General features: G+C 45.6%; 1 protein-coding gene across 2 annotated transcripts; it reads left to right on the plus strand.

Annotated features, from left to right (window-relative positions):
* Positions 1-21014: 21014 nt before the first annotated feature.
* MFAP3L (microfibril associated protein 3 like) lies at positions 21015-98085 on the plus strand. Of its 2 annotated transcripts, XM_075347207.1 has the most exons (4): positions 21015-21092; positions 79424-79521; positions 79875-80203; positions 94412-98085. In XM_075347207.1, the coding sequence occupies exons 3-4, from the start codon at positions 79888-79890 to the stop codon at positions 95242-95244; spliced, it is 1149 nt and encodes a 382-aa protein (XP_075203322.1). In that variant the 5' UTR covers positions 21015-21092; positions 79424-79521; positions 79875-79887; the 3' UTR covers positions 95245-98085. The 2 variants fall into 2 exon arrangements, with proteins under 2 accessions (XP_075203322.1, XP_075203321.1); XM_075347206.1 differs by lacking the exon at positions 79424-79521.
* Positions 98086-144179: the final 46094 nt, after the last annotated feature.

Below are 144179 nucleotides of genomic sequence, written 5' to 3' on the forward strand. Positions count from 1 at the left end.
CCTCCATAGTCGAATCAGTGCCCAGAAGCCAGCACTGAACAAAAGGCAATTAAAAAGCCGTGTTGCATTTGCCAAGTCCCACAGCCTGCTAAACAGATGGATGCTGGAAAAGTGGCAGAAGGTGGATTTCTCTAATGAATCTTCAGTTGAATTACACCACAGCCGCCGCAAATACTGCAGGAGCCCTACTGGAACCCGTATGGATCCAGAAAACAGTTAAGTTTGGTGGTGGAAAGATCATGGTCTGGGGTTACATTCAATATGGGGGTGTGCGAAACATTTGCAAGGTGGAAAGCAATATCAATAGCCTAAAATATCAAGAAGTATTAGCTACCGCTTACTTTCCCAATCATAAAAGGGGTCAAATTCTGCAGCAGGATGGTGCTCCATCTCATACATCCATCTCTACAACAAAGTTCCTCCTGACAAAGAAGATCAAGGTGCTCAAGGACTGGCCAGCCCAGTCACCAGACATGAACATCATTGAGCATGTTTGGGGTAGGATGAAAGAGGAAGCTTGGAAGACAAAACCAAAGAATCTAGATGAACTCTAAGAGGCATGTAAGACTGCATTCTTTGCTATTCCTGATGACTTTATCAATAAATTGTATGAATCATTGTTGAACCGCATGGAAGCAGTTCTTCAAGCTCATGGAAGTCACACAAAATATTAAATATGGCTCTAATAGCACCACAACTTCATTCACCAATGTTATGCAACATATCTTTGTATTAGAAGTTAATTATTTGTTTGAATTTCACATTACTTTCTGCGGGCGACAAAACTTTTGTCTTGCCAAAATATGACCTTTCTGTGTTCATTAAATGATCAATATTTCAGCTTTGCAGCAACTTTATTTTCATAAGCTAAACCAAATTTGGGAGGGTTTCAGCTTTCAAAAGAGTAATTTATGAAACCAATGGATGAATTTAAAGTTGGGTTATAAGCTTTTATTTCCATAACATGGATAAGCGACAGAACTTCTGTCAGGGACTGTAGAGTCATTAAGAAACAAACAGAATGATCTTTTACATGTGTTAATTTTTGTTATTGTTGTTGATTATGACTTACAGCCAATGAAAACCCAAGAGTCATTATCTCAGAAAATTTAAATAATTAACATAAAACGCCTGCAAAGGCTTCTTAAGCATTTAAAATGGTCTCTTAGTCTGGTTCAGTAGGCTACACAATCATGGAGAAGACTGCTGACTTGACAGATGTCCAAGAAGGCAGTCATTGACACACTCCATAAGGAGGGTAAGCCACAAAAGGTCATTGTTACAGAGTGCTGTATCCAAGTATATTAATGGAAAGTTGAGTGGAAGGACAAAGTGTGGTAGAAAAAGGAGCATCAGCAACCGGGATAACCACAGCCTTGATAGGATTGTTATGAAAAGGCCATTCAAAAATTTGGGGCAGATTCACAAAGATTGGACTGCTGCTGGAGTCAGTGCTTCAAGAGCCACCACACACAGACGTATCCAGGACATGGGCAACAACTGTCACATTTCTTGTGTCAAGCCACTCATGACAAATAGACAACACCAGAAGTGTCTTAGCTGGGCCAAGTCGAAAAAGAACTGGACTGTTGCTCAATGGTCCAAGGTGTTGTTTTCAGATGAAAGTAAATTTTGCATTTCATTTGGAAATCAAGGTCCCAGAGTCTGGAGGAAGAGTGGAGAGGCCACAATCCAAGCTGCTTGAGCTGTAGTGTGACGTTTCCACAATCAGTGATGGTTTGGGGAGCCATGTCATCTTCTGGTGTAGGTCCACTGTGTTTTATCAAGACTAAAGTCAGCGCTGCTGTCTACCAGGAGACTTTAGAGCACTTCATGCTTCCCTCTGCCGAAAGGCTTTTTGGAGATGGAAATTTCATTTTCCAGTAGGACTTGCCACCTGTCCACACTGCCAAAAGTACCAATACCTGGTTTAATAACCACAGTATTGTGGGGCCCCGAGGCTCGGTGTCGGTGCAGCGGTGCATTACCTTCAGGGACTCCACTCGGCTGGATCTCGTCACAGGTAGGAAATCCTCTATTTTGATTGTCGTGACGCCACTCTCAGAATTGCGGTCAGTGGGGACCGCCACTGCAGGTTAGGGGTGCCTGGGGCTGATGGTAGGTGCAGTCAGTTGTAATAGCCTCCTGAGAGTGAGGCATGCCCCAGGGTCCCGTGTAGGTGTGTGGAACTACAAGTCGCAGAATGACTCACACGCACAAGCAGGATGTCTTTCAGGGATTTTACTCACTGATGGTGGCAGGGTAAGTAACCCGGGCGTAGCTGGGATGAACCAGGCTGGAACCAGGTGTCCTTCAGGCTGACTTATGAGGGTGGCTACCAACTCGCCTTCCTTAGCCCGTTGTGTTTTGGGGTAACCCCTGCTTGAAGCCCTGCTGGGGTCGCCCAGGGAAGTTGCTGGTGCCTCTCTCCCCTTCTTTTTGGCCCGTTTGCTTGTAGCCTGGACCAGGTCACTCCGGCTGCTTGCCTCCTGTGAGCTATGGGCCCTAACTTTGGCTACGTGGCTGCGGACTCTGTGGTGTTGTCTTGGGGGTGTAAAGTGCCCCCTCATGCAGGTTTGGCAAAGGAAAGGTGAATCTATCCCTGCACTGGGACCTGCTACCCGTTTGGGCCTGGTTCTCCCTGACAGTCTCCTTACTTTCCACTCCGTTGCTCTCTCTTTAGCTGTGTGTGGATTTCGGGCAGCACTCCCAGGTGACCGTTCTCCCCCGTCGGTAGTCACTGCGCGGACGCTGTTAGACTGCAACAGCTCCAGGGTCTGCTCCTCACGTCTGCTTTCCCTGAGCTGCACACTAAACTGGCTCACTGCTCCTCCTCTCCTATTCTTGCCTACGTCACCTAGCAACCAGGCTCTCTACCACACCCCTTGAGTGGAGATGGAGGCTTCGCCCCCTCCACCCCTCGGGTGGAGGTGGAGGCTTCGCCCCCTCCTGGGATCCCCAGGGGTCCTCTCAAAGGTAAATGTGTGAGACCTGATCACTATGCGCCTGTGTAGTCACACCTCGGTCAGCCTTCTGGATTACCTGTTTTGTACTGTCCCCAGCAGGGGTGCAGTACTCAGTGGTGCCTGACCAGGTCAGGGGCGCCACAGTATCACTGTGCCTGATTGGCCAGCAAACTCGCCTGATTTAAACCCCATAGAGAATCTATGGGGTATTGTCAAGAGGAAGATAGGAGACACCAGACCCAACAATGCAGGCGAGCTGAAGGCTGCTATCAAAGCAACCTGGGCTTCCATAACAGCTCAGCAGTGCCACAGGCTGATCACCTCCATGTCATGCCGCATTCAAGCAGTAATTCATGCAGAAGGAGCCCCGACCAAGTATTGAGGCATTTACTGTACAAACTTTTCAGTAGGCCAGCCTTTGGGTGTAAAATAATTTTTTCAGTTGGTCTTATATAATAATCTGATTTTCTGAGATAATGACTTTTGGGTTTTCATTGGCTGTAAGCCATAATCATCAACATTAAGGCTATGTGCGCACGTAGCGTAATTTCATGCATTTACGCTGCATTTAGCACTGCAGCGTAAATGCATGCGTCCTGCATCCCCTGCACAATCTATGAAGATTGTGCATAATCCGTGCGCATGATGCTTTTTTGAACGCAGCGTTTTGAGCGTCAAAAATTTGACAAAATCACTGCGTTTAAAAATGCAGCATGTCACTTCTTATGTGCGCTTTGGATGCTGCTCCCACTCTGTCTATGGGAAGAGGCAGCATCCCGAGCGCATGAAATCGGCATCTATTCTGCAAATACACTGCATCCATTACGCAGTGTTTCTGCAGCGATTTGCAGCACACATGTGCTGCCAAATTGCTGCATAAATTTCAGCATGTATGTGCTCACATAGCCTAACAGAAATAAACACTTGAAATAGATCACTCTGTTTGTAATGACTCTATGTAATATATGTGTTTCCCTTTTTGTATTGAATTACTGAAATAAATTAACTCTTTGATGATATTCTAATTTACTAAGATGCACTTGTATATATACAGTATATATTATATATATATATATATATATATATATATATATATAGAGAGAATTGAATATGAGCAACATGTATTTTATCTGGTAGAAATATTGCCAAATCCCATGTGGAACATTTACAGAATTAGCCACAGCTAGAGATTTCTTTGTAGCAATACTAGGAAGGTTTCCAGGAAACGTACATCGTCAGCAGTGCATAGACGTTCCTATTATCACTATGCTTTAATGAATTGCAGCCCTGTCTTGCTCACTTCTGAACTGTTTTCTCTGGGATGAAAACATCAGCTACCACTGCTACATTTGATCACTGGGATCCAGGACTTCAATCTGCATGCTTTCTTCTTGGTATTCCAATCTACACCTGCTAGGTTTGTGCAGTCAGTAAGCTAAACTTATGCCCACGACTTCTCTATTTTTTACACTCTAACTTCAACTCTGACGCCATACTAAAAATTTAGAAATGTTACTCACAGACATTTTTAATTAAAGACCTTGGTTAAACATAAAGATACCTGGCATCCATTTTCACAGTATTGTGACAGTATATGGGAACACCACAAAGTGGATCTCCCACCAGGTTTGTTTCTCAAATAGCATCTCTTTACGGAAAACATTAACCCATGCATATACTTTCTGGGGTATTCATGAAAGTGAGCACTCGAACCTACGTAGGTACAGTTGAAACCAGAAATTTATATACGATATCTAAAAAGACACATATGCATGTTTTTCTCACTATCTGACATAAAATCAGAATGTTTTAAGGCATTTTTATTCCTTTCTGCAAAGTCAGAAGTTTACATACACTAAAAGTACAATGCCTTTAAACAATATGGGACTGCCCATATGATGATGTTATGTCTTTGGAAGCTTCTGATAGGTTTATTGGCAACATCTGAGTTAATTAGAGACTCAACTGTGAATGTATTTTAATGTACACCTGAAATATACTGCTTCTTTGTGTAGCATCATGGGAAAGTCAAAAGAAATCAGACAAGATCTCAAGAAGATAATAGTGGACTTGCATAAGTCTAGGTCACCCTTGGGTGCAATTTCCAGATACCTGAAGGTGCCTCCTTCATCTGTACAAACAATTATACACAAGTACAAACAAGATGGAAATGTCCAGCTTTCATACCGATAAGGATTTAAGGTTAGTGTACCACAGATGAATGTGCTTTGGTCAGACATGTGCATATCAACAGAAGAACAAAGGCAAAAGACCTTGTGAAGATGCTGGTGGAAGCTGGTAAGATTGTGTCGAGAACTATATCAACATGGACTGAAAGGCCACTCTGCCAGGAAGAAGCCATTACTCCAAAAGAAACATAAAAAGACAGAATAATATTTGTAAATGCACACAGGAACAAAGACCTTAATGGAATCTGTCAGCAGGTTTTTGCTATGTAATCTGACAGCAGCATGAGGTAGGGACAGAGACACTGATCCCAGTTTACTGGGTGCAGCAATTATGATTGAATCACAGTTTTTGCTGCTGCAGATCTAGCAAACTTCTGAATTCTGAGACCTGTACTTTTTCCCACTCTGTTGTGAATGTCAGTTATGCTTTTGCTGCTGTGAGGCTCCCTCTTGGGGCCAGGAATGGTTTGGAAAGAGACCAGGTGTGCTGGAGCAATGGGCGTTTCCATTGCTAACTCTCTGCCTATTTAAACCTTGGCCTCCTGGCAGTCTGACCCGGTTATCATTGTCCTGTAGCTCACCAGCCTTTTCATCTTGCTTCTGACAACATCAACCCCAGATAAGTGCTTGGTTCTTTCTTATGTTGTTTTTGTTCTTTTGTTCTTATCTGGGTTGTCAATGAACCTCTGGAGTGAGTTTGCTGCACTGAAAGTAAAGCTGGGTTTACACACTGAGACTTTCTAGCGATCCAACCTGCGATCTCAACCTAGCCGGGATCGCTACAAAGTCTCTGGTGAGCTGTCAAACAGGCAGACCTGGCCAACGACCTAACAGCGATCCAGACCTGCAGAGCGACTAGCTGGTCGTTGGGGACGTGTCAAAAAAGCAGGTGAACTTCACCCGACTTCATTTAATGCCGCGCGGCTCTGTCTGTGTGCCGTGTAAATAAATAAATAATTAAAAAATCCGGCGTGCGGTCCCCCCCTATTTTAATACCAGCCAGATAAAGCCATACGGCTGCAGGCTGGTATTCTCAGGATGGGGAGCCCCACGTTATGGGGAGCCCCCCAGCCTAACAATATCAGCCAGCAGACGCCCAGAATTGCCGCATACATTAGATGCGACAGATCTGGGACTGTACCCGGCTCTTCCCGATTTGCCCTGGTGCGTTGGCAAATCGGGGTAATAAGGAGTTATTGGCAGCCCATAGCTGCCAATAAGTCCTAGATTAATCATGTCAGGCGTCTCCCCGAGACACCCTCCATGATTAATCTGTAAATTACAGTTAAAAAACACACACCCGAAAAATCCTTTATTAGAAATAAAAAACACAAACACATTCCCTCATTACCAATTTATTACCCACAACAAAGCCCTCCATGTCCGGCGTAATCCACGGTCCTCCAGCGTCGCATCCAGCTCTGCTGCATGCAGGTGACAGGAGCAGCAGAAGACACAGCCGCTCCTGTCACCTCCACGCAGCTAATGAAGACAGCCGTGTGATCGGCTGAGCTGTCACTGAGGTTACCTGGATCCAGCGGTGGATCCAGCGGTGGCCGCGGGTAACCTCAGTGACAGCTCAGCTGATCGCGCTACTCACCGCCGCTCCGGTCAGCTCCACAACGAGGTGAGTAGCGCGATCAGCTGAGCTGTAACTGAGGTTAATCGCGGCCACCGCTGCATCCACCGCTGGATCCAGTGGCGGCCACCGGGTAACCTCAGTGACAGCTCAGCTGATCGCGTTACTCACCTCATTTGCTGGTGATTTCCCCCCATCTCTCATACTCACCGGTCCCCGATCACCGGCGCTGCACGGCGTTCACACTGCTCCGGCGACTTTTCCTTTTTTGAAAAAGCCGGCCGCTCATTAAACAATCTCGTATTCCCTGCTTTCCCCGCCCACCGGCAAATGTGATTGGTTGCAGTGAGACACGCCCACACGCTGAGTGACAGCTGTGTCACTGCACCCAATCACAGCAGCCGGTGGGCGTGTCTATACTGTGCAGTAAAATAAATAAATAAATAATTAAAAAATCCAGCGTGCGGTCCCCCCTATTTTAATACCTGCCAGATAAAGCCATACGGCTGCAGGCTGGTATTTTCAGGATGGGGAGCCCCACGTTATGGGGAACCCCCCAGCCTAACAATATCAGTCAGCAGCCGCCCAGAATTGCTGCATACATTAGATGCGACAGTTCTGGGACTGTACCCGGCTCTTCCCGATTTGCCCTGGTGCGTTGGCAAATCGGGGTAATAAGGAGTTATTGGCAGCCCATAGCTGCCAATAAGTCCTAGATTAATCATGTCAGGCGTCTGTGAGACACCCTCCATGATTAATCTGTAAGTGACAGTAAATAAACACACACACATGAAAAAATCCTTTATTAGAAATAAAAAACACAAACACATTCCCTCATCACCAATTTATTACCCACAACAAAGCCCTCCATGTCCGGCGTAATCCAGGATGCTCCAGCGTCGCGTCCAGCTCTGCTGCATGCAGGTGACAGGAGCAGCAGAAGACACAGCCGCTCCGGTCACCTCCACGCAGCTAATGAAGGCAATAGCGCGATCAGCTGAGCTGTCACTGAGGTTACCTGGATCCAGCGGTGGCCGCGGGTAACCTCAGTGACAGCTCAGCTGATCGCGCTACTCACCTCATTGTGGAGCTGACCGGAGCAACGGTGAGTAGCGCGATCAGCTGAGATGTCACTGAGGTTACCCGCGGCCACCGCTGCATCCACCGCTGGATCCAGGTAACCTCAGTGACAGCTCAGCTGATCGCGCTATTGCCTTCATTAGCTGCGTGTAGGTGACCGGAGCGGCTGTGTCTTCTGCTGCTCCTGTCACCTGCATGCAGCAGAGCTGGACGCGACGCTGGAGCAATAAATTGGTGATGAGGGAATGTGTTTGTTTTTTATTTCTAATAAACGATTTTTTCATGTGTGTGTGTTTATTTACTGTCACTTACAGATTAATCATGGAGGGTGTCTCATAGACGCCTGACATGATTAATCTAGGACTTATTGACAGCTATGGGCTGCCAATAACTCCTTATTACCCCGATTTGCCAACGCACCAGGGCAAATCGGGAAGAGCCGGGTACAGTCCCAGAACTGTCGCATCTAATGTATGCGGCAATTCTGGGCGGCTGCTGACTGATATTGTTAGGCTGGGGGGCTCCCCATAACGTGGGGCTCCCCATCCTGAGAATACCAGCCTGCAGCCGTATGGCTTTATCTGGCTGGTTTTAAAATTGGGGGGGACCGCACTCCGTTTGTTTTAATTATTTAATTATTTATTTCAATGCACTGTATAGACACGCCCACCGGCTGCTGTGATTGGGTGCAGTGTGACACCTGTCACTCAGCGTGGGGGCGTGTCTCACTGTAACCAATCATAGGCGCCGGTGGGCGGGGAAAGCAGGGAATATGAGATTGTTTAATGGGCGGCCGGCTTTTTCAAAAAAGGAAAAGCCGCTGGAGCAGTGTGAACGCCGTGCAGCGCCGGTGATCGGGGATCGGTGAGTATGAGAGAGGGGGGGACACTTCAGTCACTCGGGGGATTAGCGGTCACCAGTGAATCCTTCACAGGTGACCACTAATCAGGACGCTACACAGACAGAGCCGCTGAGTCGCTGTAAAGTCCCCTTTACACACTGAAACTTTGTAGCGATGCATGCTGCACAGCGGGAAACAAAGGACCTAGGAATGGTCCTGAACGATTTGTAGCGATTACAACTTCACAGCAGGGGCCAGGTCGCTGATAGGTTTCACACACTGCAATGTCGCTGGGGAGGTCGCTGTAACGTCACAAAACCGGTGACGTTACAGCGATGTCGTTTGCGATGTTGCAGTGTGTAAACCCAGCTTAAAGGGGCCGAAAAATATTGCACACCCCACTTTTCAGTTTATTATTTTTTACAAAAGTTTAAAATAAGGAATCAATTTCATTCAACTTCACAATTGTGTCCGACTTGTTGATTCTTCATCATAACATTGAAATTTTATCTTTATGTTTGAAGCCAGAAATGTGGGAAAAGGTTGAAAAATTCAAATGGGACGAATACTTTTGCAAGGCACTGTATATAATAAACCGTGCCTAGGAAGAGAATGTACATACTAGGAGGGGCCAGGATGGGACATATATACCAGGATGCGGACAAATAAATCAGGATGGGCACATATATACCAGGAGAGACCCAGGATGGGGACATATATACCAAAAGGAGGACATATATGCTAGGAAGGGGACAAATAAGCCAGGAAGGGGACATATATACTAGGATGGCCCCAGGAGGGGGACATATATAAAAGGAGGGGGACATACTGTATATATGAGGATTTTATACAGAGGGGCAGTGTGTGTGTGTGTGTGTGTGTGTGTCTGTGTGTGTATGTGTGTGTGTGTGTAGGGATAGTATACAGAGTGGTAGTGTGTGGGGGGCGATATACAGAGAGGCAGTGTGTGGGGGGCAATATACAGAGGGACAGTGTGTGGGAGGATATATATAGAGAAGGGCAGCTTGTGTGGAGGAATAGTATGCAGAGGGGCAGATTATGTGAGGACATATTATACAGAGGTGCAGGCCCTTGCAAAATGGGTGCAGAGCCTGTCCCTTAATCTGGCAGACCTGCGTTCTAGGGTTTTGCAACCACAACAGCGGGTCACAGTCTACTATACTATTCCCAAACCCAAGGTGGAGCTCCTGGATAATTTTTGAGACAGAGGGATAGGTTTTCTATTTTTCGTCAAGCCTGCAAACTTCATTAAGATTCACCCACACTCTTAAAAGAAGTGAGGAACAACGGGTGGAGATTGTGATCTCTCTCCTCCAGGAGACCCTCAATCCTGGGTGTTTTCTCTTCGACCAACTCTGTCATTCCGGTCGATTGATGAGTTTCGTCTGGCCCTATGCCTCACCTATCATGATCCTGACCATGCCTCCGCTGCTGAGTCTGAGCTACGCAAGCTCTAGCAGAAAGACCGTCTGGCAAAGGATTTTGTCCTGAATTGCAGAGATGGGCCACTGACACTAGGTGCAATGACCTGACCCTTAGGAGTCATTTTTGCCATAGTCTGTCAGGAAGGCTCAAGGACGCATTGGTGTTATATGAACCCCTAAGACTTTAGAGGCAACTAAGGCTCTGGCCATATGTATCTACAGCCGTCTCAGAGATAGACCTGTAAGGACTCCACCCCCTGTAGTGCTTCCTAAGGCTGAAGTACTTCCCGTACTTTCTGATGACCCCATGCATGCTTACGGGTTCCACCCTCAGTTCTATGCTTTCAGTGGGAACAGGTCTTCTAGGGTTCCTGGGAAGGAAGGATCTTCCTCGTCACTCTCCTCTATATGGCATGGAGTTCTGAACAACCTGAGGGTTATGGGAGACAGGTATAAACTCATGGCTGACAAAAGATGTTTGTCAGGTCCGGACCTATGTGTGAATGATTACATATGGTTGTCCACTAAAAATATCAAGTTGAAGGCTCCGTCTTGGAAACTGGATCCTAGGTTCATCGGTCCATATAAAGTGATTGCCGTCATTAACCCTGTGGCCTTTTGGCTACCCCCAGCAATTAAGATACATAACGTTACTCAAAAAACTTGTCACATCTCTGGAGCCGACAATATTATGGTCACCTCCAGTTATTGTTGACGTCAATCTTGAGTTTCAAGTGGCAACAATCAATTGTCCTTTTGTTCACAATTATCTCCAATAATTGGTACACTGGAGAGGTTTTTCACCTAGAGGAAAGAACATGGGCACCGGCATCAAAAGTGAATGCCTGTAGATTGCTGCATTAATTTCATGCATCTCAACCAGACAAACCGGTCCTGAGGCCCTTTGTAGAAAAGAAGAGGGGTTGCTGTCATGGATGTGCCCCGCCCTGGGGAGACCTTTGGTGAGTTGGAACCAGAAGGTTGCAAAGCCTTATTATGCGCAGGTCTGTAGCTTGTGTTTAAATGTATCTGCTTTCTTTTAGGGCTGTAGTGGTTAAGGACTCTTTCCTATTTGGTTGTCCTTTGGAGCGTAAGGGGCACTTTGCACGCTGCGACATCGCAGGCCGATGCTGCGATGCCGAGCGCGATAGTGCCCGCCCCCGTCGCAACTGCGATATCCTTGTGATAGCTGCCGTAGCGAACATTATCGCTACGGCAGCTTCACATGGACTCACCTGTCCTGCGACCGTCGCTCTGGCCGGCGACCAGCCTCCTTATTAAGGGGGCGGGTCGTGCGGCGTCACAGGGACATCACACGGCAGGCGGCCAATAGGAGCGGAGGGGCGGAGATGAGCGGGATGTAAACATCCCGCCCACCTCCTTCCTTCCGTATATCCTACGGAAGCCGCAGTGACGCCGGTAGGAGATGTTCCTCGCTCCTGCGGCTTCACACACAGCAATGTGTGCTGCCGCAGGAGCGAGGAACTACATCGGACTGTCGCGTCAGCGTAATCATGGATTACGCCGACGCTGCACCGATGATACGATTACGACGCTTTTGCGCTCGTTAATCGTATCATCAAGCCTTTACACACTACGATGTCGCATTCGATGCCGGAAGTGCGTCATTTTCAATTTGACCCCACCGACATCGCACCTGCGATGTCGTAGTGTGCAAAGCCCGCCTTAGGCGGGCTTTGCACGTTGCGACATCGCAAGCCGATGCTGCGATGTCGCACGCGATAGTCCCCGCCCGCGTCGCAGGTACGATATCTTGTGATAGCTGGCGTAGCGAAAATTATCGCTACGCCAGCTTCACATGCACTCACCTGCCCTGCGACCGTCGCTCTGGCTTGCGACCCGCCTCTTTCCTAAGGGGGTGGGTCGTGCGGCGTCATAGCGACGTCACACGGCAGGCGGCCAATAGCGGCGGAGGGGCGGAGATGAGCAGGATGTAAACATCCCGCCCACCTCCTTCCTTCCGTAGAGCCGCCGGCGGCAGGTAAGGAGATGTTCCTCGCGCCTGCGGCTTTACACACAGCAATGTGTGCTGCCGCAGGAACTAAGAACAGCATCGTACCTGTCGCGGCAGCGTAATTATGAAAAAGTCAGAGCCTGCAACGATGATACGATAACGACGCTTTTGCGCTCATTAATCGTATCATCTAGGATTTACACACAACGATGTCGAAAGTGACGCCGGATGTGCGTCACTTTCGATTTGACCCCACCGACATCGCATGTGCGATGTTGCAACGTGCAAAGCCGCCCTTAAACTCAGGTTCAGCTCTTTTATGACCACTCTCCTCATTCTTATGCTGACCACTTTGGAAGGAGCCAGTTTCTGGAAGAAGCCGAGGTGTTGTGACAATTGCAGTAGTGGTGTTTAGCAGCACTGGAGGAGCTTGGAGTGTTTTCCTTTTGTGTCTATTTTCCCCCTGTCTGTCTCCCTTCCCTTGTGTTGTATTATTGTAGTGGTGAGACTAGCGCTCTCGCCGGCCTACTCACTAGCCAGGGTGAGTTCAGGGCAAGCGATGGTCTAGACACGATAGGTAACAGGGGGGAAGGACTTGAATAGGGGTGATAGGGAGTGCAGGGATCAGCCTCAGGCAAGTGGCAGGAGATGACCCCACTCTCCTCTCCCTAGAGCCAGGGCTTAGCCTTGTATCATGTTCCCTGTGTACCCTTGTGTGTTCTGGCGCTCACTGGGTATTTCCTTATACCTGGCGAAACCCTGGTAGTCACTGTGCGACATTGGGGCTGACCTATGGGGCAGCACTGGAGGTAGGGTCTTCAGATCTGCCATAGCCCCTCCGCTGCCTCTGGTGTCTTGATCGTCTTCCTAGTTTAAATTTTGTACTGGTGGCTGTCCTAGTTGCAGGCATCGTTTGCGCTCATTGATCTCCAGGCAGTCTTCAGTAAAATGGTGCCGGTGGCAAAACGTCTGCAGATTGATCTCCCAGTGGTCTTCAGTAAAATAGCGCTGGTGGCGACGCTTGTGAAAATAGACCACCTGGTGGTATTCAGTAAAATGTTGCTGGTGGCAAAGCTTCTGAAGATTGACCTCCCAGTGGTCTTCAGTAAAATCGCACCGGAGATGACGCATGTGCAGAATTAGAGCTTGGCTCAATGACTCACCAAGATCTCAATCTGTGCACAAGTTCTCAATCTGGACTTTACCCACAGTACTGCCCCATAGGCCCGCCCTGATGTTTAAACGTAGAAACGAAGAAAACGTCAATCTCTCGTTACACAAAATCTACACACAATTTCTTCACTGCAGGTATCATTTTATCAGTGTAACAGCGCGAATATGGCCCGGTCTGTACTTTAGTTAGCAAAATTCTGATGACAGGTTCTCCTTAAAGGGAATCTGTCACCAGGTATTTGATACCTCATCTAAAAGCAGCATAATGTAGGCAGGGCTGTATTTTGCCTTCATGCTGCCCTAGGCACTTTAAGTGGTCGCGCCCCTTAGTGACAACGCACACGACATCTGTTTAAGGCAGATCTACTCTGTAAAACACTTGAAAAAGTATCAATTAGAAATGAAGGCCACTAACCCCCCCAATGGGGATCACCACAGGCCCATCAAAACATAGCATGAGTATAAAATATTCCCACCACACTGTCCCCACTTATATACTGTGACTGTCACACTGCCTCTAATAAACTAAAACACCATACTGTCCTCCCTTATAAATTATACCCACCACACCTTCCTCGATTATGAAATATGATCTGCACACTGTCCTCACATCATGCTGCCCCCTCCTCACAATGTCCCATGCATGCTGCCCCCTCCTCACAATGTCCCATGCATGCTGCTCCCTCCTCACAGAGTCCCATGCATGCTGCCCCCTCCTCACAATGTCCCATGCATGCTGCCCCCTCCTCACAGAGTCCCATGCATGCTGCCCCCTCCTCACAATGTCCCATGCATACTGCCTCCTCCTCACAATGTCCCATGCATGATGCCCCCTCCTCACAGTGTCCCATGCATGCTGCTCCCTCCTCACAATGTCCCATGCATGCTGCCCCCTTCTCACAATGTCCCATGCATGCTGCCCCCTCCTCACAATGTTCCATGCATGCTGCCCTCTCCTCACAATGTCCCATGCATGCTGCCCCCTTCTCACAATGTCCCATGTATGATGCCCCCTCCTCACAATGTTCCATGCATGCTGCCCCCTCCTCACAATGTTCCATGCATGCTGCCCCCTCCTCACAATGTCCCATGCATGCTGCCCCCTCCTCACAATGTCCCATGCATGCTGCTCCCTCCTCACAATGTTCCATGCATGCTGCCCCCTCCTCACAATGTCCCATGCATGCTGCCCCCTCCTCACAATGTCCCATGCATGCTGCTCCCTCCTCACAGTGTCCCATGCATGCTGCCCCCTCCTCAGTGTCCCATGCATGCTGCCCTCTCCTCACAGTGTCCCATACATGCTGCCCCCTTCTCACAATGTCCCATGTATGATGCCCCCTCCTCACAATGTTCCATGCATGCTGCCCCCTCCTCACAATGTCCTATGCATGCTGCCCCCTCCTCACAATGTGCCATGTATGCTGCCCCCGCCTCACAATGTCCCATGCATGCTGCCCCCTCCTCACAATGTTCCATGCATGCTGCCCCCTCCTCACAATGTCCCATGCATGCTGCCCCCTCCTCACAATGTCCCATGCATGCTGCTCCCTCCTCAGTGTCCCAGGCATGCTGCCCTCTCCTCACAGTGTCCCATACATGCTGCCCCCTCCTCACAGTGTCCCATGCATGCTGCCCCCTCCTCACAATTTCCCATGTATGCTGCCCCCTCCTCACAATGTCCCATGCATGCTGCCCCCTCCTCACAATGTCCCATGCATGCTGCCCCTCCTCACAGTGTCCTATGCATGCTGTCCCCTCCTCACAGTGTCCCATGCATGCTGCCCCCTCCTCACAGTGTCCCATGCATGCTGCCCCCTCCTCACAGTGTCCCATGCATGCTGCCCCTTCCTCACAGTGTCCCATGCATGCTGCCGCCTCCTCACAGTGTCCCATGCATGCTGCTCCCTCCTCACAGTGTGCCATGCATGCTGCCCCCTCCTCACAGTGTCCCATGCATGCTGCCCCTCCTCACAATGTCCCTAGCATGCTGCCCCCTCCTCACAATGTCCCATGCATGCTGCCCCTCCTCACAATGTCCCATGCATGCTGCCCCCTCCTCACAATGTCCCATGCATGCTGCCCCCTCCTCACAATGTCCCATGCATGCTGCCCCTCTCCATGAGCTCCTAATGCTGCCTTCCTCTTTTCCATAATGACACCTCCATGCTGCCCCACTCATCATACTAAGACCACCACACTAGCGCTTATGCTGAGACAACCTCCCCCACACACACACTACCCCACTCTTGATATTGACTCCCCTACATTACTCCACTGCATACTGAGCCCACACATGCTGCCCCTTCTCCATAATGAGCTCCCAATGATGCCCCCTCTCATTCTTCCTTACACGCCCCCCCATCGATTTTGTCATTGCACTATCCCTTAACCCTTGTCCTCTGTCTGTAGTATTGGCCCCTGTCTCCCATTCCCCCAGCAGCAGCCTCTCCCCCAGCATCAGCCTCTCTCCCCCAGCATCAGTCTCTCTCCCCTCAGCCCCCCCAGCATTAGCCTCTCTCCCCCCAGCCTCCGCCTCTCTCCCCCCAGCCTCCCCGAGCATCAGCCTCTCTCCCCCAGCATCAGCCTCTCTCCCCCAGCTTCCCCCAGCATCAGCCTCTCTCCCCCAGCTTCCCCCAGCATCAGCTTCTCTTCCCCCAGCTTCGTCCAGCATCAGCCTCTCTGCCCCCAGCTTCCCCCCCATCAGCCTCTCTCCTCCCAGCATCAGCCTCTCTGCCCCCAACATCAGCCTCTCTGCCCCCAGCATCAGCCTCTCTCCTTCCAGCCTCCCCCAGCATCAGCCTCCCTTCTCCCAGCCTCCCCCAGCATCAGCCTCCCTCCTCCCAGCCTCCCCCAGCATCAGCCTCCCTCCTCCCAGCCTCCCCCAGCATCAGCCTCCCTCCTCCCAGCCTCCCCCAGCATCAGCCTTCCTCCTCCCAGCCTCCCCCAGCATCAGCCTTCCTCCTCCCAGCCTCCCCCAGCATCAGCCTCCCTCCTCCCAGCCTCCCCCAGCATCAGCCTCCCCAAGCATCAGCCTCCCCCCTCCCAGCCTTGCCCAGCATCAGCCTCCCCCAGCATCAGCCTCCCCCCTCCCAGCCTACCCCAACATCAGCCTCCCCCAGCATCAGCCTCCTCCTCCCAGCCTCCCCCAGCATCAGCCTCCCTCCTCCCCCAGCATCAGCCTCCCTCCTCCCAGCCTCCCCCAGCATCAGCCTCCCCCCTCCTAGCCTCCCCCAGCATCAGCCTCCCCAAGAATCAGCCTCCCCCCTCCCAGCCTTGCCCAGCATCAGCCTCCCCAGCATCAGCCTCCACCCTCCCAGCCTACCCCAACATCAGCCTCTCTTCCCCCAAGCCTCCCCCAGTATCAGTCTTTCTACCCCCAAGTCTCCCCCAGTATCAGCCTCTCTTCCCCCAAGTCTCCCCCAGTATCAGAGTCTCTTCCCTTAAGTCTCCCCCAGTATCAGCCTCTCTTCCTTCAAGTCTCCCCCACTATCAGCCTCTCTTCCCCCAAGTCTCCCCCAGTATCAGCCTCTCTTCCCCCAAGTCTCCCCCACTATCAGCCTCTCTCCCCCCAGCGCATGCGCATCTCTCCGGTCTGCAGTAGAGACAACCAAACACTCCTTTTGAATCTTCAGCTCTGCGAGGACTTACCTGCTCCAGTGCCCGCCGTCACCTTCCTGGCTCACGTGAGTATCCTCTTCTGACACCGCCTTCCATCGTGGCGTCCTCCGCGGCGTCCTGCTGTGAGCTCTGCATGTGATGTCCACACAGCATTGGACACAGCACAGAGGAAGGAGCTGATTGACGCACGCCTGTGACCCCGGAAGTGCAGGCGCTGGCAGTTCCACCCATCCGACCGTTGTGCACCAGAGCGACCTTCTAGGTGAGTATTATAAAGTGTTTTTTAAGTTATGCCCACTGACCTGGGCTCTTATATACAGCATGTTAGAATGCTGTATATAAGAGCCCAGTAGTGGTGGCCGCAGCGTATAGGGCAAAAAACTGGTGACAGGTTCCCTTTAAAAAGCTTCCCCCCACCCACACCAGGCTTTCAGTGTACATTTCTATAGATAGAAGCTGTTAATCACATGGCGGGGGGAAAGAGTCGGACTTGAGCTGACAGGCTCCTCAGTTCGATTAACGATAAACCTACTGGAGATTAAACTTACATTGCAGGTAAAAAAAAAATACAAAACTACACTTTGTGATAAAAGACACATAGATGAGCTCTCTATGTTAGGCTATGTGCGCACGTGTGCGCTCTGCACCGCACCTAAAAGGTGCGCTTCAGAGCGCAGCTGAAAAGCTCCGTTCTGAAGCGCATGGTGCTTGCAGAGAACGTGCGCTCTGCATGCAGCTACTGCCATAGACAGAGCAGGGGCTGCCGGCAAAGCGCATGGAAGAAGTGACATGTCACTTCTTAGAACGCGCGCTTCGGGCAGCAGCCGAAGCGCTGCGCTCTAAGATGCCACGTGCGCACGGCCCCTGCACAATCTCCATAGATTATGCAGGGGACGCAGGACGCATGCAGTTACGCTGCGCTACAAAGCGCAGCGTAACTGCATGTAATTACGCAACGTGCGAACATACCCTTAATCTTTACAGCATGTAGTCTTCAGATTACATAGCAAAATCCTTAGGATAGGTCCCTAACTAATGGTGTTGCCAAAACCAGCTAATCAAAATTCTAGGAACACTCTGCACCACACCCACCAGACACACCAGTGGACGGCCTGAGTGGAATAGGGTCGCCCACTTGGGGGGTTGGTTAAGGGGAGGTCAGGAGTCAGTATGAGAAGAGGAAAGTGTTGTGTTGGAGGTGAGAGAGGAGGTCAGGAGCTGGGCTCCTTGGAAGTACTAGGTAGCAGATGCTGGTCAGCGCCTGGTAGGAGCTGGACCCCCGGTCACAGGGGATCGTGACAAGGGGCACAGCATTGTCGTGGAGGACAGCCGGCGGTATTGTACCATCACCGGGCTGGGACCAGGGCACGATGGGGTACGTGGACCCTAGGTCAGGGAGTAGCTTCAGGCAACCTGACAATTCACCCGACGAGAACGGAGCCTTTAAGATCCGCTCTCCACCCGCTCCAAAATCGGGGTACTAGCGCAATGAGGGGGATAGGACTTTCCACACATACGGTCCAGAAAATCCCAAGCGTGAACCCTGAGAGCAAGCTCCCACAGTTAGCCATACTAGGGAGCAGGGCCCGATTAGTTTCAGGCTATAGGGACCAACCAGAAGAGAACAAAGTGCCAAGGGAAAGGTCACAGATCAACAGGCAACACCAGCAGAAACAGGACCCAAAGAGCTCCCCTCAGCGGCAGCGGTGTCCAGAACTTTGGTTTACTAAAGTTGTCGGTGTCAGCGTTATTGGACTGAGTGAGTACGCAAGTGACCCTGACCTCCCCAACGGCACATCCCTGTCACCATCACTGAGTCCTGGGGCATTCCCCCTACCCGTGGAGGGGTTAACATCTGGCTGCCCATTCCATCGCCACCGGGTACTCCCAGCTGCAGCGGTAGTACTCCACCTTACCACACACCACGGGTGGCGTCACAAACTCTCAAATACACCGTCCCCTGTAAATACCCCCTTGATTGGAGTGGCCGCACGACCCCCAGGTCCGAACGCCCCTCGAGCCAACGCGGATCCGGATCCGAGCAGCTTGGCTGCTGACGCGGGGGCGGCACAATTGCCTATAGCACTTGTAGGGAGATAACTGTCAGTCACTGTCAGCAGTGGGAGAAGCCACCGGGCAGCCGCTTGTCAGACCAGTCACCGTGCCCCACATGCTGCAGCTGACAGCGCACTGCCTATGGCGCTTGTAGGGAGATACCTGTCAGTCACTGTCAGCAGGGGGACAAGCTGCCGGGCAGCCACTTATGAGACCGGTCACACATCCCTCACCTGCTGCCCCTGACAGCGCACTGCACTGCATGTTTCCTACTGAACACTGATGAGGGGCAAATACCCCGAAACAGCTGTCTGTGGATGGATACCATGTTTGGCATAGGTAGTCTCCTTGACTGGAGACTGCCCTTCCCGTGGTTGTTCCTTCCCGGTGAAAGACCTGGCTCGTTTCCTGCCAGCGTTGAGAAACATGTGATGGTGTCTCCGCGGCTTTATTGTTTTGAATATTTCCTAGGGGGCATTGCTCTAGAATCACTGCGTTGAGAAACACGTGATGGTGTCTCCGCGGTGTTGGATATTGATCTCCCTAAGGTCAACCATCCTTGCTTATGTAGTCTTCTACTAGGCATTGCTCCCACTAGCCAGTTTCCTACTCTACACTGATGAGGGGCAAATACCCCGAAACAGCTGTCTGTGGATGGATACCATGTTTGGCAAAGGTGGTCTCCTTGACTGCAGACTGCCCTTCCTGTGGTTGTTCCTTCCCGGTGAAAGACCTGGCTCGTTTCCTGCCAGCGTTGAGAAACATGTGATGGTGTCTCCGCGGCTTTATTGTTTTGAATATTTCCCAGGGGGCATTGCTCTAGAATCACTGCGTTGAGAAACACGTGATGGTGTCTCCGCCGTGTTGGATGTTGATCTCCCTAAGGTCAACCATCCTTGCTTATGTAGAGCACTGCATATGACGCTTGTAGGGAGAAACCTGTCAGTCACTCTCAGTGGGGAAAGCCACTTGTCAGACCGGTCACCGTGCCCCGCCTGCTGCCCGACAGCGCGCTGCCTATGGCACTTGTAGGGAGAGACCTGTCAGTCACGGTCAGCGAGGGGAGCTGCTTGTCAGACCGGTCACCCCTCCCTCCCCTGCTGCCCCTGACAGCACACCGCCTATGGCACTTGTAGGGACATACCTGTCAGTCACTGTCAGCAGGGAGAGAAGCTGTCTGTCAGACCGGTCACCCCTCCCTCCCCTGCTGCCCCTCACAGCGCACTGCCTATGGCGCTTGTAGAGAGACCTGTCAGTCACCCGTGCAGCTCCGTCCCCCGCGGTTACACTGGTTGGAATTCTTTTCCACTTTTCTTCAGTACATTATATGATAAAATAAATGGAGTTATTCAAAACTGCAAGTCGCCCTCCAAAGGCCAAGCCCTCATGCGGCTGTGTAGACAGAAAAAGGAAACAGTGATGGCTCCTGGGTGAAGGCGATGCAAAAACAAAACATCAAAAATGAAAGCTCGACCAGTCATGAAGGGGTTACAGGTGCTGGGGCGCAGCCCATTACTCCGGTAGTGGATGGCTCCTCTCACTCACGGACACGTGTTCTGTCTGCAGCCTGTAGCACGGTTTAGCACGGTGCACCACGTGCCAGACGCACAGCCCTCACTACTGTGTCCGCGCCCCCGGGTGTGAGCGGCGGACACCACCGCATTACGTTACCACAGTGACAGGAGCTGCACACTGAAGCGCCGGGTTCAGCATCAGCGCATGCGCCTTCACTCTCACGCTGCAGTGTATGCAATTACAAGCGAAGTGGACGTGGCTCGATGAGTGGGCGGAAAATTCTATTGGGGCGGGGTTATTCATCAAAAGACCGCCCCCTGCAAATCTGGGCAGGGACACTATGAGGCATGGACGCATCATTCAGACTGGAGGAGCGTCATCACAGGGCGGGGCTATTTATGAACGGGTTTTGGATAGGTGGTTTAAGCAATAGGCGTGAAAAAAGCAGAATGCTGATTGGTCATATCGTATGGGCGTCTTCTAAAGTAATAAAGGGCGTTTATCTTGTAGAGTAAAGGCGTGGTGTGAAAGTAGTAGGCGTGGTTATAGGCTGTTGTGGGCGGGTCGTAGTGTCAGAAGCTGCGGAGGAGGCGCAGTGTCCGGAGCAGAACGCAGAGCTGACTGGGACCTGCAGCCGAGGAGCCGGCGTACAGGTGAGAGCGCTCCGCCGTCCGCCCCCGGCCGGGGCAGCAGCTGCAGAGAAGTAGTCACGGCCGGTGTGTGCTCGGGTCACGGGTCCTTCACTTCTAGCAGCAGTTCTAGCTCTCAGCCCCTTATCTGTACTCCTGACATCAAGGGCTCTGTTATCTGTGCGGTCTCTGTAATCGTGTACATCGAGGTGTCCTTATCTGTCCTCCCTGAGATATGACTCTCTCCTTATCTGTCCTCCCTGAGATATGACTCTCTCCTTATCTGTCCTCCCTGAGATATGACCCTCTCCTTATCTGTCCTCCCTGAGATATGACCCTCTCCTTATCTGTCCTCCCTGAGATATGACCCTCTCCTTATCTGTCCTCCCTGAGATATGACCCTCTCCTTATCTGTCCTCCCTGAGATATGACCCTCTCCTTATCTGTCCTCCCTGAGATATGACCCTCTCCTTATCTGTCCTCCCTGAGATATGACCCTCTCCTTATCTGTCCTCCCTGAGATGTGACCCTCTCCTTATCTGTCCTCCCTGAGATATGACCCTCTCCTTATCTGTCCTCCCTGAGATATGACCCTCTCCTTATCTGTCCTCCCTGAGATATGACCCTCTCCTTATCTGTCCTCCCTCAGATATGACCCTCTCCTTATCTGTCCTCCCTGAGATATGACCCTCTCCTTATCTGTCCTCCCTGAGATGTGACTCTCTCCTTATCTGTCCTCCCCGAGATATGACCCTCTCCTTATCTGTCCTCCCTGAGATATGACCCTCTCCTTATCTGTCCTCCCTGAGATGTGACTCTCTCCTTATCTGTCCTCCCCGAGATATGACCCTCTCCTTATCTGTCCTCCCTGAGATATGACCCTCTCCTTATCTGTCCTCCCCGAGATATGACCCTCTCCTTATCTGTCCTCCCCGAGATATGACCCTCTCCTTATCTGTCCTCCCTGAGATATGACCTTCTCCTTATCTGTCCTCCCCGAGATATGACTCTCTCCTTATCTGTCCTCCCTGAGATATGACCCTCTCCTTATCTGTCCTCCCCGAGATATGACCCTCTCCTTATCTGTCCTCCCTGAGATATGACCCTCTCCTTATCTGTCCTCCCTGAGATATGACCCTCTCCTTATCTGTCCTCCCTCAGATATGACCCTCTCCTTATCTGTCCTCCCTGAGATATGACCCTCTCCTTATCTGTCCTCCCTGAGATGTGACTCTCTCCTTATCTGTCCTCCCCGAGATATGACCCTCTCCTTATCTGTCCTCCCTGAGATATGACCCTCTCCTTATCTGTCCTCCCTGAGATGTGACTCTCTCCTTATCTGTCCTCCCCGAGATATGACCCTCTCCTTATCTGTCCTCCCTGAGATATGACCCTCTCCTTATCTGTCCTCCCCGAGATATGACCCTCTCCTTATCTGTCCTCCCCGAGATATGACCCTCTCCTTATCTGTCCTCCCTGAGATATGACCTTCTCCTTATCTGTCCTCCCCGAGATATGACTCTCTCCTTATCTGTCCTCCCTGAGATATGACCCTCTCCTTATCTGTCCTCCCTGAGATATGACCCTCTCCTTATCTGTCCTCCCTGAGATATGACCCTCTCCTTATCTGTCCTCCCTGAGATATGACCCTCTCCTTATCTGTCCTCCCATGAGATATGACCCTCTCCTTATCTGTCCTCCCATGAGATATGACCCTCTCCTTATCTGTCCTCCCATGAGATATGACCCTCTCCTTATCTGTCCTCCCATGAGATATGACCCTCTCCTTATCTGTCCTCCCTGAGATATGACCCTCTCCTTATCTGTCCTGCCTGAGATATGACCCTCTCCTTATCTGTCCTCCCTGAGATATGACCCTCTCCTTATCTGTCTTCCCTGAGATATGACCCTCTCCTTATCTGTCCTCCCTGAGATATGACCCTCTCCTTATCTGTCCTCCCTGAGATATGACCCTCTCCTTATCTGTCCTCCCTGAGATATGACTCTCTCCTTATCTGTCCTCCCTGAGATATGACCCTCTCCTTATCTGTCCTCCCTGAGATATGACCCTCTCCTTATCTGTCCTCCCTGAGATATGACCCTCTCCTTATCTGTCCTCCCTGAGATATGACCCTCTCCTTATCTGTCCTCCCTGAGATATGACCCTCTCCTTATCTGTCCTCCCTGAGATATGACCCTCTCCTTATCTGTCCTCCCTGAGATATGACCCTCTCCTTATCTGTCCTCCCATGAGATATGACCCTCTCCTTATCTGTCCTCCCATGAGATATGACCCTCTCCTTATCTGTCCTCCCATGAGATATGACCCTCTCCTTATCTGTCCTCCCTGAGATATGACCCTCTCCTTATCTGTCCTGCCTGAGATATGACCCTCTCCTTATCTGTCCTCCCTGAGATATGACCCTCTCCTTATCTGTCTTCCCTGAGATATGACCCTCTCCTTATCTGTCCTCCCTGAGATATGACCCTCTCCTTATCTGTCCTCCCTGAGATATGACCCTCTCCTTATCTGTCCTCCCTGAGATATGACCCTCTCCTTATCTGTCCTCCCTGAGATATGACTCTCTCCTTATCTGTCCTCCCTGAGATATGACCCTCTCCTTATCTGTCCTCCCTGAGATATGACCCTCTCCTTATCTGTCCTCCCTGAGATATGACCCTCTCCTTATCTGTCCTCCCTGAGATATGACCCTCTCCTTATCTGTCCTCCCTGAGATATGACCCTCTCCTTATCTGTCCTCCCTGAGATATGACCCTCTCCTTATCTGTCCTCCCTGAGATATGACCCTCTCCTTATCTGTCCTCCCCGAGATATGACTCTCTCCTTATCTGTCCTCCCCGAGATATGACTCTCTCCTTATCTGTCCTCCCCGAGATATGACTCTCTCCTTATCTGTCCTCCCCGAGATATGACTCTCTCCTTATCTGTCCTCCCCGAGATATGACTCTCTCCTTATCTGTCCTCCCCGAGATATGACTCTCTCCTTATCTGTCCTCCCCGAGATATGACTCCCTCGTTATCTGTCCTCCCCGAGATATGACTCCCTCGTTATCTGTCCTCCCCGAGATATGACTCCCTCGTTATCTGTCCTCCCCGAGATATGACTCCCTCGTTATCTGTCCTCCCCGAGATATGACTCCCTCGTTATCTGTCCTCCCCGAGATATGACTCCCTCGTTATCTGTCCTCCCCGAGATATGACTCCCTCGTTATCTGTCCTCCCCGAGATATGACTCCCTCGTTATCTGTCCTCCCCGAGATATGACTCCCTCGTTATCTGTCCTCCCCGAGATATGACTCCCTCGTTATCTGTCCTCCCCGAGATATGACTCCCTCGTTATCTGTCCTCCCCGAGATATGACTCCCTCGTTATCTGTCCTCCCCGAGATATGACTCCCTCGTTATCTGTCCTCCCCGAGATATGACTCCCTCGTTATCTGTCCTCCCCGAGATATGACTCCCTCGTTATCTGTCCTCCCCGAGATATGACTCCCTCGTTATCTGTCCTCCCCGAGATATGACTCCCTCGTTATCTGTCCTCCCCGAGATATGACTCCCTCGTTATCTGTCCTCCCCGAGATATGACTCCCTCGTTATCTGTCCTCCCCGAGATATGACTCCCTCGTTATCTGTCCTCCCCGAGATATGACTCCCTCGTTATCTGTCCTCCCCGAGATATGACTCCCTCGTTATCTGTCCTCCCCGAGATATGACTCCCTCGTTATCTGTCCTCCCCGAGATATGACTCCCTCGTTATCTGTCCTCCCCGAGATATGACTCCCTCGTTATCTGTCCTCCCCGAGATATGACTCCCTCGTTATCTGTCCTCCCCGAGATATGACTCCCTCGTTATCTGTCCTCCCCGAGATATGACTCCCTCGTTATCTGTCCTCCCCGAGATATGACTCCCTCGTTATCTGTCCTCCCCGAGATATGACTCCCTCGTTATCTGTCCTCCCCGAGATATGACTCCCTCGTTATCTGTCCTCCCCGAGATATGACTCCCTCGTTATCTGTCCTCCCCGAGATATGACTCCCTCGTTATCTGTCCTCCCCGAGATATGACTCCCTCGTTATCTGTCCTCCCCGAGATATGACTCCCTCGTTATCTGTCCTCCCCGAGATATGACTCCCTCGTTATCTGTCCTCCCCGAGATATGACTCCCTCGTTATCTGTCCTCCCCGAGATATGACTCCCTCGTTATCTGTCCTCCCCGAGATATGACTCCCTCGTTATCTGTCCTCCCCGAGATATGACTCCCTCGTTATCTGTCCTCCCCGAGATATGACTCCCTCGTTATCTGTCCTCCCCGAGATATGACTCCCTCGTTATCTGTCCTCCCCGAGATATGACGCTCTCCTTATCGGTCCTCCCCGAGATATGACGCTCTCCTTATCGGTCCTCCCCGAGATATGACGCTCTCCTTATCGGTCCTCCCCGAGATATGACGCTCTCCTTATCGGTCCTCCCCGAGATATGACGCTCTCCTTATCGGTCCTCCCCGAGATATGACGCTCTCCTTATCGGTCCTCCCCGAGATATGACGCTCTCCTTATCGGTCCTCCCCGAGATCTGACGCTCTCCTTATCGGTCCTCCCCGAGATCTGACGCTCTCCTTATCGGTCCTCCCCGAGATCTGACGCTCTCCTTATCGGTCCTCCCCGAGATCTGACGCTCTCCTTATCGGTCCTCCCCGAGATCTGACGCTCTCCTTATCGGTCCTCCCCGAGATCTGACGCTCTCCTTATCGGTCCTCCCCGAGATCTGACGCTCTCCTTATCGGTCCTCCCCGAGATCTGACGCTCTCCTTATCGGTCCTCCCCGAGATCTGACGCTCTCCTTATCGGTCCTCCCCGAGATCTGACGCTCTCCTTATCGGTCCTCCCCGAGATCTGACGCTCTCCTTATCGGTCCTCCCCGAGATATGACGCTCTCCTTATCGGTCCTCCCCGAGATCTGACGCTCTCCTTATCGGTCCTCCCCGAGATCTGACGCTCTCCTTATCGGTCCTCCCCGAGATCTGACGCTCTCCTTATCGGTCCTCCCCGAGATCTGACGCTCTCCTTATCGGTCCTCCCCGAGATCTGACTCTCTCCTTATCTGTCCTAATTGTGACAGGTGATAGAGCCCAGGGATGCATACAGCTCTTGCCACCTGTCCACGGATGCACGCAGCACTCGCCGTATGCCCACAAATGCATGTAGCGTTCGCCTTCTGCCCATGGATGAGCACAGCTCTCGATGTCCACAAATGGATGCGTGGGTTGGACTGTTGTGTTTGGGAGGAATTTACTCCAGGGGCCCCACTACAGCTGTTATAGTGGAGCGTCGACTGTGAACTAAAGGCGGCTGCTGCACATCTACTGTGCACAACCCATAACTGCGATGTACAATTCTGATAGTTTGTATTAAAGAGGTTCTTTGGTAAAAAAAAATTATTACCAATCCACGAAATCAATGATTACTAATTAATTGGTGGAATTTGACCATTGGAAACCACCAATCAGAAAAATGGGGAACCTTTAGGCTATGTTCACACTAGAAAAATGATTTTTCTTAAGAAATTTCTTAAGAGTGCACCTGTGTTAAAAAACGCACCAAAAACGCACCTGCGTTTTTGCCGCGTTTTCGGTGCGTTTTTGCCGCGTTTTCGGTCCGTTTTTGGTGCGTTTTTACCGCTGGTTGCTCCCTGCGTTATTGTGCCAATTATCTATGGCAAAAAACGCAGTTAGCTGCAGAAAAGAAGTGACATGCTCATTCTTTTTCTTAAGAAAATCTACTGAAAGAATTTTCTTAAGAAAAAAACGCAGTGTGTGCACAGCTAATTTTTTTTGCCATAGGTTTTGCTGGGGAATGTCTGCAGAAAGGTTACAAGAATTTCTCAAGAAATTTCTGCAGCAAAAACGGACCCAAAACGCAGGTAAAAAACGCAGTGTGTGAACATAGCCTTATTCCTGACGGCACTTTTAATCCCATTTTAAAATGCAGTGGCAGGTTGCATGTGTGACCGCAGCTCCATTCATCCTGTTTTGGGCAGCCAGAAGTACCAATTGCAGTGTTCGCAGCCATTTGGGGAATGAATGGATCAGTGGTCGAGTCAAACATGAGCTCCAATCTAATGCGGATAAAAGTTCCAGATGTTGGCGATCAGTGCCGGTCCCAGAAGCCGGACCTATACAAATCAGTAAGTTATCACTTATCCTGTGGAGAGCTGGTTACTTGTTTTCATTGGAGAACCCCTGTAAGCACATCTCTGCTGCTGTGTAATAGTCACAGGACAGGAAGAGGTTAAACTTTTTTTTTTTTCTTTTTATTAGATTTTAATAACAAAAACATATAATCAATAATCATATAATACATACATTATGATTGTTAACCCCTTAGTGACGGAGCTAATTTTCACCTTAATGACCAGACCAAATTTTGCACTTCTGACCAGTGTCACTTCATGAGGTTATAACTCTGGAACGCTTCAATGGATCCTGGTGATTTTGACATTGTTTTTTCGTCACATATTGGACTTCATGTTAGTACCAAATTTAGGACAATATTTTTTGCGTTTATTTATGAAAAAAATTGAATATTGGCAAAAATTTTGAAAATTTAGCAATCTTCAACTTTTGAATTTTTATACCGTTAAACCAGAGATTTCTGTGACACAAAATAGTTAATAAATAACATTTCCCACTTGTCTACTTTACATCAGCACAATTTTGGAAACAAATTTTTTTTTTGTTAGGAAGTTAGAGGGGTTCAAAGTTTATCAGCGATTTCTCATTTTTACATCAAAATTTACAAAACCATTTTTTTAGGGACCACATCACATTTGAAGTGACTTCAATAGGCCTAGATGGCAGAAAATACCCAAAAGTGACACCATTCTAAAAACTGCACCCCTCAAAGTACTCAAAACCACATTCAAGAAGTTTATTAACCCTTCACGTGCTTCACATGAACAAAAGCAATGTAGAATGAAAAAAAGCAAAAATTAAATTTTACCTAAAAATGCTGCTCTAACCCAAATTTATTCACTTTTAGAAGAAATAACACAACAAAATGGACCCCAAAACTTGTTCCCCACTTTCTTATGAGCGCGCCGATACCCCACATGTGGTCAGAAACCTCTGTTTGGACAAATGGGAGGGCTCGGAACAGAAGGAGCAATATTTGAATTTTGGAAAGCAAATTTGGCTGAAATAGATTGCGAGCACCATGTTGCATTTACAGGTCTGCTAAGGTACCTAAACAGAAGAAACCCCTCACAAGTGACACCATTTTGGAAACTAGACCCCTCAAGGCTTCTATCTAGGGGTATAGTGAGCATTTTAGATCCACAGGTACTTCACAGATTTTGTTAACGTTACGTTGTCATATTGAAAATTTTAATAATTTTCTCAAAAATGTTGCTTTAGCATCAATTTTCTCACTTTTTCAAGAGGTAATTCCAAAAATTTGACCTCAAGGTTTGTTAACCACTTTTTTATGAGCGCGGTGATACCTCACATGTGGTCTGAAACCTCTGTTTGGACAAATAGGAGGGCTTGGAACGAAAGGAGCAATATTTGAATTTTGGAAAGGAAATTTGGCTGAAAAAGATTGCGGGCACCATGTCACATTTGGAGGATCCTTAATGTACCTAAACAGCAGAAACCCCGCACAAGTGACCCCATTTTGGAAAGTAGGCCCCTCAAGGAATTTATCTAGATGTTTGGTGAGTACCCTGAACCCCCAGGTGCTTCACAGAATTTTATAACGTTGAGCCATGAAAAAAAAAAAATAAAATTTTACCACAAAATTGTTATTTCAACCAGGTAGCTTTTTTTTTTTTTTTTTTTTACAAGAGTAAAAGGAAAAAATTCAGCATAACATTTATTGTGCAATTTCTCCTGAGTTTGGCGATACCTTATATGTGGTGGAAATCAACTGTTTGGGCGCATGGCAGGGCTCGGAAGGGAAGGAGTGCCATTTGACTGCAAAATTGGCTGGAATCAATAGCGGACGCCAGGTTGCATTTGGAGAGCCCTGAGGTGCCTAAACAGTGGCGGTCCCCCACAAGTGACTCCATTCTGGAAACAAGACACCTCAAGGCTTTTATCTAGGTGTATAGTGAGCAGTTTGAATCCATGAGTACTTCACAGAATTTGATAAGCTTAGGTTGCCATATTGAAAATTTTCATTTTTTTTCACAAAAATGTTGCTTCAGCATCAAATTTCTTACTTTTTCAAGAGACAACAACAAACCGTGGACCCAAGAGGTTGTTATCCAATGTTTTATGTTATGAGCACAGGGATACCCCACATGTGGCCAAAAACCTGTTTGGATAAATGGGAGGGCTTGGAATGGAAGGAGCACCATTTGAATTCTGGAAAAGTTGAAATAAATTGCGGGCACCATGTCACATTTGCAGGGCCCCTTGGGTACCTATACAGCAGAAACCCCCCACAAGTGACCCCATTTTGGAAACTGGATTTTATTCAGGAGTATAGTAAGCATTTTGAATCCACAGGTACTTCACAAAAATGTTGCTGTAGCAACAAATGTCTCACTTTTAGGCTATGTGGCCATGATCCAGCGACACGGCGTCTAGTACAGTGTCAGCCTCCTGCAGAGATGTGAGTGTTGTCCACGGGAGAACGCAGCTGCCCATGCCCACGATTTGGGTTCAGGCCGCTGTGGAGCTCTATGCTACCTGCAGAGAACACTCTTGTCTCCGCAGCATAAATTGACATGCTGAGGCTCGGGAAGCTGCACCACAGGTCAGTGTATGCTGCGGAGAAAAGAAGCACATTGGGCATGGGATTTCTAAAAATCCTTCCACTGTGCTTCTACTGCACAACGCAGCGCTATGGACGCAGGGAAAACACTCTGCGCCCAAAATACTGCAAACCCTGATTGTGGGCACACAGCGTAAAATGCTACAATGGATGAATGGATAGATGGCAAACAAATATAACGTCCCACCCCCTGCATATTCTAAGCTGGCGCCCTTTAGTGCCTTTCATGTGGCACTAAAGGGTGCCTAGCCTTCTATTTAGCCCCCCAAAAAATTAATAATTAAAATAAACGACGTGGGGTCCCCCCTATTTTTGACAGCCAGCTAGGGTAAAGCAGACAGCTGTAGCCTGCAAACCACAGCTGACAGCTTCACCTTGTCTGGTGATCAATTTGGAGGGCTCCCCAGGCGTTTTTTTAAAAAAAAAAAAAACGTGGGGTCCCCCCCAAATTAGATCACCAGCCAAGGTGAAGCGGACAGCTGGGGTCTGGTATTCTCAGAGTGGGAAGAGCCATGGTTATTGGACTCTTCCCAGCCTAAAAATAGCAGGCCGCAGCCGCCCCAGAAGTGGCGCATCCATTAGATGCGCCAATCCTGGCGCTTCGCCCCAGCTCATCCCGCGCCCTGGTGCGGTGGCAGATGGGGTAATATATGGGGTTGATACCAGCTGTAATGTCACCTGGCATCAAGCCCTGGGGTTAGTGATGTCACGGCATCTGAACAGATACCCGACATTACTAACCCAGTCAGTAATAGAAAAAAATAAAGACAAAAAAAAAATTATTTGAAAAAACACTCCCCGAAACATTCCTCTTTCCCCAGTTTATTGAAAATAAACAAATTCCGGTCGCTGTAATCCATTTTGGAGGTCCCACGCCGACTCTGGATCTTCTAGAATATGGGGGGCACGTTCAGGGAACGTATCCCCCATTTTCTGGAAGAGCAAGCTCTCCATGAGCAGTGTGGGTGCAGTAATCTGAGAATACTGCACTCACACTGCCCCGGTCCAACTTAGGGCAGAGTGACCTGCAGTAACCTCATTCCAGAATATGAGGGGCACGCTCACAGAACGTACCCCCCATTTTCTGGAACAGCAGTCTCTCCATGTGAGCAGTGTGGCTGCAGATTACTGCACTCACTCTCCCCCGGTCCACAGTGGAGCAGCCTTTGCAGCAGCGACGTCAGCGTCCCTGCTTGCAGGGATCCAGCTGACAGCCGCTGTCTGCGCATGCGCCGCCAGCATTCAAGAAGGAGGCGGCGTGATCGCGGGACGGATCACCAGCCAGGTAACGTAAGACCGGGGGCGGATGCGGGGGGACGGCGGGAGACCTAGCGGGACCTGGGGACAACTTTTCTGCCGCATGTGACGTGTCACATGTGGCAGAAAGAGCAGAATGAATGCGGCTGTGTGCTGCGCGCCGCCATCTTCCACGCTCCGGAGGGGGGAGGGGGGTGGCTCTGGAGAACCGGAGGGGGCTCCGGTGACCAGAGGGCTCCGGTGGACCGGAGGAGGGGTCAGGGAGAGGACATTTCCCTCCGATCTGAAATGTTTGATCATTTCAGATCGGAGGGAAATGAATGCAGAGCCTGCGCCGGCGGCAGTTTTCTGTGCGCTTCGGCGCCATTTTGACTGCTCCGGAGGGGCGGTAGGGGTGGGGGGGACTCTCCGGTACCGGGTGCTTTGGGGGCACTAGGGGTTTAAATTTCTTTCTCATCTGACATGTTTGATCATGTCAGATGAAAAAGAAATCAGTTTTACCGGCCATTTCTTTTTTTTTTATGTGACCGTCGGTATACGGTGTATACCGGCGATCACATTATCGGGGTCCAAAAAAACACCCCGATTTATAATCTGGGGGGTCTCAGCTACCCCCGGTAGCTGAAACCCCCGAGATTTTCGGTCGCTGGGGGGCGCTACAGGGTTTTTTCGGGCCGCCGCTTTAAAGCGGCGGAACAGAATAAGTACCCTGTTTTGCCGCCGCTTTGTCATACGGCCGTCATTATGAGGTTAAACTAGAAAATTACAGATAATGTATCTCCTCGAAGAGGTTAAACTTTTAATCTTTAATGGAAATAAATAAATTTTGCCGTAATTAATATGAAAGAGTGCAAATAACCTCCATACAGTACACAAGCTACTATGCTACGACCAATAATACCACATACAAGGGCCAAATACCACCACACCATGACCAGTCCACATATTACCACCACATAGTGATCGAATATTAAATTACTGATCTTGAATAGACAGCACAATACTAATATTATTACCATTATATACAGAAGCTCTGTATATAGTATACAGGTAATAGTGATCACCAGGGACATTACACACAGGAGCTCTGTATATAGTATAGAGGTAATACAGTGATTAGCGGTGACATTATGCACAGCAGCTCTGTATATAGTGTCAGTGTACAGGTTATACAGTGATCACCGGTGACATTATACACTGGAGCTCTGTACATAGTGTATATTATGTGTCTACATGTAATACACTGTCTTACCATTGACATATGTAAGTGAAGCCATTCACTTTCGCTTTTGTTCTTTATCCAGTGCAGACCGCTGTAATTTCTGTCAGTCAGGACTCGTCTCTGCAGAAAATAACACATAAATATCCATAACTGATCACTTCTAGAGCACATTCCCCACTTTTTCCCAAACTTAAGGCCGCTTTACACGTTGCGATATCGGTACCGATATTGCTAGCGTGCGTACCAGCCCCCATCGGTTGTGCGACACGGGCAAATCGCTGCCCGTGGAGCACAACATCGCTCAGTCCCGTCACACTACTTACCTGCCTCGCGATGTCGCTATGACCGGCGAACCGCTTCCTTTCTAAGGGGGCGGTTTGTTTGGCGTCACAGCGACGTCACTAAGCGGCCACCCAATATAAGCGGAGGGGCAGAGATGAGCAGGACGAACATCCCGCCCACCTCCTTCCGTCCTAATTGCCGGCGGCCGCAGGTAAGGTGAGGTTCCTCGTTCCAGCGGTGTCACACATAGTGATGTGTGATGCCGCAGGAACGACGAACAACATCGTACCTGCAGCAGCAACGATAATTGGGAATAGGGGGGCATGTCACTGATGAGCGATTTTGAAAGTTTTTGCGACTGCAAAATCGCTCATAGGTGTCACACGCAATGACATCGCTAACGCGGCCGGATGTGCGTCACAAAATCCGTGACCCCAGCGAGATCGCTTGAGCGATGTCGTAGCGTGTAAAGCGGCCTTTACATTTCACCAGATAAAGGAAAAAAGCGACATAGTGCAACCCGGCACAAAGTTCACAAGTTGCATTATTTTTTAATGCAAATAAGCTATGAGATTTCAGATATCCTGAATTGAAAAACTGCTGCACTTTTGAGTGAGGCTGCACCTACTAGTCTGATTCTGGCCGGGAGTCTATATTACATACTTGACTGACGTTCCTGGAGCACACACTGACGAATCTTCCCAGTCCACAATGCGTGCGCTGGAAGGATTCACAAGTCTTCAGTCACACAGAGTGACTGCAGAATTTTCATAAGAAACTAGACAACCCCTTTAATAATGTCCCCTATTCTGGCCACTTTAATGATGCCCATCATTTGGAGCCCCTTTATTACAGGATAGGGGACATTAAATGTTCTCCATCCTGGGCACCTATCTTCCTCAATGCGGAAAATCTACAGAGATAAAAATAAAATTCTTCTTACCAAACTGCACTCCTTCGCTGGTGCATACCCTCCTCTTGCGGCTTCAAATATGGAGTGGTCCTTGATCTGGCCGCTGGTCTCTCAGGGGCTGGCAGCTGACATCAGCGTGTGGCGCATAGCAATGACGTGGCATGGTGTGATAGGTCACTAATGTCTGATCGGTGGGAGTGCGAAACTCGGCACAACCCCCTATCAGCTGTTTCGGGGGAAACTACTCGGTTTTGGCGCTGTACAGTGCAGCCCTGTCAGCTGCATAGTAGTCGCAGTTGTGCAGTTCCTGGCCGCGGCCAGTATTCTGTTTAGAGCTGTGCTGTAGAGCTCCAAAAGTAAGTAGTTCCAGACGGTGGCGGCAGCAGCAGGATCAGATGATTGGCGGATACACAGGAGTTTGTATGTTCTCCCCGTGTTTGCGTGGGTTTCATCCGGGTTCTCCGGTTTCCTCCCACACTCCAAAGAAAACCCACGCAAACACGGGGAGAACATACAAACTCCTTGCAGATGGTGTCCTTGGTGGGATTTGAACCCAGGACCCCAGCTCTGCAAGACTGCAGTGCTAACCACTGAGCCACCGTGCCGTCCAGAGAGTTGAAAAGACTGGATGACGAAGGAGACATCGGCCACATCAAGAAGGGCAGTCCATTATGGAGACAGAGGAGGCGCCAAGCACAGTCCATAGACTTCCATCAAACTGGACCTCGCCAATTAGCATTCGGCATGGAGGATTATAAGGGATTTTCATACAGGAAATTGGGGTTTATTAAAAGTTTTCTGGAGTGCAGTTCGACAGTTTAAAGGGGGTGGTTTTAGCTTATATATGCCAGTTCCCGGCATATGCAAATTTACCTGACTACTCCAACTCGAGTATTTCTTCAGTGTGTGGCCAGATTCCACTCTCTAATCCTATCCCATTGGAGTTCTTGATCCTCAAGACTTGCTGCATCTTCTCTCCTGGGGGAGGCGTCTCATGGAAGCGCACAATGGCTTTCTTTCCTAGGCACAGAAGATAAGTCGCAGCATGTCAGAAGGATCAATGCTGCCCTCCCATCTGATTAGTCAGGTACCTGTGCATATGTTGAGGATGGATTTAATAACATTATTGTCCCAGGTATCAGCCACATTATTAGGAAGCTGAATTCACATTCTAAATTGTACACCGGCGTCTTCTGAGGTTTCCAGTACCGGATAGGTTCTTTTTAAGGGATTTTCCACTACCGTGACCATGATGATTTATCCTTAAAAGGAATCTGTCACAGGTTTTTGCCACCTAATCTGAGAGTAGAATAATGTAGAGACAGAGATCCTGATTCCAGTGATGTCACTTACTGGGCTGTTTGTTGTAGATTTCATCCACGGGAGGCTATTAAAGAGGTGGTCCACCATACAAAGTAATTTTCATCCTAAATCCCTGTCTATTTAATGCCATAATCTAAACTAATTTCTAATTTTACTTTTTTTTTAAACACTTTTTTTTTTTTTTTGGTGATGCTTCATTTGAGAAACCCAGTGCATGATGGGATACTCGAAGTGTTATCAGGGGGTAGAAGTTGGGGTCACTCCCACAGTTTTTGCCGCCTTACTGAAATAAAGCATCATGAGTGACTCTTGTTTCAGGGGCTGTGCTAGTCCCTGTGCGCTGTGTGATGAGCACAATGAAAGCGCGCTCTCTGTTGCCAGCTCAGATCAGTGGCAACGAGCCAGCAACAGAGTGCACTGTTAGTGTGTGTTCTGAGAATTCCCGGCATGCAGAGACCAACTCCTCCGCTAATGACGTCCCTTTCGGGGGGCGGCGCTGGTCTCTGCACGCCAGGTATTCTGACACCACGGACTGTTTGTGTGCTCATGTGCCGGCTTGTTACTGCTGATCTGATTAGGCAACAGAGAGCGAGCTGTCATTGTGCACATTGCACAGTGCGCACGGACTAGCCCAGCCCTGAAACGAGAGTCACTGATGATGCTTTGTTTCAGTGAGCGGACAAAAGCTGCAGGAGAGACCCCAAGCTCTATACCCCCTGATGATGCTTTGAGTATCCCATCATGCACTGGGATTGTCAAATGAAGCATCACCAAAAAGAAAGTTGTAAAAAAAAACAAAACAAAACACTAAGATAATTTAGTTAGGGAATTAGAGGGAATCTTTAATTAAAGTATATTAGAAAATAGTTTAGATAAATGCATTAAATAGACAGAGATTTAGGATGAAAATTATTTTGTATGTCGGACCACCCCTTTCATAAACCTCTAGTGAAAGTCTCCTGCGGATAAAATCTACAACAGGCGGCCCAGTAAGTGACATCACTGGAATCAGGGTATCTGCTCCCACATCATGCTGCTCTTAGATGGTTGTAAAATCCTAGTCACATTCCCTTTTACGATAAATCATCAATATCAGATCGGTGGGGGTCCAATATCTCGCACCCTTACCGATCATCTTTTAAAAGCTCCTTTTTCAGATAGGCGCTGATCTTCAGTAGCCTACAGCAGTCACTAAATTGATAAAGTTACGGTTACTCTATACAGTGTTTACATCAATATCCTAGTAATGGGACAATCCCTTTAAGGCTGTGTTCACATCTGTTAGGCATTCTGCTTTTCTGCTCAATTATAGAACCAGGAAAACTGAATACATGCAGGAGATCCGTCTGTCACATCAGAGACACAAATGGCAGCAGCTTGATGGGTTTGTCATCATATCCATCATTTGTGCTGCAGTTTTCATTCATTGAAGGCTCCTTATTATTTTCTGGGCTCTCCATGGCATAATCAATGTGGGATGTGGTCAGTTAGGCCCGCTTCACTTTGTCACTGGGCGCCGTGCCGTCAGTGTATACAGTGACATCAGGACTCTACAATGTGCGTTTCCCGATGGCACGGCGCAGTGACGTCAGCATAAGGCCTCTTTTACATGTCCGTGGAAATCACGCATGTTTTTCACGGACGTGTCAAAGGTGCATATTGCCCTCGGTGTGCCGTGTGTATGGCACACATGTTTTCTCCGTGTGTTATCCTTGATCTCACACGGAGAACAGGAACTTTCTGCTCACCTGTCCCTGGCGTCGCTGTCCGTGGTGCTGATCTTCAGTCTCCGGTTCTGCCGACTCCCCGCTGCTGCTTCCGGCCGCAGTGAAGTGAATATTCAATAAGCGTAATGAGTGGCGGTCAGCAGCAAGTGACAGCAGCGGCAGAGACAGCAGGGCTGGAGAAGGTGAGTAAAGGTTTGTTTTTTTTCTCACAGATACATGTGTTTTTCCGGTGCGTGTCACACGGAACAAATCCGTGTGGTCTGTTTGTGTTACGTGTTACCCGTTTGCGTTTCGTGTGACACCCGTGATGCCGGAGAAAACGTGGACATGTCTACGTGTGGAGCACACGGACACATGTATGCTCCACACGGTCCATGGCAGAATACGCACGTGAACGCAGACCCATTGATTTTAATGGGTCTACGTGTGCACGTGTCTCCCGTACGTGAGAAAACTGACCATACACGTACCGGAGGCACGGACGTATGAAAGAGGCCTAAAGTAGGTAGAAGAGAAGGCACATGACGAGGGTAGGCGAGCATAAGTCTTGGAGGACTGGACAGCGGGCTACTAGGGCAGCCAGATGTGAGGTTTTAGGGGGGGGTTACCTTTTGCCAGCACTTTATAGTTCAGTAAATGGCTAAATTCCTGCACTGGCATCTGCAAAAAATTCAAATTATAAAGAATCTCACTTTTTGCAAACTTTTAGGACAATTCATTTTTACCCCAAACAAATTCACTCATCCCTAGTACTCAGTCACCCTTAGTAAAGCAATGGAAACCTGATCTTGTAGCTCAGGGAATGCTCACATTTTTCAGTCATATTTAATTATTTGTTTTATTCAGATAGTTGGGGGTTAATGCACTGATAATACATTAAAGGTATCTACAGCAAACATGGCTGGTGTTTTTATATATACAGGGCAGTGTATATAACCCTCCCCCCTCCTCTGGTGTCTGCATTCACCGGTGTGCACCTGCCCCCGGCTGCACCGTCATTCAGCCTCATCTCTGGAACAAGATGTTTTCATGTGGGCATAAAATAGCAATCCTCAGGCCTCATTTACATGTCCGCTTTTTGTTTTTTTTATTCATGCATGAAAAAAATAGACTATCTTTCATCATTGTGTTTTAATACAATTTTCCTCCATTTTTGGGTCGTGTCTATTTTTTTTTTTTTTTTAAGAATTATTTTTGGTCACATACAGAAAAATAATATTCCAGACTTCTACCCATTAAGCTAAACAAAAAAAAAAACCCACAGCACTCGATCTCATCCATGTGACATGAGGGCAGAGTGTGTGTGTGTGTGTGTGTGTGTGTGTATATATACATACATACATACATACATACATACATACATACATACATACATACATACACCGCTCAACAAAATAAAGGGAACACTTAAATATCATTGAGTTGTTTAAGTGTTCCATATATATATAATACATATATATTGCAGTGCTATGCAGGAGTTTGAGCACCACTTGTCAAAATTACTGTTATTGTGAACAGTTAATCAAGTTGAAAATTAAATGATCTCTAAAAGGCATAAAGTTAAAGATGACACATTTCCTTTATATTTTAGGTAAGAACAAAAAAAAAATATTTTCATCTTTAACATTTTAAAAACTACAAAAATGAAAATGGGCCAATGCAAAAGTTTGAACACCCTTGGAGATTTGTGTGCTCAGATAACTTTGACTATCATTTCAGACCTTCATTAGCATGTTAGGTTTGTGGCTTGTTCATTATCATAGTTAGGAAAGGGCAGGTGATGCAAATTTCACAGTTTCATAAAAACCCAGCCTCCTCTAACCTTGTGCAAATAAAACCGCCATGGGTTTTTCAAAGCAGCTGCCTAGCACTCTGAAAATCAAAATGGTGAAGACCCACAAAGCAGAAGAAAGCTAGAAGAAAATAGCAAAGAGTTTTCAAGTTGCCCTTTCCTCAGTTCGAAAAGTAATTCAGAAATGGCACTTACAGAAACAGTGGAGGTCAGGATAAGGGCTGGAAAACCAAGCAAAATTTCTGTGAGAGCTGCTCGTAGGATTTCTAGAGTGGCAATTCAGACCCTTCACTTCACTGCAAAAGTCCTTCAGGAACATTTAGCTGACTCTGGAGTTGTTGTACATTGTTCTACTGTTCAGAGACGCCTACAGAAAAATGGCCTTCATGGAAGAGTCATCTGAAGTAAACCCCTCCTGCGTCCTAACCATACAATTTAGCATCAGAAGTATGCAAAATAACATTTAAAGAAGACTGATGTATTTTTGGAAACAAGTCGTGTTAACTTAAAATAGAACTCCTTGGCCACAATGATCAAACCAAATGTTTGGGGGAAAAAAAAAGGGGACAGAATGTCATGACCAGAACATCTCGCCAACCATTAAGCATGGGGGTGGATTAATCATGCTTTGGGTTGTGTTCTATCCAATGGCACTGGGAACATTTCATGGGTAGAGGGAAGAATGGATTCAATTAAAGTTTAACAAATTCTTCAAGCAAACATAACACCATCTGTAAAAAAGCTGAAGTTGAAGAGAGGATGACTTCTACAAATGTATAAGGATCCTAAACACAATTCAAAATCCACATTAGCCTTTGTCAAAAGGTACAAGCTGAAGGTTTTACAATGGCCCTCACAGTCCCCTGATCTGACCATCATTGAAAATCTGTGGCTAGACCGCAAAAGAGCAGTGCATGCAAGAGGACTCCGTAATCTTACAGAACAAGAAGCCTTTTCCATGGAAGAAAGCATGAAAATCCCTCAAATAAGAATTGAAAGACTCTTGGCTGGCTACAAAAAACATTTACAAGATTTGATACTTGCCAAAGGGGGTGCTGCAGGGTACTAATCATGCAGGGTTTGCATTGGCCAACTTTATTTTTTGTTGTGAATTTAAAAATGGAAAAAAAAATTAAAAAAAAATATGTATGTGTATGTGTGTGTGTGTGTGTGTGTGTATGTATGTATGTATGTATATATATATATATATATATATATATATGATATATAATTATAATTTTTTTTTTTTTTTTCCTAAAATGCAGAGGATATGTGTTATCCTTAACTTTATGGCTTTTACAGATAATTTATTTATATATATATATATATATATATATATATTACTATTGTAATTATTATATCTAATAATTATATAATATCATTTTTACAATGGGCACTCAAACTCCAAGTGAACAGCTCCATAGATTATAAACATTTGTACGAAAAAAAAACAGACATCCAAATGAGGCTTGTTGATAAGAGAATAGGTGCATGCTCCGCTAGTCACAGACAGCAGGGAGTGGTCCCGGACACCGGCGCTTGCGCCTCTTGCTGTCTTCATGGCTTTCCCGTCAGTATGTCGGTTACTTCATCCAGCAAAGTAGAAGTCAGAAGTGAGTGCGCTTGTACCTGCCTGCTGTGACTTACTGGTTTCATAACAGCTGGATTGCTTTAATAACTGATTTCCAGACATCATGTTTGCACAAGTTTGGGGTTAGAGGATTCTCTGGCACGCTCTTTAGGAATGTGAGCGGAGCTATAACAAGCCAGCTCCAAGTGCTTTATGGCAAAGTGCAATGCTCCGTGTGCTGCAGAGATACAAACTAAAGAATGTATGTCTGGAACATCAATGGTGTGAACATGGTGCAAGACTCAAAAACATAACTATACAATAGGATAAAGAGTGGCACACCAGTCACACTGAATAGGGGAATGATGAAAAGCAAAACTGCTATGGGAATACTGGACTGAAAAATACAATGGACTATCTGAAAAAAGTGAAAAACATGAAAATGGAATATGCATAACTGCTATGAATAATGGGAATATAAGAGATGTTTAGCAGTTGCATTGATCAATACAATGGCTAAACATCTCTTATATTCCCATTATTCGTAGCAGTTATGCATATTCCATTTTCAGACTTTTTCAGATAGTTTATCTGAAAAAGTCTGAAAATGGAATATGCATAACTGCTACGAATAATGGGAATATAAGAGATGTTTAGCCATTGTATTGATCAATGCAACTGCTAAACATCTCTTATATTCCCATTATTCATAGCAGTTATGCATATTCCATTTTCATGTTTTTCACTTTTTTCAGATAGTCCATTGTATTTTGCAGTCTAGTATTCCCATAGCAGTTCTGCTTTTTATCATTCCTATATACATTGTGACTTGTGTGCAACTCTTTATCCTATTGCTGCAGATATACAGTCCATGTAAGGCTGGGTTCATCCTACCGAGGTTAAAAGATGTTTTAAATACACTGCACCGTATGGAAGGTGTTGTATCTGCCTGGGTGTACCCTCTCTGTATATATAATGTTACTCTTGTGTTCTTTGTCATAGTAGTCATGCTGCAGTACATTTCACAAGCACATGGCTGACATATGGAATACAACTCATGCCTACAGATCACAAAAATAGTGCCAAGGAGTTGGTGCTGATCTGCTCCAATAGGCAGGAAAATACTAGGCTTGATCTCCAGACAGAACAGCATGCTTGTTAGGATACGTTGACACGGCAGTATTTTAAACTAGAGATGAGAGAACCTGAGGTTCGGTGTTCATACCAAACACAGACGAGAGAGAGACACCGACACCGAGGTCGGGGTCGGACTCGGATCGGGTACTTAAATTGTCCGGATCCGCTCAGCACTAATGCTGACCACTCGTGGTAGCATCGCTGTGCTTGGGTACACTCTGTCCTCAGCCCTGTGTCAGCCGCTTGTAGTGTTTGAATGGCTCACACTGGGGGTAGCAACATGATTGGATGTAGTGTGCACAAACAAGAAATCCCCCCCAGGACTGATCCAGTTATGGCTGGCTGCATGCCGGCGGAGACCTGAACTGTTCAATTAGTCACTTCCATTGGGGTTCAGATAAAGTCCAGCTGAACCCGCCAAACCGAACTTCCATGGGTCTGCTCATCTCGAATTGTAACCCTAAACCAGGAGTGGCATATTCAGTTGAAAATAGAAACACGGGCACCACTTCTGTATTTATTACCCACTCCTGGTCTTCACTTACAAATACTGAGGTAAAAACTCACCAAATACTGAACGTGTGAACGTGGCCTTACACTCCTTTACATTATGGATTACTTTATTGGACTGTGAGAATATGTGATGAACAAAAACCTTCTGAAAACAAAAAAAAAAGCTTCTGGGTCAGTGCTATACTCTTCTGTGCCTCTAATTTAATTCTGACATACATTTTCTTTCTCACAGAACCCTTGGTATCATATTCCTCTCCGTGTAGAAAAAGAGCGCACATCCAAAATGTATATATTGATCTATGCGGCTAAGCTAAATGTTAGAAAGCTGAACACAAAGTTCTTAGTTAACATTCTGATCAGATGGTTTAAAGCCCACTGCTGTGTCACCGCGAACCTCCTAATGGGTTCCTGACGTTAAATATATAGTGCTAGGCAGCGACTGCCGCTGAAGTGATACCACATCAGCCGGGGAGCGACCTGGACGCCCCACAGCACCCATGTTGCAAGGCAAAGCCCACAAGGGTCCAGGTCACACCACCCAACAACCAATGTACCAGTGACCAACACAAAGCACCAACACCAAATTAATAGATAAAAATACTTCATGATATATCCCATTGTAGAAATGAGGGAATAAAACACAGACCCTCAGAGACACCATGTAGCAGCTATTCACCATCCATGCATATATTGTTTTCTGCATGAGTGCTTCATCTTTAATACTCTCTCTAAAATGTCTTCCTATCGTGGAGTCCAACTGTTGGCCGCTTGGCTTGACTAGTGGTGTCCTCTTCATTGTTTAGTTGACCCAGCTCAGAACTTTAGTAATACTGGGCACAGACCTGGTAAACCATAGAGGGTAGTGCGGCAGTAGGCTCGGTGAAGGGTGCTAAGAGTCAGGCCCCACTTATCTGATCTTGTTGGGTTATCTTAAGGATAGGCCACCAGATTTGCCATCTCTAGGGACCAAGTTCTTGGATTGTGGGACACTAGAATGTGACCGGGCTCAGTACTCGAGCTTCATGCAGTACTTGGAGACTTCATAGTCATGATGGCTAATTTTAAAGGGCTCTGTCTAGCTACACATTCGGTGACGTCAGTAAGGAGAGACCTCACTTTCATATTTCTTTCCATAGGGAAATTATTATTATTATTATTATTATTATTATTATTATTGCTGTGAATTGGTAGCCTAATTAGATGGGAATCTGGTTGGGCCTTGTTCATCTTACCAGCATATTACCACATTTTTTCTAGATTTACTATGTTTTTTCCATAGATTTTCTTCTTTTTTTTTTAAGTAACTTTTTAATGTGTAAGAATTTATAAAGCTATAGCTAAATATAGTGCTATATTCATTCACCCATTCATACATGCATAATACGGTACCTCTATCATGTCCTGGTAACCAGTGTCCTTATGAGTACTTGTAACAAGAACCTTTGTCGGAAAAGTGTTCTGTAAACGCCGAGGTTACTTCCGTCCCTTATGCAAAGCTTTTTAAGCCCATGTTGGATCACGACCAGAGGCATGCCGAACATGTGCAGCATGTAAAATCAGTCATGTCATGGTAACGGTGACAATAGGATAATGTGCATTTGACCCAGTGCCCATCTATATGGCCTAAGAATGATTACACCAGAAGCCCCTGACTCATTTCTGAATCCGATTTACCAGCTTGATTAAAGTAATGAATGTCTTTTTAAACACATCTGTCGCCTGCACCTGCTCCTCTGTGTAAAGTCACCGTGTCACAGGGACGGCAAGGACACTACTATTAGCCCACAAGAGAGAAAAAGTATTAATAGGGGAGCAGGGTCCAAGTTAGGCCTTATTCAGATGTCTATGGTTCCCTTTTTTTAAGTAAAAGAAGAATGTGAGGGATTAACTTTCCACCTATTTTTAGTCTATGTGCCTGCTGCTTGAGTGAATTATTGTGTCTGTCCTGTGGGGGTCCACTCATTATACTAGAGTCCACCTGGTCTAATATGGACATCATAAGTAGGCTGTAGGCCAGAGACCCTACCTGTGTGACTTGCACCCTATGTAAACCTCATCTGTGTGCATTTTTAATACTAAAATATAAAAATATGACAGTCTCCGGTATTTCTAAAGGGGTTGTCCACTATTAGGACAATGCCTTCTGATTCTACATGTTTCCACCAGGTAAAATAATAAAGCCTATACTCACCTCCCGTACTGGCATCGTTCCAGCAATGCCACAGCTCGATCTCCCGGGGCTCACGTGGGGTTGTCATGTCATGCGAGCCCTGCGCCCAGTCAGCGCTGGGTTCCTTCTACCCACCTTTGGACCAAACAAGTTAATCAACATGAAGTGAATGCTACAGCTTTGCTCACTTCCTGTCGATTGCTCGTTTGGCCCAAAAACAGGGAGACAGAAGCCGGCACTGACTGGGCACGGGGCTCGCGTGACATCACAACCGCACACAAAACTCAGGACCGCGACCCACGCCACTGCTGGAACAGTGCCGGTATGCGAGGTGAGTGTAGGCTTTATTATTTTACCTGGGGAAAACATGGGAGATGAGAAGGGGTTCTCATAGTAGTGAAAAAGCCATTTAATACTAGGCAGCCAACTCCTTCATGATTTGCTAGGCTTGTGAGTGGTTGTCATCAGTATTTTGTAGCTTTGCTGCCTCCACCTTTTATCATGGCGACCTGCTAGTGCATTGGTAATCTGACCTGGTGTTGGTAATGGCTCCTTCTTTTTCTGAGATTTAGTTTTTTTTGTCTTTTGTGAGCAATGTGTCATCCATTTTTATGTATTCGGGGGAAAAAATCCGAGCTTCTCCTACCCATAATACAGTTAAAAACATACAGCATCTGTATGATATGTTACCATAGACTATAGTAGTATGTATTCCGTTCATAACCCCCCCCCGAACTGAATTAGGTCTTATTCAGAATTCACCGAATCCATGAGGGTCAACATGCCTGATGGTTGGCTGCTAAGTCTGACTTTACGGAGATCAGTATATTCATGTAGCTTCAATCTTAGTGTCTTTGTAATAATTTTAATGGAAAGACTAGGCGGCTCACACCATGTGGTACGGTCTTCTTTATTGACTTAAATCAATATAAGCAAATTCAGATAGTCAGGAGGAGTTGGTAAGCCGGGCTATGGATAAAAGCCGTTTTTGGCAAAAGCCCGGGAAAGTATCGTACGATGTAAAGCAGCAGCTGCTTATAGCATTTCTTACTCCCTCTGATTGTCTGTATTTGTTTTTATGGATTTAATTCAATGAAGACGCACCGCGTGTGGGGGGTGCCACCTATTATTACTGTCACAATTGGTTTAAGATCTCATGCGTACTCTATATGGAGAGATGTGACTTTACTTACACAACCACAGTCTGTGTGAGCCATATAGAGGCAGTTCATCCTCCCCATCAGTCTGACTGTAGGGGACGTGCACACATCTTTGTTTTGCGGATATTGCCACAAAAAGTACATGAGAAACATCTGAAAATTCTCATAATGAGCAGGTTTGTTCAGGTTGTTGAACGTCTTCGGGTAATAGAAGTGACCTGTCTATTCTTGTAGTGTTTTCTATTCGTGACACATTCTGTACTTTACAATGCAAGTCAATGGGAAAGCTCAAGTGATTCACAAACGTCTTTTGAAGTGTTTTGCCATCACGTTTGATTAAAAAGAAAAAAAAAAATATGAAAAATCACTGAAAAGCAACAGCAAGAAAGATGTAAAAAAAACAAACTAAAATTGTTTTTTTTTTTTTTTTTTTTTTTAAATGCTGGTCCCCAAAGGCAAAAAAGAAAACTGCTCAGCTAACGACAAAAAAACACTCTTCAGGAGAAAACAAAGTTTCATCTTTTCCTTGAAGTACTCATTGGGTTTGCCTGGGTTTAAAAGACGTCTTGTGCACATAGCCTTATATTTAGACATTGTTATAGCTAAAATATCATGAAATCATGGCGATGCCTCGGCCCCGGATCACATTACAGGTGAAGCTGGTAATTTTTTCTATATAGGAATCAAAGCAACAAGGAAAAGAACAGGAATAAGCGTTTCCTTTTGGGTTTTCTGACAACTAAAAGCTCTTCTAGCAGGACACCACCTTTTATGATCCTCTTACTTTGTAACTTGTAACGTTTTATGAGCAGGCCTCTCTCCTAAAGTATCATCAATCAGGTTTTGCTGGATTTATAGCTGTCTCTATAGCACCGGTAATTCCTGTGCTGTTTTTATATATCTCTCTAATGTTTTATTACCTGTAAATATTTTATACTATGCAACATGAGCTCTAGCAATACAGTGCTGCTCACCATTATTGGCACCCCTTCACTTTCTTTATACACTGTATTGTATAATATCTTCAGAAATAAATGGAAATGTACCAAAGTTATATCCTCCGGATTTTTTAATTAGTGGTCCAAAGTAATACAACAATAAAACATTGTGTGTCAACTTTCTTGTGGCGATTTCAAAGAAGAAACAGAATAAACAGCATGTACACCAATAAAGGCACCCCTAATTAATACTTGGTTGCACATCCTTTCGCATTGATGACAGCCTCCAAACGTTTCTTGTAGCCATGTATAAGCTTCTGGCACTTTTCAGCTGGTATTTTCTCCCATTCTTCATTTAACATTTGTTCAATTTCTTGAATGTTTGCAGGGTTCTTTTCCCAATGGCAGATTTCAGCGCACCCCAAAGATTTTCAATGAGATTAAGGTCAGCACTCATTGCTGGCCATTTTAAAACAGTCCGCTTTTTTGCCTGTTCAACCATTCCTGTGTATTTTTGGATGTGTGCTTTTTGTCATTGTCTTTGACTGAAACCAAGTTTTCTTAGACTGGGCAAGACATTTTGCTCTGAAATCCCCTGATAAGTCTCTGATTTCATGATTCTTGTGATTATGGATCTTCCACCATGCTTAACTGTTGGTAGGGTGTTTTTTTTTTTTTTTTTTTTCCTTAAGCTTCTTTGCCCCCTTTATAAACAAACTGTTGCTTGGCATTGCCAAAAAGGTCTATTTTTGTTTCATCTGTCCATGTAGCGCCCCTGAGACCCTCAGGGCATTACAGGGAACTGTATCCTCTTGGGGATGCAGGACCCCTGGGACCTGGAGTATTAGTGCCGATAGCACCAAAGGACAACCAAAAATCCTAGTTCTCCACTTGACACTGGGCATAGAGGGTTAACCATGGAAGGGGATAGTCGCCATGGGAACGAGTCCCTGGGTTTAGCCAGCCTGGTGGGAGGGGTCAGCAGTGAGTCTGGAGTCAGTCTAGAGAGTGTGGCACACATGAGAGGTGTGCGGACGTGCCTGAGCTGGATCCGTGTAACTGTGACCCCTGGGGGCACAGGACAGAGGTCGCCAGGTCTGGTACTGGAGATACCGCTGGGACCGGCGCACGAACGGGGCACAGGGCCCTAGGTCAAGCGTCAGTTTCAAACTGTTTGATAAATACCTGCCCGGTGAGGACACCTTCACGGACTTCACCGAACCAAGTAATCCGGGGGCATCAGCAGTAAACTAGGATCGGGGTTCGAACACTTATCTCCCCTCAGAGTCCGCACTGCCTGCCGTACGGAGAAGGAGCCTGTACCCCAAAAGGGACAGTCGGGGCCCCCAAATGCTCCACGCTATGGGGACCCAACCAACAGAGCGTTCCGTGGACAGAGCAACCTGGGTCACTACATTGGCACTGATACCCGTGGGACATGAACCAGCAACCCCTGGGTCAAAGTGAGTAGAGACTGTTAAAGACAACCCAGTGTAGTCTCCGTTATTGCCCCCCCTCCCCCCCCCCCCGTTACATCTCCGAGGCACGGCCCTACCTGCGGAGGGCCTAATACCATTGCTGCAATCACCACCAGCCCTGTGAGTACCCACATTCAGCAGTGGTGGATCTCCATCCTTAACCGCAACCCGCAGGTGGCGTCACATGAACATTAACTCTTATCTCCCCTGTAAATATTTCCCATTACAAAAGGGGCTCAGGGCACAGAACCAGGCAACGGCCACCAGAGTGACATTCCCAATTAGAAGTACTGCCCGGGACCTAGTACCCCGTTCCCTGGGCGACACAGCGACAGAACATTTTCCCAGAAAAATTATGGTTTGTCAAGGTACTCAGTCTTTTTTTTTTTTTTTTTTTTTTGTCTTTTTCTTCAGCACTGTTTTTTTTTCCTTTTGTCTTCGCCTATAAAGCTCTGCTTGGTTTAGTGTGTGGTGTATGGCACTTGTTCAAACCATGACCTCAGACTGTTCCAGGTTGGCCTTCAGGTCTTTAGATATTTGACATGGTGGTGTGTTTTTTTTTTTTGTTTTTTTTTTTTTTACCACTCGCACCAACCTTAGAAGACCTCTCTTGTCAATTTTCTTTATCGCCCCATGTCCAGGGAGGTTCTTGATGGTTCCATGCTTGGCAAACCTCTTAATAATGAGTCGCCCAGGGAAGGGGGTACTCTTTCCCGGGTAGTAACAAATGGGAATGTCACTCTGGTGGCCTTTGCCCGGTCCCGTGCCCTGGGGATGCTTTAATAAAAATGGGTATTTACAGGGGTTAAACAGTTAATGTTTGTGACGCCACCTGCGAGTTGCGGTTAAAGATAGGGAACCGCCGCTGCTCAATGTGGGTACTCCCAGGGATGGTTGTAGTGGCAGCTGAGATGGTAGGTCCTGGGAGGTGTATGGTGTATAATGATGGAGGCCACACCAGGTTAACTTTAACAGTCTCTACTCAAATGGACCCTCGGCCTGCTGGTTCCAGTCCCAGGAGTATCCGTGCCAATGTAGTATCCCAGGTTGCTCTATCCCCGGCACGCTTTGTAGATTGAGTCCCCGTAGCATGGAGCGTTTGGGAACCTCGACTGTCCCTTTTGGGGTACAGTCTCCTCCGTACGGTGGGCAGTGCGGACCGTGCGGGGAGGTAAGTGTCCGAACCCCGATCCTAGTTTACTGCTGATGCCCCCGGATTATTTGGTTCGCTGAAGTCCATGAAGGTGTCCTCACCGAGCAGGTACTCATCAAACCGTTTGAAACTTGACATTTCACCTAGGACTCTGTGCCCCGTTCGTGCTCTGGTCCCAGCAATATCTTGGCACCCATCCTGGCGACCTCTCTCCTGTGCCCCCAGGGTCACCATTACACGGACCCAGCTCAGGCACGTCCGCACACCTCTCCTGTGTGCTCCCTTCTCCTCGACTCTCTGACTGACTGCTAACCTCTCCTACCAGGCTGGCTATACCCAGGGACTCGTTCCCATGGCGACCATCCCCTTACATGGTTAACCCTTTATGCCCAGTGTGGAGAGGAGAACTAGGATTTTAGATGTGTGTTGGTGGAATCGGCACTGGTCCTCCAGGATGCAGTTCCCTGTAGTGCCCTGAGGATCTCAGGGGCGCTACAATAACATTACACACTTTTGTAACTGGGATACCAAGGTCTTTGGAGTTGGCCTAAGGCTATGTGCGCACGTCGCGTAAAAACATGCAGTTACGCTGCGCTTTGTAGCGCAGCGTAACTGCATGCGTCCTGCGTCCCCTGCACAGTCTATGGAGACTGTGCAGGGGCCGTGCACACGTGGCGTTTAAGAGCGCAGCGCTTCGGCTACTGCCGAAGCGCTGCGCAAAAAGAAGTGACATGTCACTTCTTTCCTGCGCTTTGCCGGCAGCTCCTGCTCTGTCTATGGCAGGAGCTGCAGGCAGAGCGCATGGAATCGGCGCTCACTACGGACATTTCTGCAGCGATCTAAAGCGCACATGTGCTCTTCAGATCGCTGCAGAAATTTCTGCAGGGCTTGTACGCAACGTGCGCACATAGCCTTATACCCTTTGAAAGTCTTGTTTGGTAATAATAGCAGTTGTGATGTTCTCAGACAGCTCCTTTTTGTTTTCACCATTTTGATAAAGGAATAGGGGCTACCATGTGGCTTTTTAAGTCACTGAAGTCATCATTCATTGGCTAATTCATGTCACCTAGGCACCGATAATCAATTGATTCTCCTTTGTGATTTACCACAGGCGAGTCAAAGTGTGTTTCTTACTACTTTTAATGTAAAAGGGCCAATACCAGTGTCACAGCAGTTTTAGGTTTTCCTATTTTTTTTCCTTCCTATTTTTTTTTTTGTTTTAAGTTGTTGTGTATCACTTGCTCTTTTTTATTTAACACGAGTGCTCTATACAAAAAAAGTTGTTTCACTTGATTCAGTGTTTTTCAGGGGATATTCCATATTCTGTACATAAACTTCATGGGTGCCAATAACCATGAGCAGGACTGTGAATACTATTATTGTGGATTATAAACTGTCCGCCACTAATTATAGTTCTGCATGCGGTACATCATAGTAATCATACAGTGATCCAATTAGTGATATAAATAGCCAGACAGCATGATGGCCATTGTGTGGTGACCTTCAGGTTCACAAAATGACCTCAATTTGGCATTAATAGGACCTGATTGGTGCTGAATTATTTGATATTCTGCATTATGGGATAGTGTTATAAAATAATTAAAACCTTGCCTTTCTGGTCTAACACTATCCTGGTCCCCCCCTCCGAACCCCCGTCTCTTAAAGCACCACTCCAGTATTTGGTTTTTATTGCACCTCTGGTGTGGTGTTTTACATCTAAAGGTCCAGTCACACTAAGCAACTTACCAGCGATCCCAACAACGATAGGGATCGCTGGTAAGTTGCTAGGAGGTTGCTGGTGAGATGTCACACTGTGACACTCCAGCGATCCCACCAGCAACCTGACCTGGCAGGGATCGCTGGAGCGTCGCTACACAAGTTGCTGGTGAGCTCACCAGCAACCAGTGACCAGCCCCCAGCGCCGCGTGGAAGATGCTGCGCTTGGTAACTAAGGTAAATATCGGGTAACCAACCCGATATTTACCTTGGTTACCAGCGCACAGAGCTACACGTGCAGAGAGCAGGGAGCAGAGCACACCGCTTAGCGCTGGCTCCTTGCTCTCCTAGCTACAGCACACATCGGGTTAATTAACCCGATGTGTCCTGCAGCTACATGTGCACAGAGCAGGAGCCGGCACTGACAGTGAGAGCGGCGGAGGCTGGTAACAAAGGTAAATATCGGGTAACCAAGGACAGGGCTTCTTGGTTACCCGATGTTTACATTGGTTACCAGCCTCCGCAGAAGCCGGCTCCTGCTGCCTGCACATTTAGTTGTTGCTGTCTCGCTGTCACACACAGCGATCTGTGCTTCACAGCGGGACAGCAACAACTAAAAAATGGCCCAGGACATTCAGCAACAACCAACGACCTCACAGCAGGGGCCAGGTTGTTGCTGGATGTCACACACAGCAACATCGCTAGCAACGTCACAAAAGTTGTTCGTTAGCAGCGATGTTGCTAGCGATGTTGCTTAGTGTGACGGGGCCTTAAGTCTCCTGTCTTATACTCACTTTCCAGCGTCTTCACCTTCTATCGCCACCACTCCGGTCAGTCTCCTTTGATTTGTCACTTGCCGGCAGCTCCAGTGTTTCATGCAGCGTGCCCGAGGTCACAACGCAAAGTCTGAGAGCCTCATTCTGGCCTCATTCTTCTTCTCATAGACCTTGCATTGGGAGCGTGTGATGTAACGTCTGATTTCTGGCCAGTCAGAAGTTTTAGGCCTAAGGCACCCGGCATGAAAATCGATGCGAGTGGAGTGCGATTAAAAAAAATCACACTCCACTCGGACTAATATTAGCCTGTGTGTCAGCGCACATGAGCAATTATTTTCTCAGCCCTAATCAGAACAAGAAAACAATCGCAGTATGCTGCAACTGTGTAATGCGAGACTTTCTCTCGCACCCATTCAAATGTATGGGACGAGAGAAAAATTGCACTGCACTCGCAGTATACCGTGTACCACGAGTGCAGTGCGAGAATGGCAATAGCCGGCTACGGAGGAGAGAGGGAGATAAATCCCTCCCTCCCCTCCGCAGCGCCGGCCCGCCCCCTCCTCAGCACCTACCCGCCCCTCTTCAGTGCCAGCCCGCCCCCCGCAGCTGAGGTCCGCTCACACGGTCGGAGCTTAGTCGCAGGGACACTCGCATGACACTGCTGTACTGCCAGTGTGAGCTGAGTGTCATGCGAGGGGATCGCAGTAATCCCCTTGTGGCCGCAGCCTTATTCACAAAATGGCGCCGTGGGACGGGAGCGGCGCCAATAACATATGAAAGCACTGGGGGGTAAGTATAATACAGGGGGCTTACATTTTACAGCGTCACTTCAGTGGTTTAAAAAAAAAAACAAACAGGAATGGTGGTTTAAGTGGTCATACTGCTCAGGAGGCATGGGGAATCTTCATTATGAGAACAATTAAAAGCCTTAAATGTATATAGTCTTCAGAAGAGACATCTTAGGTGGGACATGATTAACTTGTACAAGTATAAAAATTGGCAATAAAGAAAAAACAAAAAAAGTCAATCTGTTTCATGTAAGTCCATATTCCCATGATGAGGTTTTGGGGACGTTTTGACGCTGCGTGTTTTCACTGCGTCAAAAAATACAGCGCCCTACAGTTCCAGCATAGGGAATGGGATTTCTAGAAATATTCTGCCCGCAGCGCTTCTTTTTTTACTCCACATAAAATGACCTGTGATGCGAGTTTTAAATCTGCAATTGGAAAGGTATGTATCCTCTAGAGAAATTTAATGAGCAGATTTTCCCTGTAGACTTGCATTGGATGTGCCGCCTTTTTCAGTCTTTCTTGTTCTTGCATAGCCAATATTAATCATCTCGAGCACCACAGTTTACCCGCAGTGCCATTGAGATATTTTTTTTATATTTTTTTTGCCAAATAGTTTCTTTGATTTTTTTATTTTTTTTATTTTTTGTTAGATGCAGATAAACGCATTTTTAGTGTGTTTCCACGACAAAGATGCATGTAATCCACATCAAGTATATCAATAAAGGTTTGGCAAAGACAAATACAGGAAGTATCAAAAACAAAGCACCCTTATTTAAAGGGAATCTGTCAGCAGGATTTTGCTATGTAATCTGAAGACATCATGCTGCAGGGGTTAACACACAGAATTCAGTGATGCCTGTCTCACCAAGGTCCTAGTTGTTTATGTGCAATGCTTGTTTTATCACCAGAAGATTATAATTGCTGCACTGCATTGCCCACAGCAGTACAATACACGCCGACGCTGTCAATGTACAATATCTATAGGGAGCCTCCTCTGGACAGGGCAGCTCTCTCAGACCTGCTATAGTGTTAATAACTCTGTGTAAGAGCTGCTGCATCCAGTAAGCTGAGTGATACCTTGTTGGATTCACATTCTTTGCCTACATCATATTGACAGATTCTCCTTTAAAACTTGAAACGAATAATAGACAAAAATTCAAGAAAAACACAAAAAAGATTCATATAGCCTAATTTAAATAATAGGTGCAGAAAATTGGCAACTTCAAAAGCTCATCATGGGCATGTAGGATAGAGATGAGGAGGCATCCCCTCTGCCTGGAGAAGGAAAGGTTCAGTCTCCAGAGGAACAAGACTACTTCACCTTTCTAGTTATTAGGGTTCTCTCACACTGGTGGATATAAAATTGGTTCCATTCTCATCCTGAAAAGTGGGATGCGTGAAATCCTATTGGTACTGCATATGTAATGCAAGTGTGCGATTAAACTCAACCATTTTTTTTTTTTTTTTTTCTCCTCTCACACCCATAGACTTGCATTGGCGAATCCTGTCCGACTTGTGTCCACTCCCAGTATGCTGCGATTTCTTTTATTTATTTTTTTTCTTTCCACTAAGGCCGAATACAGCTGAGAAAAACTATGCAGATCTGCACACTGCCGCACTGAATAACATGGGTCCGGATGCAATCCCTTTTATTCTCATATTGCACTTGTCCGAGTTATACACCAGTGTGAGCGAACCCTTAAAGGGAACCTGTCACCACTTTTTTGCCCTATAAGTTGCGGCCACCACCTCCAGGCTCTTATATACAGCATTCTAACATGCTGTATATAAGAGCCCAGGCTGGTGTGAGAACATAAAAAACACTTTATAATACTCGCCTATCGGTCACCCGGTTGGCCATATGGGCGTCTCCGTTGTTTGGCACCGCCTCTTTTGGCCATCTTCATCCACCATCTTCTGAAACCGTGGTGCATGACGCGTCCGACGTCATCCACACTCGCCGGCATTCAGGTCCTGAGAAGGCGCACTTTGATCTGTCCTGAACAGGGCAGATCAAAGTATTGTAGTGCGCTTGCGCAGGACCGGCGAGTGTGTATGACGTAGCCGTGTCATGCACACAGGAATCGGAAGGAGGACGAAGATGGCCGAAAAAGGAGGCGCCAGCACCAGACAACGGAGACGCCCATCTGGCCAACCGTGCAACCGTTAGATAAGTATTATAAAGTGTTTTTTACGTTCTACACAGCGGCCTGGGCTCTTATATACAGCATGTTAGAATGCTGTATATAAGAGCTCGGTGGTGGTGGCCGCAGCTTATAGGCCAAAAAAAGTGGTGACAGGTTCCCTTTAATATGTAGAATAGTCTTTCAGTAGATGGTCACAGCGGGAACCATTTATGGTTTAAAAAAATGCCTTTGGTGCTTTAGTAGAGGGAAATAACATAAAACCTTATATAAATTTATGGTTGAGTTTGATGAACATGTGATTGGCTGCAGCAGTCATATCAACACTGCAGCCACATGAGACCGTGAACAGCCATAGAGAAGCAGGGGGGAAGTACTGGTGCAATTATTGCCGAATGTAGGAAAAAAAAAACATTCATTTGTGGGATTTCTCCTTTATACCCACAAAAAATCATCATCAGCAGCAGATGAATCCTTGTAATTAGGGGATGAGCTGTTGATAAGATGCCATCATGTGGGGCAGGGTCCAGTTATTAGAGATCGTTCTGTCCCTATTATTCACAAATTAATGCCGCGCATCTTTGCTATAGGTTATCAGCGCTCACTATAGTGGCATTAACATTCAATGTTTAAAATATGGGGCGGATGGAAAGTATAGCTGTGTAATATGGGATGAGGTTTCTTTCATATTTGCCAATCGTGTAGATGTCGTTGTCTACTTGCCATTGCTTTTGCGTATGGTCCTTGCTTTTACTTCTGGCATCCTGGTGGTTGTGATCTTTCTTTTTTTCCTCCAGATATCGCATGTTTATTTCTTATATTGAGCTGCTGGATTTGGTGCCAACTTTCTGACATAAAAGGGCATTGCAGCTGCTGAGCTTAACATTGCAGTCTGCTGGGAAAAAGTGAGCACTCAGGCAAATGACAGGGCTGCCACGCCTGAATGGAGGCAAAATGCGTGAAAATAGTTCATTTGCTGGGTAAGCTGTCTGCCGTTCCTGGTTATGTCTCTGCCAAGATCTAAATTAGTTCTGTAGGGTTCCCCCCCCTTTTTTTTGTTTGTTTTATGGGAGTGAAGTTGTTTTCTATTTCTAGTTTGCTTTCTTCTGCTATTATCACATTCTTGTACTTAGCTTTGTGGTCTTAGCTATACAATGCAGATTGCATGTACTGTGTTCTAGATCCAGATTCATAGAGCAGCTTCACTTACGTCAACCAAAGCCTCCACCACTCTTACCTGGTGCCCTCCATTTTCCTCCCTCTGTCGCCTCCCCGCTGATCAGTTTAATCTCCCAAGATGGCGGAGGTTAGTTTGAAGTACACCTTCCCTGCATCTTATATACTGGGGGATAGGATAGAAGTATGGTACAGACTTGCTTATGCATTCGCCATGCCACTGCACGGGCCATTTTTGTAGCTAAAAAAAAAACGGAACTCCACTGTGAGCGGGAGAGGCAAATGGAGGGCATCAGGGTGACTGTACATGAGAAATCCATTGTCACTTTTTGGTGCTTTAAGCAGACCAACACCATGGATATGTGATGCCCTGGACAAGCCAGGTCGTCACAGGTACTACAACAACACACCCCACACCCCGGCTAGGCACACCGAAGTCAGACAAAAATCCTTGTTGCCTCCTTCCAGGGGCTGAGGTCCACAACAGGGGGTGGAGCCAGGCGGTTGGCCCCACCCACCGAGGAGTTCACAGTCCTGGAGGCGGGAAAAGGAAGAGAGTAGGGGAGAGTAGGAGGGAGTTGGAGAGAGAAGGAGAGGAGAGGAGTTGTGGAGTTGAAGAGTGAAGTGGTAGTGGAGCAGACTGACCGTGTCCGGGTGCGTGGCCCGGGCACATACAGCAAGGTTGGCAGACGGTGGTGACCGTCTGCAGGAGAGGCTGATTGACGTGAACCGTAAGGACCGGGGACGGGCGGTGGCCTGCCGGTACCGGAACGGGGAGCGAAGAGAAGCCAGCACCATTCGGCAGGGCCTACGGACCCCGACCAGGCTTGGAGTCCCCGTAAAACCGGTCAAATCCGTTAGCGAAGGGAACCTCCGGGGTTTCCCAGCAGTCAAGACCCGATTGAAGGCAACAGCTCAAACCGTGAAGGGAAATACAGTCACCGCCAAGGCTACAGTTCCCAGGGCCAGAGCCTGCGGGCAAAAGGGGCTCCCTCAGCATCCATCCAAGCTGGGGAGCGGGTTACCGGTGGGAAGCCACCAGAACCGAGAACATAACACAGGTGCAGGGAAAGGCAGTCACCACCAACCTACCGGGAGAAGAACCACCGCAGCCGTCTGTGGGACCCGTCCATCCAGCCAATTGTTTTACCGGAGACTTTGCATTCATCATTGGCTGAGTGAGTACCACCGTGCCGTGCGGCACCGCGCTGCCCCCGCGACCCTGCACCTCACCAGGCCCCGTAACCCACCTGCCATTTCTCCCTCACCGGGCCCCGGGACAACCAACCCCCCTACCCACGGAGGGGAAAAACAACATCCAAGCTGCTCCCTGTCATCGCTCCCGGGATCTCCGTCCAGAGCAGCGGTGGTGTCACAACCTCACCACAACTGTGGGTGGCGTCACGGACAATAAATCCCCAAACCATTCCCCTTTTCACTCACGGGCGAGGAGCGCCGGACCCGAGCGTGGTGAGCGCAGCGTCCCCTCCTCCCGCAACAGATATCTTTTGTCCAAGTGCTCATGTGTTTTTAATGGGGAGAGGGGAGTAAGCATTGGCTTAACTACCCTGGGAATAAAATTAATGAGGCTTTTTAGGATTTGTCTAGTTTCAAATTTAATAAATTCTATTACTCGCCCTCCCCAGGTCCAGCACTGCCTCTTTACCGCTTCTCCTGTCTTTGTTGATAGGCTGCAATGGTGATGTCTCATCTACTGTAACCATACACTCATGCCATCTAAATCCGCATCATCACTGAGCCTAGTGATTGGTTGAAGCAGTGACATGCGGCACAGTGGCTCAGTGGTTAGCACTGCAGTTTTGCAGCACTGGGGTCCTAGGTTCAAATCCCACCAAGGACAACATCTGCAAGAAGTTTGTATGTTCTCTTCGTGTTTGCTCTGGGTTTCCGCCAAATTCTCTGGTTTCCTCCTACACTCCAAAGACGTACTGATAGGGACTCTAGATTGTGAGCCCCAGTGGGGACAGTGTTGTCATTGTATGTAAAGTGCTGTGGAATTAACAGCGCCATATAAATGAATAAATATTTATTAATATTATTATTACATGAGACGTCACAATTGCACCCTATTAACAAAGACCAGAGCATTAATGAAGTGGACCTGGGAAGAGCGTGTAACAGCGGTGATCATTATTTGATAAATCTGGAAACTTATGGTCACATAACATTTGAAACTGGACAACATCTTTAAATGTAAACTACTAAATCATTAATTCCCCATCCGCGAGAGTCAAAAGCCCTACACAACATGGTCAGGTGGCACTGAGAAAAATGGCAGGTTCAATTTACTTTGATCAACTTTACTTTAATGTCCGGTCTTCTGCTAAAAGTCTAACTGCAGATATCTGAATCCTTACAGTGTGTGCGCTGCACGCTGTCAGGTTTCTTTCGGTATTGCAGGGGTGAGCAGGCGGTCATGTGATCGCAAGAATGCAATTGGCATACAAGTGCATCTCAATACATTATCATAAAAAATATATAGTCATTGCAAACAGTTATCTATTTCACTTGTTTCTGTTAATGTTGAAGATTATTCAATACTTTTTGTATTGAGTTAATGAAAGAAATTAACTTTTTGATGATATTGTAATTTATTGAGATGCACTTGTACATGTGATCATGTGCCAACTAGACTTGCTCAGGCCTCACTCAATACAAGAGAATTAAGGGAGACCAAGCACATCTAGTGGCAAGGTGGCTACAGTTAGGTCCAGAAATATTTGGACAGTGACACAAGTTTTGTTATTTTAGCTGTTTACAAAAACATGTTCAGAAATACAATTATATATATAATATTGGCTGAAAGTGCACACTCCCAGCTGCAATATGAGAGTTTTCACATCCAAATCGGAGAAAGGGTTTAGGAATCATAGCTCTGTAATGCATAGCCTCCTCTTTTTAAAGGGACCAAAAGTAATTGGACAAGGGACTCTAAGGGCTGCAATTAACTCTGAAGGCGTCTCCCTCGTTAACCTGTAATCAATGAAGTAGTTAAAAGGTCTGGGGTTGATTACAGGTGTGTGGTTTTGCATTTGGAAGCTGTTGCTGTGACCAGACAACATGCGGTCTAAGGAACTCTCAATTGAGGTGAAGCAGAACATCCTGAGGCTGAAAAAAAAGAAAAAATCCATCAGAGAGATAGCAGACATGCTTGGAGTAGCAAAATCAACAGTTGGGTACATTCTGAGAAAAAAGGAATTGACTGGTGAGCTTGGGAACTCAAAAAGGCCTGGGCGTCCACGGATGACAACAGTGGTGGATGATCGCCGCATACTTTCTTTGGTGAAGAAGCACCCGTTCACAACATCAACTGAAGTCCAGAACACTCTCAGTGAAGTAGGTGTATCTGTCTCTAAGTCAACAGTAAAGAGAAGACTCCATGAAAGTAAATACAAAGGGTTCACATCTAGATGCAAACCATTCATCAATTCCAAAAATAGACAGGCCAGAGTTAAATTTGCTGAAAAACACCTCATGAAGCCAGCTCAGTTCTGGAAAAGTATTCTAAGGACAGATGAGACAAAGATCAACCTGTACCAGAATGATGGGAAGAAAAAAGTTTGGAGAAGAAAGGGAACGGCACATGATCCAAGGCACACCACATCCTCTGTAAAACATGGTGGGGGCAACGTGATGGCATGGGCATGCATGGCTTTCAATGGCACTGGGTCACTTGTGTTTATTGATGACATAACAGCAGACAAGAGTAGCCGGATGAATTCTGAAGTGTACCGGGATATACTTTCAGCCCAGATTCAGCCAAATGCCACAAAGTTGATCGGACGGTGCTTCATAGTACAGATGGACAATGACCCCAAGCATACAGCCAAAGCTACCCAGGAGTTCATGAGTGCAAAAAAGTGGAGCATTCTGCAATGGCCAAGTCAATCACCAGATCTTAACCCAATTGAGCATGCATTTCACTTGCTCAAATCCAGACTTAAGACGGAAAGGCCCACAAACAAGCAAGACCTGAAGGCTGCGGCTGTAAAGGCCTGGCAAAGCATTAAGAAGGAGGAAACCCAGCGTTTGGTGATGTCCATGGGTTCCAGACTTAAGGCAGTGATTGCCTCCAAAGGATTCGCAACAAAATATTGAAAATAAAAATATTTTGTTTGGGTTTGGTTTATTTGTCCAATTACTTTTGACCTCCTAAAATGTGGAGTGTTTGTAAAGAAATGTGTACAATTCCTACAATTTCTATCAGATATTTTTGTTCAAACCTTCAAATTAAACATTACAATCTGCACTTGAATTCTGTTGTAGAGGTTTCATTTCAAATCCAATGTGTTGGCATGCAGAGCCCAACTCGCGAAAATTGTGTCACTGTCCAAATATTTCTGGACCTAACTGTATAAGGCCGGGGCCACACTGGGATCTACTGCGATCCTTGCATGACACTCGGCTCACGCTGGCAGCACAGCAGAGCTAAGTGTCATGCTAGTGTCACTACGACTGAGGTCCGATCTTGCAATCGGATCACAGCTGCGGGGGGCAGGCCGACACTGAGGAGGGGCGGGCCAGCGCTTCGGAGGGGAGGGTCGGCCCTCTCTCCTCCGTTGCCAGCTATTGCCATTCTTGCACTGCACTCGCGGTACACCGGTGTACTGGAAGTGCAGTGCGATTTTTCTCTCGCCCCATAGACTTGAATGGGTGCAAGAGGAACAGGGATCACATTACAGCCGCAGCATGCTGTGATTGTTCTCTCAGTCCGATTAGGGTTGAGAAAATAATAGCTCATGTGCGCTGGCACATAGGTTAATATTGGTCCGAGATGTTTTATCGCATTCCACTCGCTCCGATTTTCATGCAGTGTGGCTTAGGCCTAAGTTTGCAAATCGTGTACTTGTGATCATGTGACCATCCGGTCTTGCCGGTAATGCTAGAGAATCCTAGCTGCGTGTGATGCATAGTAAGTATTTTATATATGGAAGAAATTTTTAGTTTCATCCAACTGCATTTAATTTGGTCTAATTTGTGATATAAATTCCCGATGCAGTGTATAAATTGATTAATTTTACTTTATGGTGCACAAAATTGTTAAATAATTAGAAGTATAGTAGACTCAGTAACTAATTTTAGGATATGCCCCCGTTTCAGGCATTCCATGTAGGGTGTAGTGTGATTTATACATGGTGGATCACTGAAAAGGAATACATCTTTTTTGGCTTGTGTCCAGTATAGGACAAAGATGGCCATTCATAGCCTCTCCGTAACTTGGAACAAAGCGGGGTTTCTCCGAGCTTCTTGATTGTGGGAACCCTCTTGTTTTCAAAGACAGTGTGACCAGTGTACAAAGGAAGGAGCACGAGGACATAGAAGGTTAGCCGTCTCTTCAGGCGGTAAATAATGCTATCTTTAAGGATCTCATTTAATTGGGTATATCCATTTGATGAAATATGCTACTTGTTATGGATATTAACACAATTCTGGATTGTCGTAAATGACAGTTATTGTATTTTGACTTAGAGATTTGCCATAAATTCAAGAGATGAGGCTATTCCTTTGTCATATGAATGAGTCCTAGCAGAAACAATAGTTTTATAGGTATTTTCACATCTCCATAGGATGTGCCATAAATTTATCGTAGATGCTGTTCCTGGCAATCTCGAGAATGGGCCCTGTCATGTGTTGCTATCAATAGGCAAGTGATTGGAGTTTCCATTTAAATGTATGTGAATTCTGAGCAACTTTCCTCTGGCAGCAGCACATAGTAGGATTCTATTCTCAAGATTGGAGAGACCCACACCTACTATACATATGAAACTCATGCTGTGGATATGCCATAAATATGCAAGATGGAAATATCCCTTAGCCATGATCTGGACATGCGGCGTCCTGGATGCAGCATGTCCTCTCCTGTGGGGCCATGAGTGCTCTCCGCAGGAGGCTGCAGCTGCCAGTGATCACAATCAGGGGAGCGGGCCGCTGTGGACGTTGTCTGTGTTCTCTCTATGGAGAACACTCGCCTCTCTTCAGCATAAATTGACCTGCTGCTGCTCGGGAAGCCGAACCGCATGTTCAGTTTATGCTGCTTAGAAATGAAGCACAGTGGGCAGGAGATTTCTAGAAATCCCATTCACTGTGCATCTGCTGTACAACGCAGCGGAAACACACTGTTAAAGTCACACTCTCATTTTGTCAGGCCCCATTCAGATGTTCACATTTCACCATGTATATGTTCCATCTTTCATCTCCAAGTTAATCAGTCAATGGAGAAAAAATGGCCTGCACACTAATGCGATCTTTGTTCCTCCTAGTACAGTGTGATATTTACATTCTAATGGATCGGGGAAGCTTGAATACATAATTTCCGGTGACGTCAGCCCGGAGGTGTGGAACACTGTTTGCGTTCCATTAGACGTACTTTCCGGTGACGTTTGCCCGGAAATGGTAGCGGCGCCATTTTCAAATGCCCTTTAAGAGCGATAATCCGCAGCCTAGCAGGGTTTATTGGGACGTAGCAGCTGGGTGGCAGCATTGTACTGCTGCGATCTTTATATACCCCATTGTGGGATCCCCTGAAGAACCCCGGCGAGTACGGAACCGGGGGGAAACGCATCGGGCGAGGAGCTATTCGGCTATCTGTGTGGACCCTTCAGCCCTTAAGCTAAGTAACTGTTTATTATCAGGCCCCACAGTTTGCCCTCAGCTTGGCTATGCTGCTTATTGTGAGATAGATGTTGTATGAGTGCCTTATGGATTGAGATGTCTCCTAACTGATCCGCAAGGAGAGTATTGTTTACAATTAGACAGATTTATGGTTTGATCTGCACATGAATAGTTAGTTTACAGCAGTCAAGGTTTACATTAGTCTGTTTGCAAGAGTCAATGTTTACAAAAACTACATAGCACCTTTTTTTTGCTGGAACTCTGTAATCCTAATTTTGACCGAGTGGCAAGGCGAGTATTGTTTACAATGAAACATATATTTATGGTTTAATCTGCCCAGTAATATCAATGTTTACAGTCAAGGTTTACATTAGTCTCTATTTACAACAATTACTGTTTACAAAAAACTACATGGTACCTTTTCTGAAACTCTGATATCAAAAAACCTTTTTTTCTCTTGTCCTTGTTCTACTTTGCTTTATGTAATTGATGGAGGCACTTGACACTTTATATATAACTTTAGAAGTTACATCATCAGCTCATATATGCTGAGGGACTGAACCTATGTTTCTGCACTAATCAGCAGATAACAGGTTTCCGACTGTCTGGGACATTTGATAACTCTTTGACAGTTTGTGATTGTCACAAGGACAACTAGGTGTATATAAATTGGAAATTATATAGTCACCCCCAAATTCCCAAATCAGCTGTACTTTACATCAGCATAGGGATACGAGGGTTAGCCGTCAGTGAGTGAGGGCGCCATTACGCTACTTTAGGGTGCCAACCTCTGCAGCAAGGAAGGGAAAGTGACAGGGCTTTGTCCACCCCCATTCCTTAATTTATAGCACAGTGTTCATGTCTAACTGTATGATTTTTTGTTTTTGGGGATTTTTATGGTTTTAAAAATTATTAATAAAGTGTTTTTAGGGGTTTGTTTTCATCGGGTAAGCTTGGAAAAAAATTTTCTTCGCAAACTAAAGAAACTGATGCTAACACAGATGGTGAAGATGGACAAATGGTAATCACACTCTGATCAGACCCTTTTCATGGACTCATTGACTTGAATGGCCAAGTGCGATTCAATTTTCGGATTTTTTTTTCTCTCTGACAGGCTCTACGAGGAAAAAAAATCGGACTTGCGCACAGCACCATAGAATAGCATTGGTTGGTCCGAGTGTGATACAATTTCTTGTCGGATCGCATTCGTACCCCAAGTATGGTCGTCTGCCCAATACTGACCAATATCTACCATTTTTCTTGAATGCCAACAAAGAGGTATAGACATGTTAATGCATTATCTTGAATTGAAAAAGCTACCAAGTCAGAAACTAGAACATGCCACTTGGAATAAATCTGGGATGTCTCATGAAAGTACAACAGTCCATATACATTATATGAGGTTATGGACATCAGAACTGTGCTCCATAGATCTAATAAGGTGTAATGTAAGTGTCTACAACTAGGGAACTTCATGAAACTGAATCATATCAATGGTACGTGCACATGACGTCTTGTAGACTGTCCCGAATCTTGCAAGTTTTACAGGTGGAACACTCTTCAGGATATAGGATATGTTGATGTATTTTGTCCTGAAGTCGATTGTTTTGTTTGTTTGTTTGTTTGTTTTTTTTTACACCTGAAGAATGGTCATGTTGTTTGTTTTAACCGCCTGTCAACTTTCAAAGCTTGCATCAGCAAAAAGGAAAAAAGCTCCAAAGAATGAAGATATCAACAGCAAGTATATACACATTGTTCTTTTCAAAGAGAACCTATCGGCAGCATTTTCCTAAGTACACAAGTACAAATATGGCTATATTGGTGCTGTCAATACCGATTGAAATGATTCCTATTGTGAAGAAATCCGTTTTGTGGTTTTTGTATAATCATTCTTTGACGTTTTCCTGTGATCATAGTTTGTGCATCAGGGTGGGCATATGGGCAAGGGCTTTTCTTGGCACTCTGGCCTTTCTCTGCTTCCTGTGTTTGAATGACAGGTCAGTGACCTGGACCTGGGCAGTAATTTTTGTGGTCTCCAAAAAAAACCAAAACATTTGGTTTCCAATAAAATGACGCCATCAGCATTCATAGCTGTTCTCAGTCTGCGCATGTGCCGCCTTGAGAATCCTGAGGGATGACCTGTAGGTGCCTCTACGCATGCGCCACTGACAGCACCCCACATAGTTAGTGACCTAATTGGGGTTTTTTTGGAGACCACAAAAAGTTGAAATCTAGCAGAGCAGTATTTTGAATTTTGGCATGGCCTTTCACCACAGACAAACCCAGGTTTCCTCTTCATCTATCAGTAAGAATAGTTTGAGAAATTTTTATCTGTGGGACATTTTGAGGGCATTTTAAGGGATGACATGCAAAAATATGTTGCAGAAAATAATATAATAACTGACGGACAGCATGGATTCATGAAAGATAAGTCGTGTCTAACCAACCTGTTGGGGTTCTATGAGGGGGTAAGTGCAAACCTGGATATTGGTAATGCAGCTGATGTGATTTATTTGGACTTTGCAAAGGCATTTGATACTGTACCACATAATAGCCTTATACTAAAGCTCCAGAAGCAAGGACTTGGGGAAACTATATGCAACTGGGTAAGGAATTGGCTAAAAGATAGGAAACAAAGAGTAGTCATAAATGGAACATTCTCTAAATGGGCCATAGTCAGCAGTGGGGTGCCACAGGGATCTGTGCTAGGACTAATTCTTTTTAATCTCTTTATTAATGACCTTGTGGATGGGATTGATAGTAAAGTGTCAGTCTTTGCTGATGACACCAAACTATGTAGGATATTAAAAACTGACCTTGATAGTATAATATTACAAAAAGATCTGGATAAGATGTCAGAATGGGCAGATACTTGGCAAATGAGATTTAATGTTGATAAATGTAAAGTAATGCACCTAGGACGGAGTAATCCTATAACTGCGTATACATTAAATGGAAGTTAAACTCGGGACTACAGAACAGGAGAAGGACTTGGGTATTCTCATTACAAATAAGCTGAGCAGCAGCACTCAATGTCAAGCAGCAGCGGCTAAAGCAAACAAGATTCTAGGGTGTTTAAAAAGAGAGATTAGATCCCGCGATCCCAACGTATTATTACCCCTCTATAAATCACTTGTAAGGCCACATCTGGAATATGGGATCCAGTTTTGGACTCCACATTTTAAAAAGGACATTCAGAAGTTAAAGTCAGTTCAAAGGCAGGCAACTAGACTACTACAAGGAATGGAAGGCCTCCCATATGATGACAGGTTGAAAAAGTTAAATATGTTTAGCTTAGAAAAAAAGACGTCTCAGAGGAGATCTCATTTATATGTATAAATATATGTGTGGTCAATATAAAGGACTGGCACATGACTTATTTCTTCCCAAGACAGTACCAGGGGGCACTCACTGCGAGTGGAAGAAAAGCGATTCCGACAGCTAAATAGGAAAGGGTTCTTTACAGTTAGAGCAGTCAGACTGTGGAATGCCCTACCACAAGAAGCAGTAATGGCAGACACTATAACAGCTTTCAAAAAAGGGCTGGATGATTTCCTCAGTACACACAACATTGTTGGTTATAAATGACTTAGTGACCAAATGTAGAACTGGTGGAGGAAGGTTGAACTAGATGGACCTAGGTCTTTTTTCAACCTTCGTAACTATGTAACTAAGGTCAAGTGGCCACATTAGTAGTATGTAGCCGTCAGACAGGAGTCCTTTGAGGCACCTCATACCTTCCCATACCTACCCATATGACCGCTTATAATAGATGGACGCTGCAACAATGATGTCACACCAGGGTTCATAGTTTGAGGAGGTGTAAGATATTCCATCAGATAGAAGGCGGTTGGTAAGGCTCCCGACTGGTGGTCACAGAATATTGAAATGGCCGATGTACCAGGGTCCAGTGACTTTATCTCTAGCCTCTTTATAAAGCTCTGTCCACATACCAAAGGGTGATGGCGCTGATAAATCGTATGATATATGGGTATTTTTGTGTGTGTGGGTTCAGCATAATGATTAACTCCTACAGAAATCAATTAAAATTCTGGTTAGAAAATCATAACAAATATCTGGATCCTATTGAAGATGTGTTCTCAGTAAAACGTGGGTGGACTGATCTCATACATCCATGCCTGTGCTGCCTTGCAGTAAGACCCACTCCCCTTTGTGTTTTTCAGCACAGGGAATATCTGTACATAATTGGTACTTGCATAAAGTGCACAGCACAGCCAGCAATTTACTCATTTCTGCTGCCTAGTTACAGTCTTGTCGAAGCTTTGCTTCCTTTATACAAGTCATGGTGCTGGCACGTGTGATCGGCTCTGTCTGAGGAAAACCAGTGCCCAGGTGGTAAGCAGACGACCGGCCGTCTCATCCAAGCTCCAACCAGTTTGCTCAATGTAATTTTGAAATTGCAAAAAAATATATATCTATTAGGACCAAGATGGCTGATGGCTTCAGTGGAATTCAACTTTTTCCTTTTAAGTTTGGTATGGTAACATTGTTCTGTGAATGTCCTCATGGGTTTTAGGACCCAGGGTCCAAACTGAATTATGATGTGCTAGTGACCGGGTGACTTATTCCATTGCAGTGACCTACCGGAGATCCTTCTCATGCATGCTTGTGATTATATACAAGGCAAAAGCTGCTCTTAAGCTGGGCTGTCAACCGTCCAGAAATTCCAGGATAGTCTGGTAAATATATGGCACTTTTTTGCCATTAGTGGAAAAAAAATTGAAATTATTTTCTTGAAACGTATACAGATTATTTTAACTTTGATTATCATTTTAGTCACTGCATCTGATGCCTTCATATCAGAATTATGGTCTGTAGACATGTATCACTAGGAATCATAATGTATTTATTATTATTGTGTAGAACACGTTCCCTTTATAGTTTATGGGGCTCTTCCAGTGTCCCAATTTTTTTTTCTTTTCTGTCCTGCGGACTGATTGTCCAAAGAAAAAAACATAGACTTGAAAGTTTTTCAGCAAATTTGGGGATCAGAAAGTTTGTTCATTCAAGTAAATAGGTCCGTATAAAAAAACAAAGTTTGGGTTATGCGCACTATGAAGCCGGGTGTACACGTCCTGGCTTCAAACTGAAGTAGTGCGCATGCCCAAAACTCCGGGATCATGCGCACTGAGCCGAAATCCAGCGTCGGACGCGATGTTGGCGGAGAGGTGAGTGAGATCATCCTCTGACGCTGCACATTCATTAGCATGATAGCACACCCACAGGGGCATGCCAACATGGTAATAGAGCCGACTAGAAACCTTAGAAAAAATGTTTCGGGGGGTCTTTAAACACAGTACACCTCAAGAAATCAAACCCCACCATAAAATTCAATACTTTATTCTGTTAAACCAACAAAGTGCAAAATTAAAAACAGAGTAAGTTTGATACATTAGATTACGGTTACAGGGAGGATTGCGGGCAAATTCCCTATTCTTACCCTTCCTGGCCGCAGGGGTCGGCACCCTATACAAATAGACGCAGTGGTGCCCCCGCTCAAACGTGGACTGACCCTTCAAAACCCTGTGCTAACAGTCTAATTCGTGCTGCTGATCTCTGTGAGAGCCTAATGTAGTATCTCGTGATGTTCTCATACACCCACACAGGCACTCTAGGCAATATACATTTGGTATGACTTTTTATGATTTTTCCTTTTTAGTACATTAAATGAACATCTTTTCTTTACTCAGCATTTTGTAAATGACAGTCAGCCTATCAAGTAGAAGAAACTGTCCATGTTTAAAGCATCAAACTCTGGATATCACCAGTAGATGATGTAGCAAATTGCTACCGCTTCGCCACTAGGCATAACTCCCTGCCCGACGCGTTTCTCCTCCTGGACCAACAATTGAACGGAGGTTCATCAGGGGCTGTTCAAGGTTCAATCGCGCAGATGACAGACTGAAAATATCAATATGTCTATATTAGATGACTGATCACCATTTTAAGAGTCCATATATAGCAGTCCCAAATAGAGGTCATTACTCACATTATATTAGTGCCATATTCAATGATTCAGTCCTTCAATGAGGTACTATTGTTCTCACTGAAAATATATATATATACCAATCCATCACATTCTCGTCAAATTCAAAACAACAGACTATTTTTGGGAAGAAACAATACTCACTCACAATATACCATTGCCTGGGACTGCATGTTCCATTTATGCCATGAGTATACAATTCCTTAATGAGGTATTATTGTCAGCTGTAAGACAATATAGGAATCCAATGAAACCCCCTCATAACCTTCATATTATCTAGGTCAACTCAGCAATCCATCTCAAAAGAGTACTTACTCAGATATCCCACTGCATGGATCTGGAGGCCCGGCCGTATGTCAGTAGTACAAGGATAATGGCGCCTGGCTCCATTTGCCCGCAATCCTCCCTGTAACCGTAATCTAATGTATCAAACTTACTCTGTTTTTAATTTTGCACTTTGTTGGTTTAACAGAATAAAGTATTGAATTTTATGGTGGGGTTTGATTTCTTGAGGTGTACTGTAATAGAGCCGACTAGCAAGAGAAGTAACGCCCAGGGGACTAGTCCCTGCGCTCATTAGCATACGATAACAGATCTTTAGAAATACTTTTTCTAAAGATCCCTTTATCTATGATAGTGTCTACAGGGACTGTTGGGCAGGGAATAGCAATATGGACCCAGAACTGCTTGTGGTTCTGGCTTCATATTGAACCTGACAGGTTCCCTTTAATAGAAAAACTAAAAGATTTAAAAAAAAAAAAAAAGGCTGTCCATTTAGGCCTCATTCAGACATCCGTTTTTCACATGCCTGTTTTTCAAAGAACATGTACCCAGTATAACTTCTGTTGCTTTTTAGATGACTGAGATGTTTTAGGGACTAAATCCACAAAAAAGTCACTGATCAAAATCATGGCTAGCACACAGATGGCATCAGTGTACAATCAATGTGCTGTACGTGATTAATATTGTAATGGACAGGACAATGTTTGTAATCACTGATGACAATCTGGGTGCTCGGTACTCGTAATAAGCAGGTTGGACATTTGGATGGGCGCGACTCTTGTACTCATGTATAATGGAAGTCAAGTGGGAACTCAAGTTTCCCTTTAACTTACATTATACTTGGCACACGAGTTGCACCCGTCCAAGTGTCTGACTGCACGTTACGAGTACTGATCACCGGAGCATGCTAGTGCTCGCTCATTAGTCATCACTAGTAGCATGCTCTAAAGAAACATCATATTGGCCTCTATGTGGAGGATGCACTAAATGTTAATTTGTTTAGCGCTTGCAATCCAGATAAAGTGTAACAATACAAAATGGCAGCGGATGTGGCATTCAGCAAATCTCCCCTGGAGGCATTGAGCACATCTCCCCTGGAGGCATTGAGCACATCTCCCCTGGAGGCATTGAGCACATCTCCCCTGGAGGCATTGAGCACATCTCCCCTGGAGGCATTGAGCACATCTCCCCTGGAGGCATGCAGCACATCTCCCCTGGAGGCATTGAGCACATCTCCCCTGGAGGCATTGAGCACATCTCCCCTGGAGGCATTGAGCACATCTCCCCTGGAGGCATTGAGCACATCTCCCCTGGAGGCATTGAGCACATCTCCCCTGGAGGCATGCAGCACATCTCCCCTGGAGGCATTGAGCACATCTCCCCTGGAGGCATTGAGCACATCTCCCCTGGAGGCATTGAGCACATCTCCCCTGGAGGCATTGAGCACATCTCCCCTGGAGGCATTGAGCACATCTCCCCTGGAGGCATTGAGCACATCTCCCCTGGAGGTATCCATCCACCTTTTTTCCCCATGGCCAGACTGGTATTTTGGGTCATCATGATGGTCTGTTTACATTTATGTATTTTTGGTTTTGCTTCTACTTGGCCTGAAATTAGCGTTAAAATGTTCTTTTCTGTAGTACACGGTGATAATTCTTCTTGGCTGTTTTATGTGCTTTGTTCTTGACCACAATGTGGAGGCAGATCCATGTGACCTGCTCTCTCTTTGGTAGAGTCTGGTTACAGGGCTAAACAGCGTAAAGTAATGTTATTGTTCATTATTTATGGGCGCCTTTGTCTCGCACTGTAATTTTGTTTTTTTCTATAGACACTGACAGAGTTGATAAATATTTGAAACTGTGTTTGAGTTACTTAGCAATATTGGGAGTTTGTGAGCAGACCGACAGCAAAAAAGGTCTTATATAACCATATAGTCACTATGATTTTAGCATTCTGACAGTAAATGGTTAAAGAGACTCTAAAAAGGAAAAAAGTTGGGCAAATTATTAGACATGTGGGATTGTTTAAACCCTGTATTCATGCTAATCCATAATTGATCGTGTAAATGTCCCCACACACTTTCAGTATCTCTGCCAGCCAAACGGCTACACCACCCAGCAACCGTCCAAAATTGCCAGGACAGTCCGTGAAGGGCACTTTTTTGTACTGTCCTTAAAAAAATTTTTTTAAGGCTTTTGTGAAACTGAAAAAACTAATGCAGATTATTTTGACTGTAATTATCATAATTTTACATTTTTTTTTTTTTATATGAGCTGTCCAGAAAAATTAAGGTCAAGTTGGCAACACTAACTGGCCATGAGATTTTAGAAATCCCATTCACTTTGTTAGGACAGTGTAATGCTGTTTTTCGCAGCAAAAATGTGATGTGTGAACATAGCATTAAGGGGGCTTTACACGCTGCGACATCGCTACCGATATATCGTCGGGGTCACGGTGTTTGTGACACATGCTGCGATGTCGCTAACGACGCCGGATGTGTAACACCTCTGAGCGACCTAAAACTATCGCAAAAGAGGTTAAAATCATTGGTTGTGGAGAGGTCGCTCTAACACCAAAAATCGTTGACAGGTGAGTAGCGAGGTTGTTTGTCGTTCCTATGGCAGCACACATCGCTATGTGTGACACCGCAGGAACGAGGAAACTCACCGTACTTGCGTCCCGCCATCAATGAGGAAGGGAGGAGGTGGGCGGGATGTTACGTCCCGCTCATCTTTGCCCCTCCGCTTCTATTGGCCGGCCGCTTAGTGACGTCGCTATGACGCCGAACGCACCTCCCCCTTGAGGGAGGGATTGCTCGACGGTCACAGCGACGTCGATGACAAGATATGTGCGTGTGATGCTGCCGTAGCGATAATGTTCGCTATGGCAGCAATCACCAAATGTCGCACCAACGACGGGGCGGGTGCTATTGCGCTCGACATCGCTAGCAATCGCTAGCGATGTCACAGCGTGTAAAGCACCCTTTAGGGTATGTACACACATTCAGTATTTACTCTTTGTCAAGTTTTCTTCTAAGGGGTACTTTACACGCTACGACATCGCTAACGATTTATCGTCGGGGTCACGGTGTTTGTGACGCACATCCGGCGTTGTTAGCGACATCGCAGTGTGTGACACGTACGAGCGACCTTCAACAATCGCAAAAGTGGTAAAAATCGTTGGTGTTGGAGAGGTCGTCCAAACACCAAATATCGTTGTCTGGTGAGTAGCGATGTTGTTCCTCGTTCCTGCGGCATCACACATCGTTATGTGTGACACCGCAGGAGCGACGAACATCTCCTTACCTCCGACCACCGGCAATGAGGAAGGAAGGAAGTGGGCGGCATGTTCCAGCCGCTCATCTCCGCCCCTCCTCTGCTATTGGACGGCTGCCATGTCACGTCGCTGTGACGCTGCACGACCCGGTTCTTAGGAGGCGGTTCACAGGCAACAGCGATGTCGCTAGGCAGGTAAGTACGTGTGACGGGTGTTAGTGATGTTGTGGGCCACGGGCAGCCATTTGCTCATGACGCCGTCGGGGGCGGGTACGCTCGCTAGGGATATCGGTACAGATATCGCGTGTAAAGTACCCCTTAGAGTTTTGTCACAAAACTGAAGGATTTCCCAGTACCAGTTATGTGAATAAGATTTCTTGAATCTCGTGCACATATTGCTTATTTATTGAGACTGGGTGTGTGACAGATCACGCAGGGATGGCAGACCGGTGAACAATGCAACAAACTTTGTCACTGGAAAATATTCCACTGAAAATGGATATGATTCCACAAGGACGATAATCCGGTCACAACAAAAGGAACAAGACCGGGGCACCACCTGGTAATCTGATGCCAAGGAATGTAAAACACCAGTCCTTTTAGAATATCGTCTTAAATCTAGCAGGATGGGCAAAACAACAGAATACAATGTTGAGGATGATCCTAGGACTCTACTGGGATCTGGTCACCGCAACCAATACTAGCCTTGGCAAGACAGCACACCAACAAGAACCCTAAACAGGTATTTCCCTTTCTACCTCCCTCTAGGAATCAGCCCTCCTGGATAACAGCCTTACAAATCTGGTACATTCAATTCAAAGTGTGGAAGAGGGTCACTGAAGTCCTGACTGAACAGTCTGCAAACTTGTGTATCAGGGAGGCCTCCTGCTGAGAGAAACACACAGCCCCCCTCACATGCTGCAGGATAGTAAAGGCTAAAGGCTCAGTCACACACAACGACTTAGGGGTGCTTCACACACAGCGAGCTCGCTGCCGAGATCGCTGCTGAGTCACGCTTTTTGTGACGCAGCAGTGACCTCATTAGCGATCTCGCTGTGTGTGACACTGAGCAGCGATCTGGCCCCTGCTGCGAGATCGCTGCTCGTTACACACAGCCCTGGTTCGTTTTCTTCAAAGCCGCTCTCCTGCTGTGACACACAGATCGCTGTGTGTGACAGCAAGAGAGCGACAAATGAAGCGAGCAGGGAGCAGGAGCCGGCATCTGACAGCTGAGGTAAGCTGTATCCAAGATAAACATCGGGTAACCAAGGTGGTTACCCGATATTTACCTTAGTTACCAGCAGCTCTCACGCTGCCTGTGCTGCCGGCTCCGGCTCTCTGCACATGTAGCTGCTGTACACATCGGGTTAATTAACCCGATGTGTACAGCAGCTAGGAGAGCAAGGAGCCAGCGCTCAGTGTGCGCGGCTCCCTGCTCTCTGCACATGTAGCTGCATTACACATCGGGTTAATTAACCCGATGTGTACTGTAGCTAGGAGAGCAAGGAGCCAGCGCTTAGTGTGCGCGGCTCCCTGCTCCCTGCTCACACTGGTAACTAATGTAAACATCGGGTAACCATACCCGATGTTTACCTTAGTTACCAGTCTCCGCAGCTTCCAGACGGCGGCTCCGTGCAAGCGCAACGTCGCTTGCACGTCGCTGCTGGCTGGGGGCTGGTCACTGGTCGCTGGTGAGATCTGCCTGTTTGACAGCTCACCAGCGACCATGTAGCGATGCAGCAGCGATCCTGACCAGGTCAGATCGCTGGTCGGATCGCTGCTGCATCGCTAAAGTGTGAAGGTACCCTTACCAGCGATCCCAACAACAATACAACCTGATAAGGATCGCTGGTAAGTCGCTGGGAGGTTGCTGGTGAGATGTCACACAGTTAGACCTTACCAACAACGCAGCAAGGAGGGCCTGATTGCCAAATGCACATCAGACCATAAAGCAAAGGACTGCTCTTCTAGAATGGTCTCTCAAGTTAAAGCCCCCTCTCCCTTGAGCCAACAATGATGTGCTTGTTCTAATTCTATTGGCATATACTTTAAAAGAGCCTTCCCCATTACAGGATAAAGAGCACAATGTAGTCCTGTGTCTGGAGTTGCGTCATAATGTTCCAGGGCAGTTTCCTGAAAGGGAACCTGTTCTGTAAACAAAAAAATATATATCTATTAATTAGCAGATATGGGTTTAAGCCGCAGGTTAATAGTGTTTTGATGCCACGCGGCCACCGCATTAAAAGCACTGCAACTAGGCTTTCAGTCGTCAGGACGTGGTCTGTGTGGTTTCAGTCACTGCTCTGTGCATAGTGAACGGTGGTTGCAAGACTATTAGGAGCATTAAAGGCGTTGTCCGACATAAACTCAAAAATTTTTGGTAAGCTAAACTGTGCTGTATTGTCATATAAAACACGCCTACATTGTTATTTTTTGTTTTCTAACTTTTGTTCCTCTTGAATTCACCCTTTATTCTCTGCAGCTCTTTGTTTACATTCAGCTCTAGCAAACTGACCACTTCCTGTGCAAAACCTCCCAGTCACAGCTGGCACCGCCCGCCTCAGTGTCCAGCCCCTCCCCAGTGTCCAGCCTCGCCCCCTGCCTGCTCCCTGCACACACATTCCCTGTCAGTATTCTTTCCCAGCACCTTACCTGTTATCACTACAGCATTGCAAATAACAGCCCCACATCGGGCTCTGCACCCCACACCACATCGGGCTCTGCACCCCACACCACATCGGGCTCTGCACCCCACACCACATCGGGCTCTGCACACCACATCGGGCTCTGCACCCCACACCACATCGGGCTCTGCACCCCACACCACATCGGGCTCTGCACCCCACACCACATCGGGCTCTGCACCCCACACCACATCGGGCTCTGCACCCCACACCACATCGGGCTCTGCACCCCACACCACATCGGGCTCTGCACCCCACACCACATCGGGCTCTGCACCCCACACCACATCGGGCTCTGCACCCCACACCACATCGGGCTCTGCACCCCACACCACATCGGGCTCTGCACCCCACACGCACATCGGGCTCTGCACACCACACGCACACATATGGCTCTGCACCACACACACGCACATATGGCTCTGCACCACACACACGCACATATGGTTCTGCACCCCACACACGCACATATGGCTCTGCACCACACACACGCACATATGGCTCTGCACCGCACACGCACGTTGGGCTCTGCACCGCACACGCACGTCGGGCTCTGCACCGCACACGCACGTCGGGCTCTGCACCGCACACGCACGTCGGGCTCTGCACCGCACACGCACGTCGGGCTCTGCACCGCACACGCACGTCGGGCTCTGCACCGCACACGCACGTCGGGCTCTGCACCGCACACGCACGTCGGACTCTGCACCGCACACGCACATATGAGCTCTGCACCGCACACGCACATATGGCTCTGCACCGCACACGCACATATGGCTCTGCACCGCACACGCACATATGGCTCTGCACCGCACACGCACATATGGCTCTGCACCGAACACGCACATATGGCTCTGCACCGCACACGCACATATGGCTCTGCACCGCACACACACACATATGGCTCTGCACCGCACGCACACACGGCGCTCTGTACCGACCCCCACCTACCCCCATAGGGAACACATGTAGAGAGTACATACTCGCCCGTCCTCGGTCCCCGCCGCTCCTGCACGTTCGCACGCTGTCTGTGCTCTGGACATATCAGCACAGTAGTGACGTTACTGCTGTGCTGAAGAGAGCACAGACAGCGGGACAGTGATGAGAAGCAGCGCTGCGCTGCTTCTCATCAGCGCTTTCAAATGTACCGGCATCTGTGATCTGTGATGCCGGTACATTTGAATGTGCGATCCTGAGCAGGGGCCCGGTGCTGGCGGTGACACCGCGGCAGCCGCTGCCAGGCCCCTCCCCCAGGTCACGGACCCCACAGCAGTGCAGGGGGAGGTTGCGGGGAGAGTACGGGGTGCGGGGGAATGCGTGGGAGGGTGCAGGGAAGGGGGCGGCGCTCATCGGACTGTAGCCGCCCAGCAGGGAGGCGACATGCTGTTCCAGATTTGCATGTCAACATGGTCCTGCCCATGTTGACATGAAATGACCGGAAGCAGCAAAATCGGGGCAGGAGCGGTCACATGACTACTCTGAGTCAGGGGAGAGGGGCTGACAGCAGGGCAGGTAAGTGCTCTCTATATCTACTTACCTGCCCCAATGTAGACCAATAGGGTAATAAAAAAAAAAAGTCAAAAGAAGCCGGATAACCCCTTTAACTGACAGATGCCTCTGCATTGCATCAGTACAGAGCCATGTCGATATCCATGCTTTTGTAGGTTTGATGTACCATACTACTTCCATTTTTGGATTATGGATTAAACAGTGCTCTAGCTTTTTTTTTTTTTTTTTTTAATAACCGAGCCCTACTTTACTGTTCTCCACAACTTTATGACCTTAGATCAAACCTGACAGCATGTGTTGGATAACCACTACATGAATATAAGCCAAAGAAAGAGTGGTATAACTCCAATATAAAAACAAAATTTTTATTTCACATTTATAAAATCAATACATAATATTATCAAGATACAAAATTCACAGCAGTAAATCCTCAATAGAAGGTGAGCTGGTATCATACATAAAGAAGTATATTAGACGTTCACAGAAACATGTCAGCAACAATTAGCAATAGTATTCCATACAGATAGCTTAGAGGAAAGAGTACAACCAAACATCCATTAGGGCTTAAACAGTTAAGCAGCCTCCATATAGGATAGTGTAATCCCTATAAAAAGTATGGACATCAAAAACCTGAACATGTACTGACCAATAAGGTAGATACCGCAACACCTGCCTGTCCCAACGCGCGTTTCACCTTCTTCCTCAGGGGACGTATGCTGGACTAAGGTGGATCGAGGGTATATATGTGCTGAGCAATCACCTGAATATCAAGAGCATGTGTGTTAACCCCGTTACTTGAATTGTGTGCATGGAGCGGCGTGCCCGCCTCAAGGGCGTCTCTTCCGGCTCATCACACTGATAGCCAATCATGAACCATTACGTCAGTATCTGGACCACCAATGGGGCGCGGCGTAGCCATAATCAACCTCAGGTTGGCCGGGCACGTCATCCCACAGAACATACGAGCCGTGTTCGAAACAAGCATATGCTGAAGCATACAAGTGCCGCGGCGTCCCTAGTTACCGTGACAAACTTAACAATGATAGTCCATTAGAATACACGTCTACCAAGACGTCACCTCCAAATCATCCTTATTAGGAGCCACTCGTTGACTGTGACGTAGTCGCCCGGCCCGCCAATGGGGCACCGCGAGCCCACGGCCAGTCTCCGGCTGGCCGGACACGTCAGCCCGCACAGCATACGAGTAATGCTGGAACTGGGCATGCGTCAAGAAACGTAGGCGTGCACGTGTATTCTAATGGACTATGATTGTTAAGTTTGTCACGGTAACTAGGGACGCAGCGGCACTTGAATGCTTCAGCATATGCTCTTGATATTCAGGTGATTGCTCAGCACATATATACCCTCGATCCACCTTAGTCCAGCATACGTCCCCTGAGGAAGAAGGTGAAACGCGCGTTGGGACAAGCAGGTGTTGCGGTATCTACCTTACTGGTCAGTACATGTTCAGGTTTTTGATGTCCATACTTTTTATAGGGATTACACTATCCTATATGGAGGCTGATTAACTGTTTAAGCCCTAATGGATGTTTGGTTGTACTCTTTCCTCTAAACTATCTGTATGGAATACTATTGCTAATTGTTGCTGACATGTTTCTGTGAACGTCTAATATACTTCTTTATGTATGATACCAGCTCGCCTTCTATTGAGGATTTACTGCTGTGAATTTTGTATCTTGATAATGTTATGTATTGATTTTATAAATGTGAAATAAAAATTTTGTTTTTATATTGGAGTTCTACCACTCTTTTTCTTTGGTTTATCTATGACCTGTCTGGTGTGGTCCTTGGTTTTCATGAGGCTGTTCTCAAACCTCTCAGGTTTTGACAGAGCAGCTGTAGGTATACTGAGAATGAATTACTTATAGTTGGACTCCGTTTACTAATTAGGTGACTTCTGTAGGCAATTATTTACTTATTCTTTATTGAGGGGTATCAGACTATAGGGGGCTGAATACAAATGCATGTCACAATTTTTATGTTTTGAAAATATTTAGAAAACCATGTGTCACAACTAAGGGGAAGGCACTTGTGCAGATTTTATCCAAGGGACAGATTTTTATAAGTGCCTCACAATTAGACAGGGAAGTCATACAAGACAATCAAAAAAACTTGTTTCTAGTTCATTTGTGCTGCAAAATGTTTTCACCATATGTATTGTCATCATTTGCTTCAATCACTCATATCCAATGCTCTATCACACTGTGCACTCCATCTATATCAGTACCTCTCTCCTCCCTTCTCCTGTGTACATCTCTAATGCTCTTTTAACATTCTTATACCATAAAGATCCATTTACTCTCACCATACAACACAAGAGACTCTCTCTCAAATTGCATAACCAACTGCTCATTTTCTCTATTCTCCTTCTCTTAGTTGCAGGAGATAACTCCCCAACTCTGACCCTTTTTGTAATAGTAAGGATAAGTCCTTCCCTGCTATATTCAGGAACCCTGCAAATCTCATTAATATTGTTTTGTATGCCTTTTGTCTCCTTTTAAGTGCTCTCCGGAATCCGTGATCAGCAAGTAACAAACTCTCCTACTTCTGTGACCTTTTCCTTTAAAAATCCCTTAACTTTCTGGCTCTTACTGAGACCTGGATCCAGCAGTCGGACGCCACTGCCGCTGCTGCTCTGCTGTATGGTGGCCTACAATTTTTACATACCGCTAGACCTGAGAACAGATTAGGTGGAGCAGCTTTTCAGTTAGCCCTCCTGTACCCTCACTTTTCTTCCTTTCTTTTGAGGTCTACATTGTCAGATTTATAGGCCCTTCTCCCTGACATATTTATTTCCTTTGTGTTTATTGGAACAACACACACAAAGGAAAATTGGACTGAATTTCACACACATTTCCAAATATTAAGTTGATGGTGCTAAAACTGTAAATAAATAGCTGCAATCAATGGCTTCCTATACACATAAACAAGCTTCTTACACGGCTCAACTGTACTTTTGGACCTCTCTTCTTTTGCAAACTGCTCCAGGTTTCTCATATTTGAAGGCGCCTTTTCCCAACAACAATTGTAAGATCTCTCCAGAGGTGTTCAATGGGATTTAGATCCTGACTTTTTGCTGCCATTTCAGAACCCTCCAGCGCTTTCTTTACATCCATTTCTGGAGGCTTCTTGAAGTATGTTTGGGGTCATTGTCCTGCTGAAAGACACATGACCTAGGACACAAAGCCAGCTTTCTGACACTAGGTACTACATTGTGACCCAAAATAGTTTCTTAATCTTCATATTTCATGATGCCTTGCACACAGTCAAGGCAACTAGTGCCAGAAGCTACAAAACCACCCAAAACATCTTTAAACCTCCACCATATGTGACAGTAGCTATTGTGTTCTCTCTTTTACCAAGAAGCACTCTTTCTTGTCTCATCTGTCAACAAGATGCTTTCCCAGAAGGATTTTGGCTTACTCACATAAATTTTGGCAACCTGCAGTCTAGCTTTCTTATGTCTGTGTCAGCACTAGGATCCTCCTGGGTCTCCTGTCATAGCATTTAATTTCATTCAAATGTCGACAGAGAGCTCCGCCTGACACTAGTGCACCCTGGGTTTTCAGGACAGCATGAATTTCTTTGACACTTGATTGGAGCTGCTTATCCACCATCTGAACTATTGTGTTGCAACCTTTCATCAATTGTTCTCTGCTGTCCACGTACAGGGAGATTAGGCATAGTGCCATGGGTTGTAAACGTCTTGATTTTATGTTAAGCACCATGACAAAGTAACATCAAGATCTCTGGAGACAAACTTGTAACCTTGAGATTGTTGATATTATTCTACAATTTTGGTTCTCAAGGCCTCAGTTCTATTTTCCTGTTTATGTTCACCATGTATAGTGTGGCACAAACACACACATTGCAAAGATTGAGTCAACTTCTCCCTTTTTTTTTGTTTCAGATGTGATTTTCATATTGCCCACACCTGTTACTTGCCACAGATGAGTTTGAACAAGCATCACATACTTGAAACAGTTGTTTACTCACAATTTTGGAAAGGTGCCAGCATTTTTTCCTTACTATTTTGGGGGTTTTGTGGGAAATTGTCCAATTTTTTTTTTCTGTTTCATTGGATACAAAGTAGAGAAATATGTGTATAGCAAAACGTGTAATTGCAATAATTTTCTGGGACATATAATTCATTTTTTCTGTGACAATTTCAAGGCTGGCAACACTTTTGAGCAGACTGTAGGAGCCGTACGCTAAAGCTAGCTGCAGATCTTCAGCTCAGGGTCCTTCTTTTGTTTAGTCTATGTATTTTGTCATCTTTACCTTGGGGTTATTTTATCAGTATAATTTAATTTTACTATTACATTTTTATTCCATAATGGTTTTATTTTTTTGTTTTGCAGGCTTCACGTCCTGATGGGGCCTCCAAGCTCTTGCCTGAAACACTCCTTCATTGAAACTATGAGTGTCTCCATCGTTTTCTGGAGGCCATCATTACTTTTGTTCCTCCTGTTTTCTCTTACTACCGCAATACACTCAATGGAAACCTATAATCTGACTTCCAATGGTTCTGAAGCAGTGCTTGAATCATTACCTGTGATCACAACTATGGTTGATCACATCATTGTGAAAGAAGGCAACAGTGTGGTCATCAACTGCAATATTGAAGGCCATCCGGATCCTTACTTCCAGTGGTATCATTCTAATGGACACCTGCTAAAAGAGGAGAATGGTAAATTGAAATTATATCACATATGTAAAATGTAAAGATATGATGAATTAGTGGTCAAGATTGTTCATATTATCAGTTATTTGGCATGCATGAAATGTGAAGATTTCCTAGTCCCTTCAATAACGCAAAAGCTGAATCTAATATCAAAGCACACACTTAAGTGTAATTATCCTTCTTAAATTTCTGTCTGGTGTCTCCAGATAAATTATATTACTTGAAGTTACACGGAACACTGAATATTGGCAACCTAAGGCCGGGCTCAGACAAGCGTGTGCAAAAAAATAATCTTTCATCCAGAAAAAGAATATTTTTCATCTACAGTATATTGTCATCCATTTGTCTATTTGCTTTTTTGTTTGTTTGGGTTTTTTATTTTTTTGTATTACTTCAACATTTCAAATATAAAAATGGACAAAATAGAATTAATATTTCCGTGGATCTATGAGAAACGCATAATAATACAGACAGTAATTTACACATTTGATTTTTTTTTTTTGCGCACCCTTTGACTTTTTTTTTTATAATGGATCTGATTTGAAAACAGACCCAAGTAGTTCATGCTGCAGGTTTTTGTTTGTGTTTTTTTTTTTTAATTCTACAAAAGAAAAAAATCGCAGCATGCTGCTTTTTTGCGAGTTTCTGCTGCGAGTATCTCCAATGTAAGTCTATGGGAACGTGTAAAAAATCGGATGTCACGGGACGGCACTCACACATCCTAGTGTCATCCGATTTTCTAAATACATTTCTCGCATGTTTCCTAAAACACTGGAAACGAGTGATGTCTCACAATGTCTGTCAATCACTATTCTCTGTCAGTCGGTCTCTCCCTCTCGGTCTCTATTCTCTCTGTGTCGGTCACTATCTCTGTCCCTCACTCTCTGTCCATGTCGGTCTATTCCTCTCCCCCCCCCTCTCTCATACTCACCGATCCCCGAACCCCGGCGCGGCGCTGCACAGCGTTCACACTGCTCCGGCGGCTTCTCCTCTTTTGAAAAAGCCGGCCGCTCATTAAACAATCTCGTATTCCCTGCTTTCCCCGCCCACAGGCGCCTATGATTGGTTGCAGTGAGACACGCCCCCACGCTGAGGGACAGGTGTGTCACTGCAACCAATCACAGGAGCCGGTGGGCGTGTCTATACTGTGCAGTGAAATAATTAATTAAATAATTAAAAAAAAAACGGCGTGCGGTCCCCCCAATTTTAATACCAGCCAGATAAAGCCATACGGCACGTTATGGGGAGCCCCCCAGCCTAACACTATCAGTCAGCAGCCGCCCAGAATTGCCGCATACATTAGATGCGACAGTTCTGGGACTGTACCCGGCTCTTCCCGATTTTGCCCTGGTGCGTTGGCAAATCGGGGTAATAAGGAGTTAATGGCAGCCCATAGCTGTCAGTAAATCCTAGATTAATCATGTCAGGCGTCTATGAGACACCTTCCATGATTAATCTGTAAGTGACAGTAAATAAACACACACACACACACACACACACACACACACACACACACACACACACACACACACACACACACACACACACACCTGACAAAATCATTTTATTAGAAATAAAAAACACTAACAAATTCCCTCATCACCAATTTAATAAGCCCCAAAAAGCCCTCCATGTCCAGCGTAATCCACGGACCTCCAGCGTCGCTTCCAGCTCTGCTGCATGGAGGTGACCGCCGCTCCTGTCAGCTCCACGCAGCAACTGAGGTGAGTAGCGCGATCAGCTGAGCTGTCACTGAGGTTACCCGCTGTCACTGGATCCAGCGGTGGCCGCGGGTAACCTCAGTGACAGCTCAGCTGATCGTGCTACTCACCTCAGTTGCTGAGTGGAGCTGACATGAGCGGATGTGTCTTCAGCAGCTCCTGTCACCTTTATGCAGCAGAGCTGGAAGCGACGCTGGAGGTCCGTGGATTACGCCGGACATGGAGGGCTTTTTGGGGCTTATTAAATTGGTGATGAGGGAATTTGTTAGTGTTATTAATTTCTAATAAATGATTTTGTCGTGTGTGTGTGTGTGTGTGTGTGTGTGTGTGTTTGTGTTTATTTACTGTCACTTACAGATTAATCATGGAAGGTGTCTCATAGACGCTTGACATGGTTAGTCTAGGATTTAGTGGCAGCTATGGGCTGCCATCAACTCCTTATTACCCCGATTTGCCAACACACCAGGGCAAATCGGGAAGAGCCGGGTACAGTCCCAGAACTGTCGCATCTAATGTATGCAGCAATTCTGGGCGGCTGCTGACTGATATTGTTAGGCTGGGGGGCTCCCCATAACGTGGAGCTCCCCATCCTGAGAATACCAGCCTTCAGCCGTATGGCTTTATCTGGCTGGTATTAAAATTGGGGGGACCGCACGCCGTTTTTTTAAATTATTTAATTATTTCACTGAACAGTATAGACACGCCCACCGGCTCCTGTGATTGGTTGCAGTGAGACACCTGTCACTCAGCGTGGGGGCGTGTCTCACTGCAACCAATCATAGGCGCCTGTGGGCAGGGAGAGCAGGGAATACGAGATTGTTTAATGGGCGGCCGGCTTTTTCAAAATAGTAAAAGCCGCCGGAGCAGTGTGAATGCCGTGCAGAGCCGCGCCGGGGATCGGGGATCAGTGAGTATGAGAGAGGGCTGCTAACTTCAGTCACTCAGGGGATTAGCGGTCACCCGTGAATCCTTCACGGGTGACCGCTAATCAGGACGCGGCACAGACAGCCGCAGCATGACAATGAAGTCGGGTGAAGTTCACCCGAGTTCATTCTGATTGTGCGGCTCTGTCTGTGTCTGCTGTCATCTGCCATTCAGCTCTGCTACATGGCTGTTCTGTCTGCTGTCAGCGGCCATGTAGCAGAGCTGAATGGCAGATGACATAGTAAAAAATACGCATTACACACGCATTACACACGCATTATTACACGCTAGTAAAATCATTAATTTATTCAGAAAAAGCATCGCACTTGCGTTGCACTCGGACCTAACGTGAACTAAAATCAGCCGAGTTTTTTTCTGCCCAGTCGGACCGATTTTACTCGCATAGATGTGTTTCCAGCCAAATGGGGGCTTTACACGCTACGATATCGTTAAGGTTTTGTCGTCGGGGTCAAGTTGTTAGTGACGCACATCCGGCGTCATTACCGATATCGCAGCGTGTGACACTGACCAGCGACCTTAAGCGACCTCAAAAATGGTGAAAATCGTTCACCATGGAGAGGTCGTCCCAAACCCAAAAATCGGTAAGGGTTGTTAATCCAGGTGGTTCATCGCTCCTGCGGCAGCACACATCGCTGTGTGTGACACCGCAGGAGCGAGGAACGTCTCCTTACCTGCCGCCGACCACAATGCGGAAGGAAGGAGGTGGGCGGGATGTTACGTCCTGCTCATCTCCGCCTCTGCGCTTTGATTGGCCGGCCGCTTAGTGACGTTGCGGTGACGTCGCTGTGATGCCAAACGTCTCCTCCCCCTTGAAGGAGGGATTGTTCGCCAGTCACAGCGACGCCTACGACCAGGTAAGTATGTGTGACGCTGCCGTAGCGATAATGTTCGCTACGGCAGCGATCACAAACAATCGCATGCACGACGGGGGCGGGTACTTACACGCTCGCTATCGCTACAAATTGCTAGTGATATCGCTACCATGTAAAGCCCCCTTTAGTCTCTATGTAAAACGTTCATGTGAACAACCATATTGACTTGCATTGGTCTGTGTGGTGTGCATTTGCTATCCATTTTGCATATAGACCGCACATAGACATTTTATCTGCTCATCAGAGCCCTTCCACTAGTCTGTTACCTCTGGCCATTCATCAGCGTCATCTGTTTTGGTTTATTACTGCAATAATTCTCCACACAACCATCTGATGGCTAAGGGCGGCCTAGACATAAAATGATCAGTCACAGGAAGGGCCGGTCGATCAGTGCATTGGAGGATCTTTTGAACAAATGACATAAGAGAAAACCAGATTGTGCACTTGTTAAAGTATCTGATATATAAAATGGTCACAAATAAAGGAACAAATTGTAAACTATATTTTAGTGATTCTAAACTAATAATAAAGAAACAGACCCGTAATTCCTCTATTGTCCCACCAATAATGTCCCTATCGCATAAAAAAAAACTAAAAAAAAATATTTGAGTGAATTTTTTTATTTTTTTTTTTAATAATTTTATTTATCTTTACAACTTTTTACTGCATATATAAAGGAACAATAACAAAAACCAAAAATATGACTGGTCAGTAAAGGCCTTGTTCTTGCGCAGGGTAGATTAACCATCATTTTAAGTTTAGTTTTATCAATAGTAGATGTGAAGCGGATTTCTTTGGCAAGATATTATAAAGTTTCTTATTTTATTTCTCCTTCTGAACTACCCTTTCATTCTCAAAATTGTGAATTTACAATTAACCCCTTCACGACCTAGGACGTACAGTATATGTACGTCCCAGGTCGCCTCAAGCGACAAGCCTGCAGTCATCTCAGCACATGTGTGATGTGTTCAGCAGATATGTGCAGCCGTGCAGCCAACAGACACGGATGAATCCCCGATCCACCCCTGCATTTAACCTGTTAGATCGCACTGTTAAACTCTTATAGCGCTAATCTCCTATAGCGATGTAATGTACTGAATGAATGAATGACAGACGTGAAACTGTCTTTTACTGAAACTTGTGAGTCTTTTTATACCTGGTTAACCTAGTACAAAGCTGGGAAAATTGTATTAATACTTGTGTAGTTAACTGCAAACTATTCGTCCACAATATCAGTCACCTGGGATGGGGGGAAGTCTCCTTCAATATGCTTAATGGAGTATTTCAATCTCCAAAATCCTGTCCTAATGTGTAGTAGTTATAATAATGTTAGCAAATGTCTCCAATTAGAAATGTAGTATAGTTTTCCTGATTAGCTAAGTTGTTCACCTCATGTGCAGGGCACTGCAGTAGCTTAGGTGTCCATGGGTATGATCCCTCTTATAGTGACAGTTACTTAGTTGCCATGGATATCGAAACTTCTGCAATGCCCTGCACATTAGGTAAGTGATACAGCTAATCAGGAGAACTATGCTACATTTCTAATTGGAGGTATTTGGAAATATTGTTACACCTATTGCATTTTGGGATATGATTTTGGATCTGGGAATATCACGTTTAGTCACTTATTTTGCTATGCTAGTGACCACAGTATTACATATCCATAGTATGCCATCACCACAAGCTAAAATAACGTCTGTAGCCACCACAGTAGCCCCACTGTTACCTAGACTAAACATTAGCACAACCTGTTCTTCCACTGCCGGGTTATTTCCTGTTATTCAGATACTGTTTTAGCTCAGGAAATTGGATGTCTGGTCCTGTTTTCAGATCCAAGTACAGCAGATGCAGTCTGCCAGCATGTTATTGTCGGTGTACAGCAAAAGTGACCCCTTGTCAGTGAGACGCCATTTAAGAAAAACATAACTAGGAGGTTTAATGATTTGTTAAAAAAAAAAACTCATTAAAAAGGTATTATGTGTACAAATTATTACATGTTCTTACTGGAATATGAGATCTACAACCCCAAATCTAAAGAAAAAAATTAGTTGAGACAAAGTGGAAAATGTAAATAGACAAGAATGCAATGATTTGGGTTGTTTTATAGCCATAGTTTATTTAACATAGAACACAGAGAATAAGTAATGATGGGTGGACTCGCAGATACCCTGGATCAGCGGGTCCAAAGAGTTTAAAAAAAGACAAAAAAAAAACGGTTTGGGCCGGGAATTGATCCCGGATATCTGGCTGAACGACGGTCCTCATGTAACTCTATAGGAACCCAAATTGGGCGCCTAAAAAAATGGTGGTATAAGAGACTGGGATTCTCCACATGGCTATAGTGCTTCTTCCGTGGCTGCTCATTATACCTCATGCATATGCACTGCTTCCCCCACTCACCGGCAGTCCCAACGTCTCTAATTGCCATCAGATGCGCCCCCACCCTGTCTGACAGCATGTCTGATTGTTTTCAATCATAGAAGCTGTCTTTGTGTCTATATTGGTGTAAAAATAAATAAATAAAAAAAAATTCGTAGGATCCCCCATATTATGATACAGAGCACAGATAAGCGCACGGCTAGGGTCTGCAGCCCCCAGCTGTGCACTTATTTTAGCGGTGTATAAAAATATATATATATATATATATATATATATATATATATATATATATATATATATATATATATATATATATATATATATATATATATATATATATATATATATATATATATATATATATATATATATATATATATATATATATATATATATATATATATATATATATATATTTTTTTTTTTTTTTATTTAAATTTTAAATACAGGATTTTTTGGTGTTCATGTTTTTCTTTTCACTTGTAGATTAGTAATGGGGGGTCTCATAGATGCCTCCCACTACTAATCTAGGGCTTAGAAGGCAGCTGTGAGCTGTGATTAACCTTTTTATTACCGCGATTGCCACCACACCAGTGTAATCGAGATGAGCCTGGTAAAGTTCCAGGATGCGACAATCCTGGGCAGTTGCAGGCTTCTATTTTTAGGCTGGGGGGACCTAATAACCATGGGTCTCCCCAACCTGAGAATACCAGCTCCCAGCTGTCTGCTTTATCATAGCTAGGTTTTGTTTTTTTTTGTTTGTTTTTTTAAATTGTATATTTAAATAATTAAGAAAAAAGCCACATGCGCGTCCTCTTATTTTGATACACAGACAAAATGAGCACACGGCTGAGAATACCAGGCTGCAGCCTGTAGCTGTAGGCTTTATCTTTGCTGGGTATCATAATACAGGGGGACCCTACTCCAATTTCTTTATTTTTCCAGCAATATAAACACAGCATCTCTGATTGAAAGGGTGGGGATGCATCTCACTGCAACAAGTCAGAGACGCAGGGACTGCCGGTGGGTGAGGAAAGCAGTACATGAAGGATAATAAGCAGCCCCGGAAGCAATATGAGCGACCCTGAAGCGGTGTACAGCTGCGCGAGGGACTGCAAGTATATCAAGCCCCCTCCCCCCCCCCTTCTTTTTTTTTTTTATTACCCAAGTTGCTGGGCCAGCATCGTTGCCTGGAGTTCCCTGAGAACTCCGGCCCCGGGGTCGGTGCTCGGGTATTTTTGAACCCGTTCGGATCTTGCCGTTTACAGTCCAGGTCCGACCATCAATAATCAGAACGTGAAAGTCTGACATTTTTCCATTTCATATGAAAAAACTTAACTCACTTAAATATCATGGCAGCAACAAATCTCAAAAAGTTGGAACATGGCTATGTTTACCATTTTATAGCGTCCCCTCTTCTTTTTACAATAGCCTGTAAATGACTAGGATGTGAGGAGACCAATTCCGGCAGTTGTGGGAGAGAAATATTGTCCCACTCTTGTTAGATGTAGGATTTTAGCTGTTAAATAGTCCTAGATCTCCTTTGCCAGATTTTTCCTTTCTGGAAGTATTCCTGAATCCGTGCAGTGATTTGCATGACCAAATCATGCTCGTTTTTCATGCAATGCCGCCTGAAGATCATTACCATTTAGTTTTGACTGTCAGCCTTATCCCTTGTTCACATGGATTTCACCAGATTCTTTTGATAATATTATGAGCTATAGATAGAGGATATTCAAAATGTTTGCAATTTTACTTTGAGGAACATTTTTGTGAACATGTTGTACAACTTTAGATGCAGATGTTCATATTGGGGAACCTCTGACTATCTTTATTTCTGAGAGATTTTACCTCTAACATGCTCTATATATAGATATTCATGCAACTTAGTTGATAATTCATCCTCTACCTAGTTTTCATTAGTACCACTTATTTTTCCAGCCTTTTTTCACCCAGTCCCAAGGTTTCTTTTTTAAATGTGTTGGTGCCGTTGATTTTCTAAAGAAGTTAATTTTTTCAAATCTATATATATAATTGCCTTAGTCTGTCTGTCTGTCTCCAAAATTGTGTCACTGTGACAGTGTCATTAGTGACAACTGTCGGATTGGCCGCTGGGCTCGGCCTGGCCCCGCCCCCCCCCACGGATTGGCCGCTCGCCTCGGCCTGGCCCCGCCCCCCGCATGGATTAGCCGCTCGCCCCGGCCCTCCGCACGCATCGCCCGCTCCACCGTACACCGGCTCCCGGTACACATGTGCAGGGAGCCAGCATACGCTGACGCCTCGCCCCGCCACACGTTGGCACACTCGGCCCCGCCCCCGCCACACGTTGGCACACTCTGCCCCGCCCCCGGCGGACATAACCTTGCGATGCTGGGATTGTGACAGAGCCGGTGTACGCTGGTAACCATGATACACATCGCGTAACTATAGGAAGCGCTTCCCTTAGTTACCCGATGTGTATCATGGTTACCAGCATACACCGGCTCCCGGTACACATGTGCAGGAAGCCGGCTGACGCCTCGTCCGCTCAGCCCCGCCCCCGGCACACATTGCCACGTTCGGACCGGTCCCCGGCGGCCCCAGCATGGGGGATGGAGCACGATGGGGGGTGCGCAGCATGGGGGATGGAGCACGATGGGGGGTGTGCAGCATGGAGGATGGAGCACAATGGAGGGTGTGCAGCATGGAGGATGGAGCACGATGGGGGGTGCGCAGCATGGGGGATGGAGCACGATGGGGGTGCGCAGCATGGGGGATGGAGCACGATGGGGGGTGCGCAGCATGGGGGATGGAGCACGATGGGGGGTGCGCAGCATGGGGGATGGAGCACGATGGGGGGTGCGCAGCATGGGGGATGGAGCACGATGGGGGTGCGCAGCATGGGGGATGGAACACGATGGGAGGTGCGCAGCATGGGGGATGGAGCACGATGGGTGGTGCGCAGCATGGGGGATGGAGCACGATGGGGGTGCGCAGCATGGGGGATGGAGCACGATGGGGGGTGCGCAGCATGGAGGATGGAGCACGATGGAGGGTGCGCAGCATGGAGGATGGAACATGATGGGGGTGCGCAGCATGGGGGATGGAGCACGATGGGGGGTGCGCAGCATGGGGGATGGAGCACGATGGGGGGTGCGCAGCATGGGGGATGGAGCACGATGGGGGTGCACACCTCCCCCCAAAACACACACACACACACACACCGCCACACGCGCACCGCACAACACACCACACACACACTGGGAACCACAAAGGCAGCCCTACACAGACACCCCCACACACACACACACACACAACACCCAACACACAAACACCGCGGCATACATAAATATACACACATACCGCGCAACACACACACTGCACAAAACATACCTCCCCCAAAACACACACATGCACTCCACACCCACACAAACCACGCAACACACACAGCACCACACACACATAACGCTGCAGACACATAGCGCTCCACAAACAACGCAACACACACAACGCAACACACATACAACACCGCTCTCACACACCCCCACACCCAGACAACACCCAGAACATTTACAGCTCCCTACACAAACACTTGGTAATCAAGTTGAATATAGTGTAGGGACTCGTAAGCGTGAGGACCCTTGACGTTTGGGTTACGAGCTTATGTATTTTGGCCAAAATATGGACCAATACCTCACATTTATTATCATTTTACTATATATCATTTTTTATTGCACAATTTCTGCGGGATGCAGCCGGGCCCTCTGGGTGTCTGTCCTGTGTGCTAGTGCACTTATAGTGCTGGGCAGCCCGCCTGATCTAATAGAAGGGCGTCATCAATAGGCTGTGAGACGGACACTGTGCATTGCACATATGTGTGACTGGTGCCCTATGTTAAAACCTATTAGTATGCAAGTTTAATACCAGCAGCCACCCCCTCCATGGCTTGTAAGGTTGAGAGTGGCTGTCTCATCGGTATTCTGCACCTGTGTTACCCATACCTTTTATCATGGGGGGCCGGCTGCATCCTGCTAGTTCATTTGCCATTTTTGACCGGAGTTGGCTGGTGGCTTTTTTGTGGTGAGTTTTTTTGATTTTTCTTCTTTGAAATTATGTCCTTTTCGGTGAATCATCTAGAGATTGACTGCCCAGGAATCTGAAAAATCAAAGGTCAAGGTTGCTAATAAACCCCAAAACTCTAAAGCTGCAGCTAAACCTGAGGAGTCTGTGACTCAGGAAGTAGAGAGTTTGGAAGAAGCTGATGATGAATCTAAGGACAAAAAGAGGAAGGTGCGTGGAAAGAGCAGAATGCAATAGATAATAAAGAATGGGTTCAAACACCCAAGAAACTGCCCAATTGCAGTGAAGGAAAAGAAATCCACCCTGTTGCCAAATGCGGTTCCAGCATGGAGAGTACCGGAGGGTGGAGGTGCGTGGCTCTAACGGAGTTTTCTAAGACAGACTCCTCAAAGATGTTCCCGAAGACTTGAGAGAAGCCTGTGCCAGTGAATAAAAGTTAAGAAAGACATAGGAGTGTGTAAAGTGTACTTTGAATCAGAGGCTAATCATTCAATTATATGGTCTACAAATGAAGAATCTGCCAGACACTTAGGGCGGCTTTGCACGTTGCAACATCGCACATACGATGTCGGTGGGGTCAAATCGAAAGTGACGCACTTCCGGCGTCACTTTCGAGATCCTAGTGTGTAAATGCTAGATGATACGATTAACGAGCGCAAAAGCGTCGTTATCGTATCATCGTTGCAGGCTCCGACTTTTTCATAATTATGCTGCAGCGACAGGTACGATGTAGTTCCTCGCTCCTGCGGCAGCACACATCGCTGTGTATAACGCCGCAGGAGCGAGGAACTTCACCTTACCTGCCGCCGGCGGCTATGCGGAAGGAAGGAGGTGGGCGGGATGTTTACATCCTGCTCATCTCCGCCCCTCCGCTTTGATTGACCGCCTGCCGTGTGACTTCGCTAGGACGCCGCACGACCCGCCCCCTTAGGAAGGAGGCGGGTCGCCGGCCAGAGCGACAGTTGCAGGGCAGGTGAGTGCATGTGAAGCTGGCGTAGCGATAATTTTCGCTACGCCAGCTATCACAAGATATCGTACCTGCGACAGGGGCGGGGACTATCTCGTGCGACATCGCAGCATCGGCTTGCGATGTTGCAACGTGCAAAGCCCGCCTTAGAGCTTACGAAGCAGCTGTCCGCAGTGTCAGGAAGAGGTTGTAGATAGAAAAGATTTAATAGGGTTTGCAATACGTACACCCAGAAATGACTTTAAACAAGCCAGGGAAATTCCAGGTATCAAAGCTATTAAATTGGAAGAAGATACGAGAGTGGTGTGAATTTATGGAGAAAGTGCGGAAGCAGTTAAGGGAGCTGCAAGTTTATTGGAATTTGTGGAAGAATTCATCCAGGTGCCCAGAAATATTCTCAGGAAAATTATTCGGAGGAATGGAAATGTCATCTGGGTGTTTCTGGATCAAGCCAGAGGTGTGAGAGTGAGAATTGATCGTTCTAATGAAGCCAAAATACTCCATGGAGATTGTATGGTTCCCTTTGTCATTGCAGGAACAAGGGAAAGTATTAGAAAGGTACGGATTTATGTAGAATATCATATTGCAAACCTGCAGATGGATACTGATCCTAAACAAACGTCAACATCCACACTAGACTACCTCAAAAGGCACAAGCTGAAGGTTTTACAATGGCCTCACAGTCCCCTGATCTGAACATCATTTAAAATCTGTGGCTAGACCTCAAAAGAGAAGTGCATGCAAGTCTAGCCAGAATCTCACAGAACTGACAGATATCTCCAAGCAAGAATGGATTCAAAATTCCTCAAACAAGCATTTAAAGACTCTTGGCTGATTACAAAAAAGCATTTACAAGGTGTAATACTTGCCAAAGGGGGTGCTACTAAGTACTAACCATGCAGAGCGCCCAAACGTTCGCATTGGTCCATTTTCCTTTTTTGTAAAGTTAAAAATGTAAAAGATGAATAAAAAAAAATTTTTTTGAGGGGGGGGGAGGGGGGCTAAAATACAAAGGAAATGTGTCATCTTTAACTTTATGCCTTTTAGAGATCATGTAATCTTCAGTTTCTGTTCAGTTCAGCTTGTCTGTTAACAATAAGAGTAATTTTCATCAGGGGCGTCCAAGTAGACAATACTAGATGCAGCTTTGCAAGGCTATTTTTGTCAAATTAAATTTTTTAATTTATCCTTTTAAAAGGGTGGTCCCCCACTTTACTATTCTTAAACCAGCTTGGTTTAAGAAAAAAAAATCTCGATTTACTTTCCAGGCCACATTCTGACTAAAGGGGGCTTTACACGCTGCGACGTCGCTAGCGTTCATACCCGCCCCCGTCGTTTGTGTGTCGCAGGCAAATCGCTGACCGTGGCGGACAAAAACGCTAGTACCCGTCACACATACTTACCTTCCGAACGACGTCGCTGTGGCCGGTGAACAGCCTCTTTTTTAAGGGAGTGGTTCGTGCGGCGTCACAGCGACGTCACACGGCAGGCGTCCAATATAAGTGGAGGGGCGAAGAGCAGCTGCATTAAAGTCACGCCCACCTCGTTGCCGGAGGACGCAGGTACGGTGTTTGTGGTTCCTGGGGTGTCACACGTAGCCATGTGTGCTGCCTCAGGAACGACGAAGAACTTGCGTCCAAAATCAGCAACGATATTTGGGAAATGGACGACGTGTCAGCAATCAACTATTTGTTGAGTATTTTGCATTGTTAGTGGTTGCTCGTATGTGTCACACGCAATGAGGTCGCTAACGAGGCCGGATGTGTGTCACGAATTCTGTGACCCCAACGACATCTCGTTAGTGATGTCGTTGCGTGTAAAGCAGCCTTTAGAGGGAGAAGATGCCTTAAAGGGAACCTGTTAGGTACCATATGCACTCTAACCTACAAGCAGGGTTGTGTGGCCTAAAAACCCTTTCCTACCCATCCCTGTGTTGTAATATAAAAGTTTTTTTTTTAAAAAAATCATAACTTACATGTTCCCTATGTAAATAAGCAGAGCGTCTAGTCCCCTGAGCATCGCTTCGCCCGTGGGCGTTTCCATGCTTTTCATGGTATCACGCCCCTATGGGCATGATACCGTAGATTTACATGAGCGATGTCACCGTCAGCTTCTGGAGATCCTGTGCGCTTGCCATTCGTGCAGCCTTCTTATCCGGGTACTTGCTTGTCTGCTTCAGACGCGACACTGTGCATGCTCAGAAGACTCCTGCGGTTCCGACCATTCGCAGAGCGCATCTAAAGCCGGCAAGCAAACACCCGGCCAAGAAGGCTGCGCGAATGAGAAGTGAGCATGTGCAGGATCTCCAGGAGCTGACTGTGACGTCGCTCTTGTAAATCTATGGTATCACGCCAAGCATGCAAACGCCCACGGGGCGAAGCGACGCCCAGGGGACTAGACCCTATGCTATTTACATAGCAAACACGTATGTTTTAAAACTTTTTTTTTTATAAATTCATATTACACAATATTACAACACCGGAATGGGTAGGAAGGGGTTACTAAGACACACATCACCCTGCTTGTAGGTCAGAACGCATATAGGACCTGACAGGTTCCCTTTAAAGTAGGGTGAAAACTCCTTTTTAATAAGAATTAATTCTTGTTTTACCATTTTAAATCTTGATGATTTCCCAGCAATCCATCATTTGATCCCCCAGTTTTCTTTGTTTTCTGTTTTTTTTTTTCACTTTGACTCTAATTCCTACTCCTTTTCATAAATGAATCATGAATAATCAGTAATAGCAAACTTAGTAATAAAATTGTAACATCAGACTTCTCATCATCAATAAATTCCTCTTACAGTAAATATGAAACAAGCTTTGCAAGCAATAAATTATTTTACAATATTAATATTTTATTTTGATGAGTTGTATTATGTACATTTTTCCCCTCCACCCAATACGTGGACTCCATAGTCCACTTTACCCATAATTCAAGTTTTTCTTATTGGAAGTCAGAGTGATTTTCCAGTTGCGCAATAGCAGATCTAACTGTAGTTCTAGGAATTGTTTGGTGGTACTCGGTGATCACAGATGATCAATTCTTTTTCTTATTTTCATACCATCCTGTATCTGGCAAGAGAACAGCTTTTTTTTTTTTTTGTCTCTTGGCAGGAAGGTGAATAAATTCTTACGCTACACAGACCTTCCTTATTTACTTTAAAAATCCTATATAAAGCCATTGATTAAATGTAATAGTGTAGACAACAGTTATTTTGATTCACTCATTATATAATTGCCAAATTCAAATGTGTTTCTCTTTATTTCAGAGGGAAAATTGTGGATTCTTGATAGCGGACTATTAAACATCACTAGTGTGTCATTTGAAGACCGAGGAAAGTACACGTGTGTCGCCACTAACTCCCATGGCACTGTGAACAATACAGTTACGCTGCGGGTGATTTTTACCTCTGGGGACATGGGCATCTATTACATGATAGTCTGTCTGGTTGCTTTTACTATTGTAATGGTCTTGAATATCACACGACTCTGCATGATGAGCAGCCACCTGAAGAAGACCGAGAAAGCTATTAATGATTTCTTTAGGACTGAAGGGCCGGAAAAGTTACAAAAAGCTTTTGAGATTGCAAAAAGAATACCTATAATCACTTCAGCCAAGACCCTCGAGCTAGCCAAAGTTACTCAGTTTAAGACTATGGAATTTGCCAGATATATTGAGGAACTGGCCAGAAGCGTGCCCTTGCCACCACTTATCATGAATTGCAGGACCATCATGGAAGAGATCATGGAAGTGGTTGGTTTGGAGGAACAAGGACATACATTCGTAAGACAAGGAGCTGTTGGCCAAGAGGTTTGTGATGTGGACGAGGTGTTCACTATTCCTAATGCTTTGCAACGGAGTGATTCCCCTACAGCTGATTCAGATGCCTCCTCCCTCCACGAACCACCTCAGCAAATTGCTATTACAGTTTCTGTACATCCACTGGCAAAGAGACAGTGTTTAGATACAGAGTCTCAGGACAGCGTGCAGTCATGTGCGAAAGAAGACTCTACAACGACAACCTGTACGGACACTTCTGAAGCAAGTGCCTCCCCAGATGATCACACTACTGCATGTGTAATATACGAAAGCCATGTCTAGATAGGAATCCTATGCATATCACTAATAGACACTCACTGCACCTTATAGACCAGATGTAAAAAATTATTGCCTTACTAGAAGAAACCGCCATTTCTTCCCATTATCCCAAATCATTTTCTGGTGAAATTCCCAACTTTTGCTCACTAAGTGGAGCTGTATGGCATTCAAGTTTGTTGATATCACTGGATTTTCACAGTCACATTTATAGAATATCCTCATCTACAACATAGCTGAAATATTTGCAGTAGAATCTAATATATAGAATATTTATTATTTTACTGTTTAATTCTCGATATGCCTTTGCCAATTTGTATCATGGTACATTTTTGAGTATTGTTTCAGACTAAAATCGCATTACTAATGAAGGTAGAAAACATCTAATGGTATCTCACCTTCAACTAATAATGGAACTAGCCATGGATATGTGTTCCTGATGCATTAGAAAGCCCATGGGCCTTGTCACTAGACAATCTTGATTGCTGCTCTGTCTTCAAGTGTAAGATCAATATACTGTGTCCTTCTAAACAAATTAGTGGCTTACAAGGGTCAGGTTAAGTGATTGTAGTTTTACCAAAATCCTAGTGAGCTCTTTTCTCTGTTGGCTGAGCGCTGAAATTCTATACGATATGGAAACACTGTGAGCTGAGCTCTTGTAAGGGCCGTTTCACACTTCCGGCATTTCGCCGGATTATCGGATCCGGCACACTCCAGTACAGTGTTAATACAGCATGTGACCGGAGGTTGCCGCGATGCCATTGTACTGTATTAACACTGTACTGGAGTGTGCCGGATTTGGTAATCCGGCGAAATGCCGGAAGGGTGAAACGGCCCCTAGTGGTAGAAAATACCAAAGATCAGAGATTACTTAGTTCTTTCCTAATTTCATCTACAATACTGTGTGTTAGTGAATATATTCCTCGACACACCCTGGAAACTGTGCAGCGCTGCCCAACTACAGACCTGTTTGCTGTTAGACAGGATCTCCCATCTTTATTTATAGAGAGCAATTTGTTCATCGGCCAAAAGCTTTTTATATACAGTAACGTCTTTTCCTGTTCTGAGGTCACATGAGGTCAACAATGGGTTATTTTTTATTTTTTTTTTCTATTTTTTTTTTTTTCTTTTCCCATGAAGTTCACTCCACGTTTTGTCATACAGCCGAAACATCAAATTTGTACTAGACACTGCAAAATCAGGATGACTTGAATAAAAAAAGGGGAAAAAAAAACTTTAGGGGTATGTATACATGTTGAGTATATTGAGTAGATTTCTGGACCATTTCTGTATCTTTTGGCAGGAGAAACACAACAGCAAAAAATGTGTCTTTGCTCCATTTTCAATTGTTTTTCACCTGTATTCCCTGAATTAGTGCATTACAGAGAACTGGTGCAATACAAGATGTCTTTGAGATAGGAGTGGAAAATTCGGATTTTATTGGCTGCTTAGATCATTGTATATGTTCTCAAAGGGAACAGAAGTGCACATAGAGTAGTGTCATCAAAACATGTCACGGCACAATATTGTGGATAATATGTTGATTCTCTTACTATGCTGGATTCCTTGGCCGCAGCAGTGGTGGCTCCACTATATAGGCACTTCAGCTTAGAATACCAAATTGTCGTTAAGTTTAAAACGCTGATTTTGTTTTAGAATTGTAATGTCAGGATAGAAGTGGTGACTTCTACGATGAGATGCCCGAATAACAGCAAGCCAGTATGGATACTCACAAAGGCTGTTATACTGTATTCTAAGCAGGGAATTGAAGTTAAGGCCTCATTCACACATCATTATTTTGCATCTGTATTGTATGCCAAATGTAGGAGTGGAACTTACAGAGGAAAACTATACTGGACTAGACATTCCTGGATTTGGCAAATACTGATCAAAAACACTGATGTATGAATGAAGTCTCAGACTTTGATGTATGGACTGGCCGTGGGTCTCTTGACCCGAATTCATCAGCATTATAAGCAAATGTTAGGCCACGGAGTTCAGGAGGCCCACTGCAGGTCTGGAAATCATATACTGTACACAGATTGTGAAAAATGGACGTGTCAATGCAGCCCCACAGCACACAAAGACCTGTCTGTACCTGATGAGAGAGGCTCCCTTTATTCCATCTGGACAGACCTTTAATAAAATGGCGTTAATGCTATGTCTGTACTTTGCCACTTGTTTCATTAGAGTTTGAAGGTATGTAATTTTAGATCACCTAAAGTATGTGTTCTAGTAAAAATGCCCATAATAGAAGTTTCTACTATTTAAGAATATCCTTCTGTTAGTGTGATTGTCTGTACTGTTGCATTTCAGCTTCGCTATCCAAAAGAGCACAAAGCCTCCTAGTAGTAAATAGAGAAGGATATACGGGTGGCTCCATCTAAAGTCCTCATTGGGAATTATTGTTTAGAATAGGTTTCCCTATAAAGATGGTGCACTTATCTTTGCGGAAGGCCATAACAAAGCTTTTAAGCCAGTGTTCACATGTTAATGTAGAAAAGTTTCTAAAGAAATTCTAGGTTAACAATCCATCATGGCAGGCCATGCGTTTTTTATACTTTTTCATAAATAGACACTTGTCCCAGGATATCGGTCATTTTTGTATATACCAATGTCCTGCTCTAGCACACTATTGCTTTTGAATATGACAGAGTGGCGCTGCCATGATTCTTCTGTGCCTGCAAACCCCTTGTATTTTGGCTGCCCAGATTGCCACTACTTCTGTGCAGTGACAGACATGGGATTATGTATTTGTGGAACCTTGTTCTTTTCATTGTCACTAAACAACCTGTAATAGCTGTAAGACGGTCTACAAACCAGCCCACAATAAAGAAGCAGCTGTAACACGTCTCTGGTTTCTCTTTATTCCAAATTGGCTTAAGATTATTTCAGTTTGAAATAATGTAACTTTTGTGAAAAATAAATATTTAAAAAATTCAGCAATAGAGTTGAGCAAAAAGATTTGCCGGAGCTGCCAGACCAGAACGCTGCAGACGACGACTGCCAGCATTCCCAGGACATCTTCTTTCTTTGTTTTTTTGTTTTTGTTTTTTTGCCTCACCAGCCCTGCATAATCAAAGGCAGTAGGAGGTGAAGGAGTTATGTACCATCTGTGATTTTCATCCTGAAGAAGGAGCTATAGCTCCGAAAAAACGTAGAAATCTATCACAATATTATCCAAAGAAGTGTCCAGTTTGATACATCATACAGTAGCGCGGTGGTTACCCCTTCACCTCTTACTCCCTTTTTTACTTTCCGCTACGGGGACTGCAGCAGCCGAGGATTCTCTTCTACATGCCTTTACAGTAATTGTGACTGTCACAACCACCCCAGGGGAGCAACTTCTTATCTCCTCTCCCACCTGGGTAAGACCCTGTTTGCCATGACTTTAGGTACCATCACACTAAGCGACGCTCCAGCGATCCCACCAGCAACCTGACCTGGCAGGGATCGCTGGAGCGTCGCTACACTGGTTGCTGGTGAGCTGTCAAACAGGCAGATCTCACCAGTGACCAGCCCCCAGCCAGCAACGGCACGTGGAAGCGATGCTGCGCTTGGTAACTAAGGTAAATATCGGGTAACCAACCCGATATTTATCTTGGTTACCAGCGCACACCGCTTAGCGCTGGCTCCCTGCACTCCTAGCCAGAGTACACATCGGGTTAATTACCTGATGTGTAGTCTGGCTATATGTGCAGGGAGCCGGCACTGACAGCGTGAGAGCGGCGGACGCTGGTAACGAAGGTAAATATCGTGTAACCAAGGAAAGGGCTTCTTGGTTACCCAATATTTACATTGGTTAAGAGGCGTCCGCAGAAGCCGGCTCCCTGCTCACTGCACATTCAGTTGTTGCTCTCTCGCTGTCACACACAGCGATGTGTGCTTCACAGCGGAAGAGCAACAACTAAAAAATGGTCCAGGACATTCAGCAACAACCAGCGACCTCACAGCAGGGGCCAGGATGTTGCTGGATGTCACACACAGCAACATCACTAGCAACATCGCTGCTACGTCACAAAAGTCGTGCCTCAGCAGCGATGTTGCTACCGATGTTGCTTAGTGAGACGTGGCCTTTTGTCTCTCCAGCTCCTGCATTATCAGCTCTGTATAATGTTATTCACTTTTTGTCAATGTTTAAAAACAGGATTTATAACCTCTGCTTTTCCTATGCTAATTAGGCCTGTGACTAGACGATGGGATGTTAGTTTCCCCAGACTAATCGACCCTTATTCCATGGTATCAGATGTGGGTGTGATAACATGATTTCCACGAACCGGTGCATCGCATCTTCTGAAAATCTCACGTATGCACCCGACTCATTTCTGCAGTGTCACTGCTTTTCTGAAGCAGTGTGTACGCATCCCAGCTACAAAGAGGCATATTAAGCATGATTGGAAAGACCACTTCTGCACGTCCAATCATGCTTGGTGTACCTCTCTAAATGTGGGACGCATACACCCTGCTTCAGAAGCTCAGTGAAACTGCCGAAATGAGACAAGCACATGCACAAGATTTCCAGGAGCTGGTGATGTGCAGGGTCGTGAAAATCATTTATCATGCACACAGGGGCGTAAAACACGAAAAGAGGCCAACTAATTTGAGAAACTAATACAAGATTGTTCTAACAAACAGAAATGTTACCGTAACATTAATAAAGAAAAAAAAATAGAGTAAAAGAAGCATATTGGATATATAGTGTCCTTATCCCTTATTACATTATTACACCATGTATGATATTTATTGTGTACATGATGAGCGGGTTTTAGGCTTCCTTTCCTGAGACTTTTCAGTTTCCCGCAGGACCTCATATCTTCACAATCTATTGCAGTGCTGGGATGCATTTCACCTTCATACTCCACAGACTATACAGCAGCTGGCTGCTCAAAATATAGAGCTATAATTAGCACCGGAAGGGAACAAGCATCATTTGTCAGCTCCTGTTCTCGGAGCCCGTCTTTTTTAGAGTATACTCATGGCAATCTCTATAATGGAGTTCCATCTGAACAATAGCTGCATTCTACAGCTGCGGAGATTACAGCCTTCACTTTACAAGTTCTGGAGAAAAAAAAACCTGTGGTTTGATATTTTAGGGATGAAGCTTTTGCCGTTTGTCTGGCTTCTAAAACTGTTTGCAAAAAATAATTTTGGAATGTTATAACAAATATATTTTGCTTTGTAATGAGCAAATTATTCAAATACATTTATTAAAATATATCATAATGAATATTTATTAGGGAATCCTCCCCATATTGCTGATCTAATTTAGTAGATTTCTACGTGTGAACTTGCCCTTACTAAACCATGGCCACAAGCTCCAAACCCTCAGATTCAGTCACTACATGGACAAGACATAAGATTTAGGAATCTAGAAATAAGATTATTATTATTTTTCTTACTGTGCCAACATATTCCACACCACATTACAATGTAGAAGTTATTTGTACAGACAGTATAATTTGCACAGATACAAAGTGCTACTGAGCACATGGAAGGTGTGGGACTCAATTTTGAAGAAAATTTAGGAAAGAAGACCGGGGAACAGTTACATTAGTGAGATGCGGTAATAGGCCAGTCTAAAGAAATGTGGTTTTTAGGGTATACTTAAAGGGGTTGTTCACTACTTTGAGACATTGATGAATAAGTCATCAATGTCTGATCGTCCAGGGTCTGACACACCGCACCCCTGCCGATCAGCTGTTCTTGGTCCCGGCAGCAATGGAAGTAAAGGCGTGCACACTAAATTGAGGGTGAGGTGCTAGTGATTGGGAAAGACCATATTATATATATATATATATATATATATATATATATATATATATATATATATATATATATATATATTTATTATAATGTTACACTGCACACTCAGCGTAACAAATAGAGAATTTTTTTGATTTATTCAAAAAAAGCCAAGCAAAGGAAGTGAACTCATTTAGACAGATATTTATTCTCTGACAGTTCGGCTAATGGCCTTGTTCACAGAGTTTACTGTCAAGGTGGTTCAGTATCCCAAAGGAAAATAGCTGTGGCTATGATACTCGTGGAAAGACATAGGGGCGTTGTGCCCTGAGTGCATAGGGCATGTAATCTGAGCCTGTGTGAAAGCCGGCGCTCCCGTGCCTTGGCTGTATAGGAAAGGCAGCAGCAGGCATCCGGAAATGCAACATTCCGAAGCTGTACCATCTTCTGATAGCGGCCGCAGCTGGCTTCTGCACATCTGCGTCCCATTCTAATCAAAAGGAGGCGGATATGCAGTACCCGACCACAGCCGCTATCAGAAGATGGAGCAGCGCCGAAACTTAGCATTTCTGACCAGCTGCTGTCGCCACCGGGACAAAGATCAGCGTGTCGGACCCTGGCCGATCAGACATTGATGACCTAGCCTAAGGGGCACTTTGCACGCTGCGACATCGCAAGCCGATGCTGTGATGTCGAGCGCGATAGTCCCCGCCCCCGTCGCAGCAGCGATATCTTGTGATAGCTGCCGTAGCGACGCTACGGCAGCTTCACATGCACTCACCTGCCGTGCGACGTTGCTCTGGCCAGCGAACCGCCTCCTTCCTAAGGGGGTGGGTCGTGCGGCGTCACAGCGACGTCACGCGGCAGGCGGCCAATAGCAGCGGAGGGGTGGAGATGAGCAGGATGTAAACATGCCGCCCACCTACGTCCTTCCGCATTGCAGCCGGGACGCAGGTAGGAGATGTTCCTCGCTCCTGCGGTTTCATACACAGCGATGTGTGCTGTCGCAGGAACGAGGAACTACATCGTACCTGTCGCTGCACCGGCATTATGGAAATGTCGGACCCTACACCGATGATAGGATAATGACGCTTTTGCGCTCGTTAATCGTATCAAAAAGGATTTGCACACTACGATATCAACTGCGACGCCGGATGTGCGTCACTTTCGATTTGACCCCACCGATATCGAACCTGCGATGTCGTAGTGTGCAAAGCCCGCCTAAGGATAGGCCATCAATGTCAAAGTAGTGGACAACCCTTTAAAGCTGTGGATACTGGGAATTTACTGTATTCCCTGAGTTAGTGCATTACAGAGAACTGGTGCAACACAAGATGTCTTTGAGATAGGAGTGGAAAATTCAGATTATATTGACTGCTTAGATCATTGTATATGTTCTTAAAGGGAACAGACGTGCACATAGAGTAATGTCATCAAAAAATGAAAAAGTTGGTGTGCTAAACTAAGGGAGTTATGATAGGCACAATTCTATAAATGCCTATCCAGTCCCTAGGTGCTACTGCTCCGTGTGTTGAGGAGGGATCCTCAGCAGATAAGTGAAATAAATAAAAAATATTTCATGGCTGTTAAGCTCCCTGCTGGATATGAACAAGGATTCAAGTTCTGGAGATGGATTTTATTATACAGTGTCTCCACCCATATCCTGTCCACTGCTACTAACTTGAGAACGGCGGCAGCTATAGACCTAGAAGTGGTGTCTAGGTGTAGTAAAATAGCCATGCGCTACGTAATGATACCACCTCTATAGCACCACCTGGTGGAAAACAACGGAGTTAGCATTTTTATCTCAAAAACAGAACGAGAGAAAAAAAGTGAATTACAAAGTTGTAGGGCATCATCAATTCAATACGAATCGATACCTTGCATACAGAAATGCTATGATTAGAAAGTGTAAAACTCGCAAGACTGCGGACGTGAAGCGATACCTCATGGAGACCTTCCTACAAGTCATTGGGTATGGTGGCTGCGTGGAGTGGCCTCCACGCTCACCTGACCTGGCCCAATTGGACTTTTTTCTGTGAGGTCACATCAAACAGCAGGTGTATGCGACACCTCCACCAACATTGCAGGACCTATGACGACGTATTACAGATGCTTGTGCAAACGTGTCACCTACCATATTGCACAACGTGCAGCAAGATACAGTATGCTGTCCATAGTCCAGATGTGCATTGCAGCTGACGGTGGCCACTTTGAGCATCAAAGTTAAATGAGCGCCATATGCGTGACCAGCATTCATTGTTTAGGGGGTCATGGGTTTCATATCATATCATTTCTGTATGCAAGGTGTCGATTCATATTGAATTGATGTTGCCCTACAATTTTTTTATTCACTTTTTTTGTCTATCTCGTTCCGTTTTCGAGATAAAAATGCTAACTCCGTTGTTTTCCACCAGGTGGCGCTATAGGTGGTTTCATTGCGTAGCGCATGGCTACTTTACTATACCTAGACATCACTTCTATGCCTATAGCTGCCGCCGTTCTCAAGTGAATGGTGGTGGACAGGATATGGGTGGACACACTGTATACTAGCTGTAGTACCCAGCGTTACCCAGGATAGTAACTGTCTCTGTCTCTCTCATTCATACTCTCTCCCATTCTCTCTCTCTCCCTCCCTCTCTGTCTGTCTACCTCTCTGTGTGTGTGTCTGTCTCTAGTGCCACCTATTGGAAGTAGCAATTCTAAAAGTCAAAAGTGGCCCTTTAACAAGCCTTTTCGTATGACTTAGGATTTATGCCAGATCAGAAACTCAATTTGCAGACAATGTTTAAGGATGGTTGTTCCTCGTCAGTACAAAGTATGAGATCTGATCTGGTTTATGAGAAGCTAAAGTGGGGTCTAAGGGGAGAACATTTCTTTTTGCAACGACCTCACATACCAATCTGGCTGCCAGTGTCTTAAAACTGCAATGTTCCTCTGGGAAATATTCAAATTGTCTCTTCAGGGAGGAAAGAGACGAACTCTAGTGCCACCTATTGGAAGTAGCAATCCTAAAAGCTAAAAGAGGCCCTTTAACGAGTCTTGTCATATGACTTAGGATTTCACTGTCTCTATGAAAATTATATTACCTGACCCTTAAGCTTCTTATACTAAGAATGTCCTTTGTTGCCTACAGCAACCAATGACAGCTCCTATTAATAACCTGTAGCTCCCAGCTCCATTGACTGTAATGTAAGCACGTTTTTGTGGCAAATAATTAAAGCCCAGTGTTAAATTTTCCCCTCAAAACAGTCTATGAAGTTCCCTGAGTCAAGTGAGGCAAAATTTCGTGATTATAAATGCAACGGTGCGGATTCATTTAGCGACACACACATACACTCAGCTTTATATATTAGACTAGCTGTAGTACACGGCGTTGCCCGGGATGGTAACTGTTTCTCTGTCTCTCTCCCAGTGTTTGTCTGTTTGTCTCTCTCTCTCTGTCTGTCTGTCTGTCAGTCTCTGTCTCTCTCCCTGTCTGCTTCTGTCTGTCTCTCTGTCTCTGTATCTCTTTGTCTCTATTTGTCTCTCTCTGTCTGTCTCTCTGTCTATATGTCTGTCTCTCTCTGTCTGTCTGACTCTTTCCCTGTCTGTCTATCTGTCTCTGTGTCTGTCTCTATCATTGTCTGTCTCTGTCTATCTCTGTTTGCCTCTGTATCAGTCTCTCTGTCCCTCTCTATCTCTTTGTGTCTGTGTGTTTGTCTCCTTCCCTGTCTACCTGTCTATTTCTCTATCTTTCTGTCTGTTTTCCTCTATTTGTCTCTCTGTCTATTTCCCTCTGTCTTTTTGTCTGTCTGCCTATTTCCCTGTCTGTCTCTGTCTGTTTGTCCCTGTCCCTTTCCCTGTCTGTCGCTCTGTCTGTCTCTTTCCCTGTCTGCCTCTGTCTTGGTCTGTCTCTTTCCCTGTCTGTCTGCCTCTGTCTCTTTGCCTGTATGTCTTTCCCTGTCTGCCTTTTTTCCCTGTCTGTCTCTGTCTGTTTGTCTCTGTCTCTTTCCCTGTCTGCCTCTTTCTGTCTGCCTTTTTTCTGTCTATGTCTGTCTCTTTCCCTGTCTACCTTTGTCTCTGTCTGTGTCTTTCTCTCCACCGACATCATATTACCTCACATATAAGCTTTGTATACTATCAATTTCCTTTGTTCTTATAGCAACCAATCACAGCTCCTATTAATGACCTGTAGCTCCCAGCTCTATTCATTTTAATGGAGGCAGGTTTTTTTGGAGAGTAACTGTACAGCATGTGGTTAAATTTTCCCATCAAAACATAGTCAATGACGTACACACACACACACACACACACACACACACACACACACACACACACACAGCTTTATATATTAGATTAGATTTATACTTTCATTGGCAATATTTCTGAGCCAGACCAGCTCTGTTTTCAAATCAAAACCACAATGTGGATTTGTCTTAACAAAGGAGACAGTTCAGGTTATCAACGCATTGACATAAATACTCTATAATAAAGAGCTATTTCCACTACTTTAATATTTATTCACAACCAGCAGCGCAGCTATACAACTGTGATATACTCCTTAACTATTCCAATCTTAGGTCCTTAGCAGAACTGAGATCACAGTTAGGGTGGTAGAGAGGAGAGATGGTAGAGATCACAGTTAGGTTGGTGCAGAACTGCAGAGAGCTTTGTGGGTGAGTGATTTAAGTGTACATAGTACTCTGGAACACTGTAAATGTGGAACTGTTACTGCGCTGCTGGAGATACGACACACATCCAGGAGAAGTAAAATACGAGGTGGTTTAATTCAACATGTTTCGAAGTGTAACCCCACTTCATCAGGAGATCCACCTGATGAAGAAGCGGGGTTACACCTTGAAACTTGTTGAATTAAACCACCTCATGTTTTACTTCTGAATGTGTGTCGTATCTCCAGCAGCGCAGTAACAGTTCCACATTTACAGTGTTCCCGAGTGATCTTTGGCTTCTTCAACACGTGGACTCAATGTGATAACACACTCCCTTTATTATTTTTATTCCTTGTTGCTGGGTAAAACCCTATTGTGCTCTCTTCCCTCCAGCTTTTTACATAGTACTCTAGGAGGTGGGAAACCAGCGTAATGACTGGCACATATTGAGGCATCGGTATAGCAGCTGGACCAAAAAATCAGCCTGTATGCTGCACTCCAGATAAACTGGAGATGGGAAAGTTTAGTCAGAGGGAAACCGATTAGTGGCAAGTTGCAGTTTTCCAGATAAGAATAAATGTGACATTAAAATTTCTAAACCATGCAAATAAATACTAAACAGATACTCAATATAATATAAAATATATTATTTTACCTCAAAATTAGGTCCTGTTTTTTTTTAAGTGCCTATACAGTTTTGGTTTACCTTTTTAATTATGATAAATGCGTAGCTATTTCTGCTTAAAACGTTAAGTGGATTCATACCACCTTCTGTGTATATGCATGGGTTCTGTATGCCAATAAGTGCCTCTAGCTACATAAATGTTATTTTGCCAGCATTTAACACTACTCCAATACAATTTTTTTCTGTTTGAGCATCTCTATTATGGTGACAAGTAGTAACAGGCAGCAATATATGAAAAGTCGTGAACTAACTTCCATCTCTTCGCTGTTTACATGAATTGCAGATGTAATAGGCCAGATATCCCATGTGATGTCTGCAGCCAATCACTGGCTTTAGCACGATATGGTCTGAGATTGCTGAGACTAGTGATTGACTACAGATATCACATGAGGTGGTTAGGTTGTGACTAGTGATGGGCGGATCCGCAAATTCCTGGGATCGGCAGGTCCAACCTGGTTAAAAAAAAAATAATAATAACCTGGTTTTGACCTGGAATTAATCCCTTTGGGGATCAGAATTTGGTACTTTAAAATAGTGCTTTAAAATGGTAGTAGAAGGGATAGGGGGATTAGAGCAAGCGCATTATACTTACCAGACTCCCACACGGCTTTAACACTATTTCGGGGTCGCTCATACTAGTTCCGGGGCCGCTCATTAACCTTCATCCCCCGTCCACCGGCAGTCCTGGCGTCTGTGATTGGTTGCAGTCAGATGACGCCCCCCCCCCTCTGCGTTCCTGACTGCTTGCAATCACACACTTTGTGTGTTTATGAATACTGGTGTAAAAAAAAATAAAAATCTGGCATAAGTTCCTCCCATATTATGATACCTAGCACAGATAAAGCATACGGCTATAAGCTACTGCCTGGTATTCTCAGGCTAGGGAGACCCATGGTTATTGGGTCCCCCAGCCTAAAAATACTAGCCTGCAGCTGCCCAATATTGTCAAATCCATTTGATGCGACAATCCCGGAACTTCACCCAGCTCTTCCTGATTGCCCTGGAGCGGTGGCAATCAGAGTAACATAAGAGGGCAATGACAGCTCACAGCTGCCACGTAGCCCTAGATTAGTAATGGGGAGGGTTTATGAGACCCCCCCATTACTAATCAGTAAGTGAAAAGAAATAAAACACAAAACAGAAATAAATATTCATTTGAAATAATACAAAAAAAACACACCCTTTCTCCAATTTATTAGCCACCAAAATACCCACATAACGTCCCACGACGATTTTAACTCTGCTACATCTGAAGTGACAGCGCATGGACATAGAACATGAAAGCCCATTGTGTGCTTCAGACAGTGAATGACCTCAGGTGAGGTCAATGATTTCACAGACCTGCATCTTCTGGCAGGAAACCATGGTTTTCTTGCTAAGAGATGCAGATTTGGTGCTGAAATTTCTATACCATATTGCTGCACCAAATCTGCATCTCCTGGCAAAAAAAATCGCATAAAAACCGCATACATACTTGATGTGTTTTGTTTTTTTTTTTACATTTTTTTTTTTTTACAAGGACATGCATATTTTGTGCAGGAATATGGTGTATAAACTTTAGCACCAAATCTGGATCCCTTGACAAAAAGAAGTGCACAAAAATGGTTTTGATGCCATTTTGGTGTGGTTTTCAGCCAGGAGGTGCAAATTTGTTGCTGAAAACTGGTGCAAACATTTCAGCACCACATTTACACCTTCTGGCAGAAAACCGCACTGAAACTGCCGCAAAACTGTTTTCTACATTTTTTGGGCAATTGATTTGGTGCTAACATTTTTACACCATATTCCTGCACCAAATTTGCATCTTCTGGCAAAAAAATTGTATCACTATCTCATCAACAGCACATCGTGTTTTGATGCGATTTTTTTTGCCAGAAGATGTAGATTTCGTGCATGAATATGGTGTATAAATTTCAGCACCAAATCTGTATCTCTTGGCAAAAAACGCTATTTACTGGCAAGAGATGCAGGCCTGTGAACTCTGTGACCTCACCTGAGGTGAAGCACTGAGTTAAATGAGGTCACCTGAGGTCACGTTGCCTGCCATCACAGGTGGAGGACCGTGGGAACTTCCAGCTGTGACCGCAAATAAACTGAGTGATATTCACCACTCAACACTGCAGCTCATTCAGAAAAAGGGTGTTTATTTGATATAAAATACAAAAAAAGGTTTTTTTTGTATTTTTCTTTTCACTTGCAGATTAGTAATAAGAGGGTCTCATACACTCTCCCCGTTACTAATCTAGGGCTTAGTGGCAGCTCTGAGCTGTCACTAACTTTTTAATTTGCTGATTGCAGGCTGCTATTTTTAGGCTGAGGGGGCTAATAAGCATGGGTCTCCCCAGCCTGAGAGTACATGCTGTCTGCTTTGGCTGGGTATCAAAATTGGGGGGACCGCACACAGTTTTTTTAAAAATTATTTAAATACTTAAAAAAAAAAGCTGCATGCAGTCCCTCTTGTGTTGATAAACAGCCAAGATAAGCACACAGCTGGGGGCTGCAGAAAGGTAGGCATATGCTTTATCTCTGCTGGTTATCATAATATGAGGTGACCCACTTAATTTTATTTATTTTTATACCAATATTCATACACAGACAGTGTGTGCGATTCCAAGCAGTCAGACACACTGTCACACAGGGTGGGGACGAGGTCTGACTGCAACGAACCACAGACACCAGAACTGCCGGTGGGTGGGGGAATCAGTGCAAACGTATAAAGGGTAATAAGCAGCACCGAAAGTAGTATGAGCATTCTGGTAGTAGTGTTATGCCGCGCATTCTGGTAAGTATAAAGCGCCTGCTTTTCCATTTTTTTTTCTTTACTTTTCCTTTTTTTATTTATTTTCAGTACTCGATCTGGATAGGTACCCGGAGTTCCTTGAAAACTCTGGGATTGGTGCACTGGTAATTTTTATTTTTTTTTTATTCTTAAAATTCATTTTTATTTATCTGCAAAATTACACAATACATATAACAATTTGTTTCCCCACAGAAAGGGGAAAAAAACTGTAGTCTGTAACTAAAAACACACAAGTAACATAATAAACAACGCACCTGTAGTCCACGCCCAACATCAGTATAAAGTATAAAGTATGTATGATTTACCAATGTATTGTCCATGATATAAATTGCCTAGCAACACAAATTTCACCCCATTTCTGCATTCCAGTAAACTTTGTGCACGGCTCCTTTTGAACCCGTACGGATCTGGACTTTACAGTTATGTTAGTACATTATTTTACCTTTATTACTGTCCCTTTGCAGTGTCTTAAATTTTATAATTACACTGCTAAAAAAAATTAAAGGGAACACTTAACCAACCGAATATAACTCCAAGTTAATCAAACTTCTGTGAAATCAAACTGTCCACTTAGGAAGAAACACTGATTGACAATCAATTTCACATGCTGTTGTGTAAGTGGAATAGACCTCAGATGGAAATTATTGACAATTATCAAGACACACTCAATAAAGGAGTGTTTCTGCAGGTGGGGACCACAGACCTCATCTCAGTACCAATGCTTTCTGGCTGATGTTTTGGTCACTTTTGATTGTTGGTTGTGCTCTCACGCTTGTGGTAGCATGAGACGGACTCTACAACCCACACAAGTGGCACAGGTAGTACAGCTTAGCCAGTATCGCACATCAATGCGAGCTATGGCAAGAAGGTTTGCTGTGTCTGGTAGCGTAGTGTCCAGAGGATGGAGGCGCTATCAGGAGATGTGGATGGGGCCGTAGGAGGGCAACAACCCAGCAGCAGGACAGCTACATCTGCCTATGTGCAAGGAGGAACAGGAAGAGCACTGCCAGAGCCCTGCAAAATGACCTCCAGCAGGCCACAAATGTGCATGTGTCTGCACAAACGGTTAGAAACCGACTCCATGAGGATGGCATGAGGGCGCGACATCCACAGATAGGGGTTGTGCTCACTGCCCAACACCGTGCAGGATGCTTGGCATTTGCCACAGAACACCAAATTTGCCACCAGTGCTCTGTGCTCTTCACAGATGAAAGCAAGTTCATACTGAGCACATGTGACAGACGTGACAGAGTCTGGAGACGCCTTGGAGAGCGACCTGCTGCCTGCAACATCCTTCAGCATGACCAATTTGGCAGTGGGTCAGTAATGGTGTGAGGTGGCATTTCTTTGGAGGGCCGCACAGCCCTCCATGTGCTCGCCAGAGGTAACCTGACTGCCATTAGGTACCGAGATGAGATGCTCAGACCCCTTGTGAGACCATATGCTGGTACGGTTGGCTCTGGGTTCCTTCTAATCCAGGAAAATGCAAGACCTCATGTGGCTTTAGTGTGGCAGCAGTTCCTGCAAGATGAAGGCATTGAAGCTATGGATTGTCCCGCCCATTCCCCAGACCTGAATCCAATTGAGCACATCTGGGACATGGTGTCTCCTCCATCCACCAACATCACGTTGCACCACAGACTGTCCAGGAGTTGGTGGATGCTTTAGTCCAGGTCTGGGGGAAGATCCCTCAGGAGACCATCTGCAACCTCATCAGGAGCATGCCCAGGCGTTGTAGGGAGGTCATACAGGCCCATGGAGGCCACACACAATACTGAGCCTCATTTTGACTTGTTTCCACTTTCATTTTGTCTTGTGTTGATTTTCATTTTGACTTGTTTCCACTTTCATTTTGCTTGTGTCTTCAAATCCAGGCCTCCATTGTTTAAACCATTTGATTTCCATTGATGATTTTTGTGTGATTTTGTTGTTAGCACATTCAACTTTGTACAGAACAAAGTACTCAGTGAGAATATTTCATTCATTCACATCTGGGATGTGTTATTTGTTACGCTCACCGAGGGGCGGCTAGTATCCCGGGGTGGAGCCATTGGACCGTGCACCGGACTCCCTTGAGGAAGTGACCAGCAGTGAACCCCTATACAGGGACTGTGTGGTGCTTCCCCCAAAGGGCCTATATGCACTGCAGCCAGGGACAAGTAACGATAGTCTCTTAAGGCCAGGTGCAGTCTCTTAGACATCCGATGCCGGTGTTAACTGATGTGAAGTCACAGCAGGTATGGCACAGGTGAGACATCCACAGAAGGTATGGTACAGGTGAGACGACCACAGCAGGTATGGCACTAGGACGAGACAAAGGTTAAAAGCAGGCGACAGGAGCAAGGATATAATCACAATAGCACACAGGGACCTGAGAACTAGCAACGCACTATAGGCAACGTTGCTCAGGCGCCTTCTGTCAGGGAAGGCAAACGTAAATACCCTTTAGGTAACAGGTGACTTCTGAGGTCACTTCCAGGTAATGGGACGCTACCACTTTAAGAAAGGGGGCGTAGCCACGGGCGCAGCTTACTGAAGACCTGTTTTATGGCCTGGTAGCAGGAAGAAGCTGCAGCAGACTCTGGAGCAGAGTGCACGACCCTAGAGTGAGAGGGGACTACGGCAGGACCTGAATCAGGAGAGGAGACAGCAGAGCTGTGGGGCAGGTAAAGGCTGCTTCCACACATCCGGTTTTTGCCGTCAGGCACAATCCATCGAAATGCGGATAAAGCGGATCTGGTGCTTGATCCGTTTTATTCCCCATTGACTTGTATTAGCGCTGGATTGTGCCGGATGGCCTTGAATTGCATGCGGCATCCGCCGGAGTCAGCAGGCAAAATACGTTTTGTGCCTCGATTGTGTAAAAACTGATGTGACAGATCCAGCAAAAAAAAGAGAGAGAGAATATGAATCCTCACCGCCCACACACAGGCACTACCACCCCCATCATCACCGCACACACGCCGGCACTACCGCCCCCATCATCACTGCACATACCGGCACTACCGCCTCCATCATCACGCGAGTCTCTTCAGTTGCTCTGTAGAGCTCACAGTGAGCGGTCGTTCTCTACTGTCGCTCCTGTCAGCTTCCGATGTAGCAGAGATGAAAGCATCGTGGGATCTCGTGTGGATTATGTCGGACCTGGAGGGGTATTTGGGGATTAATAAAGTGGTGAAAGAGGGTTTTATGTCTTTTATTTCAAATAAAGGATTTTTCGGTGTTTGTGTTTATTTACTTTCACTACAGTTTAGTGATGGGAGGTGTCTCAGACACCTGCCATCACTAAGCCAGGACTTAGTGGCAGCTATGGGCTGCCATTAATTCCTTATTACCCCGATTGCCACTGCATCAGGGCAACCGGGATGAGCCGGGTAGAGTCCCGGGACCGTCGCATCTAATGGATGCGACATTTCCAGGTGGCTGCTGGCTGATATGTTTAGGCTGGGGGGCTCCCCATAACGTGGGGCTCTCCATCCTGAGAATACCAGCCTTCAGCCGTGTGACTTTACCTTGGCTGGTATCAAAATTGGGGGGACCGCACGCCGTTTATTTAAAATTATTTGTTTTACTGCAAGATATAGACCCACCCACCAGCTGTGATTGGTTGCAGTGATACAACTGTCACTCAGCGTGGGGGCGTGTCTGACTGCACCCAATCATAGATGACGGTGGGGGGAGCAGGGAATACGAGATGGACTAATGAGCGGCCGGCATTTTCAAAACCAGGAGAAGCCGCCGGAGCAGTGTGACAGCTGTGCAGTGCCATGCCGGTGATCGGTGAGTATGAAGGAGGGAGGGAGAGAGACCGACATCAACAGAGAGAGAGAGACCAACAGAGAGAGAGAGACTGACATCGACAGAGAAAAGAGAGACTTTTTCTGTGACCAGAAGTGAATTTACAGAACATCTGGGCATGCCCGAAATAAAAACCGGATCCATCGTTGGTTTTCAGCATATGCCAGATGACACCGGATCCGGCGCCCATAGGCTTCCATAAGGAAAGAAGACGACGAAGGAGACTGGGAGCGAGAGATACATTACTGTATTTGAGTGTTCCCTTTACTTTTTTGAGCAGTGTATATGTATATAATATAATTTTTTTTCTCTGGTGCCACTTTTTATTTAATTTTTATTGTAAGATGATAATCAAAAAACAGCAATTCAAGCATTCACCATGTGGGATAAATAACATGTTAGTTGTATCCTAAGGGTCTATTTGGTTTTGTCAAAATTAGGCTGAGTTTACATGTCTAGTAATTATGTCTTAGAATGGTTCCTGCAGAGATCCGTTGGTAATAAAGTTGTGCAAACACAATTTTTTGTTGCAAAATATTAATGATTTTTGCAGTATTTTTTTTATAATGGGAGTCTATGGAGAACGGATCCGTTAACGGATTGCATTTATCTTCCATTTGAAACGGATCCTGTAAGAAAAAAACGAATCTGTTACAAATGCAAAAAAAAATGGATGACTAAATAGCAATCCGTTAATAGATCCGTTCTCCATAGACTCCAATATTTAAAAAAGTGGGTCTGGCCGAAATCAGTTATTTAACGAAGGACAAAGAAAATTGTGCTTGCACAACTTTTTTGCCAACAGATCTCTGCAGAATCCATTCTATCAGATGATTACTAGACATGTAAATTCAGCCTTTAAGAGGTTCTCCACTACTTTTACATTGAAGGCCTATCCTTAGGATAGGTCATCAATGTCTGATCGGCCAGGTTCCGACATCCAGCACCCCTGCCGATCAGCTGTCTACGGTGCTGTTGTAAGCACCAGGCTGCTGGAAATGCTCAGTTCCACAACTGCTCAGCTCCTCATTTATATAGTGGCTGTGGCTGGGTACTGCACATATGCCCCCTATTCAATGAAATAGGAGGTGGATCTGTAGTACCAGGCCACTATCAGAAGATGAGGCAGTTGTGCAACTGAGCATTTCCGGCCACCTGCTGCTGCCACCGGCACACAGAACAGCTGATCGGCAAGGGAGCTTGATGTCGGACCCTGAGTTTCATAAAAACTACAAGACGGGTTGCATGATATAGCAATGATAAGTAAAAGGGCTATTCTTCAGAAGTGGCTGGTGAAGGAAATACCAACAAAAGAAGAACTTGTTAATCAATTGAAAAAAACGCTCATGTTGGAGAAGGTGATGGTGGAGAGGTGTAAAGAAAGGATGACAGCAACATTTTTCAGTAAATGGAGAAAGTTCATAAGCATTATATATTCTAGAGAAAAAATAATACAAATAATGTCCACATTTATGTCTACGGAATGGTACATGAAGGAAGACCTGTCAGGGTCCCTGTGCGAGCTGAAAGTATAGTTGGCCAAATTCTGGGTTGTGTCGCATGGAGAGCGGAGGGGGGGATGGGAGGGATAGTGTTTATAAGTAATGTTTGTAACAAGTTATGAAGGAATGCTGAAGGGGGGGTAGCGGAGACTGAACAATGGAAATATACACTGATGAAGAAGGGGAAGGAGAAAATTTGATGACCGTGACAAATATTTGATTGATAAATTGTAGAGACTATGTTATTTGCTATTTTGATTTGTTGACCCTTATTTTCTTCATTCTGTACCCTATTTTACCATTGCAAGAAAAGAAATAAAAATTTGGTTTAAAAAAAAACAATCTACAACACGGGTTGATATACAGATGCATCTCTATAAATTAGAATATCATCAAAAAGTTAATTTATTTCAGTAATTCAATACAAAAAGGGAAACACATATATTATATAGAGTCATTAGACAGAGTGATCTATTTTAATTGTTTATTTATATTAATGTTGATGATTATGGCTTACAGCCAATGAAAACCCAAAAGTCATTATCTCAGAAAATTAGAATAGTTACAAAACACCTGCTAAGGCTTCTAAAGCGCATAAAATAGCCCCTTAGTCTGGTTCAGTAGGCTACACAATCATGGGGAAGACTGCTGACTTCACAGATGTCCAGAAGGCAGTCATTGACACACCTGACAAGGAGGGTAAGCCACAAAAGGTCATTGCTAAAGAAGCTGGTTGTTCACAGAGTGCTATCCAAGCATATCAATGGAATGTTGAGTGGAAGGATAAAGTGTGGTAGAAAAAGGTGCACAAGTAACCGGGATAACCAGAGCCTTGATAAGATTGTTAAGAACAGGCCAATCAATAATTTTGGGGAGACTCACAAGTAGTGGACTGCTGCTGGAGTCAGTGCTTCAAGAGCCATCACAGAAGATGTATCCAGGACATGGGCTACAACTGTCTCATTCCTTGTGTCTAGCCGCTCATGACCAATAGACCATGCCAGAAGCATCTTACCTGGGCCAAGGAGAAAAAGAACTGGACTATTAATAGCTCAGTGGTCCAAGGTGTTGTTTTCAGATGAAAGTAAATTTTGCATTTAATTTGGAAATGAAGGTCTGAGAGTCTGTAGGAAGAGTGGAGAGGCAACAATCCAAGCTGCTGGAGGACTAGTGTGAAGTTTCCACAATCAGTGATGGTTTGGGGAGCCAGGTCATCTGCTGGTGTAGGTCCACTCTGTTTTATCTAGATCAAAGTCAGCGCAGGCATCTACCAGGAAATTTTAGAGCACTTCATGCTTCCCTCTGCCGACAAGCTTTTTGGAGATGGAAATTTCATTTTCCAGCAGGACCTGGTACCTGTCCACACTGCCAAAAGTACCAATACCTGGTTTAATAACCACAGTATCACTGTGCTTGATTGACCAGCAAACTTGTTTGACCAAAACCCCATTGAGAATCTATGGGGCATTGTCAAGAGGAAGATGAGAGACACCAGACCCAACAATGCAGACGAGCTGAAAGCTGCTATCAAAGCAACCTGGGCTTCCATAACACAGGCTGATCGCCTCCATGCCACGCCGCATTGATGCAGTAATTCATGCAAAAGGAGCCCCGACCAAGTATTGAGTGCATTTACTGTACAGACTTTTCAGTAGGCAGAACCTGGTCTTATATAATAGTCTAATTTTCTGAGGTAATGACTTTTGGGTTTTCATCGGCTGTAAGCCATAATCATCAACATCAACAGAAATTAACACTTGAAATAGATCATTCTGTGTGTAATGACTCTATATAATATATGTGTTTCCCTTTTTGTATTGAATTATTGAAATAAATTAACTTTTGATGATATTCTAATTTATTGAGATGCACCTGTATGTGTTATTTTGTAGTTTAGCCACAGTTCATTGCCACAGTTTAAAGTTTTCCTACATTGAACTTCATGTGAAAAAGAATATACCTAAGTAATTGTAATAATGAATAACCGCTTAGCCATTGTATTTTTGCTCTCTGAGTGCATGATAGTATTTTGCAAGAAGTAAAAGTCTTAGCTAAGCTGATCTATTTGTGTAATTTGGTTGGAGGGTTGCAAGAGATTTTGTTTCATGCATTCCAGCTTGCTATAACAAGAGATTTCACTACTTTTTATCGGGTCTTCAATGTTCCCTTACCAGAAATACATTTACATGGTCAAAAAGTATTTCGAAACACATCTTAGTAACTGAATTCAAGGTTGTTGTTTTTTTTATTAGACCCCCTATTACAGATGTACAAAATCCAGCACCTCACCATGCAGTCTGCGCTCATGATCATTTGTAAGGCTAGTTTCACACTTGCGTTGAATGGCATCCGTTGCATTGCGTTGTGTGACAGATGCAATGGATGCGTTGCATATAATGGCACAACGGATGCAACGGATCGTACAAAACAACGGAAAGCTTTTTTTTTTCTTTACAGTTTTACCGGCAGCAGACTATTGTGAACAATCAGCTGATCACCCGGCTGCCGGGCGAGCAGCTGAGCGCTCTCAATAGCCGGCTGCCGGGCGCTCAGCTGATCGCTCTCAATAGCCGGCTGACGGGCGAGCAGCTGATCGCTCTCAATAGCCGGCTGCCGGGCGCGCAGCTGAGCGCTCTCAATAGCCGGCTGCCGGGCGAGCAGCTGATCGCTTTCAATAGCTGGCTGCCGGGCGCTCAGCTGAGTGCTCTCAATAGCCGGCTGCCGGGTGCTCAGCTGAGCGCTCTCAATAGCCGGCTGCCGGGCGATCAGCTGAGCGCTCTTAATAGCCGGCCGCCGGGCGATCAGCTGAGCGCTCTTAATAGCCGGCTGCTTGGCAATCAGCTGAGTATTCTCAATAGCCGGCTGCTGGGCGATCAGCTGAACGTTCGGCCACCAAGAGACAAAATAAAGTTTCTGTGATTAAAAAAAAATAAAAAAATAATGAGCATGCGCAGTGAAAAATCAAGGATTCCGCTGCTCAAAAAACGTTACATGCTGCATTGCTTCCGCCCGGCGGAAGCAACGCAGCGTCGGCCAGCGGAAGCAACGCAGGTACTTTTGGCACAATCCGTCATCCATTAAAGTCTATGGGAAACAGCGGAATCCGTTAACGGATATCCATTATACGGATATCCGTTATCCAAAAGGGCGGATTGTGACTGAAGGTAATTAACGCAAGTGTGAAAGTACCCTAAAGGAATGGCTTTTTGTAAAGTACTCCCAGAATTCGAGCATGGTATTGTAAGATTGTAACACTGTACAGTTCAGTTCCCACTATGAGATTTTGTTGCTGTTTATTTTTGCTGCACAATAAAAACGCAGGTTCTTACAGTCTCTGTAAAGTGGATGAGCTTTATAGAAATCTCTTGCCCATTTGGTATGATGCGTAAACTGACGTGCTTTGCGTTTTTGAAATTCACAGTTTTCTCTTGCACGTATGGGAGTATGGCGGTGACCCCTACAGTGTCGCCTCCCGTCCACCAGAGGGGCCTGTGTGTAGGCTAGGCAAAAGAATCTGTGTGGTCAGGTACAGGATAGTGTGTGGACCAGGCCTGCAGAGTGCAGACGTACTGTGAACTGCTATCAGCCCGTTCAATAAGAGCAATGGATCGGGTTGCGAGATAGAGACTGTCTGCTGAGTGTGTGAGAAGTACTAGTGCCAAACCAGGAAAGCGGGCACTTGCTGCCATACTGAGAGCTGAATTCCAGAAGACATCCTCGGGTGTTGCCGCCGTGAAACTCCTTTGCTGAACCTGTTCCTGTGGTGACTTTTTCCGGATGGTTGTGAGCCACCGAAAATACAGATACTCAATTTGAGTTTACCGATACCCCCTTTGTCTCGACATACCTGTACCGGATGAGTGGAACCGTAAGTCTTGAGCTCAGGCACCGCACGGACATTCTTGGAGGGAAGTGTGCATATGTGTTGCCCCTGAGGCTTTGGTCACCACAGGGTACTGCACCTCAGTTAAGGTGCAGTATCTAGAATACCGCGCCAAACCATAAGAGTCCAGGTGAAGATAGTAAAACTCTTTTCTTTATTTTCACAGGTCTACGCGTTTCAAGGACATATCCGTCGTCTTCCTCAGGACAAATGTGCAGAGAATACTATTAGTATTCTCTGCACATTTGTCCTGAGGAAGAGGACGGATATGTCCTTGAAACGCGTAGACCTGTGAAAATGAAGAAAAGAGTTTTACTATCTTCACCTGGACTCTTGTGGTTTGGCGCGGTATTCTAATCCTGTTTTTCTCCTGCTGATTTAAACTACTCCTTGCTGCGGGACCGCTGCCGTCCACGTTATCTACATGCTTTCAAAGGGGTTGTGACTGACACAACCTCACCAGGTGAGTGTTCCTTTTGACATTCACCACCCTTTTTCATACCGGGTAAGACCCTATTGCGCCTTATCTCTCCACAGCTTTGAAGGTGCAGTATCTATCTCAGGTAAGGAGGGGGTTAATCACCGGTGTTCCACATTCACACACTACATACAGCTTAGGAGCGTTCACATAGCGTGGGTTGGCTCAGGGTAGGCAGGGGAGTAGTCATAACGGACATGGGACTTCCCGGTCACTGAAGCCAGCGACCTGGGGGGCGAGTTCCACCTGGGGTATAAATAGGCACAACACACTCACATCAAGAGCAGACCCGTCAGGACCTTAGTTCTGGCAAGACCTCTTTGGGAAAACTTGGACTTTACTGGGCTCGGAGCAGGAGCTCAGCCAGGGTATCTAATTGCGGAGGAGGGCACCCTACAAATAAGACTCTCACTCTTTCTCTCTCTCAACACCGGTGGTGACCCCTTACCGTATCTGGGATTGATCGGAGCCCATCACGGCAGTGACCAGTGTGACCAAGCTGGCAGCTGAAGTTGTGAGTAAACTACACCCTGAACCCACAGAGACTGTGTTGGCTCGTCCTTACCGGTGCCACCGCCCAGCACTTAGGCGTCAACGGCCATTACAACCCTCATCATCCACCCGGGGCCCGTTCTGCCTGTGGGGAGCAATAACATCCCGGCTGCCATAACACCTGCCCCGGCGAGGAACCCGGCAGGCGCGGCTATTCCCTGGCAGCATACCACAGGTGGCGTCATGACATACTTTTCCTAATACTCCACTTCCCCCACCATTTACTGTACGACTAGGGGCAACGGAACCGGCCAAGACCACCCCGTGACAATGCCTGACCCGACCCAAAACAGCCCGGCGACAAGTAGGTTAACCGCCTGCCCCATGGGGCACTACACATACATCCATTAGCTTTTGGCACCAAACTTGTTTAGATAGGCTGCAGCCATTTAGATATGAACTGAACTTGTTCACATGTAAAAGTGCAGTTACTGTTAAAGTTTGGCACCCGGGTAGCCTATTGCTGTGTGTGGGTACATGGGGATGGGGGAGTTAGCATTTTGGTTAAGTTTATAAACCATTGGGCATTGGGCTGACCCATTGACAGATCCTTCTGTGCACCCAGTGATACTCACTGTGCACAGAGTAGTAATTGTGCCATTGTACTGGGCAAAGGGCCTGTTAGGTAAATTTGCCCTGAATTCTCCGGATACATTGGAAAATGTTGCTGAGGCAGCATCATGGTCCCGCTCTTTATTGGCCGGGTGTATGCTATATTTGCTTTGTGATAATCTCTGAGTTACTTTGCGTTACTTATTCCAACCCAATTTGATCATAAAAACCCAATTCCCCAAATTGTCAGGTTTTATTCCTGATCTGTGATCCGCTGTATTCTGAAAGCAATCTCTCCAGTTCACATTTTTGGCATAGTCGGCAGGATACAGTCTTCATCATGGACAAGATTGGGGAGGTAAATGATCCCTCTGTGCCAGCAGCACGACTACCTGTAGTGAACTCGCCAGTCGTGGCTCCAGGGGGATATGTACCGGTGGGGGCGCTGTCACAACACTTGCCCAAATATGATGAAGGGATATGATGCTGTAAGACTGGACAGAGAGGGTGCGGAATGTCCTAAAAATGTGTAATCTGGCCCCTGAGCTTAGAGCCAAAGTAGAGCTGAATGCTTTAGAGGGGGACGTTAAGCGGACAGTGAGGGTACGTCTGGAATCAGTGAGGGACACATTTGAAAAGATCTTTGTGTTGTTAGAAGGGAACCGTTGGGTCCGTGCCAGAGTGGCACAACTAAGTGCCCTCTTCTATAAGTAACCTCTGCAGTTCACAGATGTACGTTGAGTTTTATCTGTAGATTTTCCTCAAAAATGTAATTACATGCACAAATTGATAGGTAAAAAATGTATATGTGTTTTTAATGCATTTCCACTGCGTAAATTCACTAAATACATGTGCAATCCATATTTGTCTGCATCAAAGTTTTGTCAAAGCCCCATATCGTCAAGTATCAAAACAAAGCAGCCTAAAGGAGAGCAAGATTAGTGTTTGACCTCACAAATGTCCTTCTGGATGAATGCAAAAAGAAACGTGTTCCAGCTCACCGCTCTGGTGTGTAAGTCTGAGGAGTAGACCAGCTGATCCTGCACGGAAATCCCTGGCACAAGGGGATAATAGCAGATACAAAGTAACGAAATCCAGCGGATCACAGGCAGATGAATTAAAAGCTTTCCTTTATTTTCATCGCTTTAAAAATGGTTAGACAGCATCCACAAGGCACAGTTCATCCAACGCGTTTCGACATAACGCAGTGTCGTTAGTTCTTATCCATGAATAAGAACTAACGACACTGCGTTATGTCGAAACGCGTTGGATGAACTGTGCCTTGTGGATGCTGTCTATCCATTTTTAAAGCAATGAAAATAAAGGAAAGTTTTTAATTCTTCTGCCTGTGATTTGCTGGATTTCGTTACTTTGTATCTTCTGGATGAATGGGTTGACCTTTTAAGAAAAGCCTTTCCAGAAAAGTGCAAGCTATTAGAGTTGCAGAGCGATGACCAACTCCACATTCATTCCTATGCATTAGGAATGTGAAGTCCTAAAAGCTCCTGTGGGTGTCCCAATACTTTTTTCCATGTAGTGTATTATACAACACCTGGCAAGAATTATGGAATCACCTGGCTCTGAGGAGCTTCATTCAGTTATTTACTTTTGTTTAAAAAAAAGCAGATCACAGACATGGCACAAAACTAAAGTCATTTCAAATGTCAACTTTCTGGCTTTAAGAAACACTAAGAAAAAATCATGAAAACATAATGTGCTAGCCAGTAACGGTTACTTTTCAAGACCAAACGGGGGGACAAATTATGGAATCACTCAATTATGAGGAAAAAATTATGGAATCATGAAAAACAAGCAAAGGAACACTCCAATCACTAGTATTTTGTTGCACCACCTCTGGCTTTTATTACAGCTTGCAGTCTCTAAGGCATGGACTTAATGAGTGACAAACAGTACTCTTCATCAATCTGCCTCCAACTTTCTCTCATTGCTGTTACCAGATCAGCTTTGCAGGTTGGAGCCTTGTCATGGACCATTTTCTTCAACTTCCACCAAAGATTTTCAATTGCATTGAGATCCGGACTACTTGCAGGCCATGTCATTGACCTTATGTGTCTTTTTCAAGGAATGTTTTCATAGTTTTTGCTCTATAGCAGGATGCATTATCATCTTGATAAATGATTTCATCATCCTCAAACATCCTTTTAATTGATGTGATGAGAAAAGTGTCCAAAATTTCAATGTAAACTTAGGCATTTATTGAAGATGTAATGACAGCCATCTCCCCAGTGCCTTTACCTGACATGCAGCCCCATATCATCAATGACTGTGTAAATTTACATGTTCTCTTCAGGCAGTCATCTTTTTATTGTTTACCTTTTCTGTATGTAAATCCCATTTCCTTTAGGCAGTTTCTTACAGTTCAGTCATAGACATTGACTCCAGTTTCCTCCCATTCCTTCATCATTTGTTTTGTTATGCATTTCCTGTTTTGGAGACATATTTCTTTAACTTTCATGTCTTGACACTTTGATCTCTTCCTTGGTCTACCAGTATGTTTGCTGTTAACCTTCCCATGTTGTTTGTATTTGGTCAAGATTTTAGACACAGCTGACTGTGAACAACCAACATCTTTTGCAACATTGCATGATGATTTACCCTCTTTTAAGAGTTTGATAATCCTCTCCTTTGTTTCAGTTGACATCTCTCGTGTTGTAGCCATGATTCATGTCAGTTCACTTGGTGCAAAAGCTCTCCAAGGTGTGATCACTGCTTTTTAGATGCAGACTAACGAGCAGATCTTATTTAATGCAGGTGTTCGTTTTGGGAATGAAAATTTACAGGATGATGCCATAATTTTTTCCTCATAATTGAGTGATTCCATAATTTTTCCCCCTGTTTTGTCTTGAAAAGTAACCGTTACTGGCTAGCGCATTATGTTTTCATGATTTTTTTTAGTGTTTCTTAAAGCCAGAAATTTGCCATTTGAAATTACTTTAGTTTTGTGCCATGTCTGTGATCTGTTTTTTTTTTAAACAAAAGTAAACAACTGAATGAACATCCTCAGAGCCAGGTGATTCCATAATTTTGCTGTGGGTTGTAGTAGAGCAAAACTATTGATACCCTGTTTCCCCCAAAATAAGACATCCCCTGCAAATAAGACCTAGTAGAGATTTAGCTGAATTGCTAAATATAAGGCCTCCCTGAAAGTAAGACCTATCAAAGTTTTTGTTGGGAAGCATGCCCCCCTGTATAGAACACCTGGGCATGTTGTACATGGAAATAATGGTAGTAACAAGAAATTCTTGATAGGATTCACAGTTTGTCTGTTTATGCCGGTTTGTGATGACCACTACAGTACAGTATATAATAAATGTTCAATTTGTTTCTCTTCAACAATAAATGTGAATTCTTCTTCAGGGAAAAATAAGATCTCCCCTGAAAATAAGTCCTAGCACATCTTTGGGATCAAAAATTAATATAAGACACTGTCTTATGTTCAGAAAAACATGGTATCTTCTCTAATGTGTCTTGCCTCCCTTTAGCTGATATAAATATTTATTTCAAGCTAATACTCAAAGGCCCGTTTTCTATGACTATTGTTACTTAGGACAAGCAAGACATGCTGATAACGTATGCTTTCCATAGCGTGCCACAAGTAGTCTTGGCACAACCACTGCAGAGTGAAGTAGTGAATAACAATTAGTTTCCTGGGCGAATGTTTGAATTTTAAGAACCCTCATGGGGATCCAGTCAATACTTCCCTTGTGCTCTTAGACAAATGGCATTACTGCAGCATCTTGGCCTTGTAAGCTCTTGTAATCAGCTATACAAATTGTGTAAAGGGGAAAAAAAGGATTGCAGAGCAGAATCTGAGGCGGGCTTGCAGTAAATGGCTATCCAGTGTTTTGACTAACTAATTCTCTGTTTTCTGGGATAAAATACTGTGTCAATGTTTTAGTAGTTTCAAACTGTCTTGTATTGACCTATATTTATACATTTCCAGAAAAGTAACTGAAAATAATATTTTCACTTCATTTTTAACTCCACGGACAACAAACAGTCACTGGGTCAGACTTTCTAATTTTATCAAATTATAGGCCTAAACAGGGTCGGACTGGCACACCGCGCAGCGGTAGGCCCCAGGCCCTCAGTGGGCCCCCAGTGCCTTATATAGTGCGGGGCTGCTGTACAGGGCCTCCTGTTTCTCAGGGCCAGAATTTATTGGTGGGCAGACTGGGCAGCTCATACAGGGCCCCCATGCTCTTAGGGGACCCCAGACTTTCAATCACAAATGTCAGTGATAGTACAAGCTCTGTACTATCACTGAAGTTTTTGCAGTTGCAGATTGACCTTAGTGACATCACAGTCATGTGACTCACCAAAAGTCCTATGGCTGCACTGCGGGAGTCCAGGCCTGCACATATACGGTGTCAAGGACCTGGAGACCCCCGCCTCTATTCAAATATATGCTCATCTTTCATGCACGCATTCATTTGAACAGTGCAGCGACAGGACTGAGGCAAAAGAGCTTCACAGGTCTGTACCACGACATACTGTCATCACCTTAGTTGCAGCTGCAGAGGAGGAGGACCCGACAGGACTGAGACAGAGGAGCTCCGCAGACCCACACCGTGACATACCGTCATCACCGGGGCCGCAGCTACAGAGGAGGAGGACGCAACAGGACTGAGACAAAGGCGCTCCACAGGCCCACACTGCAACATACCATCATCACCAGGGCCGCAGCTGCAGAGGAGGAGGACGTGACAGGAATGAAACAGAGGAGCTATACAGTCCTGCATCGCGACATACCATCATCACTGGGGCCGCAGCTGCAGAGAAGGAGGACGCGACAGGACTGAGACAGAGGAGCTCCGCAGACCCACACCGTGACATACCGTCATCACCGGGGCCGCAGCTACAGAGGAGGAGGACGCAACAGGACTGAGACAAAGGCGCCCCACAGGCCCACACTGCAACATACCGTCATCACCAGGGCCGCAGCTGCAGAGGAGGAGGACGTGACAGGAATGAAACAGAGGAGCTCTACAGTCCTGCATCGCAACATACCATCATCACTGGGGCCGCAGCTGCAGAGAAGGAGGACGTGACAGGAATGAGACAGAGGAACTCCGCAGGCCCGCACAGTGACATACCATCATCACCGGGGCCGCAGCTGCAGAAAAGAGCAGGAAGACAACATGCAGGCACAGGTAAGCGCTCCAGTGGAGGCAAACGAAGATGACATGTACAATATTTTAGATGAGGGGCTGTGGTGGGGGAAGAGCGGTGTTCCTTTACGATGGACATTATGGGGTGGTGGGGGACTTTTATGGGGCATATTATAGGTCAATGAGGGACACCATGGGGCAGTGCGGGACATTATATGTCCGTGGGGGACATTATGAAGCAACTTAGGACAGATAGGGCAGTGGGGGACATTATGGGTCAGTTGGGAATATTATGAAGGAAATTGTGACATTATAGGGCAATGGGAGACATTATGGGTCAGTGGGAGACATTATAGGTTAGTGGGAGACATTATGAAGCAAATTGCAACATTATAGGGCAATGCAGGAAATTATAGGTCAATCGGGAACATTATGAAGCAAATTGGGATATTATAGGGCAGTTAGAGACATTATGGGTCAGTGGGGGACATTATAAAGCAAATTGAGACATTATAGGGGAGTGGGAGACAATATAGGTAAGTGGGGGACATTACGAAGCAAATGGGGACATTATGGGTCAGTGGGAGACATTATGAAGCAAATTGGGACATTATAGGGCAGAGGGTCATTATGAGGCAATTAGGAAGGGGATTGTGAAAGGTGGTATAGGACATTATGGAGAAAAGGGGGACATTATAGTGTAAATTTGGCTATTGTGGGGCAATGAGGGACATTATGGAGCAAATTGGGATATTATAGGGCAGTCGAGGACATTATAGACTCAATTGAAACATTGTGGGAAGCTAAGAGACATTATGGGGCAATGGGAACATTATGGAGTAATGGAGGAAATTATAAAGCAAATGGGGACATTGTGTAGCAAGGGAATTGTGAAAGGCGGCATAGTATATTGAGGAGCATGGGGGGATTTATACAGAGATTTAGTATGGGGGAGGTATTATAGAAAAGGCAAGTTTTGGGGGGACATTATGGAAAGGGGCACTTAGTGAGGATATTTTGGAGAGGAGCAATGTGGGGGGATATTTTGTGCAATTAACAATAAACAACTCCTTCTGATTCCACTTGTTTCCTCAGACATTATTAAATAAAGGGGGCCAGGATGGGGGACATTATTAAATAAAAGGGGCCAGAATGAGGGACATACATTATTGGTTTATGGTGAGAAGTGGGGCATAATTACTGTAGGGGCAAATTAGGGGATTATTACTATTAATATATTTATTAATTATTACTTATGAAATATAAGTTACTTTTTAGGATATTGCCTTCCATGGGAGAACAAAAGTCTGATGTAGTAAAGAAATTGGTGAAACAGTGTGGAATGTGCTCTGGAAGTGATCAGCTATAGGTGACTGTATGTTATTTTCTACAGAGTTGCGTTATGGTAGGAAGAAGTGATGGCGGTCAGTGCCAGATGAAGAGGAAAAGCGAAGATGAATAACTTCAGCTAGAGACGTCACTGGTAAGACAGTGTATTACATGTACACACACACACACTATACAGTATATACAAAGCTCCTGTGTATAATGTCATTGGTGATCACTGTATTACATGTACACTGACACTATTTTCAGAGCTCCTGTGTATAATTTCACTGGTGATCGCTGTATTACCTGTACATTGTATACAGAGCTCCTGTGTATAATGGCACTGATGATAATATTAGCGTTATTAGTATTGTGGTTTTATTCATGATCATTATTGTAATATTATATCCCTGTGTGGTAGTAATATATGGTCTGGTCACAGTGTGCTAGTATTTGTCTCTTGTGTGTGGTAGTATTTCGTCATTATGAGGTGGGGTCATAATGTTGTGGTTGTATTTGAGCACTATGTGTTGGTAATATGTTATTTGTTCATAGTGTTGGAGTATTTCTCCCTTTTATGTGGTATTATTTGGTAACTATGTGGTCTGGTCATGGAGTGGCGGTGTTTTTCCCTTGTATGTGGTTGTATTCAGTCACTATGTGGTGGTAATATGTTGTCTGGTCAGGGTGTAGCGTTATTTCTCCCTTGTATGTGGCTGTTTTCGATCACCATGTGGTGATAATATGTTGTCTGGTCACAGTGTGACGGTATTTCTCCGTGTATGTGGTATTACTGGTCTTGGTATAATGGATTGTGTTGTGTATGAAGGTCACTTTTTCTCTCTATCTATAAGGGATATACAGTAGAGATTAAATACTTGAACATTTATCCCCTCTCTGTCCTGTGACTATTACACTGTAGCAAATATGCACTTACAGAGGCTCTCCGGTGAAAACAAGTAATCACCTCTTCTAAAGCCATGTGCACACGTTGAGTATTTGATCAGTATTTGGTCAGTATTTTACCTCAGTATTAGTAGCCAAAACCAGGAGCGGTAAAATCAGTGTTAAAATATAATGGAAACACGTCACCACTTCTGCATTTTTCACCCACTCCTGCTTTTAGGAAAAATAGCAACCAAGGTGGGGGGTTCCCAACCAAGGTTATCGAAATACCTCACAGGAATAGAAAAGGATAAAGCAAAACTGTGATTAAAACGTAAATTTTATGGGTTAAAATAAAGGTTAACACCAGGGGGTTATTACCAAAAAATGTACGCCAACATATAACGTGGTTTTCCAGGATTTGATTAAAACATATGAGTCAGATAATATCTTGGTGGGAGGTCCAGAGCCTCGAATATTATTTGAAGGCCGGTATAGTTCCTAGAAGTCTTAGAATCACTTTAGACCTGGGTTAAAGGTCACGAAGCTCCTACTTTTATAAGAAGTGGTTAAAAGAGGTCACTAGTTTAGCCTTAAGGCTGATGACACCTCTCAGGACTGGTTTTGATGGGACTGCGACAACACGGACCTATACAACTGAATGGGTGAGATTAATCCATATTTTGAGTGTTATTGTGGAATGTGGTCTCCCTGTGCCTCCTCGGTATAGGAGATGGGTCTGTCTATGCACACATAGTGGCATATTGGTCCCATTAATATTTGTGTTTTCTCCCCATTGGGTGAAAAAATGGTGTATCTGATTTTTAATCATACATCATCACATTCACCTGATACGTCTAATATATGCAATTGTTGATGCTCTTGTCCTGAGCATCAGTGCGTTTATACCGCTATATTGTGTATTTGACATAATAGGTGTGATTTTAAATCACTGATTGCACATTTTGTGTTAGATTTTATGGGTTAAAATATAGGTTAAGTTTTAATCACAGGTTTGCTATATCCCACTCTTGGTTTTGGCTACAAATACTGATGTAACAAACTGACCAAAAACTGATCGTGGCCTAAGGATAAGTGGTAACTTATTCATCAGTGGGGGTCTGATTGCTGGGACCCAACTCTGTAGAATGTGCATCTTTTATCCACATTAAAGTGGGGCTCATGTCTGACTCGACCCCTGATCCATTCATTCCCTCAGTGGCTGCCGTGTGCTGTTTTTGGCTTTTTCTCTCAGCCCCAAAGAGGATGAATAGAGCTGCGGTCACACAACCCACCTGCCGCTAAATTTTATAATGGGGATATAAGTGCCCTGTCAGGGATAAAAGTTCCCCAATCTACCAATTGATGTGGTTTCCACTGGTCGGATTCCACTGATCAATAAGTTATCAGCTACCTAACCTGTGGATCGGTGATACCTTGTCACCAAAGAATCCCCTTCTGCAAACTACTGTAATTGTACATCAGTTATTGTGTGTGCACAGGAGATATGCAGCAGCCGCCTGTGTTTTACAGTCCGTGCTCCAAAATAACGGGGATAACGCTAATAGGTATTTACATTTAGCTGTAGGATGGGCTCATAGAGTCAGTTCCCCCTGTGGGCCCCAGACACCCTGGGCCTAAACATATTATACAGTTAGGTCCAGAAATATTTGGACAGTGACACAAGTTTTGTTATTTTAGCTGTTTACAAAAACATGTTCAGAAATACAATTATATATATAATATGGGCTGAAAGTGCACACTCCCAGCTGCAATATGAGAGTTTTCACATCCAAATCGGAGAAAGGGTTTATGAATCATAGCTCTGTAATGCATAGCCTCCTCTTTTTCAAGGGACCAAAAGTAATTGGACAAGGGACTCTAAGGGCTGCAATTAACTCTGAAGGCGTCTCCCTCGTTAACCTGTAATCAATGAAGTAGTTAAAAGGTCTGGGGTTGATTACAGGTGTGTGGTTTTGCATTTGGAAGCTGTTGCTGTGACCAGACAACATGCGGTCTAAGGAACTCTCAATTGAGGTGAAGCAGAACATCCTGAGGCTGAAAAAAAAGAAAAAATCCATCAGAGAGATAGCAGACATGCTTGGAGTAGCAAAATCAACAGTCGGGTACATTCTGAGAAAAAAGGAATTGACTGGTGAGCTTGGGAACTCAAAAAGGCCTGGGCGTCCACGGATGACAACAGTGGTGGATGATCGCCGCATACTTTCTTTGGTGAAGAAGAACCCGTTCACAACATCAACTGAAGTCCAGAACACTCTCAGTGAAGTAGGTGTATCTGTCTTTAAGTCAACAGTAAAGAGAAGACTCCATGAAAGTAAATACAAAGGGTTCACATCTAGATGCAAACCATTCATCAATTCCAAAAATAGACAGGCCAGAGTTAAATTTGCTGAAAAACACCTCATGAAGCCAGCTCAGTTCTGGAAAAGTATTCTATGGACAGATGAGACAAAGATCAACCTGTACCAGAATGATGGGAAGAAAAAAGTTTGGAGAAGAAAGGGAACGGCACATGATCCAAGGCACACCACATCCTCTGTAAAACATGGTGGAGGCAACGTGATGGCATGGGCATGCATGGCTTTCAATGGCACTGGGTCACTTGTGTTTATTGATGACATAACAGCAGACAAGAGTAGCCGGATGAATTCTGAAGTGTACCGGGATATACTTTCAGCCCAGATTCAGCCAAATGCCGCAAAGTTGATCGGATGGCGCTTCATAGTACAGATGGACAATGACCCCAAGCATACAGCCAAAGCTACCCAGGAGTTCATGAGTGCAAAAAAGTGGAACATTCTGCAATGGCCAAGTCAATCACCAGATCTTAACCCAATTGAGCATGCATTTCACTTGCTCAAATCCAGACTTAAGACGGAAAGACCCACAAACAAGCAAGACCTGAAGGCTGCGGCTGTAAAGGCCTGGCAAAGCATTAAGAAGGAGGAAACCCAGCGTTTGGTGATGTCCATGGGTTCCAGACTTAAGGCAGTGATTGCCTCCAAAGGATTCGCAACAAAATATTGAAAATAAAAATATTTTGTTTGGGTTTGGTTTATTTGTCCAATTACTTTTGACCTCCTAAAATGTGGAGTGTTTGTAAAGAAATGTGTACAATTCCTACAATTTCTATCAGATATTTTTGTTCAAACCTTCAAATTAAACGTTACAATCTGCACTTGAATTCTGTTGTAGAGGTTTCATTTCAAATCCAATGTGGTGGCATGCAGAGCCCAACTCGCAAAAATTGTGTCCCTGTCGAAATATTTCTGGACCTAACTGTATATGGTGTTGATTGCTATAAATGTGTGCTAACATGTAACTGCTGCTAGTGGAGTGTAGGTTCTTGATATAGCAGAGATGGTGCCATTTGTGGGTGGGCTGGAGCAACGGTGGATTAGACATCAGATAGGACAGGGTTAAGGCTGCTTTCACACATCCGGTTTTGCTGTGCGGCACAATCCGGCTCTTTGCAGAAAAAATGCAACCGTTTTTTTTTTGCCGCCGGCTGCGTTTTTTCCACATAGACTTTCATTAGTGCCGGATTGTGCCGCATGGCCTTGCGTTCGGTCCGTTTTTTGCCGGATGCGGCATATTTAGCCCATGCGGTGGCCAGATAGAACGTTCCTGGCACGTTTTTTTCGTCCGGCAAAAAAAACCGCATCTCGCTGCATCCGGCTGATGCGGCGCTTTTTCCAATGCATGCCTATGGACGCCGGATGCGGCGCGATGTGGCAAAAAACGCATCTGGCCGCCGCATGCGGTTTTTTGCACTGCGCATGCTCAGTAGCGTGCCGCAACCGGCAAAAACCGGACGGGCCGCATGTAAAAACTTATGCAAAGGATGCGTTTTTTTCGCCGCATCCGTTGCATAGGTTTTAGAGCCGGATTTAGCCGCACTGCTAAAACCGGATGTGTGAAAGCAGGCTAAGTCGAGGTAGAGGAGGAGTGATAGGTGACAAGTGGGTTGGCTAGAAGTGCGGGCCTCATGAGGTGCCAGTTCTAAATAAGGTTTGAGAAGTAGAAGTCGTGGCCACGGTGTCAGGGCCAGTCAGGGAACCCTGAGGTAATCTTGGGAGGTCCGGAGCCTATGGCTCACACCAACGGTCTTAGAGAGTTGTACGACTAGAGAGCCATCGGGGCCCAAAAGCGGAAAAAGGTGTAAGGAATAGGGGGGAACAGAGACGCAGACCCAGCAGCTCGAGAGCAAGTTCCAAGGTAGTGATGGACAGGTCGAGAAAAAGTGCACCAGAAACAGTAGAATCCGAACAGTGAGGAGTGAAGCCATGTCTGTCATAACGGTGGGAAGAATAACCTGAACAAGTTTGGTTGCCAAGTGAACTTTAGTGTTGCGTGGGTTACTATTTTGTTGATGACGAGGACCATACCGGGGGATGTACATCACCCTGAAAGAAACATTGTGTCATGCATCCCACAAGAAGTCAAACCTGTTCACGGAGTCAACTTGATGAAAGAGCGCAGCGCCCGTGGCTTGCTTCACAAACTTGGCAGAACTGAACATGCTTGTGTATGGAGAAGTCAGGAGGAATGGCTATCTAAAGTGTATTGGCAGATTGTGACACAATTTCCTTAGCTGTTTAATATACTTGATGTATTGGACTTAACAATAAATGATGACTTTTGCTCTGCTTAGATTGACGGTGAAATTATGTAGGTGTGTAAACCATCCGTGAAGAGCAATTAGAAGTCTAAATGCCAAAATAGAGTCCCTTAACTCTGCCTTCTCCTTTAGATTTCTTATAAGAGACATGTAGAGCATAAAATGCTCAGTGACTTTCTTCTGCTGGTTATATGCAGAATATCATGACGTTTCTAGAACTGCTGCAAGAGATGAGTTCAAGGAAAAGAATGCAAATGTGACGCCCTGTCAAAACCAGGTAGTCACAGAAACAGTTAAACCTCCTTGGTACCACCTGATCCCACACTGGTACAGTGAAGTGTACCGCCCCGCGGGCTCGGCCGACTGCTGAATAGCTCGGATCCGTGCTCGTACGTTGAGTGGCTCGAGCTCCTCACAGACCCAGGGGTCACGTCACTCTGCAAGGGGGTTGGCGCTACATGCAGGGACTTCGATGGGGAGTTCCACGGCCGGGGCCACGGTTGTTTGTAAGGGGTGTAAGTTCGTGACGCCACCCACGGGTTGTGGTGAATGGATGGACACCACCGCTGCCGTTAACTAGGCCTACCGGGGATGGTGTTATGCAGCTTGGTGTTGACTCCTCCGTGGGTAGGGGAGTGATGGTCCCGGGGGCCCGAGGGAGGTGCTGAGGCGGAGAGTGAGTGCGTGCTGGGTGCTGGTGCGGCGCGGCGCGGAGCGCGGCCTGAAGGCACTAATGTACTCACTATGACACAACACACTGGAGTCTCTGGTGAACCAAACGGGATGAACGGGGCCCGCAGCCGGCTGCAGCTTCTCCCTTAACAGGTTGGTGGTTTCCGCATTTCTCCTGCACCTCCTTAATGTAAATGGTATGACTCCTATGCCTAAGCAACGGTAGTCCGCTCCCCGGCTTGCTGGGTGTCGGAAGAGCCCTGTTTGCCTGCAGACCCTGACCCCTTGGGTCTCTATGCCTTGGCGGTGGCTTTACCCTAATGGTTGGGCTGTTGTCTTCAGTCGGGTCTTGTGCGGGAAAGGTCCTAAAGTCCAGTCCTCAATCAGTTATTTGACTCAGCCCGGTAGTTTCTGGGCTTTGTACTGGGTCTGAGTACCCCTCCGGGTGATCCGGTTTCCAATCGGTTCCCCTGTTCGGTACTGGCGGGCCACCGCCCGACCCTGGTCCCTACGGTTCCACCCGCTGTAATCCCAGCTCCTGCAGGCGGCCACCACCGTCTGCCTCCTTGGGAGAGGTGACTGGGCTCCAAACCGTCTGCCTCCTTGGCAGAGGTGATTGGGCTCCAACCCAGACACCTGGTAGACTATGGCAGGCCTGGTCACAGGTCTGCCCTTGGACTTGACTTCTCTCCTCCACTGTCAAGACTCATCATCTACTCTCAACTACTGCTTTTTCCCGCCTCCAGGCCTGTGAACTCCTCGGTGGGTGGGGCCAACCGCCTGGCTCCGTCCCCCTGGTGTGGATATCAAACCTGGAGGGGGGTGACAAGGTTTTGAAGTTTGGCTGCTGTCACCTTTTTAGGGAGGGGGGTTTGTGTGCATGGGACTACCTGGGACGACCTGACTAGTCCAGGGCGTCACAGAAGCATCCGCTCCCCCCCCTCCCAGTGTAACAAAAGGAGCAGGAGGGGAGGAGTTGATTCAATCAGTGGAAGGAGAAGGAGAGGAGAGCAGTCAGGGTTTGTGGCTCCTGGGCTGCTGGGGAAGTGGAGAAAGGAGAAGGCTGAGTCTTGGAGCTGAAGTAGAGAGTAGGCTCAGGGGCACCTGTAGTGGACCGGGGCAGGGTAGTGGCCCGCCGGTAGTGTGCACGGGACCCCGGACTTGTTCAAAGAGAAGACTTCCGTCCAAAACAGGTGACTCTTAGCTGGAGTGCAGAGGAGAGAGGGCCCTGCTTCGTGTACCGGGTGTGGGATCCGAACACCACCGTACCAAAGGGCTATGGCAATTTCTGGTTAAGTACTGGACTCTGTGCTTCCTGACCCTACACATGAAAACAGCCTCATCCAACACCAGGACAACCAAATTGTCAGTTTCTAGGTTCATCAAAGTAGCCCCTTTTTGCTTTGATTACTGCTTTGCACACTCTTGGCTTTCTCTTGATGAGCTTCAAGAGGTAGTCACCGGAAATGGTCTTCCAACAGTCTTGAAGGAGTTCCCAGAGATGCCTAACACTTTTTGGCCCTTTTGCCTTCACTCTGCGGTCCAGCTCACCCCAAACCATCTCGATTGGGTTTAGGTCTGGTGAATGTGGAGGCCAGGTCATCTGGCGTAGCACCCATCACTCTCCTTCTTAGTCAAATAGCCCTTACACAGCCTGGAGGGGTGTTTGGGGTCATTGTCCTGTTGAAAAATAAATGATGGTCCAACTAAACGCAAACCATATGGAATAGCATAACGGTGCAAGATGCTGTGGTAGCCATGCTGGTTCAATATGCCTTCAATTTTTAATAAATCCCCAACAGTGTCACCAGCAAAGCACCCCCACACCATGACACCTACTTCTCCATGCTTCACGGTGGGAACCAGGCATGTAGAGTCCATCCGTTCACCTTTTCTGCGTCGCAGAAAGACATGGTGGTTGGATCCAAAGATCACAAATTTGGACTCATCAGACCAAAGCACAGATTTCCACTGGTCTAATGTCCATTCCTTGGGTTCTTTAGCCCAAACAAGTCTCTTGTGCTTGTTGCCTGTCCTTAGCAGTGGTTTCCTAGCAGCTATTTTACCATAAAGGACTGCTGCACAAAGTCTCCTCTTAACAGTTGTTCTAGAGATGTGTCTGCTGCTAGAACTCTGTGTGGCATTGACCTGGTCTCTAATCTGAGCTGCTGTTAACCTGCGATTTCTGAGGCTGGTGACTCGGATAAACTTATTCTCCGCAGCAGACGTGACTCTTGGTCTTCTTTTCCTGTAACAGCCTTCATGTGAGCTAGTTTTTTTTAGCATTTGATGGTTTTTGCCACTGCACTTGGGGACACTTTCAAAGTTTTCCCAATTTTTCGGACTGACTGACCTTCATTTCTTAAAGTAATGATGGCCACTTGTTTTTCTTTACTTAGCTGCTTTTTTCTTGCCATAATACAAACTCTAACAGTCTATTCAGTAGGACTATCAGCTGTGTATCCACCAGACGTCTGCACAACACAACTGATGGTCCAAACCCCATTTATAAGGCAAGAAATCCCACTTATTAAACCTGATAGGGCACATCTGTGAAGTGAGAACCATTTCCGGTGACTACCTCTTGAAACTCTTCAAGAGAATGCCAAGAGTGTGCAAAGCAGTAATCAAAGCAAAAGGTGGCTAGTTTGAAGAGCCTAGAATATTAGACATATTTTCAGTTATTTCACACTTTTTTGTTAAGTATTTCATTCTACATGTGTTAATTCATAGTTTTGATACCTTCAATGTGAATCTACAATTTTCAGAGTTATGAAAATAAAGAAAACTCTTTGAATGAGAAGGTATGTCCAAACTTTTGGTCTGTACTGTATATATATATATATATATATATATATATATATATATATATATATATATATATATATATATATATATACCAGGAGGCACCCAGGATGTTACATACAGTATATACCAGGAGGAAGACATATACACCATGAGTGGCCCAGGAAGGGGACTTATATAAAAGATGACATATATACCAGGATAGGGACAAATAAATAAGGATGGGGACATATATACCAGGAGTGGCCCAGGAAGGGGTCATATGTACTAGGAGGAGGACATATATACCAAGAAGGTGACATGTATACCAGAATGTGCCCAGGAGGGGGATGCATATAGCAGGGAGGGCCCAGGATGGGACATATATACCTAAATGGGGACATAAATAGAAAGAAAGGAAAGGGACATAGACATCAGGAGGAGGACATTATATACTGTGTGTATATATATATATATATATATATATATATATATATATATATATATACTGTATATATAAGGCTGAGCTGACAAAAACAAGCCTCTTTTAACTTACTGCCACATTACGTTTAACATGAGGCTCTACAGTCAGGTATTGTTTATGTCCTTATTGTGCATTCTATTATCAGTGGCCCGATACTTCATTGGGGATAAGTACAGGATGATTATGTCTATCCCCCTATTTCATCCATTCTTTTTCTCATGATAATTGTGTTTTTGACCTTTGTTTTTGTCATTCTTATATGTTTTGTATCAATAAAAGCCATGTTTATATATAAATAGCTAGGTGTGCACATTTTTACTTTGCAGCTTTTTTCCTCTCCTGTTATAATTAATTTTTTTACATTGTTTTTGTTTTTTTGTTTGCACCCCTCCCTTTATTAATATTTATTACATTGTGGTGCCCACTACTTCTTTCTTAACAAAGAGTTGCAAGTAGCAGTGTGTGTTTAGGGGGAGGGGGGTATTATACAAAGGGCCAGTGTGTGGGGGGATATTATACATAGAGGCAGTGTGGGAGAGATATTATGGAGAGGGTCAGTGTAAGGAGTGTATTATTAATTTTCTGAGGGAAATACCTCATTTTCTAGAACAACTTCGAGGGTGCTAACACTTTTGGCCATGACTATATAAATATATTCAGTATATATATATATATATATATATATATATATATACAGTTAGGTCCAGAAATATTTGGACAGTGACACAATTTTCGCGAGTTGGGCTCTGCATGCCACCACATTGGATTTGAAATGAAACCTCTACAACAGAATTCAAGTGCAGATTGTAACGTTTAATTTGAAGGTTTGAACAAAAATATCTGATAGAAATTGTAGGAATTGTACACATTTCTTTACAAACACTCCACATTTTAGGAGGTCAAAAGTAATTGGACAAATAAACCAAACCCAAACAAAATATTTTTATTTTCAATATTTTGTTGCGAATCCTTTGGAGGCAATCACTGCCTTAAGTCTGGAACCCATGGACATCACCAAACGCTGGGTTTCCTCCTTCTTAATGCTTTGCCAGGCCTTTACAGCCGCAGCCTTCAGGTCTTGCTTGTTTGTGGGTCTTTCCGTCTTAAGTCTGGATTTGAGCAAGTGAAATGCATGCTCAATTGGGTTAAGATCTGGTGATTGACTTGGCCATTGCAGAACGTTCCACTTTTTTGCATTCATGAACTCCTGGGTAGCTTTGGCTGTATGCTTTGGGTCATTGTCCATCTGTACTATGAAGCGCCGTCCGATCAACTTTGCGGCATTTGGCTGAATCTGGGCTGAAAGTATATCCCGGTACACTTCAGAATTCATCCGGCTACTCTTGTCTGCTGTTATGTCATCAATAAACACAAGTGACCCAGTGCCATTGAAAGCCATGCATGCCCATGCCATCACGTTGCCTCCACCATGTTTTACAGAGGATGTGGTGTGCCTTGGATCATGTGCCGTTCCCTTTCTTCTCCAAACTTTTTTCTTCCCATCATTCTGGTACAGGTTGATCTTTGTCTCATCTGTCCATAGAATACTTTTCCAGAACTGAGCTGGCTTCATGAGGTGTTTTTCAGCAAATTTAACTCTGGCCTGTCTATTTTTGGAATTGATGAATGGTTTGCATCTAGATGTGAACCCTTTGTATTTACTTTCATGGAGTCTTCTCTTTACTGTTGACTTAGAGACAGATACTACTACTACTGAAGTAGTCACCTACTTCACTGAGAGTGTTGTGGACTTCAGTTGATGTTGTGAACGGGTTCTTCTTCACCAAAGAAAGTATGCGGCGATCATCCACCACTGTTGTCATCCGTGGACGCCCAGGCCTTTTTGAGTTCCCAAGCTCACCAGCCAATTCCTTTTTTCTCAGAACGTACCCGACTGTTGATTTTGCTACTCCAAGCATGTCTGCTATCTCTCTGATGGATTTTTTCTTTTTTTTCAGTCTCAGTATGTTCTGCTTCACCTCAATTGAGAGTTCCTTAGACCGCATGTTGTCTGGTCACAGCAACAGCTTCCAAATGCAAAACCACACACCTGTAATCAACCCCAGACCTTTTAACTACTTCATTGATTACAGGTTAACGAGGGAGACGCCTTCAGAGTTAATTGCAGCCCTTAGAGTCCCTTGTCCAATTACTTTTGTTCCCTTGAAAAAGAGGAGGCTATGCATTACAGAGCTATGATTCCTAAACCCTTTCTCTGATTTGGATGTGAAAACTCTCATATTGCAGCTGGGAGTGTGCACTTTCAGCCCATATTATATATATAATTGTATTTCTGAACATGTTTTTGTAAACAGCTAAAATAACAAAACTTGTGTCACTGTCCAAATATTTCTGGACCTAACTGTATATATATATATACACACACACACACACACACACACACACACAAACATGTGGCAGTGAGACTGTAGGAGGTTTGCAGGGTGGAGGTGGAGCTGGGCTGGAGCCTGGGCGGAGTCCCAAGGGGGCCCAAAACTTTTGCCAGTATGGGGCCCTGAAATTCCTAGTGGTGTCCCTGGGCAGATCATTGATTATTGGCAGATCAGTTATTTGGCCATCTTTCCCATACATAGGATCGCTTGTTCAGCTGAGTGCTTCTGTGTTCTCTGTGAGAGAGAGCCACTACCAGACAACACCGGCGGAGGCTTATTTCAGGGTGAACAAAAAACACCTACAACCCGACATCAGACTTGTTGGATTCTTAATCTCTCCTAATGTTCAGCTGTCTGGAACATTAAACTGTTGATATTGGTGGTTCTGCTGACGTTAGTCTGTGTATGGGGGGCAGCGTTATTCCCCATTAACCCAAAAAATGGTGATCATGTTTTTGTAAGTTTTGCCAATATATAATCTTGGAAGGTCAATGACCATTAGAAACCTTTACTGGAATGCTGACTTAGGTCTTAGAATATAAATTCCTAATTGAAAAAAAAACAGCTGTTCACATGTCCCAACTTCCTTCTTGCCTGTTGGGCAAGATATAAGTAAGCATGTATGTAATATTTGTACGCATCTAAGATGTGTGAAGGTATGTGAGGTGTATAAAATATGGACGATAATAAAAAAGCACGTATGTAGCGTTTTTGTGTGTATGTGCGCACGTATATGTGTGTGTGTGTGTGTGTGTGTGTGTGTATGTATATATATATATATATATATATATATATTGTGAGATAGCGACCACCAATGTGGTAAATGGTCACTATATGTCGCAGTGGAGAAGGTCGCTGTGATATTAAACTGAAGAGGTTGCTATGGGACTTGTAGTTCCACAAAGGCTTGTTTCTGCATATAAGGGTCAGGTTCCCTTTAATAATGCCTGTGTGCTGTGCAGGTCTGGAGAATCACAGACCTCCACCTGTGGGTGTGTCCAGTCTGATTTAGGAGACTCAGTGTGTGTTCTGCAGAGTGTGAGAGCAGAGCAGGGAGGTCTGGATGTATCAGCCTGTGTGGAGGCTGAACACAGGGTTCTGGAAGAGAGGTCTGAGAGTGCTGCACATGGAGGATATGTGCTGGAGGTCTCAGTCTGTGTGAAGACTGGAGACAGACTTCTGGAAATCAGTCCAGGTGAGGACTGGGGAAAAGACTGCGCCTGGCTGGAGAGTGCTGGAGGCTGCAGGAAGCAACCACAGTGAGTGTGAAGCAGTGTCTGGAGCAGCCCTGCATGAGGAGCAGCCTCAGGCAGGTAAAGAGGCTGCTATTCTCAGAGAGGTTGGAGCCTCTGGAAGGAACCTGCCTAAAGAAGCATGGGTTGCCTTCAACCATCTGGAACTGAGTGTGTGGAAGCTGAGGGAGCTCCACTCTGACACTTGTAGTGTCCAAACCTGAACGGGCGGTCCGCTACAAAGACTGACCAGAAATCTGTGTCTCCTGGGGAGACAGCCATACCTTCACTATGGACATTTAAATGGACTTGAAGCCCACGGTATGTGAAGGTGTTTAGTTTACCTTTTCCTTTAAGCCAGGAGAGGCTTCATTGTGTTTTGGAAGTGCAGTTTATGTTGGTTACTAATAAACTGCTGCATTTTTGAGAAAGACTGTGTTGCCTGTGTATGCCAAAGCTACCCTGCACCGCTGCAAGTGAGTGGAACCCCCCAGGTTGCGGGGTGCAACCTTACAATATATATATATACACTGGTTGTTCTCACCCACAAAGCTCTCCACAGTGCGGCACCCCCCTACATCTCCACCCTCATCTCTGTCTATCACCCCACTCGTTCTCTATGCTCTGCAAATGACTTTCGACTAACATCCACACTAATTCTAACCTCCCACTCCCGGATGCAAGACTTCTTCCGAGCTGCACCAATCCTCTGGAACGCTCTACCCCCAGAAGTTAGGACGAATCACAACTTAGGCTGCTTTCACACTACGTTTTTTTTAACATGCGTCCTGAACGTTTTTTTAACGCAAAAACGGATCCAGTGCAAATGTGTTTTCACTTCAATGCATTTGCAATGGACTCATGTCAACATGCGTTCACATGCGTTTGCGTGCGTTATAGTGAGGATCCAGCGACTTGCAGTTTTTTAACATTTTTCAAAAACGCTACTTGTAGCATTTTTGAGCTGCGTCCAAATACTGCAAATTGCTGGATCCTGACTAAACAGCATGCAAACGCATGTGAACGCTGGCATGCTGATAGAAAGGATCCTGCTTGCTCTACTGAGCATGCCCAGAAACCAGCCTCGCGTGATCAGTCTCTCTCTCCCCCTCCCTCTCTCCCCCTCCCTCTCTGTCTCTCTCCCCCTCCCTCTTTCCCTCCTCTCTTTCCCCCGCCTGTGCATTCAACACAGCTGACCACTCCCTCCTACTACAGATCCTCTCTTCCTTTGACATAAAAGACCTTACTGTCTCCTGGAGCTCATTATAACTCACTAACTGTAAACTTATCGTCTCCCGTTTCCACACTATCTCCTCATTCCACCCTATGTTGGTGTCCTTCAAGGCTCTATTCTGGGACCCCTACTGTTCTCCATCTATAATTTTGACCCTGGACAACTCAAAGTCCCATGGCTTCCAATAACATCTATATGCTGATGACACTCAGATCTACCTCTGTGGCTCAGACTTCACATCTCTGCTACCCAGAATCTTGGCGTGTCTATCAGCCTATCTCCTTCTCTTCTCACTTCCTAAAGCTCAATGTGGACAAAACCAAACTTATCATCTTTCATTCATCTCACTTAACTCCCCTATCTGATCTATCTATCACAATAAATGACAACATGACCCCCACCTTGTACTGGAAGCCCACTGCCTCAGAGTAACCACCGACCCTGCCTTGTCCTTAAAAGAACATGTAAAAACTTTAGCCGCCTCAAACTCAGAAATATTCCCAGTATCTGTCTTTTCCTCAACCCTGGATCTATTAAAATGCTTGTGCATGCCCTCATCATCTCCCATGTCCCTCAACTACTGCAGTATCATCCCATGTGTCCTCCAAGCCAAAAGTATTGCAACCTCTTCAGTCTGACCTCAATTCAGCAGCCCGACTAATCCACCTCTGTCATTGCTACTCGTCCACTTCTCCCCTCTAGAAATCCCTTCATAGGCTCTAAATACCCCAACAAATCCAGTTTAAGCTATTAACACTAAAGGCCCAGTCACACTAAACAACTTACCAGCGATCCCAACAACGATACAACCTGATAGGGATCGCTGGTAAGTTGCTAGGAGGTCGCTGGTGAGATGTCACACTGCGACGCTCCAGCGATCCCACCAGCAACCTGACCTGGCAGGGATCGCTGGAGCGTGGCTACACGAGTTGCTGGTGAGCTCACCAGCAACCAGCCCCCAGCCAGCAGCGCCGCATGGATGCGATGCTGCGCTTGGTAACTAAGGTAAATATCCGGTAACCAACCCGATATTTACCTTGGTTACCAGCGCACACCGCTTAGCGCTGGCTCCCTGCTCTCCTAGCTACAGTACACATGGGGTTAATTACCCGATGTGTACTGCAGCTACATGTGCACAGAGCAGGGAGCCGCGCACACTGCTTAGCGCTGGCTCCTTGCTCTCCTAGCTACAGTACACATGGGGTTAATTACCCGATGTGTACTCCGGCTACATGTGCACAGAGCAGGAGCCGGCACTGACAGCTGAGAGCGGCGGACGCTGGTAACGAAGGTAAATATCGGGTAACCAAGGTAAGGGCTCCTTGGCTACCCGATGTTTACTGTGGTTACCAGAGTCCGCAGTAGCCGGCTCCTGCTGCCTGCACATTTAGTTGTTGCTCTGTCGCTGTCACACACAGTGATCTGTGCTTCACAGCGGGAGAGCAACAACTAAAAAATGGCCCAGGACATTCAGCAACAACCAACGACCTAACAGCAGGGGCCGGGTTGTTGCTGGATGTCACACACAGCAACATCACTAGCAACATCGCTGCTACGTCACAAAAATTGTTCGTTAGCAGCGATGTTGCTAGCGATGTTGTTTAGTGTGACTGGGCCTTAACCTACAAGGTCATCCATACTCTGATTACTCCCTACATCTCTGAACTAATCTGATATTTTCCCACATGTGATCTCTGGTCCTCCTAAGACCGCCCTCTTTTCTTCAAACTTGTACATTCCTCACCCAATTGTCTCCAAGACTTCTCCAGAGTATCCCCCATCTTCTGGAATTCCATGCCCTATTACATTCAGAACTTTCAGGCAGAACTTAAAAACCCATCTCTTCAAAAAAACTTACCACCTGCAATAATGCAACTGCCATCTCTAAATCACCGGAGTTGCCGCAACCCCCAACTGACTGTCTCCTCCATCATCCTGTAGACTTTAAGCCCGCAAGGTCAGGTTCTTTTCCTTTCTGTACCAGACTGCAATTGTTATTGTAATGTATATTTGTATGTTACCCCTTCTCATGTACAGCACCATGGAATCAATGGTGCTTTAAAAAGAAATAATATGTCAAATTAGACAAAAAATTTCATGCACATGTTGATTAACCTGTAAGAAATTAATTTGAACACCTGTTAAGTTCCTATAACAGCTATGAATAATAATCATAACACAGACATACAGTATTAAAAAGGTCTAACATTACGAACAAAAGAAACTCAAATAAAACAGAGCCGTATGTGCTTTTGTGTTTCTGGAAATAAAAGGTTTGTATCCAGCATTCTCCAGAACTGCGGCAGCAATATGTGTTTCTTTATCATTTGTACCTAGTACAGAGATATGTTGTTTCCATGGTAAATGCTACACTTATGTAAAGGTAATTGAAAGATTTGACACTATTAAAATAGAAAGCTGAAAGTAGGAGAAACTGAATAATAGTGGCGTCTGTGTTTTGTGTAATCACATATTGGTCATGATCAGCGAATGTGCTGCTTTATATTCACTTTCCAAGACTGTGGGGTTTGCAGTACAGTGAGAGACATCTGGCATTGTTCTAGGCTTATTTTAGATTTGTTACTAATTTCCTGAACTAATGTATTATTTCCATCATGAAAACAATACGCAGAGTTCTATTAATTCATGCATTGACCTTTACATTCCTGTTGTTTCTTTATTTTCTATGCCAAAGTGAAGGAACAACCCTTTATTGGAGCTCTAGCTATTTTCTAAAAATCAATTTAAGCGATGAAATAAAAGAATGCCTGTTTATAATTTAAACCTGTTTTATGTTGTGCAGCATATTCTGCTATGCGGACTACTCTGACCATGATAGGGACTGTAGGGCACCTGCCAATTTAAGTTGTTGCTTTTGTGCCGCTCCCGCATCAGCAGCCGGGCTGCTCGGATCTGGATCCGGGGTGGCTCGAGGGGTCTCCGGACCCGGGGGGGGGGGGGTCGTGCGGCCACTCGAATAAAGGGGGGTTATGTACAGGGGACAGTGTGGAAAGTTTGTGATGCCACCCGTGGTGTGTGGTAAGGTTAGAGTACCACCGCTGCGGCTGGGAGTACCCGGTCGCTATGGTGTGGGCAGCCAGGTGTTTAACCCCTCCAAGGGGAGGGGAAATGCCCCGGGACTCGGTGATGGTGTCGGGAAGGTGCCGTCGGGCCGGTAAGGGTTAATTGCGTACTCACTCAGTCCAATAACACTGACAACCGTGGTAAACCAAAGTTCTTGATGCCACTGCAGCAGGGAGGGAGCACGCCTGGATCCTGTGCCCGTTGGTGTTGCTTGTTAGCCTGTGACCTTGACCTTGGCACCTCTTTCTGTAGTTGGTCCCTTTTTAGCTTAAAACTAAATGGGTCCCGCTCACCCGTATGGCTAACGGAGTGAGCTTGCAGGGTTCACGCTTGGGATTTTCCGGAATAGGCAGTGGGAAAGTCCTATCCCCCTCGTTGTGCTAGTACCCCGCTTTTGGAGCGGGTGGAGAACGGCTCTTGAAGGCT

The sequence above is a fragment of the Anomaloglossus baeobatrachus genome, chromosome 1 (genome assembly GCF_048569485.1).
Source record: "Anomaloglossus baeobatrachus isolate aAnoBae1 chromosome 1, aAnoBae1.hap1, whole genome shotgun sequence".
NCBI lineage: Eukaryota > Metazoa > Chordata > Amphibia > Anura > Aromobatidae > Anomaloglossus > Anomaloglossus baeobatrachus.

What these genes read in the sequence shown, in the direction of transcription:
- MFAP3L (XM_075347207.1), top strand. Translation starts at nt 79,888, where the DNA reads ATGGGGCCTCCAAGCTCTTGCCTGAAACACTCCTTCATTGAAACTATG. An exon ending in CCTGCTAAAAGAGGAGAATG is followed by an intron (nt 80,204 to 94,411) that starts GTAAATTGAAAT and finishes TCTTTATTTCAG; the next exon opens with AGGGAAAATTGTGGATTCTT.